General features: G+C 37.0%; 1 protein-coding gene across 5 annotated transcripts; it reads right to left on the bottom strand.

Moving 5' to 3' along the window:
• Positions 1 to 46400: 46400 nt before the first annotated feature.
• On the bottom strand, positions 46401 to 133424 carry TBC1D32 (TBC1 domain family member 32). Of its 5 annotated transcripts, none has more exons than XM_087776708.1 (34): positions 133154 to 133424; positions 130628 to 130782; positions 126837 to 126998; positions 124897 to 125074; positions 124199 to 124270; positions 120915 to 121040; positions 119918 to 119996; positions 119672 to 119772; positions 119524 to 119585; positions 118875 to 119019; positions 118077 to 118136; positions 116519 to 116618; positions 116106 to 116243; positions 114644 to 114736; positions 114247 to 114389; positions 109790 to 109917; positions 108469 to 108670; positions 105378 to 105457; positions 103569 to 103707; positions 102773 to 102860; positions 102026 to 102144; positions 101287 to 101403; positions 97817 to 97905; positions 85790 to 85912; positions 84478 to 84586; positions 83551 to 83644; positions 73753 to 73878; positions 65832 to 65915; positions 56088 to 56157; positions 55155 to 55270; positions 54042 to 54196; positions 52434 to 52574; positions 50380 to 50568; positions 46401 to 47109 (listed from the first exon to the last, which is right to left on the bottom strand). In XM_087776708.1, exons 2-34 carry the CDS (start codon positions 130780 to 130782, stop codon positions 46990 to 46992), a joined length of 3903 nt encoding a protein of 1300 aa, XP_087632834.1. In that variant the 5' UTR covers positions 133154 to 133424; the 3' UTR covers positions 46401 to 46989. The 5 variants fall into 5 exon arrangements, 4 of the variants coding, with proteins under 4 accessions (XP_087632834.1, XP_087632835.1, XP_087632836.1 ...); XM_087776709.1 differs by having other exon boundaries at positions 116106 to 116168; XM_087776710.1 differs by lacking the exon at positions 52434 to 52574.
• Between the last annotated feature and the right edge of the window lie 10755 nt (positions 133425 to 144179).

The following is a 144179-nucleotide window of genomic DNA, read 5'->3' as shown; positions in this document are numbered from 1 at the left end:
ACTTTCAGCAAAATTATTTCTTATAGCCATCTCTTAACATGTAAAGTTCAGTACCTAGAATCACAGTGAAAGGGATTAAAAGGAAAGAAAAAACCTGAGATTAATGAAGTGTGGTATACCTCCAAAATAACTCATCAGTAAGAATGTCGCAGTAGCATGCATTTTATTTGGAGAAGAACATCTTTTACATATCAACATAGATGTGTGTTGTGTACTTCACTGTGTATTTCATCTTAACATTGTAGAAGCATACAGCTTCCAATGTTCTTTTTTTAATCTTTTGTCTTCCTTTCATTCTCATCAGTTTCCTTCTCTGAGACCTATCCCTCAAGATGATACATTTAAGATTTCTTTTTTTTTCCTTCCAATTCTTTCTTAGGCACCTTGTTCATTTTTCTAGGCAATTTTAATTCTGTCATCATTTTGACTTTTCTCCTTCCTTCCCCTCTTCTCTCTCTGCTCCTTTCTTTCTAGTGCAGAAGCTTCCACACCTACTGATTGGTACAACATCACTTTGCCTCACACTATTTGAATAATGTGGAAATCACAGAACTGCTGGTTTGTCTTGCTATTAATTTAATTTCATAAAACTGACTTTTAAAATAAAACTTCTTGAAGGTTTCTACAGTCAAGCCCTTAAACATAATAGACAACTTATTCTAATTGTCCCACTGTCACATAAATCAGTGGTCACCAGCAGAATATAGCATTTACAAAACTGAGCATCATACAGAAATGTTAGAGAGTTCTGAATCCTCTGTAGAAAATGACAGGGATATTATTTTCTATTAACTTCTATAGGATGGGGTCTTTCTCTCACATGCACAGCCTCCTTGAGTCATGTTTTTTATTAATTATTGAAGATCTTTCTTCAGCATTTGCTGAAAAGCATTTGCTTTTCCTCTTGTATCTTATTGCAAGCTGGCTGCGATGCTATTTTCCCATGCTGTACAGTAAGGATGCAAATTGTATTTCCTAGTCTCAAATTGCCAGTTCAAATGAAGTAGCGAGTATGTGCCAGCCAACAGCTGTTTATCTATCCTTCAAATCACCTCTCTAAGGTCCCGTTCAGTAATCACCTCCCTCAACTTGTTTTACAGAAGCTATGGACAAGCTATCAGATACTTTGAAATGTGTTTTTTGCTGCTTCCTTTGTTTTGACCTCAACTAGTAACTTGAGCTCTGTGTACTTGAAAGCACCACATCTGTTCTGTCAGAGTATTCAAACTGCTCCAAAAGAAGCAAAGAACTCACAGACTTCAGTAATGTAGTTATCCATTGGATGGTGCAAACATGTATTTAACAGTGAAGAGAGGTTTGTTTCCTATGTTTTTTCTTTTCAGTATTTTTGATCTAAATAAAGCCAGTAGGTGATGGCTTTCTGATCAACTTTTGCCATTAATCCCAAGGAAGGAACTTTTAGTGAAACCTGATAAGCTGCTCCTGACTACATTTCTAATCTGAGGAGAATGGAATATAAATTTACCCATGCAAATGGTGAGGAAACGGAACATAAATTTCCCCATGCAACCATCTGACCCACATTATGCTCCCAGTGAGTTGTACAGGGTCTCAATGTAATGGTGCTCTGACACACAGTTGTGACACTATAGATATATATAGATTAACATTGCAAGGTCCTGCACTTGGGTCAGGGCAGCCCCTGGTATCAATACAGGCTGGGGGATGAAGGGATTGAGAGCAGCCCTGTTGAGGGTACTAGTGGATGAAAAGTTGGACATGAGTCGACAGTCTGTGCTTGCAGCCCAGAAGGCCAACCATATCCTGGGATGCATCAAAAGAAGCGTGGCCAGCAGGTCGAGGGAGGTGATTCTGCCTCTCTTCTCTGCTGAGATCCAAGTTTTGAAGTGGATGGGTGGCTGCTAAAGTTGTAGACACTCCTTCTGTGAACCTCACACCTATTTTCCTCTGGCAGTTGTGGCTCCAGTTTTTTGATGGAACTGTTACATGTTCTTTGCCACAAGTGATGGTCTAAATTCTGGCATAGTTGCCAAATAAGAGTAGTTCCACAGAACTTTTCTTCATTATGTTGACTTTAATAGCTTTTTGTCACTTCTGAAAATAAGTCTACTTACAGTAAGAAATTAAGTATGAATTTAAATTTCTGCTTGTAAAGAAACTTATTTTTGAATCTAGGTGTTTATAGATACACGTTTGAAAGTATTAAGGATCATTTTCTATATCAAATCTGCTTTCATCTTTGGACCCTCTTGTGTTGACCCTATAGCTGACAGTCTCCAGGAGACAAAGTGGGTTCCACACATAGTTTATGCAACATCAGATGCATTGGAGAGCAGGAGGATTGTCTTTTTGATTCTTGCAGGCCTTGCAGCCTCATTATCTTTGTTTTATCTCACTTAAGTACAAACTTGACTAGCTGCAATAGAGTAATTCAAGTCTTTAGGGTGCTGCAGGTGGAGATTTGAGGTGCTGACCTCCCCACCATCAAATCTACAGTTTGAGTATATGTTGTGTGGAGAGGTATTCCCTTGAGAAGTGCTAAAATGACTGCTTTAGGATTGCACCAAGTTTTTCCCTTGTTCTGTACAACTAGAAAATGTAGAAAGGACAAATTGTTCAGTCTTAAGTATACAGATTTTAATTATGAGCATCTTAATTGAATCTCCATTAATTTGTCTCTGTCCTCACCATCTAATTCTTGTAGTTAAAATCTCCTGGCTTATGTAAAACATGCACGGTAAAAAAATTCCTGCAGACATTTGCAGATATATCAGGAGGTAACTCTGCCGTAAAGGTTGTATTAAGCTTTTCAATTAAAACAGACATAAATTTCTCTATTTCACACTTTAATGATCAAATGTAATCTTCAAAGATTCTAATAGCCGTTAAATTTTTCTAGAACATTTATAAGCTAAAACAAACATTTCCATTAGTAGCAGAACTAATGAAACTTGCTTTCCTATTGTCATCAGTCCTTGCACACCAGCCCACATTTGTATATTTTGTCATGCAACCACCACACCAAGCAATGTAGTTTGTCTGGAGCTGTGCACCTGCTTAATGGATAAAAGATTTTTTTCCTTTTTTTTTTTTTTTTTTTTTCCCTGTATGTTGGCTGCTGCCTCTTGAAACAGATTTGGACTGAGCTCTTTCTGATTTTCCGTTACTAAGGGGATAAATAGCACCTTTCTCTTCTCTCTTGAAGGAAATTTCAACGGGGGGGAAAAAAAAAGACTTCAATATCCTTAGAACTCTGTCCACTTTCAAATGTTAATGAAATCAACCTATTGAGGGGAGAGTGACAGACAGTATAATCACTTGAATTTTATTTTTTAGGAAAGCTCACTAAAATCTGATATGCTCTATAAAGTAAAGTAATTGAGAAGGCACCTGGTTTTGAAATGCAGCTTTAAGGGCATCACTTTAAATATAGACTAAGAATTCCTAAGGTAAAATCCTAGCTGTATGCAACTCGGTGTAAGTTTTCCGTTCATTATTCAGTGGAGAGAATTGGGTGCTTTAGGAGGAAGTTCAATTCAGCTGTTTTTAACATTGCTGAACATTTGCTTTGGGATGGAATTAACTCTGACTAGCTCCCTTCTGACTCAAAAGGGGGTCTGTGTTGAATGATCCAGATACTGATATTTAGTCAAACAAATCCACCCACAGCTATCTCTCATCTGCTGTTTGGTGGGGTTTTTTTTGTTTTGTTTTGTTTTGTTTTTTAAATAAAATTTCCTACCCGACCTTGTCTCTTTAGGCTTGATCCAGAAAGTTTTGTGTAACAAATCTGTTGCAGTTAAGGCCAAAGCTGAGTTCTGAATTTGGGAGATATAGTTGGGGCATTGTTTGAGAATGGATCTGTGAGTGAAGTTTTGGCCCTGTTTAAGATGATGGGATTTTACCATAGATATTTTCATAGGGAGAAAATCATGCGGAATGGGTAGTGCCGCTGTGAGCTCTTTGATTGTGTTAGGGTTGCGTGGTGCTTGGCAGTCCTTTCTAGTTCAGGTTGGTGGGGCAGCATTGGTGGTTAGTCTGCCTTACCTGTTTTTAGGCAGAAACTTAAAGATGCTTTTACCATGTATGGTATAACCATGCTTCTCTCTAATCATCTACTTCAGTTTTCTTTCTTGTGCTTTCAAAACACTCTGAAAGGTGAGAAGAGAATTTATAGTGTCTGTTGTCCCTTATTTCCTGCTGCTTAGAGAGACCACACTGAAGAGTAAGAAAATGTGTCATTTTGAAATTTCCACTTGACTATTTAGGTCTATGTTATTACAAAACCAAATTATATGATAGAACCAGTTATAAAAAGAGATACATAAAATCCCATTTTCTGTGACATTTGAGGCAAACTAGGGATGTCTTTGACCTGAAGGAGTTACTTTTAATTCACAGTTCAGTTCTAGTTTCTTGATTTGAAAATGCAGGATTTTGAATTAAATAGGTTATAAAATTACAGTATTATTTCACTTTTTATGGAGATAGTTATGAATTTGCAATGATAATGTTATTTGCAAATAAAGGAGATGATAATACTTTTCCTTTTTGCTAATAAGTGTTGTCTCCCAGAATAGTAACTTGAGGGGTTCTTTTGGTTTTTTGGTTTGGTCATGTGTCCGTGTCCTGTCCTGTCCCCTGTTGTGTCATGTCCCACCCCCCCTTCCTGTCCCGGATTTAATCATAACTGAACAGAAGTTTATCCCAGTTGCTTGTAGAAACCACAGGTGAGAGGGTTTGGGGGCTGAACCAAGGGATGGGAGGGCAGCTACCGCATCTGGTGCCTGGCAGCACACCCAGCACCAAGCCACAGTGATGCAGATGCTGTTGTACCTATGGTTTCCCCAAGAAATGTGTTTCTGCCTGAAGCAGTGACTCTTCTAATTCAGATAACAGTTTGTGCTGCAGTGCTACTTAAAAGCAACAGTCACTACATGCGAAGTAAACTGATAAGAAAACCAAAGATTCAGAAGCCAGAAAGATGAAAGAATTAGTTTTTCCTGAAGCCTCTGCACTGTGAAATGTGAGTGCTGGAACAACTGTCTCCGGCTTGTTGCAATTAGCTTCCAAAAATTTCTAGATACCCAGTGTTATGCAGGCAGTTGCTATTTTTTCTGTGAGTTTTTGTTTCTTGAAACAATACAGCAATTAACACTGGTAGTGCTGGGGGTTTTGTGTTTTTGTTTAACAAAAACCTATCCTCTATTGTTCTGACAGGTGTATGAGCCACTTTGTCAAAAAGATTTCTTTGAAAAGGAATGAGTGTGTTCTGTTGCTTTGCAGAAAACAACTATGATTTGGAAGATAAAAGCAGTTACAAACAAAAGGCCTTCATTTCCATTCAGGCATCATTGCTTACACAAGTATATGAAAGAAATCCTCTTTTTAATATGTGTTTCAAAACTGAGGGAAGAAAAGCAATCCTACCCATGGATTTAAAATGTGCTCTCGTTAGTGTTGAAGAAGGGAGTAATTTAAAATGATGATTAAGTTTTAAATACTCTTAAACCTCATTTGCTGGTGCAATCTCTGATGACAGTCCTCAGATGGGAAGTTGGGATTTTAAAATTGCAAGGCAGCTGGAACGTGAAACCTCGTGCTTCTGGCAAACTTCTGTCAGTCCCAAGAGATACAACTGAGATTGGAAATTTAGATCTTGGGAGTAATAAAATGCTTGAGCGGAAGAGATTCCAGACTCTGGAAGGAGATAGAGATAGGAAGCGATTTTGACTTAGTTACCTCTCTCAGACAAAAATATACAATGTGATTTTGAGATTTAGGACTGTGTGTGGTTAAAGAATAGGAAATGTATTTTCTTTCAGCACTTGCTAGAAGACAAAGGTTTTGAAGTTAGGCGATGATTGGTTTTTGTTTTGGTGTGATGATGGTGTTCTGATGTGCTAGTGAATTTTAATAGCTTGGTTTTTTTGTTGTCAGAAAGGGAAGAGGGAAGGAAGGAGCTATGACACAACTGGTGATTAGGATACCACTGCAGTTGTTGACATATCAATTTCAAGCATTTATTTTGAAATAAAAGTCTCCTATGCTCATTAATATTCTGCTTGAATGTTTTAAAGAACTTCTTTCAGTGTTAGAAACTAACAGCAATGTAATAAAACAAATAAACAAAAAAAACCTGTTGTATTTTAAGTGTTCTGTCAGTTTAGTATTGTTCAAATTCCTAGCAACATTTGTATTTTATTGGACTGCCACTTAAGAACTTACTGTAATTCCTGGGCACAGACTAGAAAAGATGCCTATTTCCTTTTAATTTCTGGAAGGATCTAAGACTGACTTTCATCCAGTTTTCTCCTTTAGTTATAGCCTAATAAATCTAATTTATGCAGAAAAACCTGTGTTTATAAAGCTAACTTTTGAATCCTAATTTCCTCTTCCTATTTGGAGGAGAAGATATCTCATAACAAATCTCTGTGACATTTAAAAATTTAGTTAGTGACATGAACTAGTGAATGTACTTGCTTTAACATGTGTAAGCATTGATATTCAGCATCTTTATTAGTATTCCTTTGCAATACTTAATCCATTTCAACTGAAGTCAGGGAAAAAGAATTTATGTCCCTAGAAATAATCTAGTATCTGTGAGCTCCCATAACTATTAACTGATTAAAAAGTACCCTACTGGCTAATGTAACACTACTGTATGTTTATAAGGCTGTGAGTTCAAATTCTACTGTGATTGTCTTATTTTAAAATAAGTAAATGATTATTTTGTCACATATTTTGCAAACAGTATATATGTGTAAAATACTTTTCATGTTTGCATCTTAAGCATTGCGATAAGTCATCATGCTACAGAATCAACTCTCCATATTTTATTTTTGATTGAAAAATTTACTTCTCAGACACAATAAGTTTAAATAATGTTTCTCCCTTTGAAAAAGGCAGAAGGCGGAATTCTCTGAGGTGGCCTCTTCTTTTGCTAGAATAGATCTGTGCTTTTTAGTTTCTTCGTTCATGGTTCTCTAAGTAGAAGCGGTACTTTTGGCTCATTAGGTGTAAATTAATATTATTTGTCTGCTTTAAAGACATTTGAAAAGTGCTTGTGCTGTACATGAATGTGGTACTCTTTATTTGTAGTGTGAAAACAAGACAAATATCTAAACAATTTTAAACTTCTGCATGTTGTAATTAAGGGAACACATTTCCTTTAATTAATAGCCAAACTTTCTCTTGTGGTTTCTAATATACTAGATACAAAGAAATTTCATTTTTCCATCTGATATTAAAAAAAGTTCAATTTTGCAGTTGAAATAGATATGCAGTCTTTCTGTGTTTTTATTTCTGTACAAAACTGCAAGGTATCAGCTCCAAATGTATAATTCTTTTGAGTCTCTGTATAATAATTCACAAGCCTCTGTATATTCTTGGCCTGTGTTCAAATAGATTAAAAGTTGCATCCTTGAAGAAATTTCCTACCTGCAGCCAACTTTTTTCTGTTCCAGAAACTCTTAACAGAATAACAAATATGTGTAAAGCTTTTTATCTCAAAAAATATTAACAGAAGGATTTCAGTCTGTGTTCGAAGAATGAACTTTTGAAATTCTTTTCCAGTCTTATTTAGTATGATCTTACAGAATGCATTGTAGTTGACTAAAATATTTAATGACTTCTACCTAATCACTGTGACTATGTAGTTCTACATGGACTCAAGGCAACAGCATAGGACTATCTTGATTGAAAAGCCACTGTAACATGATAACAAAGCTGATCATCAGCATCCCTAGAGGCTGGGTTTACATGATTGAACCAAGCCTAATATATTAAGAGTTCCCATTCAGAAATTGACATTAACAACTTACGTACCTGGCAAGTTCTTATTACCAAGCCTGGGGTTTGTTCATGACCTCACCTCACTGTCACACCTGGAGTTTTGGTTAACTTGCCACACTATGCTGCAGTATTCATCCCTGGCAAGGATTTCTGAGATGCAGCCTAAGCTCTGGTGGAAGACAGACTTTCCTTGTGGCCTTATCACACTCACTGTCCTCATAATTGTCTAGAACTTAACAATGGTGACGATAGGGTTGAGTGTTTATGGGTAAGAATCAGGGGGAAGGCCAACAAGGCAGATACCATGGTGGGGGTCTGTTATAGACCACCCAACCAGAATGAAGTGACAGACAAAGTATTCTATAAGCAGCTAGGAGAAGTCTCATGATTATTAGCCTTTGTTCTCATGGGGGACTTCAACTTACCAGTTGCCTGCTGGAAATACAATACAGCAGAGAGAAAACAGTCTAAGGAGGTTCCTGGAGCGTGTGGAAGATAACTGCCTGACACAGCTGGTGAGGGAGCCAACTAGGGAAGGTGCTCCACTGGACCTGTTGTTTGTGAACAGAGAAGGCCTGGTGGGTGACGTGACAGTTGGAGGCCCTCTTGGGCATAGTGATCATGAAATGATAGAGTTTTCGATTCTTGGAGAAGTAAGGAGAGGGGGTCAGCAGAACTGCTTGGACTTTCGGAGGGCACACTTTGACCTGTTCAGGAGCCTGGTTGACAGAGTCCCTTGGGAGGCAGTCCTGGAGGGCAAAGGAGTCCAGGAAGGCTGGACTTTCTTCAAGAAGGAAATCTTACAGGCACAGGAACAGGCTGTCCCCATGTGCCGGAAGATGAGCCGGTGAGGGAGAAGACCAGCCTGGCTGAACACAAAGCTTCGTCTGGAACTCAGGAATAAAAGGACAATTTATGACCTTTGGAAGAAGGGGCAGGCAACTCAGGAGGACTACAAAGATGTAGTGAGGTTGTGCTGGGAGAGGATTAGAAGGACCAAAGCCCAGCTGGAACTTAAACTGGCTACTGCTGTAAAAGACAACAAAAAATGTTTCTACAAATACATTAGCAACAAAAGGAGAGCTAAGGAGAATCTCCATCCTTTATTGGACGTGGGGGGAATCATAGTGACAAAGGATGAGGAAAAGGCTGAGGTCCTTAATGCCTTCTTTGCCTCAGTCTTTAATAGTCAGACCAGTTGTTCTCAGGGTACCCAGCCCCCTGAGCTAGAAGACAGGGACAGGGAGCAGAATGAAGCCCCCATAATCCAAGGGGAAATGGTTAGCGACCTGCTACGCCACCTAGACACGCACAAGTCCATGGGGCCAGATGGGATCCACCCAAGGATACTGAGGGAGCTGGCAGAGGTGCTCACCAAGCCACTTTCCATCATCTATCAGCAGTCCTGGCTAACTGGGGAGGTCCCAGTTGACTGGAGGTTAGCAAATGTGATGCCCATCTACAAGAAGGGCCGGAAGGAGGATCTGGGGAACTACAGGCCTGTCAGCCTGACTTTGGTGCTGGGGAAGGTTATGGAGCAGATCATCCTGAGTGTCATCATGCAGCAGTACAGGACAACCAGAGGATAGAGCACAGTCAGCATGGGTTTATGAAAGGCAGGTCCTCCTTGACTAACCTGATCTCCTTCTACGACAAGGTGACCTGCTTAGAGGATGAGGGAAAGGCTGTGGATGTTGTCTACTTAGACTTTAGTAAGGCCTTTGACACCATTTCCCACAGCATTCTCCTGGAGAAACTGGCTGCTTGTGGCTTGGACGGGCATACTCTTCTCCAGGTAAAAAACTGGCTGGATGGCCGGGCCCAAAGAGTGGTGGTGAATGGAGTTAAATCCAGTTAGTGGCTGATCACGAGTGGTGTTCCCCAGAGCTCAGTATAGGGACCAGTTCTGTTTAATGTCTTTATCAATGATCTGGATGAGGGGATCGAGTGCACCCTCAGTAAGATTGCAGACGAAACCAAGTTGGGTAGAAATGTTGATCTGCCTGAAGGTATGAAGGCTCTACAGAGGGGTCTGGACAGGCTGCGTTGATGGGCTGAGGCCAACTGTATGAGGTTCAAAAAGACTCAGTGCCGGGTCCCGCACTTGGGCCACAAAAACCCCATGCAATGCTACAGGCTTGGGGAGTAGTGGCTGGAGAGCTGCCTGGCTGAAAAGGACCTGGGGGTGCTGGTCGACAGCTGGCTGAATATGAGCCAGCAGTGTGCCCAGGTGGTCAAAAAAGCCAATAGCGTCTTGGCTTGTATCAGGAATAGTGTGGCCAGCAGGATTAGGGAAGTGATCATCCCCCTGTACTCGGTACTGGTGAGGCCACACCTTGAATACTGTGTTCAGTTTTGGGCCCCTCACTACAAGAAGGACATTGAGGTGCTGGAGTGTGTCCAGAGAAGGGCAACGAAGCTGGTGAAGGGTCTAGAGAACAAGTCATATGAGGAGTGGCTGATGGAGCTGGGGTTGTTTAGTTTGGAGAAGAGGAGGCTGAGGAGAGACCTTATTGCTCTCTACAACTACCTGAAAGGAGGTTGTAGTGAGGTGGGGGTTGGTCTCTTCTGCCAAGTAACAAGTGATAGGACAAGAGGAAATGGCCTCAAGTTGCACCTGGGCAGGTTTAGGTTGGATATTAGGAAAAAATTCTTCACTGAAAGGGTAGTCAGGCACTGGAACAGGCTGCCCGGGGAAGTGGTTAAGTCCCCATCCCTGGAGGTATTTAAAAGACGTATAGATGTAGTGCTTAGGGACATGGTTTAGTGGTGGACTTGTCAGTGCTAGGTTAACAGTTGGACCTGATGATCTTCCAACCTAAATGATTCTATGATTCTATAATGTAACATGATGAGGAGTCTTATACACAGACCAAGAAGAAAGCTAAGAAGTCTGTAATTGTCACTGCACCCAGAGTTTGCATTAAGTTTCTCCTCAGCCTTCTGCTGCTTTGGGTCACTGCAGACCAGAGGACGACTGCAGGAGGAGCTGAAGCAACACCTGGGAATGCTGGCCAGGCTTAAACACCCAAGACACTGACACCAAGTGTCCGAGATCCTTCTACTGAGCATGGAACACAGCTATTTTTTATATGAGTATGGATTGATAAATTCTGTGCTGCATCACAGGTTGATCAATGGATGTAGTTGTTTCTTTGTGCGTAAAGCCAGACAAGTTAAATATGACAAGTGGAAACATCTAGAAAAGGAAATGAGAGAGGGAAAAGTAAGTTGTTTAAATGGTAGTAAAAAGCACACAATTATTACTGAGTTAATCCTCTTTTCTTATGCCTGCTAGGGTTCAGAAATCCAAATGTGGGAACTGAGTGGCAGGGGACAATTTCCCTATACTTGAAAAACATTGTAACTGGTTTGTATATGACCACGCAAAATGCAAGTTTGAATTAAAGGTTATATTAAGATGTAGATATCCTAGGGAAAACCGTGGGTTACAATCCTCACCAGAGATAATAAGACAGTTTAAAAATTTTTAAATTATTTTTGTCCTGCTGTAGTTTTTCTTCTTACTGAATTATATGCCAATAGGTACAATTTGTGTATCTTAATATAGTAGCAGTTTTGTTAGAGACTCAGAGCATCTTGATGATGCTTCAGATTTTTTTTACCTTTGGAGGAGTAGGATTTTATTTTTCCAAACAACCTACAAAAAACAAGATCAGTTGAATACCTCCATGACTTCTGTAAGAGAAAGGAACCCTTTTATGTGTAAACTTAGTTTAGATGCAGTTTCCAAATATATGTCTAAGTGGTTGGAATATTTCTTAAATCTATAATTTGTCACTGAGAGATTATTTCTAACTTTTCTGACTTTTTGCCCTACTTACATTTGCACTATGCAGAGAAGACATCTTTGTTTTAGCATTTATTTAAGGTGTCATCCTGCTAGGACACAAAACATTTTAGAAATTCTTCTTTTCAGTCAAAGGTAAAAACAGCAAATGCATTCAAATTACAGAAACAATCACAAAAGTTACACAGCAGTACATCCTTTTATGTAAGCATGTAACAGCTAGGATATGTAATTTTGGGTATTTGTAGCCTTGCAACATTTTTCCAAACATTTAACTTGTTGACCTGCTTACTGGGTAGCCAAGTAGTAGAAAATGTCAGCCACATTTAACCATTATTGCATCCTTCATCCATTACCAGTAGAACAGAGTAATCAAAGCTCTGCTTTTATATGTCACAGCTGAAAAAAAACACTGCTTCTGAGTGCATTTAACAATAAACAACTGTGTCTGAAGCATACAATAAACTTCCTGGCATACTCATTCTGTTTGTATTGCATGTTCATTAATCATATTGCTTTTGCATTGTCAGTTCTGAGTGCTACTGAAATTAACACTGAGAATGTGAACTCAACAAAATGTGTGAGAGAGACAATACAGAAATGTACCTAACAGATAAAGCAAATAACACGGTGTATTTGGACATCTATAAAGCAAATATTAGTAAGCACGGCATTTGTATATTCTATTTGTCAATATTAAAAATTATTTTTAACATGTTATAGAAGAGTACACTTCCAACCTATGAGTAACCTATTCTAAGCAGAGTTAGTGTGCTGTGAGACTTGGGCCTACAGTGCTGTTTTGAGGAACATTTCTGGAACACATATATAGTCTGTCTTTTAAAATAGCATAACATAAAATGATGAAGTGGACTTGGTACACATGTTCCTTTACTGTGAGTCTCTACAAAAGAAAAATGTGGCATCGCTAGTCTATTGGTTTAGACAACCAGAAATCATCTCTGTGGAGATACAGCCTATTAGCTAAGCAGATAAATATTTTCCATAGCTATTTTGATTTTGATTTTTTCTTATTCAGTTCTCAGTGTTGACAAACTGTTTTAAGTATCTTGAAGCACATGGCACCCCCAGTTGTTTTTATGAATGTTGCTTGAATGAGTGATCTCCAGACTCCTCTTCGGTAGGATACTTAGTTGCATAAGAGAGCGAGCTTTATGTACAACTGTATCTCTAAAATATTGAAGGGACTTTCTTGTCTCAAGAAGAACCAAGTGGCACAGTTGATATTACAGGGCAGAGTGCTTCTCTTTCTCCTCTCTCTCTTTTCAGCATCCCTCGCACTGTCACAAGAGGATTCGGATAAAGCTGCTGGAATCTTCACTCTTTTTAAGCATTTCTCTTAATGTAAACTTAATTTTGTTCAGACTGGAAGTGTATGTTTGCTCTTTGAAGATGTGGAAACTAAATCACTTTTGAAAGTGAGTACTACAACTCTAATGTCTATCAAATGAGCCATGGTCCATTGTCTGAAAGCTCTGCTGTCACATATTCATGAAGGTCAAGAGCTGTGTCTCTACCTTCATCAAACAGATTGTAATATTCAACAGGTGCTAAAGTTAAGTAAAGTTCAGAAGTGTGCGCGACAGGCACATGGGACAGATGTAAAGCATAGAGGATCTGGAGGACTACACAGGCAAAAGTAATTTTGCATGACCTTTTGAATCTGTGCGTGGAAGCATACAACCTTATTAATAACGAGGGAAGGGCTGTCCAGAACAAGACAGTGTTAGTAGGTCTGAGATCAGGTCCTCGACCAAATTTGAAGACCTTCAGCAGATTGGAACATCTTTTTTTTTTTTTTTTCCCTTTCTAAAGTGTTTCACTAGTCAAGGGCTGACCAGCCATATAAGAATAAAAATGTCTATCTGCCCTGGGGGACTTTCAGTGATTTTAATAAACTACCAAATATCTTATAGAAAACTCTGTGTTGTCATTATGATAGAAAAAGCTTTCAGTGAAAGTTGAGTCTTATAGAAATCATTTTAAGAAATGCAAACTTTTGCCACTTTATCTTAATATTTGGCGTAGATTGAATCAAACAGTGTTTTTAAAATAATGTACCAGGAAATAGTAACATCTATTAAATTTTACAGACTGGTATAATCTGAATCTAAACCACTGAATATCAAAACCTTTACTCTCCGATATATAATGTGCTTGAACTTAAGCAAGTACCGCATCTGATGCAAAACTGTATTGTTCCTAGAAGACTTTCTTACTGGCTTTAAGTCTCTGCTTTTTTTCTAAACTTCAGTGCTTCACTGTTAACAACGAAAGGTAAATTAGACGTTCAGAAAGGGTAGCTGGATACAGTTGATATTTTTATGTATACAGAAAAAGATTCAAACATGGACCCTGAAGGTAAGCCTTAAACCCATTTTTTTTTAGACATCTAAAGTTAGAACTTCAAACATAAGTGATAATGAGATTCATGGTGTGCAACATCAGACGATAAGGTCCTGTCTGTTCATTCATGTATGGCAGGTCACTGACTGAGAGAAATTCACTAAGCTCAGTAACCAGTATTTGATAGGCATGTCTGATCAAGAAGGCATAAATTATTGATGTGAAGATGTTAAGAAATCAACATTTACCACTTCTGTGGTTAGCTTGTTTCAAGCACTATCCATCTTCTGATTTAAAATATGCTTACTTTTTAATTGGAATACTTTGCTATGTTCTTCCAGACTATAACAACATTGAATGCTCAGAGCACAGGGGAAGTAAAGGATGATCTTTCTCAATGTCATCACTAGAAAAGAGAGGATAAGATATTTGGATGGAGATGGGAAATTTTGAGACCTGGGTCTGCATGGGTATAGCACATCTTTACAGCAGAACAGGGCATCAAAACTTGACCCTAAATTCTGGCACTGAAACCATGTACAAGTACATAATCATGTTGTTTTCTGAAGGAGTTTAGAAATGTTCTTATACAATGTTTGGGAGATACCACACTGGAAATCCTTTTTCTTTTAAGTAGATACACTTTTTTTGTGTGGATTAAGAAATATTTTGCCCCTGCTTCTAACAGAATATTGCATGTCCTAATGTTTTAACCAGTGTTAAAACAAAGGGCCAGATTCTCAGTTAGATCAAAGACAATTTTACCAAAATCATTGGAACCGTCTGATCTCCCAATAAGCCTACTGTTCTATTTGAAAATCTGGCTGAGAGTTTAACCTGGTGGGTTGTTTCTTTTTCTTCTTTTGAGACTTCCATTTTTATCAGATTATGGTTTCTGTCTATCTTGTCTTCTAAATGATGCAGAACCTCTGAAAAAAAACCCAACAACACTGTTTATATAAAAATATTTTTTTGTTCAGATTGATTTTCCAGAGTGACTTACTGTCCTTTACTTCTCATGATAATAACACTTATGTGGGAGAGGGGACAACTGATTTAATTTGGCTGAACGTATCCGTATGACATAGTGCTATTTGAAAGGGAGGCACAAGATCTTAACCAGTAAAAAAAAGAAATGTAGTTAATGTCTGTTGGAGCCAGGCTTCATTAAAAGTTCTGAGCAGAAAAGGTCTTTTGCTTTTATCGATGCTGTGGAAGTTAGACAGGAGAGGAGTGAACTGTAACATGAATCAGCAGAGGAAATGATCTTTACCAGAGTGAATCAATATTTGAAAGTGTGCAACTGGTGTTACCATTTTTTCCAGTACGTACTTGGCATGTGCTCTGCTATTGTCAGAAGATTCTTACCAGTACTTAATATTTCAGAGATTTGACAAACGATCTGTTTGTAATCCATCAGAGATGTGAGATCACCCTTCACAATAAATTTAAAGGCTATTGTTTTACTTGATAAACAGTCAAATATGAAGTGTTATAATGTGTTTTATTTATAGAACTAATATTTATATCATATACATATATAATTTTGTTGATATGGGAGCCATGATGAAGAAAAACATACCATTGCTTATTTTCTATGATATATACTTTCTGTTCTAGATTTTCTACCTCCTGCATACAAACATGGACGTATTTGTGTTTACTAAATATATAGCCTGGAACAAGTTTCATTTGGGGCTGCATGATTTTATTGACCCACATTTTTACTCTAATATTGTGTTGGATTTATAAAATATTGTGTATGACAATGGACAATGAGCTAATACTTCAAAGAAATTTAATTAGGTAATTAATAATGTAACTAGGGAAATATAAGGAGTTAAAAATTTCAAAATAATATTTATTTACAGTAGCACTGGAAAGGTCCCTTGTTATATTGCCTTATTGTTTAGGCTAGCAAACAGTACACAGAAATTTTGTTGTGAAATAACAAGCTAGATGATTAATCCAGAATCAATGCTTCATAACTAACTGTTTTTTTTTTCATTACTATGAAGTTGAATAGGTGTGCCTCAAGGACATTTTTTGCATGGTCCTAAAGGACTCTTTTAATGCAGTGAATCAGGCAACCTTTCAAAAATATTCTATCCCCATTTTTAAAAGTCTGAGCATGCAGCCATTTTGGAGAAGTATCTGTAAATGGTCTTCATGTAGAGCTTCTCTTGTTTCCTAGAACACTATGATCCAGAAAAGTTCATGGAAGTTGCATAAGTCATCATTATACCTGATACAATAAAGAACAAAGTAAAATAAAAGTAAATATAACTGAAAAATAATAGTAAGTAATAATGTTTTGGCCTCTGTGGAAACTGAAAGTTTATTATTTGGTATTTATATTTTGTTGTATGTGCCTGTGAATGTGTATATGCATCTGTACATCTCCTTTTGTTTTACACTCAGTGTTTGAATCAAGGACTAGTTGTGGGCAGGATTCTTATAGGCCTTGGTCTGCTCCCCTATACAGAACCCTAACCTGCCTACGGCCCACACGCTCAGGGCGATGATGATAAACATCATCATCATCAAAGCCCGTAGTTCTGCTGCTGTTCATTTCCCAGCTGAACTGTATATCCTGGAAGGCCTTGTGGTGCCATGCTCCTGTATTCCCACCACGTTACTTAAGATTTTCCAAAGGGACCAGGCATGCATAGGAGGGTTAATCCATTATGCTAACACTGGTAAGACCAGCTTCAAAAAGGAAATGTGCCTCACCAACCTGAAAATCCAGGTGCTTATTTCCACCAAGATAAGTGGAGTGGTCTTTGAAACAAGACTGGAGTGAGTCTTGTGATTGTGTGTCCAGATCAATACATGAAGCACACTGCTATCAAGATTTCTTTTTCACCAAAAATGAAATTGTTTCTAAGCTCTTGGTGGTTAAAGGAGATAGGGCAGCTGTTCCGTAAAGTTGAGCTCAGATGTAGCTGTGGCAAAGACCAAGATTCTACGTCAACATTTCTGCTTGTGATTTTAATAGTCCCTCTTAAAAATGAACAACAGATATTTGCCACCTATGAGGTGTATGTGAATGAAGGAAGGGATTTACACCTGGACCTCAAAAAGCAAGCTATTACCTGCCTAACTGCAGTTCCTAGGCTTGTATTATAGACTACAATGTTCTGCAAATAAGCATCTAAACCCTGACAGACAAGTAAAACCATGTAATTCCTCATGGAATTCCTTTGCAGCTGCCATGCAAACTAGGTATTGAGCTGGGCAGAGAGTATTCCTTAGTAACAGTGCCTCTGCCCACCTTGTTTTGTGTGACCCTAGGCTAACCATTTTACCTCTCTGTCACTGCATCCATGCTTAGAATGAGAGTAATATATGACATAGTTGCTTTATTAATATTGTTACTTGGAGAAATAATTATCCAGAGTGTACACAGAGTTCTGAAAATGTAAAATTCTGTATGAATCCACAGATGGAATTTGATTCCTAATCTAGAGAGACAGCTGTGTTTCTTAGTATGCTACTTTGTTAATTAACACTTTGACAACATGAGTAATATATTAGAAAATGCCTAGGTAATACCAAAGGGTCTATTATGAGGAAAAAGGAAAAAATGACTGCTAGATCACTAGTTGGAAAGGACTTGATAATATCTTGCAAATAATAGAAAAAGTTAATTTACAAATTACAAAAAATAAGGTACTGACTATTGTTTAGGTGCTCTACATTTTTTAATTTGTCCTGATACAGTGACAGATTTTTGAGTCTGAGATGTTAGACAACTACATCTCCTGCTTTCGCAGTAAAGAAACAGGACGTTCTTCTCATGCATTCAAGCTATAAAATTGCCCTTTGTATAGCGTAGGTTAAGCAGTTTCAAGGTTTTGAGGGTTCCATAAATCTTATAAGCCAAGGCGCTGATGACTTAGTGTCCTTACACAATTGCCTTAAAGTGACTGCCTATTGCTAGCTGTAGTTCTTCCATTACACTGGGAATTAAAGATTAAGGAAGCTTGTTTAAAGAATGCTTACTGCTGTCTTTTAGCACAGAGAGTACTAATTTGCCATTGTACAAAGATTAAAAAGTACGGTGATTCTTCATCATCTTGGGGTCTGCAGTGAAATTAACTCTTGTGAGAGGAGAAAGGGATTTGGGGACACTTCTGGAAGAGGTGTGAAAGCATTAAATGGGTCATAAAGCAATCAACAGTGGCAGCTATATACGAGACTTACTGTGCACTGTAAAGGAGGATGAGAATAATCTGTTATTTTCACATGTAGCATCAGGAGTTATTAATAATGAAATGGTGCCTTAAATCCCTAAAGATGCATCAGTGAAAGAAAATGGCTGGAAAAGAGGCCTGAGACATCGTGCTAGCGGAAGGTCTAAAGCCCTTTTCTAAGGAAATCTGTTTTTTCTCAAGCTGAGTAATTTCAAAGGAGCAATGTGTGCCCTCGCACTAGTTTCCCTGGCCAGCTACAGCTTCTTTGTTGAGAGGCTACAGAGGGGCCCTTGTCAGCTTTTTGTCTAGACTTCTTCCCCTGGCTATGCTCCTTGCAGAGGCTTAGAGCTGAGACAGTCTCTATTCTCAGGTTCTGCAGTTCTCATATAACATTTCAGGACGTAGTTTAATGTTTTATATTACTCTTCTGAATAAGACAAGTAAAAATTTCTGCTACGCTTGTGATGATTATAGTTTTCAAAGTTTAAAACAAAGGCAGCAAGCGAGATGCCTTTAGAACCATTTTGGAAATTTTAAAATTTTATTCTTGCCTTTCCCATCTTTGAACCTTTACTGACAACATGATTTGGTCTTTCCCCTGCCTTCACCAAAAAAGCTAGTCAAACATACAGGAAGTTATCATGTTACTCCGATAACTGATTCCTTAGATCAGGGCAGTTGAACTGCAGGAATTTTTGTCTGCCTTTTTTTTTCTGCTGGAATTTTCTGGTTTTCCTCTGGAATAGTTTAGTTTCTATTAAATTAAATGGAGTTCTAATGCTCTTTTTTGTCTCTACTTTGTTTCTCTCAATGTTCATCATCTGTTGATGAACACGTTCATCAGTTTTATCAGAAGGTGTTCTAAGAAACTTCTGCTTCTTTTTAAGCTTTCTGAGTCACTTGCAAATTAATTAAGCAGTATAATTTCTCCTTGTGTATCCCAACTCCTGATTCTTATTTTGACATTTTTTTGCAGAACCTATGTTGTTCTTCAGATACCTTTGAAGAAAAGCATAGAATAATTTTATAGTTAGACATATCAGGACAGGTTCTCTAAAACAGAGGAAATAGAGCTTATGGATATCTTGCCTGTCTTTTTCTCCCAGAAGGCTTTTCTTTTTGATTTAGCCCTAAGATGTGATTTAAGTTGGACAGCTGAAATGTTTTAAATCAGCTGCCTCATTTAAATGCCATACTCTTGAAATTCTGACAATGTCCAAAAGACAGAGCCTTTTTGGCCTGAAAGCTAGCGCATAATATTTTATTTGTTGGCCCAGTAAAAGGTATTGCATTATCTACCTTGTCAGTAGATCCTGACATTCATAGTGCTTGGCCCTTACCCTGGGACACATAAAACCCTCTTGATAAATTACTTATGAAAAGGCTGGGTAGACAACAGGCACAATGACAGTAGCGCATCTCTCTTCCCTACCTTAAGTAGGAGAGACAGTGTGTTTAGTTCTTCCAGTATGGGATGCTTCAGAATGATTATAGTAATTGAATCTGGTAGTAGACACATTTGTGGCTTTGCAGAACTATATCAATGTTGTAAAATAGCATTCATTGTTTTCTGTCTTTAGTCTCCTGAAATGGCCCCATCCTATTCCCACCGAGAAGAATACTGACTGAGGTAATAGCTTTTACATCTTTTAAGGAGTTAGCCCTTAAAGTGCACATCAGACCATCTTTTTCATGTGCATACTGGCTTCTCACAGAATGTCAAGACAAAATCAGGGATTCAGCATCATCCAGACCGTGTTTTCAAAGCCATTGCTTGACACCTGGAGTTTCAAGATGGAAACCTTGTCCTAAAAGTTGGCTCAAGTGAAACAGAGGTTTCTACTGGAGAGTAGAGCTTGGTCATGAGGAAGACAGAGCTTACTGGCTGCTGGGCCAAAGAAAGGCAGGAACGTTCTGAACTGGTCACAGGCAGGGCTTAATGCTCAGCACCATTCACTAAGGAAAACCCAAACCCAGGCCCCACTAAAATAAAACATCATGCAGCCATTCCTCTGGAAAGTGGGTGAAAGAGTGGACAATGTTTATTCAGCCGATGGTCTACAAATTCAGGGACTGTGAAAAATGGTTGGATGCTACAGTGAGCTACATTTCTATAGGTTCTTGGAGGACATGTAGTTTCAGTATAGGCTTAAGAATCTATGCAGATTCGAATTGATATCTAGAACTACTCCATCCTCATCCCTGAAGATTTACACCCTAACCAGTGAAGTCTGAGGGTGTAGAATGATATGAAAGAAAATTCATTAGCTGCTGAGAAATGATGCATTTCAATGGGTTACAGAGAATACATCTCCTAGGGGGAAAAAAAAAATCTACCTTCTTAAATCTCTCTGGTTTTTAAGGATAGGTATATTGTTTTTCAGAAGTCACTAATATTCTAGACGAAATATTTATGACATGTTTTGTGGTTTGTTTTTTTTCTGAATAGGTTTTTGTTAATTTTCCCCCTTCTACATATTTTAATTAAACAAGTGAAAATGGTGTAGAACAGCTTTAAAACTATTCTTGTGTCCACAGAATTGGCTGAATAGGAATGTTGTGGGCTTTCTTGGGTTGGAAATACAAAAAATAGATTATTCTTTCAGTACCCAAACATTCATCTAAATGACATGATTCGGTCTATAAGATAAGGCAAGAGCTGTTTAAATGATTCATATGTACTAAAGTTCTGCAGTATTGAGTTTTAAAAAGAAGTTTTCATAAGGGATCTTGGTTTTGAAAGAAATGGGAATTAATGAAAAGCGGTAGTCAGAAAACATGACAAAGTGAATTCATATAACAATGGTGTGAAATAGTCTGATTGGGTCCTACCCTGATGACCTTTCAAAGAATCTCTGATCTAGTTCAGCTTTGTAGGTTGGAAAGTGATGCTTCTTAAAAAGGGTACCCTGTAGTCTATGAGGGAAAACATTTGAGTACAAAAGAAAGGTTGTATTTAGACTGTGACTTTCCTTTTATCTTCTTTTTCTGGTCTTTCAGGCTTTGCTCAATAACTGTGCAAGGATGCAGAATGAATCAGAACATAGTCATTTTTATTTCATTTGAATGCGGGTAGTAGGTTTTGTGCTAGAGCCTTGGACTTACCTCTTACAGTGGACAATAACTTCGGGAGTACTGCGCAGAAAGTCCAAGCCTGTAATAAGTAAAGACTATAAAATACTCTTCTGCTTGACTCTCATTTCTTCAGTCCAACTAGCTGTCTATCTGTTCTCCACCTCTTGTAAATGGAGGGGAGCATCTCAGCTGATCTCTAAGAGAGAATATAAATATTAGCTATTACTCCTCTTTCCTTTGTGCAAGCAATGTTCTAGGGAGAATTCCTATATGTTGTTTAATAGAGCAAAATGTTAGGGACAAATGTTCCTTGCAGAAAGTTTTGTCAGAAGTCCTTAACTGTACTACATAAAACGACTCTTTCTGGTAAGCTGCTGGGAAATGTTTATTAAAAAAAAAACCAAACAAACATATGCTGTCATCTGCAATGTCAGATAACAAGAATGGTTCATTTTTTTTGCTCAAATCTTTCTCATACCTCATTTTTTTCTGGAAATAATACCTTTGCACTTATCTGAAAGGCCTTTACATTAATTTAGTCTCATAACTCTCTTACAAGACAGAAAAGTATTAGCCTTCTGTCATGGATAGGAGAAGTGGGATACAATGTGTTTTAAGTAACTTCTATCAGGTCATATATGGAGTCACTGCAGAGTCACCATGATGCAAGATTGCTGAACGTATTCTTTTCTCTTCATCTGCTGTGCCTATTCTCATGTGCAAACCACATTGCCTGCCAGGAGCATGAAGACAGATATATCAGTGGGAAGCTTTGTCTTCTAATAAGTGGTAGATAAAATTTTGAAAAATATGTATTAAATGGGGCATTTTGCTTCACTGTGAAGGATGAAAGGAGGAAGATGATATTTCTGCCCTTTAGAGCAACCAAACAAAACATAGCAGGAATCCTATGACTAATTAAAACCAGTGATCATTCATATAAGACGGTTTTCATGAAAGAAAGAAAATAACAAAAGAATGGAAGAATGAAAGAGCAAACTTAGGAGCGTAGTCCAACCTTTGGGCAATGATTGCCATTTTATGCTACTACATTCAACAGTTGCATGTTGAAGCTCTCCTCTTGCAAGTTCATGTATCTACAAATAAATTTAAAAAAACAGGTTACAACTGCAAAATGTATCTGGGGATGAGAATGAGTGATGGTAGGTTATCAGTTCACTGCGAACTAGTGGTTCCCTCCTGTGCTGGAACAGGCATGGTCCATGGATGCAAGAGCAGGAATCTATCGATGAAGACAGTGAGATGTCCACAATTGAGCACACTGAAAACTTGGAAAGGGTTTAATAAAGAAATCAGGGAATTTTAGCTCTTAGAGAAAGAAAAAAGAAAAAAGAAAAAGAAGAAAAGAAAAAAACAAGCAACAACAAAAAAACACTAAAGACTCCACTTTAGTGAGAGATCTAAGAAACCCAGTCAACTTAGTGTTTAATTTAAAGCAACTTAAAAGGTGAATTGATTACAGTACAGAGGTACCTAGCTATTGCGATTTCTGAAACTGAGGAGTTTAATAAAGTAGCAGAAAAATGCAAACCACTGAAAAAAGTTGATTTCAACCAGATATGTTTCCATAATAAGGAATATACTGCTACTTTTCACTTTTCTTAAGGATGGCAATTAAATATGGCTATAAAGCAGCATGATGATCCTTTAATACTTGAGCCTTATGTGAAGATTTAGATATAGATCAAATAGAAGTTATTGCTTGGGTGAGATGCATGGCCTGTGTTATAGAGGAAGTCAGTACTTGATCATAAATTATTTGTTTGGCCTGAAGATTTGTTACTTTTCTGTAAAGGCTGTTTTCTTATTAGTGCTTTAATCCGTATTTCCAAGGAAAACAGCTTTTCCCTTTAATCCTCAATTTACCTACAGCTAGGTTTGTTCAGAGCGTTTATGTCACCCTTTTTAGAATGCTCCTAATTGAACACTTACATCCTAGTTCCCTCAAAATCATCCATCCATCTCATTAGCACTTTTGAAGGTAGGAGTGTATTCTGTGTGTCACTAGATGGATTGGGGATGGATTGGGGATCAAGTTGCATGCCTCTTTGACTATGCAGCAGTTTGTTTTCTGGGGCAGAGATGAGGAAAGGCCCCCACAGAGCAGTAAACAGACAAGTAAACAGTTGCCTGAATGTCCAGAACCAGTGTATTTTCCCTGACCAGATGTCTGCAGTCAGAGTATTTGATGTCACATCTACTACTTTGATCTTGGGTAGCAGGAGGCAGACCTTTTCTTACTGTGCATATTAACTTTTGTTGGCCAGATGTGAAAGTAAATGTATCATAGTCCAGCTCTTTGCTATCACCATGGAATAAAATGGGAACATTGTGGATGGTGGGACTGTGTAATCACTATGCAGAGCATATGGACTGACAAGCGATGCTAACACAGGAGCTGTTGTCCTCTTATTCCACATTTTGTCCATACAGATAAAGATACGGATACAGCTATGTGCCTGCTTGTCAGTGACTAAACAGGACAAGACCATATCCTTTGATTGATGTATTTATTATTGAACTGCAACAATAAAAATGGAGACCAGATGACTGCAGACAGAAAGTTTTCTGTTGAAGTGGGTTTGTGTCATAGCCAGTATCTGGGTTTCATCCTAGCAAGGACATTGCTGCATTTCTATGTACAGCCAGTATGTGTCTGTCCATCAATGGAGTCAGTGGGGGTCTGGCAGTTCACAGATTAAGTGACAGCTAAAAGACACGGTCTCTATCATCATTTAGTTTAGCTCTTGATTGATGAGATTTGGCCAGTTTTCCTTTCATTCCAAGATGAAAATCTTTTAACCGCACTTAAAATAGAAGAAAGCTACTCGCTTTGGTTCTGACAGAAAACCCAGCAGGGAGGAATAACTTTTGAAGTGGTAAGAAAAAAACAGTCTGTGCCGTCTTTACTTACCCTAGCAAGATTAATTTCTTGCAGATCTATGCATTACACATCCAGAGGCTGAGTATCAGTTCTGAAGGAAACCAGAAGCAATGAGTAAGTCAGCTTCACTTCTTTACAATGCTAGCATCATTTGGGTTTATAGTGCCCTTGTTAGCTAAATCAAAAATGCCACATAAGTCTAAAGTTATGACATCTCTTCCCCTAAAAACAGGAGGAAATCACTTGCTTTTATAATGAAATATCATTTGCCACATGGGCTGTGCTTTCTAGCTGTGGCCTGAAACAATTTTCATAGCGGTTAAAAACTCCTGTATTTATTGAGTGTAAGGGAACTAGAGGCCAAATGCACTACATCTTTTCAGCTGAATTCAATTTGTGATTCTAGAATGGAGACTAGGCTTTCACTACTAAAGCTTGTAGTGAGGTTAGAACAGAAAAGATAAGCCCTTTGCTCTTTTTGCTACTCATTTCTGGAACTGAAATGTGAAGTCTGAACTTTTGCAAAGGTGCAGAACAGCGCTTTAGGATTTCTTGAATAGCCTATTCTTCTTAATGGGCTTTTAAAAATCCTGTTCTGAGTGTTTTTCAAATTGTAGCCTATTTCAGCTTTTATCTAGCACTTTCTACCTTTACTCCACATTAACTGTCTTTGTGATAGCCAGAGACTGTCTGCATTATATATCTGTGTTCCAGGGGAAGGTAGATGGAACTTTTGTTTTGCGTTGTCTTTTATCTAAGGCTTTACATCTTTTATTAGTATACCAAGGCATTTACTTGCTTATGTATGTTCACATTGCTTGTTGCTAAAACCAGTGTTCAAGTTTCATCCTCATTGCAGTCCTAGGAGCAGATCCTCGTATGGGTTAATTTTTGTAGTTGCCAGAAATGTTGATGAAGCACTGACCACTTTATGTCAACAGAGCATTGTCTCTGCTCAGATTTAACGTTCCATCCATCTCGCCGGGAGTTTTCTCATCTCTTCTTGAAGGAAAAATGGAGTTATAGGAAAGAGGCAATATTCTCTGTAACTGTAAATCATTGTAGGATTGATTTTGGAGGGAGGAGAAGATGGGGAGACAAAGGTATAATGGTTTGTAAGAGTTGAGATATCTGGCCATAATAGGCAGACGAAATAGGAATTCATTGCAGTGCAGTACCATATATTCCTTCTTTCAGGAAAGATCTTTCTCACACAAAGGTGGCATCTATACGGGTTTGTAATGTGTCCAGCCTGCATGTACTGCAATGGTTGAGGAAACTGTGGGGAGGAATTGCACTTAGCCCTACCTGCTGCCTGTATTCTTCCCACAAATTTGGCCTTGTGAGGACAGTGGGAGCTCAATGCACTAGAAAATGCCAATGAGCTGAATTAAAGTCAGGAAAGGGTGATTTCCTCATCAAAGGGTGCTAGCCTGAACAGAAAGGCATCAGTATTCAGTATGAGCTGATAACAGGTTTAAAAGATGTAGTATAACCACTACTGCCAGGAGACAGCATAGGCGAATCATTCCTTGTCTGCTGCTGTGGAATAGAAATTACATTGGCCCAAAAGGCTGTATTGAAATAGAACTTCATATCTGTGCTTTGTGCTTTATAAAAAGTTGTGATACTTGGAGATTGCTAAACCAAAAGTTTCTTTCTTTTTTTTTCATACCTATCTGAGGAAGTGGGAGAAGTTTTAGTATAGTGATATTTGCTAACAGGAGTTTTTGAAGGTGTCAGCATACTGTAACGCCTAGAGCAGGAAGCAACAACTTAGCCTCAGGGAAGGCTTTTAAATGGGCTCCAGGATACCCTATAGGCTCTGTTTTGAGGGTTGCTTTTGATTTTACTGAAATTAAAGAAAGAAAAGAATGAAAGGAAATATTTTCCCAACAAAGGTCTTTCTGAGTTGACCTTATAAATGCCTTACTCTCCAGTCTCTGCTGAGTGATTAGTGAGGGGATCAACATTGTCAGTTGTGATGCATGCAGAAATAAATAACAAAATGTGAGTGAGAAACAGTTTTCTGTAGTTTAGTTGAGAATCATGAAAGTTACAGAATTATGTGAGGCATCTAGAAATCTTCACAGTTTCTTGGAAGGAGAAGCATAGGCCGGGAGCCTATTTTATTAGGTCTGGTTTTACCTCTGACTAGCTTTTAAGAGTACAACAGTCTAGCATCTGAAACTAACAGTGACTTCATAATGCTGTGCTACTATGGAAAGTCATGTTTGCATAGGTGATGTAGACTGAGGTGAGCATTGCTCACAGGCAAAAGTTGGGAAAGGTCTCAGGTATGAAATTTGGATCCTGAAATGGTGATTCATAATTTTTCTTTAAAAAGTCTTTTTAGTCTTGCATAGAATCAGCTCTTGTAATGAGATAAACATGAAGCCATAATTTAGCTTCATTGTTATTAAAAAAATAATTCAGACTTAACAGTAATGGAAAAAGGCATGATTTCTTATTCTTCCTAAGATGCTAAAAATGTATAGAAATTCTCACTTTTAACTTCTGTTAGAACTGAGGAGGATGGGAAATTTTTAGATTTTTTGAGACTTTTATCCATGTATTGTAAACGTTTCCACATGCACTGGTGATGTTCAGAATCTTAACTTTTATTTACAGAAATGTAATCTTTCTGTTTATTTGGTAAAGGCCAGTTTGATTCTGAGTGAGGATAAGGAGGGTTGATCTAATGAGAGCCAGTTCTGTTCACAGCAAATAATAGACAACTTGTAAATAAAAGCTCACTGGAGAGTGGCATCATTTCTTACATTGACTGGGAAAGCAATATGAACAGTTCCTCATTTTCCTCATCTGCCTTTTTAGCTGTCTGTGTTAGTTTTGCAATGCCAAATCAATTCATCAGCAGTGGCATTCTGTAAGAAGAGTCTCATCGCCTATCAGTCACGCACTAAAAAAACTGTTGTTAAAGACCACAGTGTCAAGCAAAATGGACGTATTCTATTTTACTCCTATCTCAAAGGCCGAGCTTCTGCTGATGACTGTTACTTTCGTAAAAGGGATTATGTTTCAGATATTTCTGAGAGCACAGAGAATCATCCTAAGTACCTCAAAGAGGCTAAGGCACCGAGTCACTCTCTATCAGTTGAAGAATGATCAATTCTTGTAATCAACAGGAACCAAATGTGAATTTTCCTTGACATACCGCACATCCAACATTGATTTATTGCTCATGAAGTCCCTCTTCTTTCTCACTGCTGCTATTAGATTGCCAGGCAACCTCACAGAAGAGTAGGCCATTTTATTCCACATCATGGTGTGTAGTAAACTCAGATAGGATGACATTAAAAAGCCTGGGATGAACTAACCATCTGGGACCTTCAAAAATACAGCCCTTGGTAGAGCTGACCTTGGTCTGGGTGCAGGTATGTCATGCTGATGTCTGATTCAGAGCTTAGGACTGAGTTAGAGCTAATCACTGCAGGCAGCAGTGCAAGGCAGAGAGAACAAACAGCAACATTCAAATAAAGCAAAAGAAATCTGTGCTAAATAAGGAAGGATTGAATGAGTGGCTCTTTCTTTTATTATTTTGTAATGAAAAATTTGGTTTTGTAACTGACCTATTGCTAAAGCCAGTTGCATTAAAGTGAAACTGGAATGTTAATAACCTAAGTGTTTCTTTCTGATGATTCAGGCTTAATGCACCTTTAATTAAATTTATTGGAACAAGTGCTTTGCTTTTCTTGGCAAGGTGAAAAAATGTTGATAATGATCCATTGCTAATTCAGGGATTGCATTTTTGTAACAATCAATGCAATTACTGAAGGTTGCTTGGACAGTTTGAAGCAAAATATAATGTAAGAGCTTTGAAATGTTTTCTGTAATCTTTTTACATGTGTAACTCTTAGCAAGCTGCTAAAATAGGATAGTGGTAACAGTAAGATGATTATTCCTTTTTGTTAATTTTCTCAGTGCTTTCCCTACAGCAAGTACTGCCAGTAATGTTAAAAAAAAAAAAAAAAAAAAAAAAAAAAGGAGTTGACAAAGAGAAACCAAAAGCATCTTTATTCCTTCCACTTTATGGCTGAGCACATGAATGATATGCCACTAAATCTTACCTTTTACATACAAATAAAGGTGGAAAAACAAAAAGTGAATTATCGATGCTGTTGAAGTTGATGGGGTAACTACTCTGACTTTATCAGAGGCCAGTGTGAACTCAGAATGAACTCTAAATGGCTGAAAGTTCAGCTCTGGCAGTAGACACTGCAAGCATGGCTGGCTGCCTGATGTACCTCAGCATCTCACCAGTGCCTATTCACTTGCCTGTAACTTGCAGTTGTGGTTTAGATAACAATAGTGGTACGGTAATGAGCTTGGATAGGATCTGCTTCAACAGAAGTATATCCCCCTCATTTGCTATTTGTGTGGGGACAGTGGGGAAGGGAAAGAAGAAGAAAAAAGGGAGGAACTGAAACCTTCTTCTGAATTTTCTTTTTCTAAGGGGAAAGAAGGTATATAGTGCTTAATGTGTGATGGTAGACTCCTTATGGGGTCTCACAGAAGAGCCTATCTGTTTTTATTCAGGAATTTAAGTGGGGAAGTTTTTCCATTGCTCTGATATCTGTGGGAAAAGACGAAAAAATTGCTAAGCATATTGCTAACGCAAAGGAGCTTCTGTTCTCATTAAAGTTCCCCCCATGCTGGCATATAGCAGTTTGCTGCTACTGTTATTTCAATACCTGACATGATGCATCAACGGAAAGAATCCTCCTGAACCATAATCACTGGGCTATGGCAATGGATGGTGGTAATGACTCCCCTGGGGCTGTGCTTGTAGACAGCATTAGGGTCTGCTGTGGTGTACTCAGTATTGCTTTGCAAGAAGTACTTTTGCAGAGTTAGTACCAGCTAAATACCTTTAAAACAGAAGAACTGGTATCCAATAAGATACCATTTATAAGATACTTCTGTTTTTTCCAGACCAGATATTAGTGCCAACCAACATCAGTGACAGGGTGCACCCGCCTCTGAAATACCTGTTTGGTTAAGATTAAACTTTGTTGCTTGCTGGGTGTTTTGTGAAACAGAAATACCAACGGCACATCTGCTTTCCAGGTACTCTTTGGTCAGGAAAATCAAATGTTGCTGAATGTCATTAACTGCTCATGGCCTGGGAAAGTTTTTAACTTTGGGAATCTACATTCTTCCATGACAATGTAAATGATAATAAATACATGCTTAGTACTGACAGATGTTATAGTGAACTATTAATCTGCTTTAAAAAATGCATAAAGAAAAGTAACTCCCTGAATGTGTGCAGAAGCCCTCTAAGTTCCTGTTTACAGCCATGCATGGTGAGAAGGAGAGGGCTTGGGCTGGAGGCAGAAGTACACTTAACATTGCTAACTGAAAAGTCCCAAACCTAGTTTTACTTGTCCGAACAGTATAGTACGCATGTATGGACAAGCATTTCAGGAAGAGAGGAATGTTATAACCTGAAAAGAACCAAATTCAAACACATACTAATAAAGCTGACATAGATATTTATAATGAGTAGTTGAGGAAATATTATGTATATAGATTCTTTTAATGAATCACTGCTATACAGAATGAATTTTCAGCTGCCTCGTAACAAGCATGTGTACCAGTCATCAATAAGGTGTGTTGAAATTGTCAGAAACCACCTCAGAGGAAACATAATTTAGAATCGTTAAGGATGTCAAATGACAATCCTGGGATGATAACAAAAGCCTTGAAAGTATAGGCACAGGACCACAGAGAGGCCCTCAGACTATAAATACAGGTGACTACTTATTGATCAGTCTGGATGCAAGCTGGAGAGAAACTAGTTTCAGAGCATAACAAAAAACATATTGTTTGGCTTACCTGTGCTGATTGAAGGCACTAGTGAGGCCGAGGTGTGTATCCTGAAGAGTGTTGAAAACAAAAATCTCCTGCTGGAAGAAACTGTATATTGTGAAAAATGGTAAGGCAAACCAGCAAATTTCTGTTAAATCTTTTGCCAAGCTCTGTATGCTGGGTTTAGGTAGCTTAGTCATCAATAGAGTTGTGTATCAGCCTGTGAAAATTGACTATAACTCATTATATAGGTGGAGGTGTCTTTAGATTGTTTTTTGCAAGTCTGCAAGACAAATCGTTGGATTCACTGTTGCCATACTTCAGAAATTAACCTGCAGAATTGATCAGTCTGATATCCTCTACTGTACTACTGTACATACAAGTATCATCTCATTAGTAAAGAAAATTCTATCTGGGTATTTGGTTAAGGTTTGATTGATTATGTTTTGATCAATTAGTTTGGTTATACACCTTTGAGGACCAGGTATTAAATCTGAATACAACAGGAGTTTGGGAAGGGCTTCAGGGTTCAAAATTTCAGTCTGTATACACTATCATAGACATTTTTCTCTCTAGATTTGGAAATAATGCCCTCTTAATATAGCCACTGTGGCAAACCCTTAAGGTTCATAGTTCATATAGTTCAGCTGATCACGTCTTACAATTTGGTTTACCCTTTCAAGTGCGATAGAATAAATGAGATTTTCCACAGTTGAATTCTTAAATTGTTGTAAGCTGAACATGGCTATAGTTTGTCCATTGATGATGCCACAAAAATGGTGAAAGTTGCATCACACCATTCATCAGTATACCAGGAAAGCAACCACCTGAAAGGATGGGAATGAGGTAAATGCTATCTGTTTTTAAAAAACAGTTACATTATTTGCTCCAGTGATACAAAAATAGGGAAAATACCAGAAATAGTTGTTAATTTTCCTGGGTGGAAGAAAAGCAAAGAAGCTGTAACAATTACAGGCAAAGTTAGTATTTGCTTTCCTCCTAAAGTATGGGGAAAAGGTGATTAGCAATATCAGAAAAAAACACGTTGTGGTGGGCTGACCTTGCCCAGCTGCTAGACCCCCACCCAGCTATTCTCTCACTCCCCCTCCTCAAAAGGACAGCGGGAGAAAATGCAATGAAAAAGCTCGTGGGTGGAGATAAAGGCAAGTAGATCACTCACCAATTACTGTCATGGGCAAAACAGACTTGACTTGAAAATTATTGCTGGTTAAAAATTGAGTGGGATGGTGAGAAACAAAGACAAAACTAAACCACCTTTCCCCTCCACCCCCCTTCTTCCCCAGCTCAACTTCACTCCTTCATTCCCAACTCCTCTACCTCCTCACACCATGAGTGATGAGTTTTCCCTCACCCCTCACCTGCGGGGCAGTGTTTTGCCCTTCGTTACATACGCTCTCCCTGAGGTGCTGCCATCTTGGCTGCGGGGCTCAGCCGTGCCCTGTGGTGGGTTGGTTGGAGCTGGCTGGAAGCAGCTGTGTCTGGCACGGGGCGGCCCCGGCCGCTCCTCACAGAGGCCACCCTCCAGCCCTCCCCAAGCACCTGGGCACCTGCACCCGGTACACACACAAAAGGGATGTTGGAAGGAACAAAAAAAATAAAACAAGAATTTTTAGCATATGCTATAGAAGAGGGGAAGAAAAAGCAGCCAGAAAGAAACTGTAGTATTCATTTATACGGGTATCTGGAAGGGATGGCCAAAATATTCTCACTGCTTTGTTCTTGGTGTGGTTTCCACAGCAGGCTGCTGGAGTGCCTTCATTGCTGCTTTCCGATTTTTAAAATACTAGCTTTGAATGCAAAATGCTGAGTTCAGTTTTGGCAAAGGTTCAGAAAGACATTTTATAAAAAAACTAAGGACTTTCATGTTTCAAATGATCTGCTGGAAACTCAGCAGGGTTGAACCCATGTTGGAAGCGGCATATGCTGTCATGGAGCCCCTTACAGATTGGGGCCTCACACAGCCTGCAGCTCTGCACGCTCCTGCCTGGCTCCTGGAGATTAAGCAGAAAAAGAATGAGTAGGAATGCTAGTCAAATAAGTGTTTATCTAAGTGCTAACATAATTTTGGGTGGGTCATTAGTTGTAAAGCTTATGTCAGAGAACTCTGGCCTGTAATGAATTAATCTCTACTGCTTTAAACTACAGGTATTCATGAGCCTATTGCAGCCCTGGTGTTATGGGCAAACGGAGCTTGAGGGAAACGGAAGAAATACAAACGAGGATCAGCGTCATGTGCAGAAGCAGTATGGAAAAAGAGGTAAAGCTGAAACAGTAATCATAGTAAACACAGGAAGAGTGTTATCAGTGGCCTTAGGTTGTGAAAAAACAGGTCCTTAGAGTTTCTTTAGAAATGTTATACATGTGGTAGTAGCTAGTATAAATTTCTTTTACTGACCTCTTTTGTGCACAGGCAGGCAGGCTGAGATTACACCCAAGAGTTAGGTATTATATGGTAGAGATTTAGGAATTATGGAAGAGTCAGGTATAAATTTTAGAGTTTTAGTAAATCTAAAAGGGTTGGATTTGGTTTGGTGATCTCCCTATCTGAAATTTCAGAGGCTGAAGTGCCTACAGGGTTAGATCAGAGATCAGCAGTGATTTTTACAATATCAAAGGTATATTAACCAAAAGGTTCATAGGTAGCTGGGTCCTAATTCTTTTGGTATTGTGGGAAATGGCCTGTATTATAATATCATCACAATCATAAAGTATAAATACCTTTCTCCTATTGGCATTAAACTGAGGTGTGGAACAGAAACTTAAAGCCGTATCAGAAGAGAATTAGAAAAAAAACCGCTATCTATCCCCATTTTTATTTATTCTTGGTGATTTGAGAGCTTTTTTGTTTGTTTGTTTTCTTTCACTCCTTCCCTCTCCAATTAACTTTTGGTGTTTACTGGGAAATTTGAGAAACCAAGATAATTAGTAATTAATTCCTCCATAATTCCTCTCTTGCAAACATTTCATCTATATCAGGTTCTAAGACTGGTGTTTCACTTTCAATCTAACATACAACGCATTGGGCGTGGGCTTAATCCCTACTTTTTTGCAGGTGAAGAGGGTTAATTTTTTTTCCAGTCTGAAATCCTTCTCTTTGATGAACGGCCCATGCTGCTTAAGAGCTTTTGTACCTTTCATCTCTAGACCAGGTGGAGTGCTGCATTGCTGCATTTCAGAACAGATTTTCTCTAACAGTGTTCCTTATTCACAAAGAAATAAATGGCTCTTGCAGAGTCACAGCAGAGCAGAGTGGGGAGATGGGGTTAGTCACAATTTGAAAATAGTAAGAAAGAAAGCAGTCTCCCGAACGAACGCTTTCCTACTCTATGTGGCTAATTAAAATCCATTACTGAGTTGAGATAGATGATTGCTGGCTTGTGGATAAAGCCTGAAGAAGATCATATTGAAAAGCAGTGAACCATTTGCAGCTAGATATTGGATGGTAATGTATCAGTGATGTATATCTGAGACTGACTGAATGATTAAAATATTTAAAAGAAACTGAGCAAATTCTTAGGACACACACCCACAGTTGACAGTGGAACAACCAAACACCAGTTTTAAAGCCTAAGATCCTTCTAAAGATGTGAAAAACATTCTGTAGGCATTCAAATTGCCATATGTTTTTCACATCTTTAGAAGGATCTAAGTACATATGGTAATTTGAACGCCTATAGAAAGAATTGGATGCCATGTATTAAGTGCCCCAAACTTTGAAATAAGTATGTTTCTTTAAGCTAGTTTCCAGGATTTGTTACCCATTGTAGTGCTGTTGGAATATCTTTGCCTAAACAAATGTGTAGAGCTGGGACTTCCAGTTGATATTTTTTAATCGTTTTTTGATTCACAATTCTGAACCTATTTAAGCACTTCCATATAATAAGAAGGTGTTTAGAGTTTGCAGTTTCTCAGTGAGACAGGAACTGGCTAGGCTGACATGGAGTTGTGCTAACTCAAAGCTGATCACTCTTGCCTGGAAGTTGTATGGCCATAGCATGGGCACATGTGCATTCATGTCTCTAAAAGGCTTCCCAACCTGGGCTGGGCTGTGCCTTTGTTAGCTTACAGCCTGGGCAACTTGCCTGGTGTTACAAGATGGGTACTTTCTTGTTTGCTTCTGATGAGGTTGCCAGCACTTCCAGAGCAGCCAGGCTGGGAGGGTGGGAAGAGCTTGGTCTCAGGTAAGCCAAGCATGGTTTTTAAAACACCTGTCATGGGTTTATGGAAAACTCTTCACTGTAAGGTGTTTCAAAAGACTTGCCTGCGGCCAATACACTGGCAGTTTTAACAAAATGGTTCTGTCAAGAAATTGTCAGCTGTGTAAACACAGGACAGCATTGCACAGAAGAAACCATTCTACAGTAGGGTGAGAGCTCTGTTGATTTCATATACCCCTTGGGGCTGATTTTTGTTGCAAGCGGATGATACTTTCATATCCATTGGAACTGCAATTTTAAATTCAGATGGTCTCTGTTGTGCTCTGATTATTTTATGAAGGGCCTTGCTTTCCAACTCCATGCTGGCATACTAATTTGGTAGTTATTTCTTTTCTAATTTCTTAGTCTCAGACCTAGTGTTTACACTCCCTCTAATTGTTTTTTATTATTACATTTACTGTTTTAAATTCTGGTTTCTCTCTGTACCTTAAGTAGCTTGCCGCCAGTGCAGCATCTTTGCTACACCACTGTGCACACAGTGTTCACTGTCTGCATTTGCATAATGAGCTAATCTTTGTTGGCTGATTACTTTGTGGAAAGAATTGAACATTTAACTGATAATAATTGCAATCTATCAAACTGCACAGTCACCTCACAAATGATCACAGTATGTTTGCTAAAACTTCTGCTGAATTTTATGAGCTCTCACTCTCCATATTGACACCCGACTAGAAACTTTACCTGACATTCAGCTCTACCAGAAGAAAGCCTGGGATCTTCTCAGGACAGTTGCTCTGGAATTAATAAAAGCAAGAGGTTTCCCCCCAAAAACCCTGTTCTTTGTTAAAGGTAATGATGTATCTTAATATAATGTTAGTTTGAGGCTAACAGAGAAAAGTATGTACTTTTCCAAGCTACTGTTTTAAATCGACTGCCCTGCCTCGTTGTTCACTGAGTTTATAATTCTAAGATTTTCTTTGCAAGCAGAACACCTAAAGCTTTACTTTCTTCGGCCAGATTAAATAACTCTGAAGTTACGTATTAACTTAACCATCACATCTAGCCTAAATTCCTCAACATACCTTTTTTCAGAAAAGATTTAGCGAGTCTTAGCATGGCTTTCTGTATTCACAAATGAAACTTTTGAAGTTGAATTTACAAATAGCCTAATGTAATCTCAGTGAAATTATCACTGGGATTAAACAAAACAAAGATATGTCAACATTGGTTTCTACTACATGGCAGAGTGTCATGCTTTTCTAAAGTGATAAAGTTCAGCTAGGTCCTTTGGCCTTTGTGAGCAGCGTGTTCTTTTTGTGACTTTGACTTTTTCATAAACGTAAACCATGAGACTGTTACTGTAATTCAAGGAATTCTTCATACCTTCCTGTCCCGTGTCCTGAAATGCTTTGAAAATGCAATAGAAACTGCTAGTACAAATACTAAGGAGGAGGCTCTTTCCTGAAGATCTTGCAGGAGCTAAGGTGGAGAGGGCTGTGGCTCTGCAGCATGGAGACCTTGTGATTTGCATACCATTGCCCATGAGGAGGGATGCAGAGTCAGGAACTAAAGGCAACTCTTTGTCTTGAGTGTCTGCTGACAAAAGACCTTTGAAGACACGTATGTGGAGTTTCCCACATTGCTCACGCTTTTAAGTAGCTAACACTCAATTAGAGACTATATTTAGAGCATTCACTTTAGGACAAGCTTCCAGACAGATTTCTGTTAGGAGCTGTGACAACTTGTAGCAAGTTGAGCAAAGCCTTGTGCAAGGAGCCTGTGGCTGCAGTCAAGCAGCTGGAGAAAGCTGGAGAAAGGCTAAACCTGGCTGATTCACAACACACTTTGCGAGACCCCAAAACCATCATGAGTTGACTGTATTGTCATCAACCTGGAATTTGCAAGTAATGGTTCAATTACCACTTTACAGTTACTGGTTCAAGTGCACCCTTCTGCTTGAAGATCACAAACCCTTTAAAATGAATTCCTGACTTTATACTAGTGCAGTCATTGTATAACTTTGCTATTGTTTTTTTTTAACAAGTGTGAGTAAGTGGTGGGCATACAAGGACCTTAAGGATAGACACTGGCAACTGTGGTAGATAGTGGAGGAAAAGGACAGTTCCATCGGCAAGCTGAAGTAAAAGCTGTGTGCCAAAGAAAATTTACTGTGGGTCTCAGCCAGGATTTTCCCAAAGGAAAACATTTGCTGTGTTTTAGGTGCTGAGCTGGTTTTCTTGGTTAGAATAGGAGAGAACATTTGGCTTTTTCTAGTTTATTGCCCATTCATATCTTCTGAAAGGCTCATTTAGAAGACCAGATTCTGACATTTGCCTCTTCTGCTCTGTAAAGTCAAGTCAAACTGGCTGCTTACAATCCAGACCATGTCATACCATAAAGTATGTTAATGTATTTCTTTAAATCTTTCAAACTTCTTCTTCAATAGCTGAAATTTATAGTAGGAATACATTCACGTGGGGGGAAAACAAACTATTCTTACATTGGAGTTTTGACAGTTTCATCTTCTCTGCTGTAACAAATGAGTTTAACTGTGCATGACACAAGTGGAGGAGAGATTTTTCCATGTGTGCACTATTACTCATGTTACGGGTTCAGCCTGCAACCCTGATGGGGCTCCCACTCCCCATCCAAGCATCTAGAAAACAACCCCCACATATAAGAAGATGTCCTTTTGCTGTTTTAAGGATATAAACCAGCTAGTGGAAGGATCTGGTAAGAATCAGTGGTGCAAGCAGTGGGAGTATTCAACATAGGAGCAGGGATTATAGAAGGTAGCAGGTTGTTAGGTTGTTTTAGCTGTGTGTAAGAGCACATTCTGGGAGTTCTTTATTACTCTCTTTCTCTAAGAAATATTATATCCTAAACAATTCCTTGTTATTTTGGGGGGTAGTGCTGATGGAGCTATTTTTATGGGAGACATTGAAGAGGGTTTCCCTCTCTGAAAAGAATCACTGTACTTTTGGAGAATATTTGATGAAATCTGATGTCAAAATTTTGTTGCGGCAAACAATTCCATTATTATTCACAATAGAGAATGAGCTTGCAGCTTGATACTGTTTTCCTCAGCATAGCATGTTAGTATTGCAGGATGTTGTCAATAGCTGTTTGAAACTCTAGCTTCACAGATGAAAAGCAGCTGGCACTAAGAATAGCCATAGTGGTAGTCTGCGGCATCGTTGCAGAATAAATCCAGAACAGTGGTTGTTCGGTGCTACACTGAGATTCTCCCACTCCTGCAGTTCAGGATGTTTTGGAAGCTTCAAGTCTACTGCATGTTGAAGGTGAAGGCAATTATTCGGGATACAAAATTAGTTTCTCTAAGGAACAAAGCTGTTTGGCTCCAAGTGATTTGGCTGAAATATCATTAAATTTAATTTTCATGGGAGTCTGAAAGGATTGGGGTATCTAGAGGCCATGGTTTCCCCTCACCTCCAGGATCTGTACAAAATGAATTTCCTATGAGTATCTGAATGACTCCAAAGTGATTTAGACAGATGGTCTAACTGGCTTCATGGGTCTATAATTTCCCTCAGAAGGAATTCCTTGCCAAAATTGTATTTGTTCCAAACCTTGGTTTCCTATTTTCTAGCAGGAGGCTTTTCTTTGTTGATTTAGAGCTGGACAAAAATAACATTGTAACTAAACACCATCCTGAATCAAAATGGGGAATAAGTTCTTTTGGACCTGAAAGCTTTTCCTAGAAGGTCCACGACACAAATTGTGACAGTATATGGCATTGTTCACAACAGTGGGTTTTACAAACCAAGAAAACGTTGATCTGAAAAAAAACTACTTGTAATTTGCCTTCTAAGTGAAAATTGTGCTGCAAGAGGTAGTCTTGATAGCTCCAGAAAATGTACCTTATCTAAAGCATCAAGAATTTGGAGGAGAGTTCAAATAGATGAATGCAAATATGATGAAATGGGCACACTGATTTTTTTCATCACTTTTACTGCTTTGCTTGAAATTTCATCTTCTCCTCTAGAGAACAGCTGACAAATGAATTTTGTTATTAGGCTCCTTCCCCTTTCAATTAGTGTTTATTTTGTCAACATGGTAAGGCCCTCAGCCTCCTGGCTTTGTTAGGAATATTCCTTCCTTTCAGCAGTGACCTTAGCTGTAGCCATGGTGCAAAGGAATGCTGCAGTGTAAATGGATTGTTGTGTTGGCTTATGAATGTCTGCATTAATTTAAAGTAATATTTTAAAAGTTGAGTCCATTTTAAAAGCAGCTAATTCCCACATCATGGATGAATCCGATACCATGATAGGCTTTGAGTTAGAGCACAGGAAATACCAAGAGCAGATGAAATCTTTTGAGAGAGTAAACATTGATTTCTTTCAAATGGTTAATTTCCCTTGGAGTTTTTATTTTTGTTGTGTTTGTTTCTTTAAAAATCTACCACAAAAAAGCCCGTTTCTCCCATTCATCATTCTAAGCGAATTTCATGTATTCTCCTTGTCTCGTTCTATTTCTGAGCAGGAAACTGACCTGATGCAATATTAGTCAAGTGTCAGTTCCCAATTTAACCCCATCTAAACTAATTTTTCAAACCACGTTGATATGTCCCTATGCACCACTGCGTTTGTATGTTAAGCTTTGAGACTTTTTTTTGTGATTAAACAGAATCAAGCCGCATTATGCTCTGGAGCTGTGGGGCTTTTTTAATTTACTGGTAGTTTGGTATCAGAGGAACAGGGAAGATGTTTTTTTCGCTGATACTCTGCTGAGTATACAAAACTTTTTGAACCAGTCCTCGTTAGTAATACAACTGGTTCCTCATTCATGATCTGAAATTAAAAGATTTGTTCTGCTTTAGCTTAGATTTTGAACAAAAGTGAAATCTGAAATGGTCTGTGTACCTGGAAATAGCATTTTAAACGATTGGAAACTAGGCTGAAAAATCTGGCTTTGAAGTAAGAGTCATACCTCTGTCTACTTATGTGTGATCAGCTAATAAACAAGATGCCAGAAGAGGTGTCATGAATATACTCCACTGATTTGCAGAAATGGTACAAACATTGCAGCTCTCCAAATGACTTCCTTACAGGAAATAAATGCTAGTTACTTCTTCTGACACAAATATAATGTTATGTTTCAAACAAGTTTTGATTTTCTGTCTGCTCAAACTAGTTAAAATTATATCTTCAGTTCCAATCCAATGTGGTATATAGGTATATATTATAATTTGAAAGGGAAAATGTGTGCTGTCATTACCATCTATTCTTAAATTCTTTATATAAATTTTTTTGCTGTTCTACCTCAGATTTGTTCATCTCTAACTCCTTGTATAAGTTTTGGTTTGGTTTGTTTGGGTTTTTTTCTTATGTTTTGCCTAAAATGCATCAAAGAGAACTGGAAGAGATCATATCCCATTGATACTAACTGATGTTTTGTTTTTTTTTTTAAGTATATTTTAGGGACAGAAAGGTCAGATATCACAGAGTTAACTCACTGTGTAACTTGAGCTGTGGAACTTGGAATAAACTATGTATTTTAGAATAGCATGTGTTCTAGAATAGCATGTATTTAAAAAAATCAGATCATGACTGGAAATATTGATCTGATGATTTATTATCTTAAAAGTAACTTTGTTCTACTGGATAGTTATCTTCATTGCAAAATGACAACTTCTTCCAGCCTGTTTCCGTAGCTCCTCATTCCTAGATCTCACACATTCTTGGTGGCGATGTGCTTTTCTTGTTCGTGGGGGAAGGGGGAGAGGAAGATGTTTGGCTAGATTAGAAAGATGTTATCAGAAATCTCTTCTCCACATAGCAATCACAGACAGCAAACCATCTTCTAACAATCTAACCTAACAATCTTCTCTTGAATGGACTAACTAGACTATGCCTCATAGGTCCTTAACTGCATGACAGTTATTTAGTATGACACTTACTGTAGCTCTTTTCTCAGCCTTCTAATTTTTACACATGCTTCCTGGAAGCATTGGGAATGGAATAGGACATTATTTATTTAATAGTCCCTGATGTTATAAATAGAGGAAAATAATCTCTTCATTTACAAATTAGGATTTCTTTCTTAGCCACAACTCATAAATTTCTCTACTGCGACAGTATGGGATTCTTTTGGACAGCGAACTTACTTGTCTTTGCCACTGTCCTTTCATAACAAAGTCCTTCATGTAAACATGGTGTTTGGCCCCTGTTGAGATATATGACCTGGCAGTTGGCTGTATTAAAATGCATGCATTCTAATTAGCCTGATGAACCTGCCTGTTTCCTTAGGAAATGCAGCCTAAAGTGATTGCTTTCAGTGGTCGGTTTTCAGTAACGATGGCCAATAATGTACCTTTTTTCTCAAATGTTGCCAGACTCCCAGTTTCCTTCCCTGGGAAGCTGCTGCTGTAACTCACTAGTGAGTGAGGGACCTGCTGTAATCTGAGCATTGCTGTTAGCAGGGACAGAGAACAGACATACCCTGAAACTCTACTGGTACTAACTCCATTCTTCTTGCCAAATTTCTTGCCATCCTTGAAGCATCATCCCGGTATCAAAAATGAAAATGATTGAACCATGTACATGTTCACTAATACTACCTAGACAAGCAATAAAGGATGATTCTCATGCTGGAGGTGATGAAATGCAAAGCGCTTGGCAATGAAGCATTGTGTCATTACTGTGTTATAGGGCACCACAGCTTTGCCTGTAGCCCGGCATTTTCTAATTTCCTTCTGGATGTCAGCTCAGCAGTGCTTCTGCTCTTATTCTGTATTGTGATCTCTTGTCTTTAATGATAACGTGTTATACTGAAATTCAGCCTGTTTACCGGGATCTTTTAATGTTATTCAAACTTAGCTCCTTTTGAAACCTATGCAATATTGCTATGGATTAGCTAGCAGTTACTTTAAGACAACACAAAATGGTTTAGAGAGGCTGAGACTGTTTATCTGTTGACCTAGTGATTGTTTGAGTTGGACATCTCAAAACAGTGGAAAACAGAGTTTACAGTGTCACTATTTAACTTTGATCTATTTTTTTCCTACCAGATCTAAAGGATTTTTTTTTTAACCTTCTAGTTGCTTCCACTGCCAGTATTTCTCTTGTTGCATGAACACTGTATATGGTAATGGAGAACCTGTTTCCACCTGCAGAACTGTCATTTTTACAAAAGCAAGTAAGCATTACTTACATGTTTTTAGATAGATACTCAAAGTTTTCAGAAGTAAAATAACTTGGCAAAAGGCAATACGGCAGACAGGAACAGGTAAAAAATATTTTTGTAGATTACTGATTTTATCCCAAAAGGCTGAGTCATGCTGCAGAGGCTGCTGAAGGAAGTGGCCTGGAAACTGCATGTCTTTTAGGGATAACACAGGTGTTTCTATTCAGCATGGCATCTCAGCTGATGGTTAGGGGGATGTGACAGACAGGCAGAGGCAGCAGTGCTTACCTCCCTCCAGCAGGAGACTGGGTCAGGACTGCTGACAGCTTATTTGCGGGGGTCACGTCTTCCTACAACTGGCTTCTCAGTTTTTCCAAGTTGGGGTTTTATTTAGTGGTGTTGTTGTTCCCACCCCCCCCACCCCCCCCGCCCTTATGTTTGTTTTAAATCATATTTAGTTACACATTTTAGGTACAAGCAAGGAAACCTTCTTATCCTTTAGTGCTTGGACTGTCACTGGGGATTGGGAACAATGAGACAGCTGAAAATAAGAGAGAGAAATAGCCTGAGAGAGATAAATACAATCAAGATGGAAAGCAGGGAAAAAGAAGCTGGAAGAGGCAACCAGAAAAATGCAAATAGATTTAGAGAAAGACAATGTCTACATCTCAGTAGACTTTAGTTCCCTGAAAGAAAATGGTGAGCTGAGTGAAGGGAGAAGTCATAATATAAGCCAGCAAAGCTGGATGAGGGAGTCTTCAAACCAGAGGTAATATACCATGTGAGCATGTCTTCAGGTATCTGTTGCTAAAGTGGTCACTTGTCTTTAGACTGTCGTTGATCCAAAGATGATGCCATTGGTTTCCCGACTACCATCGCTTCAAGCTCTGTTTCAGTCTACTTGTAACATGTCAATGTCCTGTTTCTGTCATAGGGCACAATGGAATTTTATATTATTATCAGGTATTAAGATTTAGCATTTATGTAGAATTTTCATGCACTAAATGTTTTAAAAATATTGTCTAATTAATCATCTCAGCACCTACATGGACTGTATGAAATTGTAGCTGTTTTGCAGATGGAGAAGCTTCAGCTGACTGAATTGCTGGAGGCAATGCAAAAAGTGCTTTTGTCAGTAGCAGCACTGGGTACTCAGGCTGTTTGCTTTATATTTGTATTTGACTCATCTTCCTGATTATTGTGTACTCTACCTCTTTGCACTGATTTGATGCAATGCTGATGAAAGTCGTTGATATTAAGGGTCAGCTCTGCAGTGCCCCTCTCTTCTTTGTTGGGGGATGAGGAATACAAAGTGGCAGCTATTTAGATGGCAAGAGTCCCTGGGTTACTCAAATGCCTAGCACAAGAGCTAATTTTCCTGACAAATATCTGCTGCTGATAAAGGAACTGACAACTTCATAATTGGTAGCTTAATCAACCGTGGTCTCTTTAAAAATTTATAGAATTTCTAGAAACACAATATATATTAAGTGTTCTCGTGTTAATCAGCATATGGATGTTTGTCATTTGGTTATTTTGAGATATATGCTAAAAAGTTATTTTTAAAAAAGAGACTGCTATTAAGGTTAAAAGAACAGATTTTATGGGAGTCTTAGCATTCTTTGACCCTGGTGTCAGGCAAATACTTGGTTCCATCAGTTGTTGTCATAATTCTTTCCTCATACTTGCCAGCCTCTTTTCTTAATGTAGATGAGCCAACACAGTTCACCAAAGTCCAAAAATATTTAAAACTTTTTTTTTTTCTAGACAGGAAAAAAAAGTAAAGCCATGAACTTATGAAATGCACAGTCAGGAAAATAAAAATTAGTGGCAAAACCTTTGTCAGTGTTCACTCTTAGGTTGCATATAATTACAGAAATTTCACTGCAGGTTCTAATGTATTTTATAATTTGAATTTGTGTATGTGCTCACACATTCATTTTATCTAGTGAAGCTGTTTTTCAAGAACTTTGCAGTAATGTTTAGTTTGTCTCATAGGAATGTGGCAATGATACTGGACAAGTCTAAATTCAACATTTGTGGGTTTTGTTGGACTTCTAAAACATTTATTATATCACAAATCCTAATCAAAATATTTTGAGAATCCAGACATTCTGTAAAGAAAATGTTATTGCAGGTGTTGATAAAACATAATATTTTCCCTACTTCTTTAACCAAATAACTACTCTAATGCTTAACTTTCACTATGTAACATCATCTGGTAATGTTGTCTACATAACTAGGATGCATTTGGGGAATTTATGCTGCTCGGTTCCTAAACTAGCTACAGCAGGGACTTGGCCAATTATGCTGGCTACTTATACTTCACTGTGTAAAGACTTCTTCCTATAAGAATACACATAATAAGTAACTTTCTGCTAGAGAAGCTGAATCTTGTTTAATTTGATAAAGAAGCAATGTCACTGGAAATATCAAGCTACTAAGGATCTGATATTACAAGGTACAGGGCAATTTACCAACTTTTTATGCAAAATAATTACCAAGACCAAAAATCTCTTTAAAGGTAACTGCAAGAACAGGGCATTTCACTCTGAGTTGAAGTAGTGCAACTATTACTTTGGCCGAAATGAAACTGAAATCCTAAGAAAGGATAGATTGCCTAATAAAAAGGTACATTCAGTATTTGCCTTTTAGAAACTCTGGGTGGTTGAAGGAGGAAGCATGAACCCCAAGAAACTTCAGAATTATTGATGCAAATTTACTCAGGGAAAATGAGTATCTCAGGGTGAGAACAAGTTTATTGTCCAAGACTAAGCCAAAAATAACCTTGTTTTCAAAAAGCAGTTTAGGAAGTTGATACTGATGACACTAGAGAATCTCTTATACTCTCAAAGTAAGCAACAGCCTAGTATTTGCTGTTTTCTATGGAGTAGAACTTTAAGTTAATCCAATTGCAAAGCCTAATTAGATGCCATCACTGAACATGCCATTAGTGACGCTAGGTTCCAACACAGGATCTTAACACCTTAAATGAAAGTTAACGCAGCTTCGTAGAAAGACTTTGTAAATCTAGGTACTAGATAAGTCTTCATCAAGGCTGGGCTAGATGACAGAGTGGTTGTGTTAAGTCTGAGTTTTTGAAAGATTTTTTTTTTTCAAAGAACACAGTTTGAAAAAATGCCTTAATAAAGGGCATGTGTAAGGGAGATAAGAGGGGGTGGGCATCTAGAAATGAAGCCTTCTAAGCAAAGTCTCCACTAAAGCCATTACTTCCTTTCTTCCATTAAGTCAACTTTCACCTAAGATTTGCCTACTGACTGCAATACCTCTGAAAACAGACTGCTTCCCACCTCTAAGACAGGAAGAGAAAATGACAGTCACTGCCTAAGCAGCTGCTAGTGAGCCAACTCACAATACACAAGTAGGATTCCTTGGTGAGTTTCTTCACAGCACCCAAAAGGAGCTATGCACCAGTTTTAGAACCTATCCAGAGGTCCCTTGGGCCTTTTAATGTAGAACTTCATCATGCACCATAAAGTTCTTAATAGATAATCTAGAAAGAGAAATCTGTGAAATAATTACAAAAAGACAAACCCAGCCTTCACACCAAAGTCAGAGATCATCAGTCAAAACTACCAGTATGGATGAATGAATATTGCAAATCATCAGTACTGTTACTCTGAGGGGAAGGCTGTGGGCCAGCATGCAACAAATGCCAGTTCTGAACCTAGTGTAGCACAGGAGAAAAAGCAGACAAGTGTATCTCACTTCATGGATGGATGCTACTGCTCTGAAATGCTCCCAGAAGTTTTGCTCCAGGCCAGTCTCTAAGCCTTGTAGGCTGAGCTAATCCCACTGTCTGAACTCTTTCAACCTTCCCAATACCCCGATAGTGAACTTGGGCAACTCAACGAGACAGAGCTTCAAACCATAAAGTTCTACTGGTGAGGTAGGTATATAAGAAACAGATGAAAGTCCATGTCACTATAATGCCTCTCATAGCGGAGAACGAAAAAAAAACAGGGTAGAATAGAGGTTGTGAGAAATGGGAATTAGCACGCCTACTGAGAGAATACCTTTAAGCACAGATGAAAAGCCCTGAACAGAAGAGGCCAACAAAATACAGAAGTCGGGGGCGGGAATCTTGCCAAATGAAAAGAACGAGCAATCTACAAATACTGGGAGGGCGGGGGGGGAGGCGGTGAGGGAGATGGGAGAGGAAGCTTGGCTGGTGATGGATAGGATGTACCAAACAGACCACACTTTTTTTCCTCTTCCATTTCAAGACATATATAGTATAACAAATTTGAGAATAAATTTTAATAACTGTTCTAATTTTAGATTTTCTTTCCATGTGACTATGAATTTCTGCAGTTAGTAAGCTATCATCTTAAATGTCTACTTTTCATCTAACCTCATGTGGGCATTGTAAAGGTTACATTTCTACTTGATATTTTCTTTTTTGGAAATTGTGATGCAGATCTGATTGACTGTATAAAAAATATTAAATGGCCACAGGATAATACCTTGACATTTTCCATCTACATCCTTTGATTACTTGCAAATACTGACGGAAACCCTCCTGCTTGCCAATATATCATTTTATTGGCCATAATTTCAATCAAATACAAAGGCATTTATGAATTCTTGACAAGCCAATTGTAGTATTCATTTTAGGAATATGTTGTCACATAATTGAGTATTATTTATTGACTCAACATTATGCCCCGTGCTTCGAAATTTGGATTCAAAAAACAACTGTGAATTGATGCACAAACTGATTTCTTAAATAATGTTTAACGATATAATATAATATGGAAAAGAAAGCTGCTAGAATATTTCCTCAGCTGCCCACTGACCGTTACCTAAAACCTATCCTTCTCAAGAAAACCATGTTTCTTTTGAAATTGGGAACTTCAGTCACCTTCAACAATGTTAAAATTTTACCAACACCGCACTGGTGTTAGAAAATATCTAGCAGCCTTAGTTCTTGCTTTTCATTGATGATGAAAGGCAATCACAGATGAAGCTTCTTACTAGTTTTCCTATCTGAATGAAATCAGAATCTTTAAAAATTATAATTTTCCAGAGATATTAACAGCAGGCTGCTCAAGGATTTCTTATGCAAACAGAGAGTGTATGTTACAAATAGATGGTTTATGGCACAAAATGATTTATTTTATTTAAAAAAAGACAGGAATATCAGTCTTTTCATTACATGTATTTGAACACCCCATTTTCTCAACCTTATCCACAAAGTCAGAACAGCCGTGTACAGGGAATGTGTTTTTCATTTGTTGACTTTTCATGCATATGAATACACACTTAGCACTTGTTTCTAAGAAAAATCACTTTGTCAGACCCTAGCAAAATATGAAGGTTTTAGGACTGTGCTACAAGGAGATGACAACAATGCAACGAGTTGGGAACAGGTTCAAGGCTTTATAAGGAAGACTTATGTTCTAAGGAAGACACTTCAGCGTCCTACGGGTGGGTTCTGAAGCTGCCTTCTGCTAACTGAAAATGAGGCTGTGCATATAGCCTGTCTGGGAAAATGTGGTATTTTAGGTCATCAAACTTAGAATATATTTTTTGCAAAAGGACTTAATCTGAAAACCCTCCTTATTTATTTTACAATTTACACAGCCTGACTTATTTTAGGTGAGATTGATATATCAATCAATCAGCATCCTTTTAAAGGATGTAATCGAAACTGGAAAATAAAGTGCTTGTTTGCTTCATCTATGTGTTCTGCACTCTTATGTTCCTCATGTCTTTCAGCAGCATAGGTCTGTAGATCGCCTCCAAGCTTTCCATGTATTCTAAATAATCACTCACTCGAAATCCATGGAGTGCTTCTTCCTGCACAAATACACACAAAAAACATTTATTAGCTAGGAAAAAAAAAAAGATACACAACTCAAATTTAATGAATTCCAAGCTTCTAAAGATAGCTTACTTTGTTCTGCTTGTCACAGCCTGGGTGTTTAAAATACACACATTTTATTACATTTCGTTTAGAAATAAAGAAGTGGTAGTATCTGCTTCCAGACAGTTCGTTCTAATTACAGTCTTGGTAACAAATAGTTTTTTCAGGTGGATGTTGTTCATCTCCTTTCTGGAGAACATGTCATATGAAGATTTTTAAGGAAAACAAAGTAAGCTTTAAGAAAGTACAGCCAGGTACTAAAATATTCTTTTAAAAGATTTCTATACCAACATGTGGCATGCTAAAAGTTTGTTAATGTGGCTTTCATATCCACCTAGACTCTCAATAAAACCAGGAGAGTAAGAGTAGGTACTTATTCTTAAAATCAATTATAAAGAAAGATCTTTATGAAGTGCTTAAATAAAAACAGAATAAACACTTCTGCATCACAGAGTAAAAGAAGGGGCCCTCAGGAAAAAGAAATGAACGGGCCATGTTTCTTCTCGTGGCTACAATATTGGAGAGGGAGGATGCACTGCAGAAAGCAGAGTCCTGAAGAACAGTCTAGGTAAAATGGGTGAATTTCTGGCTGCTTTGAACTGGAACAACTTGTGTGCCCACCATCTACTAAGCAGTATTACCACTGTTGGCAGCATGTGCTGCAAAGAGCTCTCTGGAGCCAGACAGTCGTTGTGGACACAAGCTGTATCTGCTGGTGTACTGACTATGAATCTCTGCGAAGCAGAATTCTCCTGAGAACATCTACTCAGGTTTGGAAGGCTGCACTTTGGCATCTGAACAGGAATTCGAGATGGTCTTTATATTTCTCTTCCTGTACTCACAAGTGAAAGCAAAGGCATGATTTTACCTTCCAAGTTGCTCTTCATGCACTGTGAGAAGGTTGACTACAGCGGAAAAGAAAACTGACTCCAATAGAGAACTGTAGTAGGTATTAAACTTTTTTTTTTTTTTAAGCAGTCAAATCCTATACTGATTAAATGCGTGCACATATTAAAGCATTGGTCAGCCACTTAGTTGTCAGTAATATGGCCCATACTCACAGAAAATAAAGTGAAGAGTAGCTAAATTACTCCTAGAAGAGACTGACATACTGGCCTACGTGTGCTATTACAAGAAGTCACAAACCCTGTAGCCCCAGTTTCTCTATTTTATCCAAATGAAACCAATGAAACCAAGATAGTCAAGATGGGTTTACTGAGGTGGCAGGTTACAGTATTCTTGGTTCACATGTGGAAATTACAAAGCTATGCACCTTCATCTTTCCATGAAAGGATTAATGAAAGACCAAGCAATAAATTTAAAATTCAGTTAATGCTGAAACTTCAAGATATCTCGAAGGGATCATAACTGTTAGTAACCCATCTCAGCCAACAGAAAGAACCAGAAAAAGGGAAAAGTGTTCATGAAGAATTTGTTACTTCTATTTTCCTCTTGGCACAGAGGAAAGGCAAATTATAGAGTAATAGAAGATGATCTCTTTCACTGGTGGTCAGCTATTTTTTATCACTAGAAGGACACACTGAAAGGGTGAATGTTTTACTTATTTTAAGTGCTAGGCATAACGTCATCTGAATTGACAGCAAAGTTGTCTCCAACTTCTTTTTTTGTGTGCAAATGAAAGTATTTTAAGAAGAAAATATTTCTTTTTAATTTTAACAGCTACCTGGAACTACTTATTAGATAATACCAACAAAGGTGTATTGCTGTCAAATCATCATCTCTTCATTACAGATATAAAGCACGTTAGAAGCTTAGAAACATAAAGTACTATCTGTTCTTGGAAGGAAAATAGGCATCAGGACTTGTTCATATAGCAAATGACCATTGCTAGTACGAAGTTCAAGATGTGACATTATATTAAAAAATATATAAAACGAATATTCAAAGGTTGTAGGTGTGTTGTTTTTTTTTTTCTTAACTTAGATTATGTTCTCAGAATAGTTTATACTTACACTTTTAAGAGAACTGTTCCCTTGCAGTAATGCAAATTTGTGAATGTTGTGCTGAGAAATAGGCTAAAACTTTAAATTGAATTTGGTTATTTCAATAACAGGGCAGCTGACTAACGCCTTTGCAAGTATTAAACACAAGTAACCTCACATGAAGCACATTATATAGCTGAAATTGAATTCATACAATGACAGAATAATTTTTTTTCTTTAGATGATTTAAGAGCTATCAAAAGCAAGAGTACAGTTTAAGTATGCTATTAACTCCTCTTTTTCTGCAGTAGTTACTCGATGAATTGTAAATGCTCCAGTAGTGCATTAATACACAGTATTTCTCATTAATTTAACAGTACCATGTCAAATCTTTGGCCCGTTTATACTGTAGGTGACAACACACAAATTTTCTCTTCTGTAATTTACATAAACTATCACAATAATGCCATCAAGGTGAAGTCGTTTTTAAGTGACATTGACCAAATCCAGGTCAAACACAACAATTCACTCATTAGACTGTGTACCAAACGTTTTCAAGAAAAATGACTGAATTTAAGACTTATTTAAGAATATATAAGTTGGATGCAAGCTAGTCAGAAAACTATCGTTGCCAGGACAGACTAAGATGTAGATATATAGCTCTCAAAAGAATTTTGACTGGAGAAGGAAAAAAGAGATCAGAGAAAAAAGCAAAAATGTCTCTGGGAAGAAGAGTCAAATATTTGTATCTATTCATGACTGCATCTATAGCTGTAGCAGTACCCTGCAAAAAGTATCCAATAACCAAACGTAATTCGTAATATGGCAAAGAATACAAAATTGTGAGGCTGGTTGTATAGTAACTGGCATCTGTTAAAAATAACAGCTCACTGAGCTTTGTGCCACATCTCTTCAAGCTTCATTAGGAGACCACTGTGTAAACCTAGCTTTCTGGAGAACATCTAGTTTAATGAGACTGGGGCCACATAAAGAGAACTGAATCAAATGTCCTCATGACTTAATGTAGCTACTTACTTTGCTTACAAAGGGAACTGATCAGGACAAAATGTAGGAAAGTTATTCTCTGGAAAATACTATACCACAATTTCCTGCCAGGAAGTAAATAAAAGTATTATTGCACTCACTTAAAATCAATAAGTGAAATTCAGTAAGAGCTTCAGATTAAGTAACATACATATTTTCAGAATTGAGAGCTTTGCTTCCCTTCAGCAATTGAAAAATTAAAAAAGAAACCCCTACTTTAAGAAAAACCTGAAGATCTTGGGCTTCAGTGTGCTTCAGGATGTCTTGCTGTAGATGTTTGAACACAGAAATACACATATATATTTGATAATCAGGACCAAGGAAAATACAGATAGCAATGTAGTGACAGATCTCACTCCAGTCCATGTAATTCCAGAAACACTGAGTTATCCATTGCAGACAAATCTAGATGAGAATGAAATTAGATATAATTAAATTGCTGTAGACATTGTCATAATTGATCAGCTTTATCTCTCAACTTTTCTATATTACAGACCCTTTTTCCTATAACGTTACTCTACTTATGAAAACAAAAGGGATAAAGTACAAAAGAAGCCAAGAATCACCATTTTTTAAATCGCAGCCTCTGAATAGACTTCCAGTGAGTTCTGCTAAACATAACACCCTGCAGCCGTGCATGTCATTTATCTAAGTATATTCTGGCAATTCCTGAGGTTGAGACATAAAACTCAAAGTCCAATGAAAGCAAAGGTGATTTTTTCAATTTTTTTTTTTTTTTAAATGTGGCCTAAAGTGTAATAAGGGTGATGAAGGTGTGTTGAATGTGGATTTTCCTTTAAAATAAAGTAGTTCTTTGCCTTACAAATGAATGTTAGGCCCTTCCCTAAAGACATGTTGTCATTTAATGAAGTGGGTATGGAACGCACTTAGCGACTCCTTTTTCCAGTTCTAAATCACCATGTATTAAGATGTGTACAGCACATTTCATTTAGTTCTAGACCACAAATCTTCTGCTAATCAGTCCTTAAAGTGTTTAAAAATATGCAGCAGCAGAAGTACCAAGATTCTAATTAGATGACAGCAGCCATACTCTGTCATTAAATCTGTTTTCAGGTATTTATTGATGCACATAAGCATTTAAATACATCAGAGTTGTTTTCACAGTTCAGGGTTTGTTTGTTTTTAATCCTGCAGCAGAACTGCAAAATCACACAGAAGATACAGTGGCACCCACCAGTGGCATTTCAGTAACACGTTGAAGAAAAAAAAAAAAAAAAAAAAATTGCCAAACAAAAACCTTGTCAGCAGTTTAGAACAATAACTAGTCTATTATTAATTGAGTGCAAACAATAAAAAAGCATACAGTATACCTTACACAAGAACAGTTGAGGAAAGAGTGATTGTCCCACCCCAAAGCAGGAACCTTATTATAAGCACCTCATTCCTATGCTGAGATGAAGTCCCTCATCTGCCAATTTTCCCTCCTCAAAGACCAAATCCCAAGCTGACTATTTTAAGCAATATCTGTACCACACTGGCATCTGCTCCCATTAGGAAGTCTCGTAAGCTGCAAATCTTGTGGCAAAAAGGAGTTTTGAAGGCATAAGATGAAAAGTATTTTTCTTGCCTTGGAACAGCAATAAGTTTTCTTACTGTGGTGAGAGGTCCTTTGCATTGGCAGTCTAACTCATTATTGCATTAAGTTGTTTATGCTTCATCATGACTGTAGTCTTTACAAGTAATGCTCCATACATAGCATTCCTTATTACCAAGTAATTGTACTAAGTAGGTAAAATGAAAGCTAACGTTATGGATAAATATTCTTCTTTAGTAACATCTCTTTAATATAGAAGATTAGTGTGTTACCTGATTGTGATAGTTATGGTAGCTCATATAAAATTAATTTTGCTCTAATATCACCTGAACTGCTTCCTATTATATACCTATCCCAAATTACTCACTTCCTTCTGATGGAAAATTTAGAAAACTATTCCAGGGAATAAGATATTCTGTTTATTTTTAATGATAAATCTGAGGATTTAGTATGTATTATTTTTATCAAGTTTTCTGCATGAACATGTAATGGAAGATCATCAGCTGCAGTACAGTGTCATTATTCTACCAAAGTCAGTTGCTTTCTATTTTCAGACACTTTAAGTCACTATGCGTTCAATACTATCTCTCAACCCCGGTTTCAAAACCAGCACACAAGCGCTGTATAGAAAAACCACAGTAGTTCCTGAACATCCTTGATTTTGTGGAATTAAGTCAAAAACTTGATGATACTTTGATACGCTTTCATCAGTTACCTGGGATGGAGTGAAACCAGACATGTGGAAGGCTGAAAAGACAAGTGGCAACTCAGCTTTCAGCAACATTTCAATGTGGTGAGCACTGCAAAAATAAACTGGATGGATACCAGTTTCCACTGTGGTAATAGGCAGGTGCATCTGATTAACAACAACAACATCATCAACAACAAGAAAACTGAGGAAAAGGATTACGGACTACAAAAATGTGTTATTTTAAAATACCTTGCTGAGAACAATATATAAAAATACACACATTTACTTGTAAGATAAATCACCGCAGTTATTTTAGAGACAGGAAATAGAATAAACAAAAAAGCTGGTAGTACCATCAGGAAAAACATGTAGTTAAACTAAAGAAAATTAAAAGTTAGAAACTGTTATTAAAGGCATCCTGACTATTCCTTTGCATTAGCAATCTAGTTCTGTACTGCATGTAAGCTTTAATTGTCAAAGCAGGGATGGAGAAACCGTTGTTACATTTTGAACAAAAGAACAGAAGGAAAAAAAAAAAGACTAATTTCTCTTTGATTTTTTTTCCCATTTACTAGTGGCCAGAGTGGAACTTCTATGGTATTTGAAGTTGTGTGCACGTTTCTTTGCAGTATGCATGGCTGGTATGAGTGAAATTTTATTTAGTGCAGCACAAGGAACAGAGGTTTTATCAGTATGGAATTATTAGGTATTGAGAATGAACGTTAGCACTGCAGCAGCCTGCTTCTAATGCTGGCTGGTTCTTGTACGGAAGATGACACTGAAGTTCTCAGCACTGATGGTGTTCAGCACAATTATATTTACACAATGGAGCCAAATTTCATTGTGCTGGAACAACCTCAGGGCTGGACTCAGTGCTGTGAGTGGACTGATACGGTCACTTCTGGTGACAAGACAGACCAATTCATATTAATACAGAAAGCTTGCATGCAGAAGAGGTACAGAACCTAATCCGTGCTTCTTATACCCCAGAGTTCTCTAGTAAAGACTACAGTTGCTTTGTAGTTTATGTTCAAAACATTCAAGACAACGTGACAATGTACAAAGAAGTCACACTGGAAGGGTTTTATTTTAAATAGATGGAATCACCCCTAATGAAAGATGGAAATGATGTTTCCTATACTACAAACGATCCAAAATACTAATAATTTAAAACTGTCAAGCATTCAGTATTTGGGCAGTAATAATTTTTTAAATTTACTAAATACATTCTAGTGTATTCAGTAAATTTTAAAACTGATAGTTTTACTACAAAAATCAAAAGGATGGACTTGCACACTGTAGTAATAAAAAAAAGGTCATTCAACAGTATTGCAGCCTTCACACAGAATTTAATGCCACTAACAAAGTTTGTTTTACTGCCAGCTTTAAAATTCAATAACATTGCCTTTACTATCAGTCCACCTGTTATTTCACTACTTTTAAACAGCCGTTTGAGCAAATGTCAAATCTATATTTCTCTGAGAGAATTTTTTAGGGTCACGTATTCAGTCAGAGGGCCTTAATGAAAACTTAATGCATTAAAAAACCCCACCCAAAACTAAGGAAATTGATAGTCTCCTTTAGAAACTTTCAAAGTTGCCTTTCAGCAAGAAACAGCTTTTAAATTCTTACAGATATATGCAGTCTTGGTAGCCAGAGAAATGCTGAAACAAGAAGACATGAAAATTGCTGAAGAAATGTCAGTGTCTTCTCCCCGTCCCCTGACATTATGAGGAAGACAGAAGACGCAAACCAGTCGTAGCCAGCATAGCGCTCCCGCAAGCAGCCTGCGTGAGAAGGTTAAGGAACTCGGGCAGAGATCTCCTCCTCGCTGCCCTGCAGGAACGGTGGCCCTCCTCCTCCCCAGCCCCACGCACGCAGAGGCAAGAGCTGGTTTCCTAGAGATGGGACAAGGGGAATATAGCTGCACAGAAGGAAGCTTCTTGAGGCACGGCTGCCTCTCAAACTGAATTAAGAGAAATGATTTAAGCTATTTTCCCTATACACTACTTTTTTTCCAGTCCATAAGTAGTCAAGCTAAATCAACAAAAGTAAACAAAAACCATGTAAATGCAAAAAACCTCGCACCAAAACAAGTGTGCTTGTAGTACAAGGAGAATGGTGGAGGAGGAAAACAGGAGTTGTGAAGATTATGGAAAAAAACAAAGTAAAAGAAAAGCTTTAAAAAAGAGATTAAGCATATTCTGACTAATATACCTGAAGTGTATTTTAATAATGATATGTAAGTCTAATACCTGAAGAATATAGCAAAGCTTGTTGGAAAGGGGTATCTGTTTTATTTAAAAAAGTTCCACAGTAGATCTAAAAGAGTCAGTAGTCAAAACATTCCTGTTGATCAGATACAGCCACATATCATTACATGGGCAATACCATTAACACTGTCGGTATTGTGGGAGTACCACAAATACTCATTAATGCTCAAAGGTGCATTGCTGCAGACTCCTTATCACGTACAGAAAGATGTGATCCTACTCCAAAAGAGTTTATGCCAAAAATGAATGAGACTTACAATTTTAACAAAGTATGGGAACAACAGGGTGAAGATTTTCTTGAGTGCATTAGGTGTGCATTTTAACTTACTTAACAAAATTTCAAAGTAAAAGTGCCTTTTTTTTTCTTTCAGTACATATTACACATCTACACCATCATCAATAGCCCAAACTGAGAGTTCAAATTCCACTGGCGTTTTTAGGCAATGTAATTTATGCCATCAAGAAAGGATACGAAGTGAGGATACCACAGTTCTTTGCTGCTGTTTCAGAAATTTCTCACAATTCATTAACACGAAGCACAGCCCATTTTCAGCATGTTCTTTTAGCAAGTTTAGATGTTTTCCATATCTAGCACAAAAAGTTAACAACCAAAACTGTTTAAAGGTTAAATATTTTTTTTAATTCCTAAAAAGCAAGAACTCATATTTAACAGGCCTGTGAAAGTTAAGCTGTCATAGCATTGTTCATCACAAACACTATGTTGCAGATATACACATAAATGGTTTAATAAAACCTATTATGCTTTATCTAGGAAGGATACACACCAAACGTCTGCTATTCAGCATTACGATTCCTCACCTAAATTCCTTTCAGTTTTAGAGACTGTAGTGGGGAGAAGCAAATACTGTAACACACACGACTCATTTTCTTCACATACATTATTTAGAATTCCATCTAAGTATATTGTATGTGTAATTATTAGCATCAGAATTCAAATATTAATGCTAAAGATAACAATCTGTAGAAGTACAGACACATTAGCTTTTCCTTCATCACGGTTCTGCAAATTACCAGTCAAATAAATGTTTAAATGGCATATAACTAAGCTTAGCTAAACAGAATCATTTAGAGAAGTAATGTGAGAGAAAAAAAAAAAAAAGACAAATAACTCAGGATAATGTAATTTTATGGTAAATCTTACTAACAAGTTACAATTAGCCTTTACAACAATAAAGGATAATAACCTATATAATCTGTAAAGATATTTTAATTAGGTACTAATACCTTTTTCATTCTCAAAGTTAGAATTCATTTTCTTAAAGGTGACCTTTAGATTTAAATGGTATAAAGCATTGAGTTGGTGGATTAAACATCATTAAAGTCATTCCATGAAAATCAAACAAATCCTCGAAATACACTAGGGAAATATTTTAATACCATGTACCTGACTGTCATTTCAACACCAAGCTGCTGCACACGCGAAAGGCTTTCATTCTTCACACCTGCATCCATGGCTAAAACAAAAGAAAAAATATTAAAAAGCATTATGATAAATATGATTTTAACTGAATACTGAAGTAAAGCTGCTTCCATGTATGAATATCAATTCTGGAGAACTGTTTCTTATTTGAAATGACTTTAGTAGTGTTTGCAAAGGATGCATCAAGAACGTGCATTCTTCATATCTATTTGTTTTTTTGATTAAAATCACTTTCTTTATAAGGAAATCTTCACTGTTAATATGGTTATCATTAGCTTTACAGCACGATGTAAAAAAATGTCATCTTTTTAAGTCCCATTTCTTAGCAGAGTTTTATTCTTTCTGGCCAAGAAATCAGACAAAGTAGCATTTTCTGACCTACTTTCTTCCATTCCAGTGGTGTTAAGTCTCCTAGCTGTAAAACCAACTTTATTAACAAAAATTCTATTTTGATACAAATCACAGAAAACTTTATAACTGATGGATTTAAAAAATCCTGTATTTCTATGCATGTTCTTTCCCACAGTAATATATACCCCATTTTCTGCATTTGTTTAAAATACAAATCCAAGTTAGACAAATTAATAAATCATGAATTAAGGCAATCTCTGTTGTAATATTTTCTCAAAATTTAAATTCTAAATGCAATTAAAAATGAGGCATTGTTTCTCTCGTGTACATATACCATCTAAGATAACTATACCTCAAAAAAAAAATTACAGTCCAATAATATCATGAGTTACAAAGCTGAAGGCTTAAACCTTCAATATATTCTTTCAAAGTGCTACTTAAAAAACAACAAATGAAACAAATAAATTAAAAATAACCTCTAACAACTGACATAATTTGTTAAAAATGTCAATAACATATGGCAGCAGAAGTTAAAATATATTCATGTAAGTGATAAATGTAAAAATCTGATTAAGCAGATCACACTGTAACTTGATATGTATTTTTTTCTATATCCTTCTCAGACAGATAGAGAAATCAAACTGAAGGATTCCCCAGCTACCCATTCAGGTAAACACTCTATGTTCCTAGTAAGCAAACGGGGACTAAGGTGTTAAAGATGAAAAATTTACAGGTAAGGGAGGAAATGCCTCTGGTTAGCAAGAAAAGTTAAACAAAACAAAACAAAAAAGAAGCACTCTGCTCAAGATTTTCATGAAGAAAACGATACAGCAAAATTACACTTGACAACGAAGCAATAAAACGCAGCAGAGGAATTGGGATTGAAACAGCAAACCCCCATCAGAGAGGGTTTTTACCCAAAGAACAGAAGTTCAAATATCTTTTGCATAGCATACTGGCAACACAGTATTTGGAAGAATATATATAAAATCACAGGGCATTTCAGTTAAAAACCCACAGAGATGAGTGAAACAGTTCATAACCTTTTACAGCTCCTGTTCAAGTTACCTGTTTACTCAGGCTGCAATTACCATACTAAGCCAATTCATTTTCAGGTTCCTGTGTGCAACTGTGAAGGCAAGAGGCATACTTATATCCTAGAAACCAGGGGGAATTTGAACGAGTTGGCTATGGCTAATGGCTAATTCAGTCCTGACATGACCATATGTAATGGCCGGAGAGAGGCAAGCAGTGTAACAGCCTCTAAGTCACAAGGAAGCCCTGCCTCCATTTTGAGGTGGATCCTCCTGTGGGTGGCAATGCAGGAGCTGGTATCTAAGTCCAGCAAGGGTGCAATGAGGAACAGCTGTATCACAACCCACAATCTGCGCCCAGTTTCCATTCTGTAACAGTTTACAGCAAGTACTAAATGCTTATTTCCCATTAAAATTAAAATAACACAACTGATTTCACTGATTCTCACTGCCTTTTCTTCTCTGTTGTAATAATTTCTTAGTTGCTGAAAAGGGTTTTCTCCTTATCAGTTTTCCTTTTGATATTTTCCCCTGTATTGTGAAAGAAGATAAAATTAACATAGAGTTTGGATTGAATAATTCTATATTACACAGTACCTCATCAAGGCAAAAACTCTTGCTTTTGTACACCAGTGTATTTGATACAATCAATCACAGCTCCGTACAGTAGGCAGTCAGGTTGCTGCCAATCCACAGCTCATAACGGGAACACACAAACTGTGGTTCTTTGTCCTGGGTCAAAAGTTTTGATTTTCCATTTTTTTTACCAATTAATAGACTGGGAAGACTAGGCTTTAGAAAGCTATAAAGTCATTTTGAACACACAAAGGACCACTTCCCACTGATTAAAAACTGGACCTAGAAACCTTAAATGCTCCATTAAGCTTAGAAAATTGTTATTAACAATAAGTGGAATATTGAAATACTGCATATTGCAATCCATGGATAAAAAGCTGACTAGTAATCTTGGAGGAGTATGTTGCGACTGTACTATTGTAATAATGCTCATACCTCTGATTTAATAGACCGAATTTAATTTTCTACAAAATTCATTTCACAGATATTTATCAATACACCTGATATAACTAACTGTCTTGAAAAACAATGGGTTTCATAACAAAAGGCATCGACAGATCAATTTTCTAAACAGGAATGCCATTTATCCTCAAACAATGGACAGCACACCTCTCTGAACTGTGAATTAGGTAACAACATGATACAGCACCGTGGCTATTATTAAATGGAATGAACAACATGCTTTGGCAGCTTCCTTTTTATTTACCTAATAAAATAAAAAATTATATGTTGAACAGGTGTTTTACACTTTTTTCTTTAAAAACGTAAATGACTGTAAAATAGAAATTAAGCCAAAATTAAACCAGTGACTTGAAGGATATCAGTATTCTCTAGGAGCTGATTTACAATTAAAAAAATTATTATAATAGAAAGTTGACTTTATCTCTCATTCTAAAATGTGTAAAAACCCCACAGCGGTAAGTATGGACCATTTTTAAGTGTAAATGATACATATTTTTTTTAGCTCTTCATATTAGCAACCCACCATAGAGACTTCAGATAAGCTAATCATAAGACATATTGGTATGCCTGCTCTCAAATCTTTTTTTAATCCACTATTTAACACAATCTTGTTCATTCAAAAGAGAAAATACTTCATTTGAAACACCAAGGACTGTAAACTATTAAGTGTCAGTGATAAATTTAAACAAACAAAAAAGAACTCTACACATGAAAAATTGTAGAATATTATCTTCTCCTACAGTAAAGAAGTATTTCTTTTGGTAATCTTGGTAATCTTCCTCTTGTTTCCAACCCTTATACCTCTAAATCAAATTCAGTGTTCTGCAGAGAACCAAAAAGAGAGACTTAGGACCTCTGCTTCTTGAGTGGGGGGAGCAGCAAGCATAGGAAGCAGGGCAAAAAAAAAAAAAAGGCAGAGAGGGCTCATTGAGCAACTTGTCCCACCTGCTTCAGTTAGCCTAAATCTGGGATTCCTAGGTAAGGCATGCTTCACTGCCATTGCCTATCTAGTCTTCATCTTTAAAGAGAAGCAGTCCTGTGTATTCTGAATAGTTCCAGATGCAAATCAGGTGATGCTGGGGAGGGGCAGGGATTAACGTCTGTTTACAAGCCCTCTCTTTATTTATTTATTTATTGCAGAACAAAACCTAGTGATGAAAAGGAATCTGAAGGTTTATTTCTCATGTCAATAGGAAACAATGGGCTGATTGTCTTCTGTGTTTTTTATCTTGCAGGTCTTCCTGCAAAACTCTGAGCAATCGTTAATGCCAAAAGGGATTAGGGGGAATGGGAAGAACAGGATGAAGGGAAGACAGGGAGCAATTCTTTAAGCAATCTTAGTGTTTCCTTGCTTCAAGGTCATGACTGATCATTCGTACTAACTCTGATCATGCCCATTTCAAGCATCTCAATGGGCAGTACTTCTCAAAATGTTTTGTAGCATTTAGGAGCACAAAAACGGACATCCCATAAGGCATGATTTGCGAAGGCAGTTACATATTATTATTAAACTCAATCTATAGCTACAAACAATTCAGAGCAAGTTAACTGGCATGCACAGTCCAGTAGTATTCTTCCTGATCAGGCTAGACTTCAATCAACTTTACAACTCATATGAAAGAGTGCTTTCTTATTAATTTTCCCTCTTACCATGAAGAAGCTTTTATGTGTTTAAGTCAGAAAATGGGCTACATCTCGTTCAGACTGAAATGACAGGGTATCAAGCTGAAACAGCTTTACAGCATGTGTCATACAACTTGTGTAGTCTTTAGGTAATAATTACTTTATTTCCCTGTTTAACTGCTGTTACCCCTAAGAAACTACTGGCTTCCCTTTTGCGTTAAGCGAAGAAAATGACTAAAGCTGTTGCTCACGTTATTGATGTGGCTTTTTCACTTCCTGGTGCCCAGGCCAAATGCTTTTATGGCTATATAAATAATCTTTGCAAAATGCTAATGAATGTTAAATTTTAACTTCAGTGATGGTAAGAAAGATTAGTTTTCTTTGTATGGATGGAAAATACTTTTGATTCAAAGGAACCATGTAAGAAACAATGCTGCAAACAGTTGAAAATCCCATGATGGCCAGAGCCACCTGCATAATTCCTGCAAACGCTTCAAAAATCTTTAACGTATGTAGTTATGTTCACTATCAGATCTCTAATCCTTGGCTTTGTCCATATAAACTGAAATTGTGGAATTCACAAATTTTTTATTTTTTTTTTAACAAAAAAGCAGGTTTTTTACTTACTCTTCAACAGGTATCTAAACGTTGACACTGTCAGTGGGCAGGTGCCTAAGCAGTCAGTACAGAACTTTGTGTTCTGTTAGCACCTATCCTCTCTCCTTCTGATGTCCTTATGAAAGTTTTCTATTATAAAACATTATTTGGAGTTGGGGCAGAGCAGAAGTCATACGTTTCTGACTATATTCTCTTCTGCCGTTTTGCTACCATTTTTTGATGGCATCACCTCCTCCATGAGGCTACTCATCTAGAGCACTTCTGACAGTCTGAATCTCATATTCATTGTCAGAATTGTCTATAAAAAAATCCCATTTAAAAGAAAAGTATTATTATTGTTGGATTTGAACTGTGAATGGAGACAACGTAAACAAGATCCAAGAATAACTGATGGAGAATGTTGTTGGCTTCTCATCAGAGCTAGGTAATCTCATGTGCAATTGCACCTTAACTATTGAAAGTATCTGCTACGTCATCAAAACGCTTGTCATAACAGTACAAGATCAAAATATTCATATCTAGAACTTCTTTATGTTTCACAAATACTCTATTTTTGGCAGCAACATCAGTAAGAATGAACCACATTTTCCGTCCAATTACATAGAAACTGGCAAAGGGCAAAATGCTTTTTGCTAACAGCATCTTTAAAGTGGGCACCCATCTTTAAATAAGGGCATTCATCAAATGATGCAGGAAGAAGGGAAGAATGCCCTTCCTTCTCCTTCCCTTTCAGCCCAATTTGGGGTTGTAGTCCTGTATTTCTCATTTGCTGCTCCTTCTGATCAGCTCTATACTGACAGATTCCCATTGGCATTTTTAAAATTTCTCAGTTCATTACCCAATCCACCTGACCCTTAGAAGATTAAGAGCTCATTAAATGGCAGAAAGTTCCTATGAGATTTTGTTCAGCCAGAGAACTAAGCCTCATCTAGAGAAGGAACACACCGTGACATTTGAGTTTTACGGCCAAGACCTGAAATGCCTGAGGTTCTGTCCCTTTGACAGTACATGGCAGAGCTGTTTCAGAGACAAAGTCTGGTAGAAATAGAGAACTCATCTGCAAGGTCAGCTGCACAACCAGAGCAACCAAAAAAACCAGTTGATCCTGAAAGGTCTTAGCATTCCCAAGTTTGGGCAGTCTGCAACACATCGCAGAGATCAATTAAGAAGTCCAGACACCAACATATAACCCTGCAAGTGGGATTCTTTCAGAAATGGGTTTGCTGGAACATTGAGAAAACCAATACATTTGCACAAAGCATTTAAGTTGCAATGAACTGGAATTTGCTAACAGGAAGAGCAAGTGGCTATTTTAGGAATTTCATATCCCTAACGTGTAATGCCTATTTTACTACTATAGCAAATTTCATTTTCTTGCCATCCTATTGCCTACTACAGCTAGACATCATCATTGGTTTTCAATGGTTTTGTTTTTGTTTTTTTTTTAAAGAAGAAAGAAAAATAAAAGCAAACTAGAAAGTATTAATTCTGGGAAAGGGGATAGACAGAGTTCATTAACATTTAACATACATATTGCATGTTATTTTACTCATCTGAATCCATATCACAGCAGTATCATTGCTGCTAGCAGAAAGTAAACTTCAAGTAAGATTTGTGTTACTGTTTATAATTAAACACTGCATAGTGGTTTATCAGATATTTTTCCTTCTCTCTTATCTTGAAAATGATAACAACCCAAACTAATTTGATTTTTCCATATTTGCAAATTTTATGATAGACTGAAATCCTGAGGGATTCCACAGCAGATGGATGACTGTGTTATTCTAATTATAACTACCTACGGGTTTAGAAAGCTGTCATTTTTTAAGATAATCAATTTCTCATTTCAAGAAACACGATAAACACTGAATATCTATGCATTGTACTGAATCCACTTTCATGAAAATTGTGGCTTCTCTTCATTAAAATTAAACAACTATTAGAAACTGTTTTTCAGTTCCTCAGACACAAATTTATTCAAGAGAATGGTGGACACATGGAATTGCCAAGTGCATGTTTGGCTTACTTAGATGTTCAGCTAGAAAAATGTATCTGGAATATACTTTACCTTCTAACAACTCATTAGCTTTACCTAATTCAGAAAAATGTCTCTACTGTAACAGTGGTCTTAGAGTTTAGTTTAGATAGTGCTTGCACATACGTATATGGAAAAGATACTGTGAAATAACATGGTGTTCAATAATTAATTGTTCTCCTTGGAGAAATTCCAACCCTTCATACACATTAGCAGAAAACCCTGGGAAATGTATACAAATCTGATCGATCATTATTCAATCATTAAGAAGCCTAATTTTAAGTAAATAAGGTCTGATAAAGATCTGAGCATGTTTTGTTTCTCCCTTCTGTACAAACATAGGAAGCGTAATACAGACTTGGGTTCTCAAAGCGCACTCCCTGTCTTCATAGGAATGCCACACTGCATGTTTTATCATGTAAAAAAGAACCTGAAATGAATGTAAATTTAGCTATACAAGTGATTCTTACAATAAGCCCTTCTACTGTTCCAGAGTGGAGTACGATCATAGATTCAATTTTAGAGCCAGATGTTTGTTTCACTTTCATGTCAATCAGCATGAATTTATTGGTCTAAACTAGCTTCCCCGGACAACAGTCATTGCTACACCTGTCTGAAAAAGGTGCTACAAAATTTTAGTAACTGTTTTCCTATAAAACTTAAAAGAAACCCTCGATAAAACATATGCTGTTTGCCTGAGCAACACTCTTTCCCTGGACTGGAGAACTCTTCACAAAAAGAATCTGTGATAATGGTGTTGCTGACAGGGAAAGAAAGCATTAAGACAACACCAGCCCACTGCCTACATTTCACATAAGTTTCTTACCACCAGACTACTGACTGTCCTTGAGAAGGCTTCTCACTCTCCCATTTCTAAGCTTGTCTTCATTAAAGCACATGGAATATCAAAAGCATTTGCAAATGAGAATTGTTCATCAGCCAACTCTTTAAATTTTGGAGCTTTTATTTGAGAACTGAACAGGTAAACTTATCCAGAAGTAACGTCTAATAGGGCCTGTATAAGACTGAATGAAAAAAATATTCTGAAAATACAAAAAGGAATGTCGTACAGACTGGGTTGGTTTATCATGGAAAGAAAATACGTCAAGCTCAAGAAAATCAAGAATTAAGGCTTCTACTATGTTCTTTGTTTTGTTTCTGTACCTATTCTTTGGGATTTTCCACTCTAAAAAATTAACGTATGCAATTGTCACAGGATTTTCAAACCTGGTGTTTCTTCAAAGTTGCATTAAATTTTAGATAAATAATGTAGTGTTGTTGGCACCTCCACCTAATCAATGGTTCACAGTGAAACCAATGAAGTAGAAGATCCAGGTTCAGCCTTCCTGAATGTGTTTTAAATCCTAGCTTTGAACAGAAGCTTGAGAAGAGTCGATGGAAACTAAGGTACACGACATCTAGGTGAACAGAGTACAGACTACTGCTTCCCTTCATTAGAATCCTTCCACACTGGATAGAAGCACTTGGCTGTTATGATTAAGAAACAGCAGGATGCTGTCTTTGCTGGGCAAGGAATCCACCTGGAGGTTGCACAGTTAGATGTCTGTTCCTCCTCGTTAGTTTTTGCCTTATTCAAACCAAGCGGGTTTTCCTGTTTTTCTAACAGGAAACACTAGGATAACCTTGAAAAGTTAGGTCTGCGGGCTATGCTGTTCTCCAAATAAATGCGAGATAGGCGTTCCCCAAGGCAGAAAAGAAAACTACACCTGGGCCTTCCATATCGTTGGAGAATGTGTGATACTTTGAACTGCAACCTAAAAAGAGAGATGTACAGAGAGGAGCAAGAGGGGCAGTCTAGGCGTCAAATAAATCATTTACGTCATGAAGACATTATGTAGGCTTTTAAAGGAACCATCAAAATCATAATTTGAATTGGGAAGTGTCAAAAATATGTAAATAGCAAGTCTTACGAGTGCACAAAGATTTTCATTGCTCATTATGCCTCCTGAGAAGTTGAAATGTAAGTGACAAACTAATGCAGGACAACAAAAAAAACCTTTAAGGATCTTTTAAGGAAAAATAAAATAGTGACAGAAAGAACTGTCACTTCAGCAACTCTCTGCATTAAGCAAAGAGAGAGATTCTCAGATAAAATTAAGAGTATTCCGTTAGCAAGCTTTCAGAAGGTAAAGGCCACTACATAAAAGAAAGTGATCCTCTAAATTACTAAAGGGGCTTTATGCTTTGAAACTTCAAAGGCAAGTCTGAAGTCTCCAAGGACACTCTATTTGCATCTTATGGATGTGAGAATAAAATATTGGTATAAATAACAGACTCTCCCCAAAGCAGGCTTGGTTCTCCAGAGTTAGTGGCAGCATAAGTACTCTAAATGACTGAACTACAACCTAAGAGAAAAGTCCTGGACAGATAGTAAAGAATGAAAGTGCATTTTCCAGCAGATATTAACAATGCTTCTAAATCTCCTAATTTTGCAAGTCTTTAAAAATATTAAAATATATTACTTTACACTCAGAATAAATTAACTTTATCATTCATCCTTTGTTCTTGGCTGTAAGCACGACATCTGTACAAAACTAACATTCAGATTACTCTGCCAACAATAGCAGGTCTTTAATATATACCCTTTAATGCAATATAAATTGCATACCTTTGGGTTCATTATGTGTTACGGGTCTTTCAAAAGGTGAGACATTGCTTACACCATCTTAAATGTTTATACCACCAGCTTTGCAAATCATTCTGTAATAGGTGTCAACAAATACTTTGAATCATACCCTCACCTGTTGTGCATTTCCATCTTTCCATTACACATAGAGAAATGTGAAAGCCCATTGCCAATAATTATCTGTACTGTTTACTCAAGCACATCATCTTTTGCTCCAAAGTGAGGTATTTCCCACCAGTTAAGTAATGAATTTCTGAGCTGTTAAAGAACATTTTAAACAACCCCCAAAATGCTACAGATTTAAAAGGAAAGTAATTTAAATATGAAGAGTCTGCATGGCAATAAATTATAAGGAAACTGACCTTTATAGTTTCCTGTGCTGAAATAACAATCCAATCGGCTTTCAGAAAGATGTGACACGAACTTTTCAATTAATTCTGCCAAAACTGCAAAAAGTAAAAAGCCATTAAAACATTAGAGGCAATGAACAAAATGTGGAACTACATTACCTAACAAAATGACGATATGTGAGAAACTAAAGCTATTTGAATTCCTGCATGTTTATTCATGTTTTTATGGGGGAACAATTCAAAGCATGCATTGCGCTTTTGCATTCCTAACACCATTCCTAACTTAAATTAAATTTTAATAGCTTTACTGAGAACATATTCAGTGGAAATGGAAAGAGAATCCCATATTATCTTTATATCCTCCAAGGATTACTTCAGAATTTGTTACACGGTTTCAGTATGAAATGAAAATTAACTATAATTAAACTACAATATCTTACCACATTTGTCTGTGTATGTAGACAGGAAAGAAAAAAAAAAAAAAAAACAAAATCCCCACACAACAAAAAACCCCCGCACCTCCCCAAAATGATGCTAACAAGAGTAAATGAAGTTTTAAGGGCTGTTAAAAAAAAAAATATATATATAAAACCACCTATGCCATCACAAGAGAAAAATTACTCATTTAAAACTAAGCAATAGGAGAATTTCCTTTGGGAAATTCTGTATTTTATGATGACCATAATGTTTTTATTCAGTTCTTGCCATGGAACTTTGAGTTTGCAGATACTGCGTAGATAAGTCAGATGCTGACATCTGGTCACTATGTAGGAAATCGTATCTCCCACCTTAACAGGATGTTTGCGAGACTTTTCAATGACAAACCATTAACAAAAACTGTTCCTGATTCCTCAGTTCTGCAAGTTTGAGGCTACTGCAACTGAGCACACTGCCACTTTACGGGTTTAAACAAAGGATACAAGGAAGCCTTTATGCATGCTGTGTGGAGATAAGCCATATTAAGAATGTAAGATAGTAACAATGAACGTTTTTTATAAGTAAATCCTATCCTAAAACAGCTGCTCGTCATGATAAACAGGATTTAAAGAATCGCGATATAACCTTCTTTTCACAATAATGCAAAGCAAGGAAGTATATTTAGAGAGTAACGAGTGCTGCTACCCATGGGATTTCCTGTTTTAAGACCGCATGTTACCATTCCCTTGGCAGCACCTCAATTTAATAGCACTGAAGCTTCAACCCCTGGTCCCCCATTTGTGCACATAACTCCATGCACCCACAGGTGGTTTTGCTGGTTTTAGACGGAATAATTCCATTACATCATTTTAGCAGATAGCTGTACAAACAGTTGTAGCAGCACAAGTAAGGCATAACAATCTGTGGTGGAGGTGGCAATGGAGAAAGCTAGAAAAACTCTTGAACTAGCCTTGCTGACAAGAAAACTAACACAGGAGACTGCAGTGCAAGGTCTTTCGTGCGTGAGGAGGAAGACGAAACCTCCACCCACAGTCTGATGCTTGTTATACGAGAAAAATAATGAAGAAAAAGATATCATAAAGACAATTAACTCTTCCAACCATTTTAAGCTAACATACTGACATTAAATCATTATTTTTTTCTTTGATTAGTTGTCTAAAACATTTACAGAAATTCATTTACATTGAATGAGTCCAGAAGAAGTTTTTAAAAGGTTGAGTTTTGGTAATACTATGTTGATGTGTAGGGCAAAGAGGAAAAGAAGTTTCACTACAACAGCTAAACACGGATTTACAGTTAGAGTAGCCAACTCCAACAGTAACAAAATTCATTTTCCATTGCAAAGGACTACTAAATCAAAGCAAAAGAATTGCATGTGTAATTTATATTCTTATGCATTTTTATGGAGAGAAGAAACTGCTAATTAAACATAATATAGCTATTTTTAATCATGGTTAATAAACCACATGGGGCTAGCAAAAAGCTACTTATTTTATAAAGAGTAACAGTTTATTAGTTTTGTGAGAATAAACAGAATAAACAATCTCACTAATCTTCACTAATGTGCTTAGTGGAATTTGGTCCACAAACAATATAATAAATATTTGTGTAAAATCAGAAAAGGTGTCTATACCTGGAACTGTAGGTAGCAAAAAGCAGAAATTAAACTTAAAATTTCTGACTAGCCAGATGTTTACTCTATGACTATTAGTATTGTGATTACTCAAATATGCCATACGATAGTAACAAAAAGGAACTATGTTAAGAAGACTAAAATACCACATAATTCAGAAAATTTAAAACCAAGTCAGAACATTGTACGTTTCTTCCCTTTTTGTTGGAAGGCATCCACACGCTTGACCTAGCAGTCAAATATTTCAGTTCAGTGCTTGAGTTAATGGGAGAAGTGACAGCTCAACTGCTAAGCAATGTTTTGAAACTCAAGCACTAAATTGATTTCCACCATTTGAAAGTATTTATCTAAGTGCCTATCAGGATCTTTGAAAAGCTTTTAACCAAGTTTGAGAGAGGAAGACACTCATCAGAGTTTATCAAAACAAATTTGGTTAATACACAAATAGAGGGTTTTCACAGGACACTGTCTCTTCCAAAAGAACGTCCATGTGAAATGACAAGTAGTTATTTTAATTTTTGTCTTTTAATACTAAATCATTTAGCTGCCATGTGGACACTCCCTGAAAATCTTTATAAAGATGGAAACTGGCTCAGTGATTTTTCATTTAACTGGAAAAGCAGACAAAAGAAATTTAGGAAAGTTCCTTGTATAGTACAGCTGCTACTGTTGTAAAAGCCCACATTCTCATGCAGACGTTATGTGCACAGATAGAGATTAGTATTGTGGCCTACCAACTCAATGAAAATGTTAATTTTCGTAAATTATGGAAACTTGGCTGTATTAACATTGAAGTTTTTAAGAGACTGGCAATTTCCTCATTCAAATTTAATCCACACATCCAAAATAAAGAAAATTTTAATTTAGAAGTGTGTAATCATATACGAAATAAATGAAAGGGTTTTAAAATTCCCTAAATGATTGCAACATAGTTGAGTATGCTCATAAAACAGCTGAATTCCTGCAGGATGGTGGTTTTTTTGTTGTTGAAGAACTAATGTACAAAAGGAAGGTAATCGAAATGGCTTCTAAACTGCATAAGAACACTGATTAAAAAAATTCATGTGATTAAAACTGCTTTAATAGGTAACCACCATGAGAGGTTATCTAATTCCTACTCTGAAAAGTTTAAGCCAAAAAGGTCAAAAACTGTGAAAAGCATCAGATTTTTTTAGATCCTCTAATGTAACTAGTGTTACTGGATCATATTCTATACCAACTCACAGATGCTTCAGAGGAGTTTAAAAGAAAAAGAACTTTCTCAAGAGTTAACAGTAGTCCTGCTTGGCTTGTGTTAGAGGCTAAAAATTCAAGAGTGAAAACCCTGGACAGCTGACTTCTTTGTAAGAGCAGTGTCAGAAATTTTCAACTCCATCAACCATACTTCAGTTTAATAAAGCTATGAAAAACACAGTTGGCAATTCCCTTCTTAATGGCAACAATAAGGAGGACTTTCTTGAATTCCTAAGATAATGGGAGAGATTTTCAATTATTGTACATTGAAATGGCAAAGGAACAACCTGCATTTTCTTTGAAAGGAAGAAAACTAGATAATAAAAATTCTGACAGTGCTTCCATTAGAGATGAAGGTTGCATATCTTATACCAATATAGAAGTATCTTCTTTATTAATGCCTTTCAAATCCTAATCAAATGTCATGTCTTCACACACATGCATGCACGTTCTCATACACTCACACTGCTTACAGGACATTCCTTTGGAAGTTTCTCCAAACTGGTTGGGGGACAGGTGAAAGTTTTGATCTGCAATTGTTCTTCCTACGTAACATAAAGACCTACTGTTCCACTCTAATTCTGAAACAAGCCTCTTCTTTGAAGAATCAAGTAAGGACATAAAAAGGTAAACATCTTTTCTGTATTATCCTAAAAACCTCTTTTGTGAATGCAATATTTTTAAATTGGTCATACTAAAAAATGAGAGCAGACCACATGCAGAATCTAGATCTAATTGAGTGATCTTTGAGGCAGAAGATTTGGTCCATATTTAAAAAGATCAAATTGAGCTTAGAGAATGTATGTTTTTCTTGCAGAGAAGAACAGGCCTCTCTGAGGATCAATTCAGAATGGAAATCTAACGCAGTTACCCTGATTTGTCTTTTTGAAATCACAGCCTAGAGAATTCTCTCCCACACACTTAACAAGAGAGCCTATAGAAGACTACTGCGCAAGACTAAAGTTAGTCAAATCTTCTTTAGCTAGACCCAATGAAGACTGAAATTTAAATAATTTTCTCCTTAAAAGAAGGAACAACTAGTTCCTAGTAGCTAGTAGCGGCTCTAAAAATGTAGTATTTCATTGTCTTTGAATCCAGAAGATCCTTTTCAACAAAAACTGAAGTCCCTATTATCTTTACTTCTATATACAGGCAGAGTGGTGACAATTGAGATACCCTTGTGGTTGAGATTCTAGTAGCTGTAAAGTATACCTTGATATAAGCTACATTTACAATGCCTCATTAGGCTATTTTGATAAACTGCTGAAGTTTAGCTTTTTGTTATCCTCAATAAAAAAAAAAACAAAACATAACCACACACAACAGTCGTACCTACTGAAAATATCCATCTTTTTGGTTCTTCATCCCACGGGGAAAGTTCTGCAGTTACTTTCAACTTTTCGCAGCAATTGCTAAAGGCTATAGCACCCAAACATTACAAACAATGACATTGCCTCAAAGGATCATAGTATTTTTCGTTAGCATGTTTTGACAGAGCTACCTCAGATGATGCAGAGCTCACAAAGCATTAATGGATTGCAGAACATTGTGTTGATCATCACCACTCTGCTTTCAAAAAATGAAGTCCTGTGTTTTCCAGTAAGATCTCATATGCAATTTCAAGAGCTGCTATGTTTTTCATATCTTTTAAGTCATCAGTAGTTGCTGAGACTAAAAAAATAACTGCCTGAAGATGAAAATTACCTTAAAAAAGAAACATGCCTCCCACATTTATGTATTTGTTTGTTTGTTTAAGAGATAACATTTTGGAGGTAAATTAATAGGCCCTAAAGAATATTGGTAATCTAAGTCCAGGCTCCTGAGGAAGATATGCCATGGAAACTCTGAATGACTCCATGGAACAAGTCACTTTAGCTGAGTTTACTATCCCTATCCATATCCACATATGGACATAAAGCTTGAGGAGAACAATTAGGATTTGGGGACTGTGATGCAGAGGTGATGCTTTAGTAGAGAAAATCCCAATCTAGGAATGAAGATGGACATTCCCAAAAGTAATGCAATACCATAGCATTTGGCACAAAAACATTGACCAAGTCAATGTGATGGTAATCAACACCAGGAGAGTGAATTAGAGATATTGATACTATACAGTTTCCTCAAGAATTTTCTGATGGAGTTCAAGCAGGCTGTATAGATTCAGCATCTGGTAATCCTGACACCAGATCACAAAATACTTTAAAAATCAATACACGCTACACTGTACAGTCATTGAATCCATTGTCATCCTTGCTGATTATGTTCTGGTTCAACTCCTGTTAATCTTAGTCTTCCTTAGAAAGGGCTCAGTACAGGAAGCATAAGTATGCATCTTTGCTCTGCAATCCTTGGAGTTTGCTCCATCTGTAACTAAAGAGAAAGTTTTGATTTCTTGGGATCTGGAGTCAAGCCTCTCAGCCCTCTGAAATCTGGGAGAGCTTCACATGCTTCAAAAGTTACATAGCAGCACAGCTGTCTCTCATAAAATAGTTTCAGTCAACATGATGTTGTCTCAAACCACACAGCTAGCAGATATTTTGCTGCTTCTGAAATATCTCCAAGCAGATATGCATCATTTGAACAGCTTTGCATCTGCCTTAAATTACAGTACTTACACTTAGTTTATAATATTACTATTCTTTTGTAGGGTGTTTTTATTTATTTATTTAGTGTTCCATTATGCTATTCTGTTTCTATTTTCATACTTCATTTTTTCGTGTGGTTTGTGGAAGCACTTGCAGAAATGCCTGTGAGGCTTAACAACAATTCCACGGATACTTTCTTGCTGACTTTTACTCCCAGTTCCATCTCAGCTGGAAACAGTTATTCAGAAGCAAGCATAATTTTTTGCTTTGGGTTAACAAATCTTAATGACTCTCTGTAATTCCTCATTCTAGCTTCTGGTACCTCCAACAAAGTTACAGAAAACAACCTACACGGGTTTTGAGGCTGTGTATGGATAACTACAAAGCACAAAAGGAAAGACTGTTCTTTTTCTTTGTAAGCCACCTACTTTAAATGTATGTTCTTATTTTTGTAAAAATATGTTTTTTCAACAAATAATTCCTTTTAGATGCAGGAAGACAGACTAGCAATTTTCAACAAAAATTTCATATAATCCAAGGAGAGAACAGTCTAGAAAATATGATGCATTAAAATAAAATTGATTTTACAAAGACTAAATTATTCGTGCTTCACAATATATAACATCAAAAAAAACCCTCACTGAACTACTAGATCAGAGTCATGCAGGAAAAGTAGACATACCATTTTGCTAGAAAAATCTAGGGGTTTTTTAATTGCTACTCTTCAATTTATTTTTCTTATACTAGCAGAAGCTCATATAAAATACATTCAGTTGTTTCTGAATGGTTATGAATCTCTATTTGTTCACCTATTTCACAAAGCTGTCTGAATACATGCATTTGTGGACATGTACAATATAAGGTACATTATAAGTGCATATATGCATTATATACAAATACATATGTATTCTGTCTACACACACATTCTTCCAAATGGAAGGTGAAAGCTCTCACTAATTTATAATCACCTAAGACTATAGACTCAAGCTTGTTTCAAACAAGCAATAAGAACAGAAAGCTCCGAGAATTTAGAAACATTCAATAATTACTGACTTTAACCACATTATACAAATGACAAATTTCTTACAATTTTAATATTAAATCAGTTCCTGTATGAATTACTTCCTTAAGGCTTCTGAAACTGCCCTATAACTTTTATATTGCCATACAATTTATCCTAAAATTCAGGTCTCTTATGTAAAACACACATGCTGGGTTACTTTGATCCTATATAGAAGATATTTCATGTGTCTTCACTGTCCATTGTATTAATTGCTTACCTAAAGAATTTGAAGGGAAACCTTTGGCATCTGTAAACAAAAAGTTAGACTATGTACTGACCATCTGACCATAATCAGAATTCTTACAGAAATGAAAGCCAGCAGTTTCTGAAAACACCTAGCTTCTTTATTGCTACACAAGTTTATCTGATACAACAAGTGAATTATTACATCTGATTTCTGATGATTTATGTCATATGGGTGATCGCTATTTCTGTTTTGGCTGTTTTGTTGTTTTAACTGATCTATCAATGCTCCTGCATGAGCACACGCTTCAGTAGAAAATACATATGAAAATGAAGAAAAACCTGAAAAGTGGGTTCTTTGATGTTCAGTATGGCTTAATTCTGAAAATTTTTACTGAAATTTGCCATTAATATAATTTCCTAACCCGCCTTAAAGTCATTCGCTGATCTCTGGGAAATGTCTGTTTTCTCTCGGGCTCTTTTCCATTTTCTCAGCATCTCAATCATGGACCCTTTAGAGATCTGAAACAGAGACTTATATTTGAGTCCTCTTTCTGTGTCAAATTTCACTGAAAACAGCCAACACAGAGGGATGATGGCCATAAGGAGAGAAAAATAGGATATAAGGCATAAGCCTTGTTTTCTTAGGAAAATCCCACTGAAATAGTTTTCATGATCAACACAAAATTATTGATTACTCATACAGATAATGTAATCCTCAATGAAACTTTAAAGAATGGTTGCTTACTAGTGGCCTTCTATTTGCTTGCTTTGTTTAACTCAGTAAGTCATACTCACTTGTTCCACTGATGGTATCTGGTCTGGCTTTCATGACTTTGCAGAACTGTTTTCTACAAACTTCTGTCCACCCAGTTTGCTTCTCTGGACTTTTTAAGAGTGATAAGAGCTTGTCAAGATCTTTATCTAGAAGAAATTAAAAATGAGTGTTATTCTGTAATAATAATCTTGGCTCATTTTTTTTTTCTTTTTTTTCCCTCCCTCTTTCTTTTAAACATACTATGTAAGTAATAAGAAGCTATTAGTTACCAAGTACCACAGAGACAAGTAGATGCATTCAGAAACTAGAAACCATTCCAATGAACAACAGGAAAGCCAGATGCAGCTGAGAGCCCTCTCATGGTCTGGTATTTTTGGCAGACCTCATACCTTAGGAAGAAAAGACTAAATAAATATCCCTTATCCTATGACAATTAAACTGGATAAGCAGTCATAAAGCTAATGACATTCTGCTTTATACAGAACAGAAATATTCATTCTGCTTACTGCTGGGTAAAGTTACTCCTCCCCTGTCCTGAAATAAGAACTGGAAAGACATTTTAAAGAAAGTAGTTTGGTATTTCCATGTAATTTCATCGCTCTGGGAATCTAAAATAGAAAAGATAGGCAAAGATCCTCCAGCAAATATCATTTGTTTAATAATAAAACCGTGAGGTGGCAGCACTATTTTGTAGAACATGAAATGAAGCATGATAAGACAGCAACATAACAGTGCGCCATAGAAAATTTCTACTTCTTTCTGTAAGCAGGTTTCCTTCAGATACTTCTACTATGGACAGATATTATGGCATATACATCTGTATGCCTTCAGGTTGCTAGGCATGCCTATCGAGTAAATTTTGCAAAAATGCATTGGGCTGCCCATGCTATGAGAATTCTTATAATAGCTTTGCTGATAATCTCCAGCATTTCCCAACTTTAGCACAAGAACTTAAAATTGGGGCAAAAGGTTACACTAAAAGTATACTTCAGCTGTCGCTGAAATGTCACCTTGCAAGTTTTCCATTAATATTTAGAGAAACTTAGAATTTTAAATTGAGTTTTCTGAAGAATCTAGGTGCATCCAACATGCTTCAGCCCAGGGCCACAGGCTCTTTGTTGGTGCTGTCAGAGGCTGCAACAATATAATTCGGGCATTTTCTAACTTCTGAATGCTTGACTTTTTACCTGAGCACTATTAAAACACAGTCTTTTGGTACAATTGTTATATGAGGCACAAATGTATCAGATAACGTTTTTCATTATATGTTCAGCTTGCTTATAAAACAAATTTGTGGAAGAGTTTACAAAAAGATCTTTATGAAAGATTCCTTTTAAATGCAAAGAAAGAATTTCAAAGATTGCTCCTTACTGTTATTTTTAACTTGTTATTAAAGACACGTTCTCTTTTTACAATAGGGAGACTTGCCTTCAAAATTAAAATCAGCATTGATGCAATGACAAAAGGACATTAAGTATGTTCTCTCCTTTCTTGGCTAAAGTGATTTTTTTTCCTCTATTTTCTACTAAGTTAGAGGAAATTACACATACTTTACCATTTTTCTAGAATAAAATATTACAGTCTGAGGCAGTAAATTTCACAACTAGATGAGTCTCACAGAGGTTTGAAAACAGAAGAACCATAGCCACAAATACAGAACCATACATGAAAATGTTAAGTCAGCTTTCAACAATATGATGTCTGTACTTAAAGCCTTAAGAATTTTTTCTTTAAATCAAACATCTTCTGCAACCAAAATGTCTACCTTGGAATTCACACTGAACAATGAATATTAGCAAGCTACCATGATGCAAGATGACACAGCACAATGAATAATACATGCAAGACAGGAATTAAAAGAATGCATACATATGCTTTGGCAAATCAAAAAGGAAATAATTTCTTTCCATATGCAAGATTTGTTAAAAAATGCTAACATATTGGGAAGGGTTGACTGTTCAAATTCTATTTTTCTGAAGCCAGAACAAATTTCAAGTTCAAATGCCAAGTGTCCTAGTTTCAGCTGAGATAGAGTTAATTTTCTTCTTAGTAGCTGATATAGTGCTGTGTTTTGGATTTAATATGAGAATAATGTTGATAACACACTGATGTTTTAGTTGTTGCTGAGTAGTGCTTACACTTGATGCTGCTATGAAATATTTTCTGGTCAACTTCAGAAGAAAAATAATGGTGGTATCTGTAATAAGGTAAATGCACATGCACTCACTCCAGCTGTGTGCAATCCCTTTGGTATGGGACCATGCAGTTCCCATCATTATGAATGGATCGTAGGCTATACTACTACTACTACTACTACTACTACCTATTCGCTAAGGTGATGAAGGTTCTTCATACCTTGCAAACTCTCCTTTGTTCTGTTTCTACATTTCAGAAAAAAAAACACTATAGAAATTAATTCTGTCATGAAAAGAGACTTCTGATTAAAAGATTCAACAACTATTCGAGCCACTCTACAGCTATTTAGAATACTTCCTGTTACTTCTGCTTCTTATTGGAAAACAATACTGAAATATTCTAAAAACATAATTGTTTCTACAAACAAAATACTATTTTCAAATTATCTTATTCTTTTAAGATGATTAGAATATTTTCAACAGAATTACGATACTGCATATAATTTATTTTAAGCTGGTCTAAAGACCTTAATGATTTATAATCAGTAAATTGTAACCCTGTCACTGGAATTTATTATATGACACACAGTATTTAAAAAAAAAGCTGATTATAGTAACTTCATTATTATAACTAATAATTATTCCAAATTAATTAACATGAAATTCCTTTGTCATCCTCAAATAACTAAATCCTCAGTTAGTATCTTTCCAAATAACAGGCACCGATGCTTAGAACAGCTTACGTGAGTATGAAAATTTAATGTGAAGAAGGATTTACTCTTATAGTATTATCAGTAGGATTTCTAGTTCTTGTTCTTCCCTTTTCTGCTATTTCTGTAACAGGTGAAGGTTGAAGAAAATCTTAGAACTGCAAAGCAACACTGCTCTACAAGTTAAATAGTTATTTTACTTCCTGAAGGATTGTAGTAATTCAGTTTGGTAGATGAGGATCAGAGACTACAGGCTGAGATTTAATCACTCAATTTACCAGAGACCAGGGTGAAATTTTGATTCCTCTGAAGGAAATAAAACTACTAAAAAAAATCCCCCAATAATTTCAAGAAAGTAGAGCTTCAAGACCATGGCTCATCCATCTCTGCTGCCTCCTCCAGGCTTCTTGATTTGACCCCTATTTTTCCCTGCACAGTTTGTCTCTCTAATATTCTTCCTATCCTGCAGGTTTTACAAAATTAAATCTTTATTCTGTGATTGCTGAAATGCGCACGTGCTAGTATCTAGCAGCGTCAATGCATCCAAAATTGTACTGTGTAAACACATAACCTTTTATAATGTTAATTTATGCTCCAACAATAGGATAAGGAAATAAAAGTTATGATATTACAGTCTTTTCTGAAATTTTGTTAAAGACCATGGACCACGGACCACTATATTTGCCTTAAGGTTCCTCTGGGAAGGTAGTCTTTAACAAAAAAGGAACTTAAGAACTTCAAATATGTACCAAATATAACTAACACAGATATGTGTATGCAAGTCTGCAAAACGTCTAGAGAAGAGACAAAATCCAAGAGTAAATACTCTCAGTAAAATATGAACCACCTACTTATGACAACTGCAAAGTCAACACTTAATTTCCATTTCTGTCATCAGAATAGAGACAGGCAAGCAAGCTACTGAAAAGAAGAACTCATTTTTATATAACCAATGGATTTTTTTTCCCCAGTCAAGGAGGACACAAGACTTAGGATCCTCAGAGAGCTCACAGGGATGTTCAAATTCAAATGACAGAGGAACAAGCTTAAGTTCCATGCAACCAAGACACTATAGCATAACCATGTATTTAATATCTCCATTACATACTGTAACTGGTATCATATTGTGGCAACTCACAGTATCTTATTTTCTTTCAGCTAAACCATTCATTTCTCTTAACAGCTTGTCATTAAACATGGACTATCTCTTCCTCCAGCAGGTCCTCACAGTACAAAAAAGTGAACCTTGGGGATTTTTGGAATGAAAATTGCTCCCAAAAAGACTCTTTATACCAAATAAATGCCAGCTCACTTTCACAAATTAGTAGGCAGCTATAACTTGCCCAACAGTGTTACCACGTAGCTGGAACTCCAACTACCACACAGTCCTGGGCTATGCATATTGCTTGTTACTGAGGGTGGGCTTTCACACTACCACTAGAGGTGTTCTAAACACATGCCAATGCTCAAAGAGAGAAGTCCTGCTCTTCTTTCTTCTCCTTTCTAGTGCATCACTAAATGGGTTCACTAGTTATCCTAGATTAATGACTTGAATTATTTTTTTTTTTTCTGGAAGAAATACCAGAACTACTGAAGGAGGTGAAGGACAGAAGGTGAGGGAACAGAGGCGGGGGGTGGGGGGGTGGGGGTGAAACAGCAACAGAAATAAAAGAAAAAGTGAGGAAGCAAATAGGACCTTCCTCTTCTGATGACAGTGAGCTTTTAAATATGCTCAACCATAACAAGAATCATACCCTAACAGTGTGATTGAAAAGAACCTTATGTCAATTTAATCTGCTGCAATCCTGCCTTCTTCCTCATATGTGGTTATATTTTGCCATCCCATCCCTTCCTTTGTGCTACCAGTGGTTGGTTCATATAGCCTTGTCAAAAAAAATAACCACGTTTACTAGTTTATGAAGCTATGGAACTGCACTATAAATAATCTACAGTTACCTGCATGTATGAAATCTGAACCACCACACCATAACTTTGCAAGTGTAAACGGATCTCATTCCCTAAAAGATGCTGCTTTATAATTCTTCAAGTAATTCTTCAGCTAGCTTTTGTGTCTAAAGCAGGTAAAACCTAGGAAAATTAGTAAATGTTTTAGAAAACATCAGAAATGCCACAAGCATGTGTATCTTATTCAAAATCTAATTTTAGAGATAATGAATAACCTGACTATATTATATTTGACTACTACATGAAAATAAATCCATATAAGGATATAAATTTTAGGAAAGCCCATGTACATTTCTGATAGACCCGTCCATTTATTTCTCTTTCATTAATTGAGTGGACTTCTTAAAGAGTGGAAGACAACAGGCTCATACATGAACACTGAGCCAAAAATAAAAAGGAGGACAAGTCAAAGAAATACAGGTGATGAAGACATTTATGTGAAATTAAAAGGGATAACAGGAAAGCTAATATAGCTGGTTCTTTGACAGAGAAAGTTTTAAAAAAAAATTAAAAAGAGAGACTGCTAGTTTCAGGCAAGTATCAAAAAAACATGGCTGAAAAGAAATTTGATTTAAGAAAAAAAAAAAACAACAAACCACAAAACAGAAACATGGCAGCATGTTTCCGTTCAAGTTAGAGTATAAAGCAAAGAACTCAGAGAACAGTGGCTGAAATAAAACATCAAAAGACTTTAAGAACATTACTGCAGAAGATTTTTGGCAGCAATTCTGGACTATACGAGTCAGGAAGAGAGTAACATTAATGAATGATGGGGTGCCTATGTATATGGAAATGCTAAGCAGTGAATGCGTCATTGCAGGACAATTATGGACACTATTCTTCAGTCACATTCATCACCAACTCTCACAACTGCAGAGCTAGGAGAAGAAAAGGAAAATAGGTCTTCTGTGCAAATAGAAGAGTGAATATTACAGTTTAATACAGTTCTAAAAAGTTTAACTTTTAATAACCTACAGTATAGTTAATATTAAAAGTAAAAAAAAAAAAAATCACTATTTTTAACAGTTGTATCCTGAATAACAAAGGGCTATATCACTCTTTGAAAACCACTTAATAGTTTTTCCTCGAATTATCTCACTGAAATAATAATTGAACAATTAAGACAAAAGAAAAGCAACAGGGTATCTTGCTGCAGTGTAAACAGGTGGAAATGGCATAATTAATTTCCACATGTAAATAATGATGCGCATAAATCATTCAAAGCTTCACTACAAATTATCTTTGACAGAAGTGAACCATTAATATACTGCTATCCAATAGTTATCCAACTCTAAACACTGGCTGAAATAATTAATGCATACTAATACACAACCCAGCAAGTTTATTTTTCCATATATCCCTTCCTACAGACACATATACCATACAGGCAAATGCCTAACATCTGCAAAAGCCGGGCAGATATTTGTAGAGAGTGATGCACTACAGATTTTCCTCAAATACAAATATACTTTTTGGGCGAGTCTACCCATTCAAAGCGTCATCATGAAATGGAGGAATTACTCCACTATTCCAATTTAGTTACTAATTTTACCAGAATAAATTATGATAGCTTCATTTTTCATCCACTGAGGCAAAATATCCAGTTGCCAGTCTTTGTGAGCACTACATCAGCATAGAACAATAGCAAGAGTGTTAAAAAAAAAGTTCTCTAAGATGCAGCCTTCAGGCCTTGGTGCTGGGAAACCCATGTTCCAGACACACTGCAGAGTAAGCACTGCTCTGCTTTTTCTTACAGCTAATTAGTCCTCCCCGCTTTCCCCCCAAAACTGAACAAACAAAAAGGTGCCAGTGCTGCAGGTTTACCCCATCCTTCAAAAGAATTTAGAGAGTGAAGAAAAAAAAAAAACCCAACTGTTTCTTGGGTTTTCTTCATAGAAAACTCAGTGTGAATAAGTCCTTTTCAGTGACCAGCCCTCATATGCTACTTTAAGTTTTATCTATGGTTTCCATTACACTAGATACATTCACAGGATACATGAGGTCTAGGGCTATGGAAATGAAGCTTCCTGTTCCCTGACCTCAGTAGTACATAATCTTTTCAGCGAGCAACAGCCACACTAGTTCCAAAATATTCGGTAATTTCAGCTCGCACTCAGGAAGGCAACTTCCATTAGTTGAAGAGGCACCCCTGGGAAACAAAGGTTCTGTTATTGCACCTGCCCTTCAACTCCATCTAAAGGGAGGGTCAGAAGAGAAACATGTTCAGAGACAGCAGTATCATATCTGAGTGCACATCTGTAACCCTTTTTTTCCTCCCCCCCAGCCGTCTCCCATATCTGTTCTATAGATATATTTTTAAAAAAAAAAAAAAAAATCAACTCAGGTTCTGTTTTTACAGCTGACATCACAATTACGTGATGGACACACAACCAATTTTCAAAGGAGAAGGAAAAGGTAAACTTCTCTTCAGGTGTCCATGTCACCTGGGTAATAAGAGAGGAGGTAAATAAGAGGTCAGGACAGACAGAATCAAACCTACAGTTAAGCCTTTCCAGCCAAAGAAACTTTACATTCTTTAACAGTGCTAAGAATCTAGTAGTATTAATTATTTACGTAATAGAAATACCCCAAAAAGAAGACAGAAATGATACTGCACAGGTTACACAATGAAACACCGCAGCGTGAAATCTGAATGCCGACAGCTTCAGGGAATCACAGAAACACTGTGCTGGCCTTCGATCCCTGCTGACAGGGGTAACAAAGCAGTCACGCATTCCCACTCATACAAGGTACTAGGGTCTGCACGGCTGCAGACCTCTTGCCATTCAGAAGTCCGTGTGAACCCTGTCCATCTCCTTGCACTGAAGCAGAATTAAAGTCTAACAAGTATTTGTCTAAACTGTTTTGAAAACCGCAAGGCAAGTTGTGCAAGTAACACACAAAATGAATTCTGAATATTCACAACATCAAAGAAGATGTTCTTAAAACCTCCAATGATGATTTCATGACTTCCAGATGTATCCTACTAGATTTTTTTTTATTAATTTGTAACAAATCTTTATTGCCAAGTAAGCCAACTATTCCTTTTTCTGCACAGGGACATTAAAAAAACAATCAATCTGCCCTCCTTATAAATGCTTTTAACATACTAAGAGACTTGCATGACCTCTGTCTTTTCAGCATCAGCCAGTTCCAATTATTTCAATCTATACTCGCATATCACATTGCAAAGTCATGATCCGTAGCTGTGCTCTAGAACCCCTCAAACGTATCTATTTTCCTTAGACTGCAGTGCCCGTGCTAGAGGTACTCCACCCACAGACTCACCACCTTCAACTGACAAAGATCATCTTCTGTCTTGTATAAATGTAACTCACAGATCTTTCTCATAATCACATTTTTAACCTCTCTTGTGAAAGAGCACTCCTATCACTGCCATACTGTAGTGCTGAAGAAAACGGTTCAGATATTCCCCATCATCTACTCATGGTCTTGATTTCTTTTTTTTCCAAGAACTTGAAATAGGAATTTATGAATTTCATTCTTTTCATTTTTGTTCTATTTATTCTGATACTTTCTTTCAAAATAACTTAACGCATCCTGAAAGCTTCAGTCTGGCAAATCACGATATTCACAGTTTGGTGGAAGAATCTTTTTTTTTTTTTTTTTTTTTTTTTTTTTTTTTAAATCAGAACTGAAATTGAACACTTCCAATGCTTTGTTTTCCTTTTTTTCAAACAGCAAACACAAAATATTTTGTTTGACTATGAAACTAAATGTTCTGTTCATGTTTCAGTTATATAGTCTTTTACTTCAGTTACGTTTAATATAAAAAGTGTCATTTCAAATAAAAATATTTCAATACTTCAAACACATCTGCAAACCTTTGAAACTTAATTTCAGCAGATTTACTGTCAGTCAAAAAGTTTTACCCTAGCTTTCCTAGCTGGTTGTCATCCACAAAAGTGACAACTAATATCTCCATTCCATTATCCCACTTGTTAATGATGAGCAACAGAATTGCTCTGAACAAGAGAACAGAGAGGTTCTGTGGGATACAATAAAATATGCTTTTCCAATCCAAGAGTGATACTACCTGCCTCCTTGAAGACATATGTAAAACAACTGGGCACCCACTTTACAGTGGTTTGATGGCTGTCATATGAAAATTGCCTTGGGAAGCCTGGAATAGTATTACCAAAGTTAAGAAACAGAAAACTCCCTTCTTTTATGACTACATGGCCTTTCCTCCTGTCTTTCCCTTCTTGAGAAGGGAATCACCTTTTCTTTTGTTGTGTTTTTTTTCTAGATATTTATATACAGGCTATTTTGTATTCTACAGTTAATGCAGAATTTCTATCACTTTTGAAAATCTGTATCTGCTAAGAAAATTCACAAATAATTTCTAATAACTACATCTCAAGGATACAGTAGACATGAACAAATACAAAGAATGATTTATTTACTCTAAACCATTCGCCAGATTCTTTTGCATTGTCTATGCAAATTAAAACCTTAAAATGGTTTCTCTGTATGAATTCAACTGCTTTGCCTAGATAGTTCTTCAAAGGATTCTTCAGTCTGCCCACATTCCAAATTTATGTTCAGTGTGGAAACCAACTATCCTAAACGCTGTCTATTTCACACACCACCAAGCTTTGTAAACACAGGGATCTGAATCACAAAAATAGTGTACAAAAAATTTGTAGCTTAACCATACTGTCTTGCTTCAGTTACTAGAGAGATGATATAAATACATCTCATGAGTCACCCACCTGAGACGAGCCAAAAGGTTAATCTTGAAGTTTGCATAAGAATTAGATTACTAAACAGAGCTTTGCAGATTGACAGTTGCACAAAGCCAGACAAGCAAAACCAAACTAACTTATTTAGCTACAAATGCAGCCAACAATAAAAAATCCTTAAGTACTTATGAGATTATAATCTGGGGAATGGGGGGGTGGGGGGCAGGGAGGAAGGAAAAAAATTTAAAAATCGACAGAGATGCTTGTTTGAAATCTACACTGCTGGCATGCTTTGTATGTACCTTGCCTGAATTCAGCTTTCCTAGGAATTTCTGCAAGATAGCACTTTGGCAAAGGGAACGATGAAAACATTGGCCAAGGATATGGATCACTGCCCTAGAAACAGGACCAGAAAGAAATTAATTTAGAAGAAGAATTAATAGCATTTGCCCAATTAACACACAGGTAAAGTTCCCAGAATCATTGCGTATGCACAAAAATTACTCTTGATAATACAATTTGCAATGAGATACTCCATTTACTAAACAAATAAAGTTAAAGAATACAAAATCCAAAAAGCATTTGAGCCAGAATTTTTTCCAGTATATACGACTGACAGTTTTGATTTCACAGTTCTTTTTTTCAACTAAAAAGGAAATTGCAATTTTCATAAAAATAATAATAAAAAAAAACCCCACAAAACTGTATTTCCAATTTTATACATTGATCTAGTTGTCTTTGCTGTGTTGACAGCCAGTAAGAAGCAGAACATTTAAAGGAGCTGCTTAACAAACACTGTATTGTTAGAACATCAATGAAAGCTCCAGGTATTAGATACTACAGATAAAAACCCAAGCACGGAAAAAATATCAAATAAAAGGAAGATATAACAGATCAAAAGCTAATAAAGAAAACACAGAAATACATCAGTAAAAAGTAGACAAACTGCATTCACTTTTATAGTGGGAAACGTAACATTAAAATGGAGCAATATAAACATTTCCTCTGAACGTGATATATCCTAGGCACATGCCAAGCCCCAGATAGCGGGAACAATATATTATTTCAGTGTATTGTTTCTTAAAAATTTTAGCCCTTTATAAAGCTAAAGGTGGACTGGTATTTCTTAATGTTAAATAGTTTTCCACATGCTGAATTATCAGCAAAAATGTTCACTTAACGAAGGCAGGAGTTACAGAAAGAGAAACTGTTAAACTTTAGATTCTAACCTTATCTAGTACTCTCAAAGGCAAAATCCTTTCCTGTGGTCCTCCAATCAGATTTATCCTTACAAGAACATGGTTTCTCTCCACTGATAGACCATCAATTATAAAATCTCTGGGAAAAAAAAAAAACAAAACAAAACAAAATGCAAAAAACTCCAAAAATCAGAACCACTTTGATTTACCGACTTTAATTCAGAAAACTTTAATAAGCAAGGATACCTTGAGAAACATACCAAAATTAAAACACAACCTGGAAAACACATAGGCATAAAGAAATAAACAGAAACATGAAGTATTTTGAGATGTCTGCAAACATCCTAACTTTGTACTTCCCTACCTACTGCTGATCGGAAATGTCTGAGCAATTACTGGACACAAAAGAGTAGAAAACTTCGCAAGCTTTGTTATGCCCACATGCTCAGTAATTAGGGCAGAGACAGTTACTGGACCATCAAAATTTGCTCCTTATTTGGTCTACCAGCAAATCTCTGCTGTCACAAGTAAGCAGAGTTATTCATAACTTAACACACAGCCAACCTCCTGTCTGAAGCCCAAGGTACAAAATTTTTTAAAAGGAATAAAAATCAGTTTTTATACATCAAACTTCTTACAACTTTTTCCTTTAGTAAAGAAATAGTAGGCTTCATCCTCAAATGGTATATAATAATCATCTATATCTGCTGAGATTTCACCCATACTGTTTGATTCAAACACTGTACTGGTCCCATATAGCAAACAGTAAGAGGGAAGTTCTCAAAATTCAGCATGCTGAGAGAAAGGACAAAATGTCTGTGACTAAATGAATGTCCACTTCTGTCTCAAAAATACACTCTCCCTTTTGAAAGGATGCATTGTACAATTTTATTTAGAAGTCAGCGATGGAAAGTCACACAAGTTGGAGAGTTGACGGAATTATAAATAAGAAAAAAAACCACAAATCCCAAAATACCAAAGTACTGATGATGCCTTTAATTCATAAACATGAAAACAATACCTTAATTTTATATTATATACATAAAAGAATAATATAAAATAAAAATAAAAAGGCATATTTACATCCACGAATTTTGCACTCTATTTAGGAAATAACTTAAGATGAGAAAAATATTTGCTTTTCTATTTCTTACACTTTTGAGGTGGACATGGGAGAAAGAACAAGACTGTTCTATCTTTTCATAATTTAAGATTGATGACAAACATGCACATTAGAAGCCAACTTGAGTGAGAGTATTTGTATGTTTAAAGCCACTATGGTATTCATTCTCAGGAGAAAAGTTTGATAGTTAAAATAACATTTACATCAGTCACTTCTTACCCTGGTCCTTCTGAAGTTTCTGTGACATTTTCCTCCTGAGCAGTTAGCAAAACTTGTGACACCTTATACTGAGTCTCCAAGAGTAAGAGGGTATTGAGCTCACAGCATAGCACATTTAACAACCTGCAGAAGGACACGTTGAAATGATAGCACATCAGTCAGGAATCCAGTAATGCAGAGTAAGACAGAGGCGAACATGTTTGTGAGATCTCAAAATGGAAAGAAAGAAAAAAAAAAAAAAAAAAAAGCCAAGAAACTTGAAGTGTCTGAAAAATTCCCAGACAGAACTGGGTCAGGAACACTCTTTTATATCCTTTTTAGCCACTCAAGTGGCACAGCCTTGAGCAAACAGGGAATGGTTCCCAACAGATTTTTCCTGTGCACTGAACAATCAGAGAAAATATTCACTGGTCAGCTCAGTCTGCTTTTGAGTTTATATCACAGAAGAACAAAAGTGACATAGACTTAATAAGACATTCCATCTGAAATGTGAAGAAATTATACAATAACAGGCTGCTAAGGCAACTCAGAATCGGGTTGTCCAAAGGGGGGTGAAGGGAGGGAGATAAAAATGCATCTTTCCTTTAGAAAACATGCTTTTAAGCACTTCTGTACAACCAAATTTAACACAGTTCGAAAGCAATAAAAGATTTAACATGTAACAAAACCAACAAATTAAGTCTGATCAGCATTATATTTTGCATTCACGTAAGATTTGATATGAACTAGGGAATAAATATTATTTGAAATTTGTAGCCTGTTAGTCAATGGTTATTTTCTTCCATGTAATTCCCAATATGCTTCTACTGACAATAGGAAAAATTCGCAAGCTATTCTCTGGATAATTTAACACCTGCAAATGCACATAGTTGTGGCCAAGGATGAAATAGTTAAGATGATAATATGTCTTTTTCTTTTTTTTTTTCCCCTGTTGCTTTTTTAATATAACTTGATGTGTTCAGTTTCAGTTCAAGTTTTATTTATTTTACGTTAACTATTTCCTGACACTGATTTGTTCTCAGCACTTTTCTAAATCACAGAAGAAATGACAGTTCAACTATAATTTTTTTTATTATTATACAGAAGAAAAATCCACAAAAAGAGCACTGAAACCATTATGAAGATGGACCGTTTCTTCTGTTAAGGACGATGACTTTAAATGGCAAAAGAACCTGTTTCCAGCAGTTACAAACCACTTGGGAGAAGACTGATGGCTGCAAATGCTTATAACATCTCCCATGGTACATAAGGTAGAGCAAAAAAATAAAATAAACCGTAAGCAAATAAAATTAGGTAGAAGGGATAGTGGTAGGATAAATGACAAAATATATGAGATCTAACACAAGCAGCCTCTGCTGGGGCATTCAAATGAAATTTTCATCTACATGGAAAAATCCATTTAAAAATGCCATCACTGAAGTACAGATATTTGGTTAAAGGTAATATTCCATTGCTTTATCTTCCAAAGTCATAAATGTCTAGACTAAAGTTTGAAACTAAAAAAATTACATTTTATAGTGTGTATATTTGTGAGCATGCTTGAATATGGCTGTGGAGTTTTCCTTTTTTGTTTGTTTTTAATTGCGTTTGGAACGTAAGAATCAGATCAGACCACCCAGCTCAATATCCTATCTATAAGGAGTGCATGCTTATGAAAAGGTATAAAACCTTGACAGATATAATACAATAAAATCAAAGCCTATCTTTTTCAGACATATTTAAAATTTTTGTTTTTAAAGGAGAAGATAGAATTCCCAACCTAAATGTTGCTGAAATTTTAATGCAAGATCTTGTACCTGAGAAGGAATAACCCCAAGCAACAGTACAGGCTGGGGACTGACCAGTTAGAAAGCAACTTTGCAGACAAGGACTTGGGGGTCCTGGTGGACGACAGGTTGAACATGAGAAAGCAACATGCCTTGAAGGCCAACAGCATCCTGGGCAGTGCAAGGAAGAGTGCTGCCAGAAGGTCATGTGAGGGAGGTGACCCCTCCCCTCTATCAGCACTGGTGAGGTCATACCTGGAATGCTGGGCCCAGTTCTGGGCTCCTCAGTACAAGAATGACATGGATGCACTGGAACAGGTCCAGCAAAAGGCCACAAAGATGATTAAGGGCCTGGGCCATCTGACATAGGGAGAGAAGCTGAGAGAGCTGGAACTGCTCAGCCTGGAGAAAAGAAGGCTCAAGGGAGATCTTGTCAATGTGTAGAAATACCTGACACGTGGGTTTGAAGAAGATGGAGCCAGTCTCTTCTCAGTGGTACCCAGTGAAAGGACAAGAAGCAATGGGCATGAATTGAAACACAGGAAATGCCATTTTAACATACTGTGACAGTGGTGAAACAGTGGAACAGGTTGCCCAGAGATGTTGCAGGATCACCAGCCTTGGAGATATTCGAAGCCAGACTGGACACAGCCCTGAGTAATGCTCTCTAGTCAAACCCACATTGAGCAGAGCAGTTGGACTACGCAATCTTCAATCCCCCTTTCAATCCTGATTCTATAATTCTGTGAAAACTGCCAATAAGATATACCATATTCCCTGAAACAAACTGCAATACAGACAAAATAAAAGGTTATCTGAAGGCAGTCTTTTATAGAACAGTAATTTTAAAGAAATTCAGAAAAATCAAAATACATATAGTAGTTGTGAAAATATGGTAGTAGTAAGTAATTTTGTTTCTGAATTCTGCATTTCCTGTCCTACGTCATCCCTGTCTCTCTTGGAGCGTGCTCCCTGGATTCTCCCCCTTCAACTATAATTTTACAACTAATACTTCACTGTAGAAATCTCTAGTCTGAAAGAAGGCATGCTAACTAGTACTTGTGTACCTATGTAAACTGACTATCTCCTTGGTTTTGGTAGGTGGAATCGTAATGACTTCTTTAATTACGGCAGAACAGAAGGTCCTTCATGGGATATAAAATAGCTAGTAAATAATTCTAGCTGCTAAAAAAAAAACCTTGTTAATTTTTATGTTGCTTCTCTAAATTTTTTCACCTGAAAATAATATAATTAAAGCACCTATGAATTTCTCTGAGTTGCTAAAAACACACTTTATGAGGATAGCTTATTATCATATTTCTCAATATTTTTTCTGTGAGCTCCTTTTAAGAACAAAAAAAATAATACGATGTTCCCTGTACTCCCATTTTCTCAGTTGGTTTTTTTTTTCCCCCCAACTTCAAATCATACATCTCTCAAACACCACCTTTATGATGGTAAACCCAGTTCTAGTTTTCTGCAGTTCTCATTACACTCCCATAGACTCCCCATATCCCCATACACTTCCTTACTTTCATAACATGTGTTCTTTCCAAAGCCAATCTGATGCTCTGTCTTCACTTCAGGGATGCCTGCAAATGCTCCGCTGGAAGTGAAAGATGCAAGATACTGTTCTTGGATACAGTAGTTGCAATAGTCTGTGGTGGGTTGACACCAGCCAGCAACTAAGCACTCACCCAGTTGCTCACTCACTCCCCACCTCCCACAAGGAGACCAATGCCTAGCCAGTCTCTGAGCAATGGCTACCTGCAAGACCAAACCCCCACCCCCCAGTTTTTATTGCTGAGCGTGACATTAGATGGTATGGCACATCCCTCTGGTCAAGTCGGGTCAGCTGTCCCAGCTCTGTTCATTCCCAGCCTCTTGCACACCCCTAGCCTACTTGCTGGGGAGAGGGGAAAAAAAGAAAGCACTGCTGCTGAGAAGTGCTTGCACAGTGTCAGCCCAAACACGGGTGTGTTATCAATACTATTTTAGTCACAAATCCAAAACACAGCACCATGTGGGCTACTATGGAGAAAATTAACTCCGTCCCAGCCAGTACATAGTCCTAGCAAAAGAAGATAAAATTTCATGCTATAAGCAGAAGTCCATCCACCATAGGGAAAACAGAAACTGGCACATCCAAAGTAACCTATACTGCAATCTCAGTAATATATGTGTTTGGGCAGCGTGCAATGGCTAACCAAATCGGAAATGCTTGCGTCTATGCTGTCTATAAGGTGTTCCAGTGATGTGACCCCAAAATGGTGGGCTAAACCGGTTGTCTTTTGGCTTGCAGTTACTGCCTTCTATAGATACAGGCATGGTTGATTCAGGCCAGTGCAAAATATAGAGCATGACATTTGTAGAGAGCTCAGCTATGGACAAGGTAAGGTCTTTCTTTCTATCCCAGGAACCAATATTAAAAACGTAAGTGGAAAAAAATGAGGAGTGGAACCTCTTTGCAGTAGCAGGACCTCCTTCTTGATAAATGAATACATATACCCACAGAGAAACCCAAAGCAAAATTTTCATTAAATAATTCCAGTGTCATCATCATGGGGAACAGCCCCAAAACATTTAACATCAGAGCCTACATTAGCAATTTGATTTATTCTTTATTATGCTTTGAGTAACAGCCTGAGCTCGAATGAGAACACTGATCCAAACAGCAAGTGGCAATTACTATCAAGTGTGCCAGACCAGTAGACAAAGGCAAATGGCTAGCAAAAAAAAACAAAAAAAAAAAAAAAAAAAAAGAAGCCACCTAGTCAGCGTTAGAACACAAGGGGCACTTGGAAGCCTCAGCCATGCAAAGCTTTGCACGCTGCCTTTGCAGACTGAACAAAGGGCATTAGTAATGAGCAGAGAGAACATGCCTCTGCATGTGGTCTTTCTAAAGAATCAAGGCTTTTAATTGTCCCACTGAAGGCGATGCTCACAGTGGTTTTGAAAAATATGAGATCTTCTGGATACAGAGTATTTATCAATACCCTGAGGTACACCTCCAATGCCTGGGGCACTGGAAGCTACCACCTCAGGGCAGTCATGTTTCTCCCAGTAAGAAAACTCAGGGACTGATGTATTCCTTACAATGTTTTCCACATGAAAAGATTTTCAAAAGAGCACCTACAGCACTTTAGCTACTCAATGTAGTTACAAATCACGTGTAATGTGATTGCTAATGGTAAGAGTTTCCCTAGCTAAACAAAAACGCTTTTCATGAGCATCATCTGCCAGCCTAGAGGACTCAGAAGTGAAGTAGATTTTAAATTGCAGGAAGTGAAGCGTTTTAATTTCCCTCAGTGAAGTAAAGAAAAAAAAAAACACATCAACAAATAAGTGACATAATCCTATCACAGAATCTGCTGTTCCTATTTTATTAATTATAAATTATTTTAAATTAATAAACCTAACAAATTTCTATTAACATATTAACTAACAAAAAATGGAATTAACTGTATAACTACATGATGTGGAAACATGCCAACATAATCCTGTTGTAAATCCCCATCAATACTAATGTCAAGTCTGTCCTTTTTTACCTTTGGATTATTAAACAGGGGACAAAGATTTACAGGACACATGCGCTCTCCAGTGATCACTACTGCAGAAGTCTTTTCCCTCACACACATTCAGCATGCACACTTGGAAGGAAGAGGTTCGTTTCCAAAGAACTGTATATCACTTACTAAATAGAAAACACACTTAAAATAATAGAAAATGGGTCATTAATTAATTATTCAATCAATTCTCCTTACTTAATTAAAAAAGGTTTGGTAAGAAATAACTGGAGGATGACATAGTCTTTCATGCTTCCATCATAAGAATTCAAACCTGGTAGATTCAGAGGAAGAAAAGAATACTGTCAGGCACAATTTGTCCCCTCTCTCACCATACTACTCCCTCCTCTCGAGAGGAGGAACTCTACGAATATGGCTTTCTTCCATTCACAAAGACATAAGGATGTTGAATGCCACAAGATGTGGCATGAGAAGGGTTTCTTCAGTACATCCAGCCAACAGCACAATAAATGTTGCCAGACTAGACATACCAGCCAGCCATTCAAATGTTAGTGATCAAAAAGATTCATCAGTGGCATTAGACAGCAGCGTTCATGGCCTATGACAGTATATTTAAAACAAAGATATGTGGAAAGCAAGAGGAGGTACAGCCTTGCTTCTGGCTCTGCAAGGAGGATGGAAAAGAAAACATGAAACCAGTAAAAGAATGCCATGTTCCCTAAAGGGGAAACTGAATTTGTTTAAAACCAGTTTTAAATAAAAAGTCTTGCTTCAATTTATAATGAATGAGATTTTAAAGAATTATATACGAACATTTTCAAAAAGCTTCTGCTACTCATAATGCTTTTTAATAGAGAGAAAGAGGGGATAAATCTAAATAGCATGTTGACCTGAGGAAAAAGAATGATCAGGATTCATATCTTCTACTTTTAGAAAACCAGATAATTAATGCTCCTTCCATTGTGTTGCAATCATTAAAATCAGACATTGTCTTAATTAACGATACACATAATACAAGCACAATTAAGGGAACAAATTATTGTATATGCTGAAGCTACCTCATTATTAAAATGCAATTATATATAAGAGGGTCTGTTTACAATGCAGATGAAAACACATTGGAAAAGAATGCACGGGTGTTTATCATCTGTATTTCCTAAACACACAAAGCTGTATCTTGCCTATCACATGTTTGTTCATCTCCCAGCTCCTGTAGGATTTAATTCATTCACTTGGATTTCACTGGAGTGCACTAGATGAAATTTTGACTAATACACACTGCTTTGAGGCAAATTTCAAGACACTGATTGATTTTGATGTCAATATAGTATAAGCCATTTAAACTCTCTTTCCTAAACCTTTCTCTTACTAGTTTTGTAGGCCAACAGGAATAAATACAATGCATTTTTATCATCTGCTGCATCCACTCAGCAAATAAGAAAATGAATATTATAAGAAAAAACATATTCTCCATGGTGTTTTATATGACAAAAAAGTGACTTAACAACGTCAAAATATTATTATACAAATCGGAAAATAACAAGCCAATATTCTTTTTCATTCTGTAGCTCTACAATCCCGAGGCTGATATTGACGAACATGTGACTTAGACTAGTACTTACAATTTTCTTTAATTCCACAGAAAGATAAATGCATTTAGAAGGTTCACACAGAGCACTATAATAAATACTCCGTTTTCAGCCTTACCTTACACAGGCCTATATAAATCTAAAATAAATCTATTTTTCCTCGCAGTTCAAATTACGATTCTACAAAATAGGTTATCTTCAGATGTCTCTAATGCTAAACAAGCACATTCTGTCTTTAAAAGTAAACAGTCCCAATTTGCATATCTGAAGGAAAAATATTTTACTCTCAGAGTTTTCCAGGCATTTTCCTGGAAAAAGCCAAACTCGAACAGAGTGCTGTCCTTGTTGCTTGATGCCCACTGGTGTGAGGCATTTCAGTGAGCAAGTGTGGGGCTAACAACGATTCTTCTGATTCGGAATGTACATACAAAAGATCCTTTGACCTCACAATATTTAGGAGTTTTATTGACTTATGGCCAAAATAAGCTATTGGGGGAAAAAAAAAAGGAAAAAAAAAATTCAATAGTGGTATATGTATATAAGATAGCCAAAGAAAGAAAGGGGTTTATTTTCCTCTCTGATGTATTCAGATGCCTATTACTGCCATATTAGCATATATCCACAAAAACAAAAAAAAAAAAGGAAAAAGCATTTTTCCAGAAACAGTGTATGTTATAAATGTACTTTGTTAAATGAGGGAAATTTTTGAAAAGCTGCCTGTAGACCAACTCTGATCCCCTCCCACTGCCCACAGTCTATGCTTATTCCCAGTAACGCTGTTTCTCCTGGTTTTTATGGAAGCCAACACTGACTGAGTGTTTTTGAATTTATTTTGGAGTATTATACTTTTAGGGACAAAGGGCTGGTTATCAAAGGTAAAAATTTGGTATTTTGCCACACTTTAATCCAGCTAACAGCACACTGTCACTAACATTCACAGAAAACTCAGTTTCTGAATAGAGAGAACTGCAATATGTAAATGTCTGAATAATGCTTTAGGCAGAGGCTTTGAAAATACATATTATGCATATATTTTCTTGGCAGGCTGTAAAAACTCACAACTCATGGATGTATTCACTGTACTGAAATACTAGACAAGTTGCCTTGATGCCATATAATTCATCAGTCTGAAAGAAAAACTATGTTACCGCTGTTTACTTAATTCCTTTGTTAATGTAAGTTACAGAGATTCAAAGAGCTTGGCCTTGAAAGAGAGGCAGTTAACATCCAGTGTCACACTTTTATGAAAACTGGTCTTTCTCACATCCAATAACTTGTAAGATAAGATCAATGGGTACATTTGTATCAGAGAAATAGAGCTGATCGTTACATCAAGAAAACTCTGTGTTTAGTATGTTAAAAATTTATTACTTTGATTACTGCTGTGAATTCCCTTTCTCTAGCATTTATGCTCTGAATTCCCTTTCTCTAGGATTTATGCTCCGATGGCAACTTAAATTCAGAATCTTCTAAAATAGAAAGACTATTGAGAATTTTTGCATCAGTTCCTGTGCACTCAGATTTTCAGGCTGTAGAAAAGAGTGGCTGAGAGAGCCTTCAGTTGTCTTTTATCAACCAATATTGGCCGATTGAGAGACTTCCTGCTTCTAAATAAGTACAAATCTGCTTTGAAGTTGGAAGCTGAACTGACAGTTTGAAAATCTTTCTATACACAAGTTAGGAACTGTTTATATACTTCCACTTTTCTGTTCTTATCTCCAACTTCTTACCCAAAGTATTCCTTTAATAATTAATAATAACAATAATAATTTTTTAAAAAATGAGTTGAAAAGGACCTTCGAGTGAATAAATCTCATCCTAGAAGCATGCAATAGCTGCAATTAAAGGAATACCAGATCAGTGTCTGTGAAACTACTGAAGAATCCTAGGCCAAAATACTTCCAAGTTAAGAATTACAAAAAAACCCAGATTCGGACTAGGCTATAGCTTGCTGCGGAACTGAGTGTTTTACCTTAATCACACAGGACCTGGTCTGTATGAATGCACTCTAGGGAGCATTCTTTATCGACTGAGAGATATTGGCTATGCAAAACCGTAACAAGCCTTCCTATGTTTTCCGTTTGATTTCTACTGCACGCACACCGCTTTTCAGGGCGGGCAAGCTTGAAAAGGAAAGTTGACAGCAGAGCCTCTGCAGGACTGTCCTTCAAAATAATAGTTCAGAATTCATACTTATTCAAAATGAAAACAATCATCCACTAGAAAATGCAATATTAACATTAAAACCTAATAGATACACCTGTGCTTTTTGGTGGAAACACACTGTGGAAATACCTATATATTTTAAGTTTCGTATGTAGTTACACAGCTAGTAGCCAAAATAATTCTAAGTCACTGAAGCACAGTATACACATGAAGAAAAACGTAGTTCTAAATTGCAGAAGTTGCTTAACATTCAAGTAAGCAAATTTGTAACTCTTTTGAACAATAAGAGTGGGTTACAGGACCTCAGAGTATAGCCTACACGTTAAACAGATCAGAAATTCAGCACTTAGCTCTGGGTGAGCCGCATGTACAATGATACCTGACCAAATAACAAAGTATACGGCTGTGTAGCTCTGTGAACGATTAAAGAATGTGGGTTTGGCTGTACTATTGGTATTAAGCCTAGAGAAGGAAATGTTTCTAGACCAATGTTTCACCAAAATTATTTGGTCACACAACCATTTGATTTTTCAATGTTGCAGTTATCATAAACATTTAAATATTTTATTTCTACATAGCAGCAGAGAAATGTAGATCTTTTGCTCTTTCTATTTAACTTCCTAAATTTTCAGATCTGTTAAGCATCTGATATTATTTGAGCTAACTGCTGCTGAATTTGGTATTCTTGATGGAATCTGGTCAAGGAGCAAACCAACTACACAAGGCAAGGTTCCCATTACAGAACACAGATGTCTGCAGTCAGCAGTGCTCACAGAAAAGCTCATGGAACTTGGTTTCAAAAGGTATTTAAAATGAACTGTGTACCTCTCATATTCAGATAATATAGCCTCGGGTTTCTTGCAAGCCTTAATACTGTAAACAATACAGTAAGCATAACAAATTCCAGAATCATCCAGAATTCTGGTATCCTTTTAATAGGGAACTCTGAATAACTATGTAATAATAAAAATTCTCTTTCTGCAGGCAGTTGAACTAGCCATAATAAAAGTGCCAATAAATGTGCCAATTCTCTATTATTTGCAAAAAACATTTGTACAGCGAGCCCCACATGCTCATGAAAAGCCATTTAATCAATAAGAAAACATGGTCTTATATTATCTGTGGTATACGCAGGCCCATATTAAAATCCCTAGAATTGTATCTTCCTTTCTTTTAAAGGAAAGGCAAGGAAAGGCGGGTGGAAGGAAACAGGGCTTTTGAACAATAATAATAAAAAAAAAGACTGTATATGTTAAAAATGAAGTTAAATATGAGGTCCTAGGTATGACTGAGATTCCAAAAGTCCCTGCAGAACACAAAGCCTTTACTGAAATTTATATTTAAATGTTTTAAAAATTTTTCCTTTTTCTGATTACTACTTAATTATTAAGATACCTACCACTTTTATGAGTAGGTTTCCACATTGAAAATACTACTAAATCTTTTCTTGAAATCTGGCAGTTTGACTGGATTTTCACTTCATTTTTTACTTTGTCAGTGTCCAGCACAAAATGTCATTACCACAGTGAACTCTAAAGCTCATCTTACCTAAGTCACAATATAGCCTCTTTCACATGATTACAGATGAGCTTGTTACATTGCTCATACATGTAGTTATGGGTAGTTCTGTTGCTTCACAGGATATAGGCCTTGTTAAAAATATTGTAAGCATTCAACACAACTTCAACATATGATCCATGTATTTGTGTACCAGTCTCTGTCTTACAGCATGGGAGTCAACCGCTTTATGCAATCAGACTGAATAATTTATTTTTGCCTATACCTTAACAGGGGTTCCTAATATCATCGTAGGAGAAATCTGTTCTTTTACCTTATAAAGGTAGAACACAATTTAAAAGCAAACTATTATTTTAAACTGTAAAACATCTCACTTTCCCTTATCCCTAATTAAATCAGTGGGAGCTTTGTCAAGCTTTTAATGGAGTCAGTATAATCCTAAATGAAGAATAGTATCTTATTTTTCAAATTTCATCTTAGGACTTCTCATTCCTATCCAACTAGCTTTTTCCTCCAAAACAGCATTTATAACTTCTGATTTATACAATAAAATCACGTATCTCCCAACTGCAAATTCTGCCACTGTTCATCTCCTCCATGCTTATCCTTATCAGCAAATTATACTGTATCTTATGGTTATACACACGTAGTATGAAATAATATTACTATGATACCAAAGTACAAATACAGCTGCAGAAAGCTAATGTTGCAGTACTTAATCAATTGGGCTATATCTTGCCCATGCACAGTTATCAAAGTTTTCCATACTATAGAGTACAATCCAGCAGATCTTTTATTTCAATGGCACAAAATATGTTCATAACAAAAATATGAATTCAAGGATTTATATATTCAACTTTGGAAAACAGAAAAAAATGCAGAAACTAATTTCTGTGTTAAAATATTATAAAGCACTTAATATGACAAGACATGAGCATGACAGTGTGAACATATTTTAAGTGTTCCTTCAGGTTCTAGAAATATTTGGGATCATATGGTACTCTCCTTCTCAAAATAAATTTTGGTGAAATTGGTGATAATCAAACCAATACATTAAGAAAAATATTTTTAAGTACAGGGAGACTAGATAAATCAAACTGATATAAACACGATAAAAAATACTTTGTTTATTTTAGTATTTCAGTATGATTTTTGTTTTATGCATTACAGTGGATGTACCACATGTTCTTTTCAATCAACTAGGCAAAATAACAACATGCAATTTCTATTACTGCTTATCATATTACAATATATCCATTTACAGGTAATAAGATTAGATTCATTGCTAGTCTCATTTTGCAGGCCATTTTTCATTTAATCTTCTTATGTTAAAAAAAGGGGGAATTTCACCTTCATGCATAATAAAAACCAAACAATGTTATCTTATCAGAAGCAACACATCCAAGCATGTTATATCCTATTTAGTTAATGTGACCAGAGAATAAAAAATGAGCATCTTACCTCAGACCAAAGATATGTGATTGTTCGTAACTGAATAAGGAATGAATTTTAGCTTCTGAATTCAAAATTATAAGCCTGTCAATGATATCCTGCCAAAGGAAGACAAATGTAAAAAACTCATGTATGATTTTATATTTTATGCGTATAGTAGTTTCATAGGGATGTTTACTATAAAAACCCTATTACTAAAATGCACACTGAAATTATTTCTGTAAGAACTGGTGCTTTTCACCATAAAAGTCAATGGCAAAAAGAAACCATACAGAAGGTTAGGGGAAAAAAAAAAATCTCAGTTAAAAAAAGTAAATCACTAAACATACAAAAAGATCCTAGCACGTCAAGTATCCTAGTTCTTATTTAGCATTAAACCACAACAAAAATATTAAACTGGTTTTTGTATGTTTGAAATGTGTATACATCTATTTTAATGAAAAGAACAGCAAATCCTTTAGTATAATACTTTCTAACACTGGTTAGTACTACATGCTTCAAAGCATGGCCATTTATTCTCAGTGTAGCAAGGCTTAGCTTGCATGTTGAGGCTTACATGTTTCATCCTACAGCATCTCATGCAACAGACAACGACCTGTGGCTGCTTCCCCCTTCTTCCACAAATCCAACCTAATTATCTTCCCCTGTGGTTCACTGCATATCCAAACTGCTTCTGAAGGAATAATTTCATTAAAAGACTAAGAAATGCATAAAAACATTCACTGATGTTATCGTCTCAGAGAAGATTGCTGTGCTATGGTCAGAAGAAACAAACTGCAAAGTCCTTATAGGCTTTATTTAATGTGGATTAAATCCAAACTTTTATTTTGTTCACTTTTAAGAAGTTTAGTCTCAGAGACAGCAGAGAGAGTTATTATTCAACTGGTTAGATCAATGAGTCATTTCAATATGAGATGAGAGAAAAGTGAGGATTCATACTTTCATGAAATCAACCAAAGCTCTGGTTTTCAACAGAGAGAAAAGTAAACATCACGAGTAAAGCTCCCAGTAACAGAAAAAAAAATCTAGAACTTGTCAAAGTAAACTGTCTTCATAAAATGCATTCTTATTTAAAATACAGTGAAACCGTATTTTCCCTATTAGATTTTTTTAAGCAGTAGGGGAAAGGGCTGTGATGAATGCACTTTTTCCACATAGTATGTTCACGATAAAATTCACAATAAAGCAATTCAACTCGGACCTCAAGGCTGTTCATAAAATCGGTAATGCAAGCAATTGATTTGTTTGGGCTTTAAGGCTTTTTAGATACTTGCACATATAAAAAGTTAAATGCCACAGGATATTTCTCTGGCAACAACCTCCTCCTCTCATCTATACATCAAAGCTTGGAGCCTGCAAAAGAGTAGAAAGAGCAGGTACAGAGAGAGGACTATTGAGAAAGCAGACCAAGCTCTGATTTGGGATATTAGGAAGAAAGACAATGAACAAGGTCCAACACAAGGTCTGATTAGAAAAACATGCAGATAGACCTGCACTGCTCAACTACAGAGCATAGCTTAAATATTACAGGTAGGATGTCATCTACTTTGAATACCTGAGATACACCATCTGAATACAAGATTCTCCATAATCACTGGGAAAAAAAAAAAAAAAAATTCACCTGCTTAACATGCCTTTCAAAGCTACAGATCTGGAGGCTACCTTCCAAGCTAGACTCCCTTGCATATGTGTACTGTAGAACCTCTCAAAGGAAGAGTGGAGGCAGGCAGAAAGACCTCGATTCATCTGCTCCATTTTCTAAAATATTTTTATATGGCAAACAGTAAAACAAAAATCTGGCATGTATTAAGAAAAACTTTCCTACGGGCACAAAATAAAAACCTGATCAGTCAACAGTTAGAAGTAGTAAGAGCCCAACCGATAATCTGTTCAGTCAATGATACAAGTAGTGAGCCAAAAATACAGAGGAAAAATTTTTTTAAATCCTGTGTATTTAAGAAATAAAGGGCATACAAAGATGATTAAGTTCTGTGCATTATCAAATATAGTTCAGCATAAATATTACAAGTCAGATTCTGCGGCAATGTGACATGATTCAGAAATATAGAAAAACACAGCACACAAAGCAATTAGGTCTTCTAACCAAATATTCTAGTGACACAGAAATTGCTTTTACTTTGTTTTCTAACCATAATTACGTTTGGTCACATCTTTTATCTTTAGCTTTCTGCAATTACTGCCCAAAAACGTGGTTATAAGAAATCTATATGTCTGCTTAACCCCAGAAGTTTTCTGAGTACTTAGGCTTAGCCATTATATGTTAAATTAATGTTAGATGAACTATTTCCCTTCTGTTAACTGCATAACCTTGGATGTCTAGTTTAGGCTTACAAAACCCACTGTAACTGTTCAGGGAACTTTGAACAATTGTATTAGTATTGCTATTCCTGGAAACCTAGAGAATTCCATCAAAATGTTGAAGTGCCTCAAAAGCCAAAACAACATAGGCTTTCAAAAGTCACAAAAATCATTACTTAAGATCTACCCCAATCTGAAAGCTCTCAAATATGTATCACCTTCAACACACATCTATCTCTCCTGCTCCCAGTGCCTCAGAAAACTTGATGACTGAGCAGAACTATCCATCAGTGGACACACCAACATTGAGTGGACTGGAAAAATGAAATTTATCATCCCATTTCCTCCTGAAGTCATCAAAACAGTATTATAAAAAAGAACCACAAAAACCCCTTCCAAACATAACATACACTACTATGATATACTCTGTCTAAACAACTTAAACTACCACCAATCTAGAGCTTGTGCCAAACAAACGCTTGAACACAACAGCAATTCAAAGTGCTAGCTTATTAGAAAAAAATCTGACTTTAACTGCCACTCAAGGTCACAGATTAAATTTGCCTGTGCTTTGTGGATGAGAAAAAACACTAATGAACTGCAGTTGGATGAACTAATACAAAATAATACTATATACAGAAATGTTAATATTATTTTTCTTAGGACTGAAATATGCCTTAATCAGTAACTTTCCAATAGTGATTTTTAGTGTGTGAATCATCTGTGCTATTAAGAAAGCCTGAGGTTTTTTGATTGGTTCTTTTTCTACTTTTTGTTTAAATACACAGATAGTGTGATAGAGCAATATTATATAAATACAAGTATAGATATTTTCCAGCATTTTCCAGCATGTATCTGCATGTGCATACAGAGCTGTTTATGTATGTCACCTTTTTTTTTCCATCGAAAAACACAATTCTAACACAAGCCAGGAAAGATGATCTTTAAATTAGGCATCAAATTTTGTATTCACTTTAGGATTTCAAAATGAAAATTTAGGTTAACATGAAGTGATATGTGCATATACTGCCCTCATGCTGTATATAATACAAAATGCAGAAAAATTCAAAAACCTACTCTATTATTACAGTATGATTTTCTCAGGAAAAATGTCTTCACAGAAGTATTTATTTTTCTTTCAAAATAAAAACTATACTTACAATAATATCTGTAGGTACTTCACGGAATGAATACATTGGTTTATTTGGTATATCTTGTTTACTCAGGAGCTCAAAAACTGCAGGGTAAGTAAGCAAGTTTATCAGAGATAGAAAAGACTAGAGAAAGAAAAAAAGGGGGAAAAAAAGGGAATGTTAATCAGTTAAGTATAACCAAGTAAACGTTAATAATTATTTGCCATTTACTTTAAGTTTGTTCTTATCCTTCTTTGTAGGTTGAACTTGACATAAATAGAGGTGCCCAAAATAAGACTGCAAACCCTGGCAGGTGTGTATATAATCTAAAAGGACAGTAGTGTCTGTGAAATATGTATTATCTATCAAATTGTACAAGCAATTTTGAAAAATATAGTATTTTCATTATCACATAATTCTAAAATCTAGAGACACGGCATACTCTAAAACACATCACTCCCTGATCTTACTACAGAAATCGGAGACATAAACTGACGGCCAGTATTTTAAGACATTCACTTTTGTCATGATTTTTATTTATTATTTTATGTTGACTTTAATGGATCTTTGGTGGTGTGACCTGCCACGCAACAGAGGAATCCTTTCAATCAGTCATCATTTGAGTAGTGTATTACACTGATTTTGCCCCAAGTGCCAAGAAGCAGGTGTAGTCACAACAAAAATTTACAGAAAGGTATGTATCATCCTATCTGAAATACAGCACTGTTTTTTCCACGCCAATACAGGAGATGAAGTAATTTCTCACCTTCTGACAGCTTTGGTCAATAGGTTCAACTGGAGTAGATTTGGGTTGGGTTATCCTCAAATCATCTTTTCCACACTCCAAAAGAGCCCATAATTCAGTTACAAGTGCCTTTATAAAGCCTAAAACAAATTTTTGTTCTAATCATGAAAATGGCAAAAATACCAGAAAAACAATTTTCATATTAAAAAATATTTTACAGCACAATTCTAACTCAGATTCTCAAAATTCTCTACATTGTGGACTAAAATTTCACAAGACAGGCTGCCTGAGGGTTACTCTCCCTGCTATTCTCACTCCTTTAGTCAAACTACCTTTCTACAGCTGTCTGCTTATATTCAATCTAAAATCTACAGCAACTGTTTGCAAAGACTATTATACTACAGTAGGATGATATTTATGTATTTTCCATGTAAATGAGCTGCTGATCTTCTTTAATAAGTTATCTGCTACAGATCAAGGCTTAGCTAGTATTGGCTCTGTGGTTTTAAAAATACAGATTTACTATAACTCATTAATGAATGAAAACAGATCACAATGAAAAGGACTGAAAAAATCTTTTTAAGAGAAGCACTACTAGCTGAATTTAAAATGTTAAATATTAAGCAATCAATAGACATTTAAGCAGCCCTTGCTAATACTGTGTAATTATTCCACTCAGTTGATCTTTTTTAACATCTTTCTCACTGTCTTTTTCTAATATGCAAGACTACAGAATGTAACTATTCATAACATCATTCTTCAATTTACCTGAACTCTGTAGAGCTACTGCACCTGTTGGTGTTGTTGCCATTTGTGTTACAATCACTCTGTTACCAAACTCTTCATACTCATTTGTCTGTTAGTAACAAATATAAAAGCACAGTGTTAGCTATTCAGAGGGCACAAAAGTCTCAAATGATCTCTTAAATATTGATCCTTCCTGCACTTGTTTACAGAATTTAATCCACTGTATGGTTAGACTTGAACAGTTCACAGATATTATCCTCTATAGACTTACCAGGATCAGATACCAAACCAAGCATCTTTCTCAAGTGTGTTATCAAAATTTAAATGCAAAATACTATGGTTGAGACATGCAACATTAGCAAAGAATAAAAACGTTAGTATTAGAATGGTTTTTTGCACACATTCAGTAGGATGTCTGTAACATTATGGTTTTTCTCCTAAAATGCATATTATCCGATTTTTGGTTACATTTCAAATATTGTCTAGCATATCTAGATTTCAACACCACTTACCAACTTGGTCTAGAAAAATTTGCACTTAGAAGAAAAAAAAAATATTTTGCTTAGCATTTCAAACTTTACAGTAAAAAGTCAGAAAAACTAAATATATGCCTGACATTCTGAAGACGAGTAACATCCAACAAACTTAAATCAGTGTGGCACCAATATCAAAGATGATAAGCTACATTTTAAATTCATTTTTGCAAAACTAAGTGACAAAATGGTTTCTGGATTTATTTTCTTATTATTTTCTTTCTTCTTTATTTTATTATAATCACTAAAAGAAAGAAAAACTGTACAGACTCTGTAATGCTTACCTGGAGTTTTTTTGATAAACTGCTGAACATAAAGTTCACACAGTCATTCATGGCACCTGTATTATGAAGCAGAAATAGTCCTTTGGGTGTAGCAGAAAAATTTAGCAAGGCATCTAACAAAGTCTCTTCCCATAACAAACTGCAAGAGTAGCAAAATAATAATCCAAAAAGATACGTAAAGAAGCATGGGAAAAAAAGAAAAACTACAATTTCTAACTTTGAAAAACAACAACACTTCATTCACTGGACTCTTATTTTTACTCTATATGTTAACTCTATCTTAGTTTAAAAAAAGCATTTGGCAAAGTTATAATATGTATTAGGCTGTATTTTGTACAAACATTCAAACTCATCCTGGCAAAACTAAGGTTAGGTAGGAACACAGAACAGAAATATGAAGTAATGGGGAACCCAAAAGACCCATGCCATCCTTAAATGTACTTACAACTTACTATCTGACTCTAGGCCAGTCTTTTAAACTATTAATGTGGCAGTTACAAATTGGCAAAGCAGGCACAGAATTTCTCACCAATGTAAAAACACTATGAGGAACTAATAAAAACTCACATTTGAGGAGATAAAGTCTCCTGCTAGAAATTAGTACAGAATTATGAAAATAAGGTGCTATATATACACAACAGCTTCACGTACTAACAGCAGTAAATGGAAAATATTTTCTACAGACATGGCAGGAAAAACAGCAATTGCAAGGGTAAAGTATGATGATACCATCTGCCCTACAAAACATTCTATGTCCTAAATAGAAAAGTGAAGCAATTACATCGCCTTTGACTAGGTACCATCCCTGCAGGTATCACTAGACTCTCGTGATTCTGCTTCTCTAAAAGCATTTGCTTACTGGATTCTCATCTCTAGTCCTCATTTCCCAATTTTGACTCCTATCACCAGCAAGCAGCATGTAGCTTTTCTTGTAGCAGTCAACCATTACCCCAAACTTTAATCAGTTGCAAAATTTCACCCAAAAATATATCAGCACATCTTGTTCCATAGTTAAACAAAAAATCCAAATGCTACGAGGAAACTGTAGTTTATGTCAATGGTGGTGATTAGGGACAGCCTCCTCAGTCAGAGCTCTGCATCCCTAGATTTCTTTTTACCACTAGATTTGAATTGTTATAACCAGTTCACATGCCACCACTACAGCAATAACTGTTGAGATACCTTTGCAAATTATACATGAAATCTACGGTAAAGTATAAATAAGAATCTACTTAATTAACTAGGTTCTGCACTAACACCAACATCACCCTGAATTTTCAGACTCACAAATATTTGTATATTTCTCATCTTAACGCATACAACCACCTATAAAGGGACATTAAGTTTTAGTATAAGAGGAAGGATGCCTTTCACTTAATATGTATCAGGCTTTCAGCCAGAATGCTGCCAATCTTGCTACGTAATATTTTGAAGGTGTAGATACCATTCAGCAGAACAGCATTTTAAATTAACACCACATCAAAGCTGTAAGATGAACTCTGACAGCTATTTTGTTTTATGTTTTCTAATTCACATTTTCCTCAAACCAATTTCTGTAGCCAGAGAGAATCAACTATAAGACAATTTTACACAGATTAGACACAACTAATCTATGCAAGCCAAGAAAGTTCTGAAAGGTCAAGAACAATTTCGTAACTCTACTGCGACCTATGCTAGGTTGACTTAACTTCCTCTACCTACCCCTATGCTTTTGGCAAAAAAACACAGCGTTATAAGAGGCCTCAATTGTGGGTAAAGTAGCAGTGTGTGTCATAGTTGTGCACGTGCATAGATTAAGCATCAACTTACATGTTTTTTGACTCTAGACTTACTGAAGTCAAGTCCGCACCACTTACAGGAGTGGGTACTCTTTCTGAAAGCAAACTTGTCTGTGAAATAAAAAAAAAAATAAAACCCTCCTTACTGTTTATTTACACCATTTCTAAACTCCAGATCTTGTTCGTTCTCTTGTTAAAAAAGTAACGGTGATCAGGTTTTAGTCTAGCCTTTGGCACAGAATACACTATTCCACTACATTTTTTATTCCAGAAAAGCTTATTTTGTATTTTTTCCTTGGGTATAAAACATTTTAAAGCTAGTATATTTTTAAAATTTTTATTAAAATTCTTAAAATAAAAAACTTTTTCTTTTGACTTTTTAACTGGAGACTCCCAAAGCAAAAAAAATGGCATTAAAAAAAGAAATTAAAAAAAAAAATCAGAAAACAACTCTTTACTCCACTTCTGTCACAGGTAATGGAAATAACAGCCTCTGGAGTCAACAACTCAATACCAAATTTATCAAGTAATTCTGCCAATTTTTATTTTATTTCATTTATAAATTATATGAATTTATCTATATCAGTATGGATATAATTAGAGCTGCAGACATAGATAAATATATATACTTTTTTATATTTGATGGAGTTTCTAATTTAAATTATATTTGAAAACAATTGGTGTGAAAACCACTATATTTAAGATGAATGATTTAAGCTGTTTTATGTTTCTAGGGATAAAAAGCATATTGCACCATTCAAATGAAAGCAAGCAGTCGTTAATTTACTCTCTTATAAACACGATCTAATAAATGCACAAAAGATTACTCTATTAAACTAGTCAGTTGTCCTGGATCTGTTAAGTTCCCCTTTTATTATCATCTGTACAAATTCTGTCCCAGAATTCCAGCAGAATTTGCCGAGAAAAAAATTGTTTCTCCATCAGTCTTAAAACTCCAGGAGACGTGTAAAATAGAAAGAAACAAACTACCAGTCTATCCATTAAAAAATTGTCACTACTGCTTGAATAGAGTCCACCAGAGTCCACCATTTTTGCTACACTATAAATGGTAGAATATTTTATAAACTGCAGATGTTCTATAATCGAACAATGACAGAAAATATTTTAAAAAGTAATCAAGATAGCAGGGTTGAAAATGTGACTTTCCTGTACTAACTTGTCAATTCCTGAAGTCCTGAATATGTAGATTCCACTTCACCCTCAATTTGACCTCCAAAGTGATGTGAAGAAATGGCATTTTGTTGTTTCATGATTTTTTTTGTTGTTTCATGGTTTTTTGTAAGTTTGACACATTCAGCCTGCTTATCTTGTATGTCAAAACAATTTGTCTAAATGATGTTCTACACCATAATAAAGGATTCTGATGTGCAAAGTAGTCTTTTGTGCATGTGCAAATGCTGTGGTGCTTTAGAGCAAGTAACAGGAAATGCCCATCAAGAGCATATAACAGTCTGCCTGTGATAAACATTAAACAGAGTAACAGGTTAGTTCAAGTAAGATTGACTAGTTACACAATAGAAAAGCACAAAAAGACAGACAGATTGTCGAGTTATGTAAATTACAGCACGATTCAAGTGAACTAAACTTCTTAATTCAATAAAATCCTAAAGTTCTCAATGCAAGGAAGAATGTATGTTTCAAAACCAACATTCTTTGATAAGAAACAGAGTTTACTGTGATACAATTATGATTGTAATAATATATTTTATTTTCAATCAAATTCTATGCTTTCATGATAATATTCATATATAAAAGCAGTGAGAAATAACCACAAGATGGTGATTTAAGTCTATCTTCTATTCATGTTCTATGTTTCTGATATTTTCTGCCTCAGTTTACATTGTGAGTGTATTTTTTAAATTTCTAATCATAATAAAAGCATACAGCATTTGACAGGAAGAATAGCTGTTCCATTCTCTTTCCTTTGCATTCAATCTCTCTCCTGCTTCCTCACCTCCAAAAAGAATCTTTAGTTTTTTAGACTTTTTTTTCTTCCAGCTTGGTCTGACCCTTCTCTAAGAAAATATTTTACAAACACTGGGAGAAGAAAAAAAAAAAAAAAAAAAAGAGATGTGGTTCCATTTTTCAGTAGAAAGTGAAACAACACAGCTAAATTTTGGTTTTCCACCAAGAGTTCTAATACCTATTGTTTAAATATGCTTTCAATTTAGCTGGAAACTGAATTTGAAGCTTTGTATGCTACACTTACTTAAATGCTGCCAATGTTATTTTAATGATTCGAACATTTGTTTGAATTTCACTTCACTGTGAACCTTTTGAAAACTGCTCTTGCAGCATCTGCTGTCATTTTTCCATCTCAGCTAAATTTTTATAGGAATAGATAAGAATTTTCACACTGCACAGAGCTATCAGAACAATGAAAAAGAAAGTTTTAGTGAATAAGGCAGAGATCCTTATACTTTGTTCAGTAAATTTATAACAGAAAGCAGAATACACAGAACTGTTGGACCCAAGCTCTTTCATGCAGAAAAAGCATTAGACTAGCAATCAAACTGAAGTTGAAGTACAGACTCTACGTTTCGTAAGATATCCAAATATACAGGTAAGACAAGAACTCCTGCCTGGCACTTCTCATTACGGTCTCTTGAGAATATTTCAATGGCATCTAACTATTTAAGTCAAATATTTGGAATCTCCTTTTTTCCTCCATATCTCCCACTGAAACTAACTAGTTTAACGTAAAAATTATTAAGACCACATCTCAGGAGCTTTGCCTTTCAAAATATCCCAAACCAAGAGTGAAGACCAGATCTGTGGTGGACATTGGCTATCATGACATCAGGTGACCTCTAGCATCAAGGACAATGTTTAGAAAGGATTTGAACTATGTATAATAGGTCTATTGATGCATCTTGAGAGTTCCTGGTTTAATCTTAAGGCACACAAGTCTCAAACCAAGCTTCTGCTAGGTTCACATACAGAAGGAAAATTTGAGAAGTAGAACTTCATTTTTAGAACAATTCCAAGCATTATCTCACTACTTAAATATAAGCAACTTGAAGCAAAGAACAACTATTACATAAGCTGAACCTCTTACAGCAAGATTTTTTCCAGTCTTCCCAATCCAAAACAAGATTTACCTTTTTCCAGGCCTCTCCAATAGATTCATGCAAGCCATAAGGAATTAGCATCTGCAGGCCTTCACAAGTTCTGTACATCTGACGACATACAAAAATGAAAGCTCCTTTAACAACTGGCAAAATCTCGGATCCAGATAAAAGAGAAATGTCGTCATGAAGAAGTTTCTTTGTAAACCGAACAATTACGTGAGCAGCTGTAGGACTAGAAATAAAATAACACTTTTTAAATGTTGGTTTGTAGTCATCAATAAGCCCTGAAACAAATCCTCTGACTAAACATTTAAATTTTTCTAGGGGAAGAGAAACTATGGAAAGAAACTATGATCCACTATGGAGGGGCCAACTACATTATAACTTGTAACACCAGTCAGAAGAAATGAAGTGTACAGCAAGTGATTTTATTTTGGCTACAGGTCTACATAAAGCAAAAATGCATCCATTGTCTTCCATCCAGCCCACATAGCCACGAACACAGACTGTGTGTTTTATAGGAGTCCGGTTGGGAAGAAGAACAAGACAATCATTTTAGCTTCTGCTTAATCAGTGTTAAGGATTTGCCACTAAAAGGCAAAATTTGTTCTTGTTCTTCCTTTTTCCCCATCAGGGATCTCCTTCTGAAGTCTTCTAGGCTTGCAATGCAAAGGACAACTCTTTCTCCAAAATACTATCTTTTACTTCCAAGCCTCCTTAAAAACATATGCCACTTAGAAGACATACATTTCATACATTTTCATGACCTGCAGCTTAGATACTTTTAAAGGCTAGTCTCAATTTTACTACCCTGTTTCAAGTTTTAGCATCAGCTAACAATATACTACCCATAGGATCACACAGATCCTAAATTAGGTGTTATGTATGTCAGGTTCTGCTACAAGATCTGTCTCTACTAGATGTACTGAAAAGTGAATGCTACATTAAATCTATTCTTTCAATAAATTAGGTTGGTTTTTAATATTTATTCTAAAAACAAACAAACAAAAAACAGAGAAGGGAGGCCTTTGGCCTGAACAGCAGCACTATGAATATAATGGAACTACATTCAGAGAAAGGAAAGCTCTCACATGAATAAGAAAAACAAGTAAACCATGGAAATGTCCCTCAATAAAAGTATTTCTTTAAATTGTCATTTCACCTGGTTATACACATAACTGTCTCCCTAATAAATATTCTAAAACACTTTACTTGATAATCAGATATTTTACTCCAAACATAAATAAAACACATCACATTATAGATAAATGAAAAAAGAGAAAATGAGTCTCATAAGACTAATGTAATTCATTAAAGTACTCGCTAATGCAATTCATTAATGCACTCTTACCTATCTTCTTTGGCAGTTTTTTCATTTTCTCCATAAAGAAGAATAGAAAGACCATCTTCTACAGCAGCAATCCTTGCCAAAATATCAGCTACATCAATTAAAGTGGTTTCAAGACAATTTATATACACCTGTTTGGAAGTAAGAAAAAAAAGTTCTCGATTCAGTGCTTTTGTGAAAGCTGTTTATTCAAGTCTGGCTTATGTATGCAGAACCTGAAGGTCACCTTGCTGATGATTGCTTAATGGCTTAAACAAAATAAGTAAACAGCCTATGTTCAAATGCCATCACACAGAAATATTCACAAATGGCAATAATTGTCACTTTTAATGATTATGGCAGAAGTTGAATGACCAAACAGATACAGAGAACAGACATTTCTAAACTTCTTTTTCTCTTTTCCTACCATGAATGTGGAAAGGCTCTTGATAGGCCTTCTAGGGGTCTAAGAGCAATACCTGAATCAAGGTGAGAAACGCAATAACTCCCTCGTTGCTGCATATGCGTTGGAAACTCTTTGGCTAGAAATAGAACTCTAGTTCCCAAAAAGATCTTCTGTGCCCACCTCACTTCTAGGCTGCGGTAGGCCCAAACAGCTTTGGAATCATGAGGAAAGTCTTCCACACCGGAGCAAAGCAAAAGTCATCTGCCAATTCCTTATTGACTTCAGAGCACTGTATAGGCACAGTTAGGCTGTAGTCAAGCAGATGAACATTTAACACTGGGATTCAGACTGTTCAGGCTGGCATCACCACTAATGAATGTACTACCTGAATTAATGCTAAATTGGCTATTGCTCATTAATAAGTGAAGTCAATATTCCAATAGTAGACAAGCAGAACATGGGTGCTCCAGGAATAACCTGTCAGGGAGCAGCAAGGGCAGGATACTCTGCAAGGGACGAGAAGCCAGGAACTGAGCGTGGTAACAAGGTAGGCAGAGGCAGTGGCTTGTCACTGGATGGGCAGGCAATCCCACCATACCCAAGCAAGGTGAGTAGACAAAGTCTAGTGACAGTAAATAGGTTCACCCAACAGCCCAGATCTCCTCCACAGTGATGAGGGAGGTCCAAGGTTAAGCCAGAAAGCCAAGTCAGTGAGTCAGGGTCTGCTCCAGACACAGTAAACAGGATCAGACACAGCCCAATGATCACCATGCAACTGGATCTATAGTGACAAGGCAGGCCTGAGGAAAAGCAAGTGAAGAAGCCACATCTGTGGGTCAGGGTTCAGATCAATGGGACACTAGGCTTCCATGCTGCTACACCATAGTACAGGCAGGGAATGAGGACAAGAATCTGAGCTTAAAAAACACTCCTGAGTGGAAGGTGGAGTGAGTCCACACTGAGGCTTATTAGCAGTCATCACTGGGGGTCCTCTGCTGAGGCTTGCTAGCAGAGCTTTCTCAAACAGCTCTCATCAAGGCTGGACACCCACACTATTACCTATGCTGGCCCTGAGCCCAGGCTGCCAAGCCCATGGGAGGGGAAATAATGGGGAGATATGCCAAGGGTCTGACAGCAGACAGAGCTGTAATTCTGCAGGACTTACGCAGTATCCTAAAGGTGCTCACCAAAACTCTGTTCCTGTCCATATGCCTCAATAATTTAGTCATGAGATAATCAGAGCGTACCTTCTCACGCAGGGACTGAGAAACACTCCAAATTCCTAGGACTTACACACAAACATACTTACAAAGAAGAAGGACAGTTTTCAAAGTGAGAAGTTTTCTTTGGTAGCTTTCCCCTACCCACACCCGGGCCAATAGAGTGGAGTCAACAGCGAGATGAGCTGGGGGGACTACTGTTCCCAGTAACACCTGTCAAATATCTAGTATGTCAGAATTGGGAATAAAGCACCACTCTCCTGAAGTTGAAGTCCACTGCTTGTAACTTTTCCACTCTTCTCTTATTCATCAAGGACAGCTGGACTCAGAGAAATTATTTTTAAAATGCTATGCAATCCAGCTCCTGCTTCTTCTCTTACAGGTAGCTCTATATTTTATATAGTGCACAGAGGAAAAATAAATAGTCTTCCTACTTTAAAATTTAAGGAATTTACTATTAATGCCAGTGGTCAAAGTAACCCAAAAGAAAAACACCATTTCGACTTTGTTTTTTTAGTTAAAATTTTCAGTGATACAGAGGGTTAAAAATCTCCCTGACGTTTTATTTTCAGGTTACTGGGTATCATTGTTCAGGATTCTAAGAAAGGAACATACTGTGCTGTCACCGTTTCTTCGAGAATGTTGTTATTTTGCTTTCCCTGTGCAACACCAAAAATACCCCAAAACATGGTACTTTGTTTATTTAAAATGTGAATGCAATGTTCTGCACCAGCTATGCTTCAGCAGCAACTCAGAGGCTACAGAGCCCAAAAGGTCAATACTGCTGCCCACAAACTGATCCTTCTGACAACTCCTGCTTATAGCCACTGAGTTTCTCCTCCCCTCTCCACTACAGATACACAATACTACTCTGCTTAAAAGGCAAGTAAGGCTTGCACTTATCTGAGTAAATTCAGAGCTCAAATGTAAAATAACAGCGTTGTGTTTGCTCATTAGACCCACTGTACAGCCAAGGAGCCCCATACACAGCTCCAGTGCTACCCACCCCCTAACTCCAGCTGAAGAAAGATGCATGCGTGGCTGTAGCCTTCCTTTTGAGATAGGCATAGTCCAGTACTAGAGTTCAGCGTTAGGATTCCTGGGTGTCTAAGAAGTGCCAACGGTTTGGTTGGGAAGCAAAACCAGTTCAAATTCTTGTAAAAGAGGAAGAGGGTCACTCTGACTTGGTCTACCTTTTCTAGCTATTGGTTTGCCAGATGCAGTACAAAACAATTTGCACCTTCGTTAGAACAAATACGACATATTCCAGATTCACAACACATAACCAACCTACTACAGCTACTGTGCATTAAATAGTCCGGAACATGACCTGTTTTTTTTTAAACAGACCAGTTATTAAGTCACAGGAGGGCTTAGAATTTGTTAAAAGTTCAGCTACATCTGAGAGACAGTTGAGCATGGCAGAAACAAAAAAAAAAAAAAAGAAGGAAGAACTGTTAAACAATGAGATAATTTCTTTTTTAACTACTAATGTATAATAAAGAAGAGAGACAGTTGTATATGCGTTAGAATGCGATGTGACCATAGAGATTGCCCGGGGGATTACAGAGGCCTCCATCACAGCAAATCAATGAAGCATTGCCTTAGTACTGTTTTTAAATTTGACTACGGGTGTTCAAAGCATATGCAGGCTCAAACATTTTTTGTACATGAAAAAATTTGCCCTAAATTTTTGCAATATACAGTAAAAACAAGACAACTTAAAGTGTTAATCTTGCAAAAGCATACATAGATAGCCTTATAATAACATCTGTAAGTAATGCTACTGCTGTACTCAGTACAGATACCCACAGAAGAGCTAAATTATTGACATGATCCAAGTTTTTGCAGGACTATGGTTTTAACCTTTACAGAAATACATACGTTAAAATATTTACTTGGAAACTGATTGTTTACACTTTTGAAATAGTATTGGAATATTTTTGTATAAGTAAAAATATTTTCAGGAATTAATATGAAGAGTCTTTTCTGAAAAATAAACAAACTTCACTGAAAAAATAATCAGAAGGATACTGACAAAATTCAACTTTAAGATGAGGTACTTAAGTTAGGAACCCAGACTGCCTTTGCAAGCATGAGTCTCAGGAAGTAAATTCAAAACTTCTCAGCCATTAATTTCTCTCAAAGTCTCTTTATGCAAGACAGCTCAGGCTCTTCCATGGGCATTTCAGACCCTCAGCCTCTCTTGTCTTGAGACTTACAGTCACCTAGATCAATTAAATCATCTTGGTCAAAACAAAAACAATAGGACAGGCTGAAACTATAACCAGACTTTCAAGTACCTAGAGGTAGACAATGTTTCCCAAGATTTTTACAATTCTTATAGAAATGTTAAAAAAAAACCCAACCCAAACTCTTCCTTTTACCCATTCAGAAAATAATAATTTTCCATGAAGAATTACATATTTTTACCTATACTAATTATTGAGAACACTTAACTTCAAGTTGCCAACTGAACTTAAAAAGGAATAAAAGTAGGTTGCCTTTTAAATAGCAGGAAGAGCAAATAAGCATCCAAGAAATATCCAAAAGACACACAAAAACATTGGAAGAAAAAAAACAACAACCAACCAAAAAAAAAAAAGTGATGTGATTACCCCAAGGGAATGGTCTCACTACAGCACAATTTTTGCTACTGTTCACAAGATTTTAAGAAAACCAAGTTTGTCAGTTCAATCATGATGATAGCCTACACTATTTAAGGCAAACTATAATAGCTAATGTAAAAATACTACAGAAGTTACCATATGACTAAATAAATCTTCTACATAGAAAATACAGAAAAATGATAATATTCTATAGATTTAAAAATTATTTGGAAGATTACTACAAACCTCTGCGCCACTCAGTAAACTTTGAACAGGATGAAGTAAGGCATCTATCACTGCATCCGTATATAAACATTCAGCAGCACATCCTGTTTGATCACAAAAAACTTGCAGAATCTCCATAACAAGACTTGCTGGAGAATAATTGTCTGGTGAACACAAGAAGTATTTGTTTATATTTTAACTTACACAAACATATCTATACGGCCTATGTAGATGCTTCTGAATTATAATTTTGCTAAGCACTGATTTAACACAGTTAGAGGGAAGAAGGAAAGGGAAGGGAGGAAGGGAAGAGAAAAATCTGCACAAATAATAGACCCAAATTAAAAATTACAGAAGAAGTTACCGTGTGCCTCATTATAATTACATATATTAGCATATATTAAAAAGAAACATTTACCTGTATGCACTGCCAAAGCTGTCTTTGGGTAACTTGGAGAGTAATAAATAAGCTGAGTAAATAATACCAACAGATCGGTTATGGATACACTATCTATTAAACAAAAAAAAAAAAAAGGAAAGTACTCTGAAAATTATAGTGCAAAAACTTTAGTTTTACAAATGAAATGGATTTCATAAATATATACGAACAATGCTTTGCTTTATTGAGGAAATTGACATATCTATAACTGATAAAGCAAAGAACATGCATGTCCCTGGGACTCTACCATGGTATTTCATGATCAACTTATAAGGCTTGATCTTGCTCCCAGTTTAGCCAGTTGCAATTTTACCATGTCTTTAATTGAAACAAATGGCAGCCAAAGTTTGAGAATGCTCAATATACACAGCTGCAGCAAAAAGCATTACCTTGCTATTAGATTAAGTGAAACTGGAAAAGAGACAAGCTGTCAGACAACTCTTCTTCAGGTCTGAAACAAAACCAACAAATGTAGCTAAATGCAGGTTGGGAACTATTGCTCCATGTTTAATGTAATTATGTTAATAAATCAGACAATTTGACAAGAAGAAAGATGGTGAGATTGTTACTTTTGTAGGGAGAAAAAAAAAAAAAAAAACAACCATCACCAATGGATCACTGCTTGAATGGTGTTATACAGATAATCCATAAATGACAAAAGCACTCGATTAGTAGATGTTTCTTCCTCACAACTGCTCTACATTGGATCTATTAAGTCCTGATCCTCAAAGCAGATGGACAAAATACCTTCAAAAGACAAGTCTCAGAATTAGTATCCAGTAATGTTTTGAATTCTACACTGAATTAATAAAGACATTAATATAATGGAACACTACAATTCTTCTCACACGCTTGCATTTGCCAACCCTGCACAATGTATCACCGTATGCAGATTTCTCTAGATGCCCAAGGGTTTTTCCATCTCCTATCTTCTGTCCTTACTAACACCTCTGTTCGACAAGTACCAACCTTTTCCTCTACCATTGTTTTACCTTAATTATATTAATAGGTTAAGCTCAGAGCAATTGTTTTCAATTTGCAGTTAGCCTGAAATACTGATTTTGTTTCACACCTGAAAAACAGTTTTGGTCCCTGGACATGTCTCTCTTCCAACCGATTATACCAATTGGTTTGACAAAAGATATTACTCACACTTAGAAAGACTGCATCACTTACCCACTGATCCAACTTTCCTTCAACATGATATTAATATATTAAACGTTAAGGATAAAGGCAATCTATTCAACCACATCCATCAAAGATTAAAAAACTGTGTTGATGCTCAAAATTACCTGTACCATCTTTTAAGAAAGGTTTCCAGGCACAGAATTGCTGAACAGAGTATTGTCCTACAACGTCCACACTATTGCAGTGGAAACATATATCAGGTATGGATAAAGTGTTGCTCAACAGGTTCCGTTTTCCTCAGCCCTCCCCTTACCTTTTTTATGCTTCAGCTGTACTGGAAAGAGATTTCGGCCTTGCTTATAGATCAACAATCTTCCTAAAAGGCACAGTGAATGAACAAAATAGATGTACTGCAATTCTGGTCCAGTGTAAGAAAAGTTCTGCTTATCACCTTTAATAATAAAACCAAAAAATTAGAACTTGACTCTTTTAGTTTAGTGCACAGTACCCAGCTACTACCTGCAACATACATGGATCATTTTGTATATAAAGGCAGGCAGCTTAAGTAACTAATCACTGCTATTAGTATTCTCTCAAAAGACAGACATACAATATTTTGGGAAGAAAAGGAACAGATAGAATGCCTTCTTCTTGAGGTAGCATGCTCAGAGACCTAGAGAATGTGGATGCATGTGCATATAATGCAAGACATGCAAAGATACTCACTACAATGCTGCTGGGAGAAGTCATTGACTCCAGAATTTTTATTAACTGCTGCCTTGCAAAATTCAAAATAATCAAGACAGTGCTGGACAGCTGCATTAATCTGTTGAAAAAAGCACAAAATAATAAAATACCTGGTCTTTAACAATAAAGTCATTCTCTCTTGCATCCAAGTACTGTCCTTTAACACAAGAACCTAAATATCCACTTCACTGCAATTACCTCATGTTTCAGTGCTTTGGATGGGTTAACTAACAGGAGGCAAAATTTTACAGGGCTATTAAAACACATTGCCATTATTATGACATTATCACACTAGCAGCTCTATAAGCATTAAGCCAATCTATGAAAAACAGTACAGAGAACATGCAAGTATTTTGAGAAGTTAATAGCACTCTGTGATTGCCATATTGTCATTACTATGGAAGATTTTCATTTTCCACATGTGAAAAACTGTCTTGAATACACTGACTAAACTGTAAGTTTGTTTGTTGGGTGCTGTCAGTGCTATTACTGCTCTTTGCAGAAGTGTTGTATCATTATCATAGCATTATCATCTAATCAATGTATATAAAAGTTTAAAAATTATCAGCATGGGTTTAGAAATGAATCACAAATATAGCATATGAACAAAGAAGTACATTTAGATTTATTACAGTTTGGAGCTGCTAAGATTTATTCACAACTGTAAGTAAAATATACAGACATATGTAATAAAAAAAATATGTAATCGGATGGTTACTCTATGCTTATAAAGTAGATTAGACTTCCCTGCTCATGGACTTCCTATTGTAAAGTTTTTGTTGCATGGAACATGCTTTGTTCTATGCTCTGTTCTCTGCATACAGATAAACAAGACAAACACCTTTTATAGTTGTCTGTATCCTTGTCTCTTAAGGTTTTATCAGTCACATATATTTTACATTATATTTCATTTGTATTACAAGATTTTACAAAGTCCTGTCTATATGAATGGATCTCACATCTATATTGGTCTCACTGAAAACAATGAAACTTCCATCCCAGTGAAGAGATCTTCCCATACAGAATATGTGATAGTATTAACACCTACGTTACTAAAGATGTTTTCCCAGTTTGATTTATTTTGCTGCCACTTTGAATCCTGAATGCTTCATATCACAACTTAAAGAACACAATGGTGGTTTTTTAGTCTCTTTCCATCAAAAATCCAAATTCAGCATAGAGTTTTTATGATATTTTTTCATGCACCATTTGCTATTTTTATACATTGTTAGAAATAATTCTAAATATGAATGCAACATAAGAAATTAATAAATAATAATCCTAAATAAACATCTGCTGTAAAACATCCAAATTTCCCCTTACTCAGAGCTGGTCACATACCCTTCTTTGCATTTAACAATGATTCATTAAAGCAAAGAGAAATTAAAAAAAAAAAATTAAAATCAAAAAGGCTCATCTAGCTAAACAACATGGAACAGCTCTGACAAAAGGGGAAAAAAAAAAGAAAAAAATGCTCAAGCCACAATGTGCAAAGCAAGAACAAGTTCCAAGTAAATTTGCCTTGGGATATACTCACCAAAGATTTATATTTCTTTTCCAAAAGCCTAAATACCACTGTTCTGCTGTAATACGCATGCTAAAATGACAAAGAAGACCTAATGTCAACTTCAAACACGTAAGTTTTATTTTTTAATTAAAAAGTAGAAATTATTTCCGATTCTGTTCTATTAGGGATCCTGTGCACAGTACATATTCAATGTATTGAACTCCAGCTTGTGTAAACTAGTATTATACTCAGCTGAGCCTTTTGTTTGCAGTACATTTAAGATGACAAAAAAAAAATGTCATTAGAAAAATGTGTAGCAGAACATGCAATAAACAGAAAAACAATAACTATGCTGAAATGTTAGAGAACATGTTTTGACATTGCCTTGTAAATCCTAAATTATAAGTTTATACATGGTAGGCTGCAAAAAGCTCTAATGTCCACTTGAGGTTAGTAAGTTGTGTCCAGCATATCATATATACATAACTACTTTCATGCTCATCACTTCTTCCTGAAAAATATTTGCATCTTTTGATGGCTGTCAGTCAATTATGACAAAGGGACTGAAGTCCCATAGTGCAGTAAGTTCTCGGAAATTTTATGAAAACTAGTAACTGAATAGAAATGGAGGGAGAGAGTAGCGTTAAAGGACAAAGGACATAAATGTCTAAAAAAACCCCCCAGACTTCCTTAATTACAGTACTAATTATAGGTTGTTATCAGGTCACAATAGGTCTGTGATAATAATAGTAATAAATCAAACTTTTCAAAATACACGTCAGACATGAACAAGTTACAGGTTGTCGGGGTGGGGTTTTTTTTGCTTACCGTCCACTTTTTAAACCATACTGCTTTGATATCTAGCAGAGCCAAGAAGTAGACCGGACTCAAAAAATCTGCAGAGGCAGGATGATTAAGGTCGTGTTTTACTGACAAAAGTGACAAGGTACTCTCCACTACTTCTTCCATGTACCTTATGACACGAATAGGAAAAAATGAACAGAAAACAAAAATCACTTAAGTCTTTCCACCAGTAAGACTCAGGAACAAACTTCCGGTAAAACCTCATTGTTCAGATAAATCATATATATCAACAACATTATCTTTAACTTCATCTTGTAAGGATATTCATTCTTTGTATTACCATGAATAAAACTAATAACAACATACATGTGTATTCTCCTACGTGATTACATATTTTATTACACTTGTTACTTTGTAAAACACCCAAATTATTTTTGTTAAAAAGCACTTAGAACACTTCAAAAGCTAAGTAAGCAGCTTAATATGACCCATGACTACTCCTATGCAACTTCCCTAGTCCACTTTTCCCACCTTCTATTTATATTCCCCTCCTTATCACTGACCAGTCATCTGTCATCCTGTAATCAACCTTTTGCTAAAATTATATGCACCTAATTATACCTCAAAAATCATTAAATTAAGAAACAGTGACAAGTTTTTGAAGGTGACATACTTTTCTGGATGTCGAATCCAGGAAGAAGGAGCTTCCTTTTGGTACTCATTTAAAAGGCGGACCTGAAAACATAATTATTAAAATTAAAAAATAAATAATGCATGATGTTTCAGTAATGACAAAAAACATATGGAGAGTTCATTTATACCTTTTTAAGTAAACGATTTATGTCTGCGTTAGATACATCCAGACCAGCTGAAATACGAAGAGAATATTCTCCAGAGAGAAAGTACAACTCCAAGTGTCTTGCTAAAAAAGAAGGAAAAAAAAACCCACTCACCTCCATGACAATAGTGGCAAAACAGACTGTATTATACAGCTTCATTATAAAAGTTAACTGATTTTCAGGAAGTACATGACTCACGAAGTCTTAAATGTAATTAAATGCACATACCTAAACTTGTATAGACTTCTCTTGTCATATTAAATGGAGAAGAAGAAAAGGTTTTTGCATAGAACCTAAGAATTTTCTCCTAAGGGAGAAAAAGCAACCCATGTGTTAAATAGTCATGTAACTGTGTATTATCATTGCACAATAATCAGTATGCACTGGCATTATTCTTAATATTACATACTGCTCAGGTATCTCTACAGATGTGAAGCATATTTTATAAAAATACACAGTTTGGGACCACAGAAACCTACAGTCCAAAGGAAATTTTACTCAAATACTTTAACTGACAGCACCAATGCAAAGCCTCACTGAGATACAAAGAAGCAGATGAGGGAATATTACTGTACTTTTCCATTAACATTAATGTTTTTATATTATTAAATGTACCAATGACTTGTAACTAGCACTGTTTCAAAAGAAACTGTTGACCTTTTAAGCTGAAAGAGAAATATGTGACAGCAGCTGGGGCAACTTTCATATTTGTTTGATAATCACTTTAAAATTGAAAGAAAAAGAAAAAAAGGCTTAATTGGCATAACAAATAATCTGAAAGCAGTTTAAGCAGCTGCTGTTTTTTTTCCCCCTCATCAGTGCCTGCGTAATGTTACTATTATCATTTTCTCATCGTCATGGAGCATGTACTTAACTTAAATGGGAAATATTAACATTATATGTTTTACAGAAAAGTTTTGTCAATTTTTTTTACATCTGTTTGCTAGAAGACATTCAAACCTCTTCGTTCCTATTAAAAGATACATAAATGAGTACTCCAGTCTCTAAGAATCCTATTGAAATCCTGTTGTAATCCTTTAAATCAAGATGTACTGGAATCATATAGTTCTTCTACTTCAAAGAGTTTACCTGATACATACACAAATAATAAAATGCCTTGGGACCCTGCTGGACTACTCATAATACATATGTAACTTCTTATTCCTCTTCAGTACTCTTTACTAAGGCTACACATCTGCTAACTAAATACAGAACATTAGCTTACACTGAATGTTGCATCAGGATCTGACAGAGACATCGTTAGATGCTTACGCAGATTTGGCCAACTCTCAGAGTTCAGTATATCAGAGGGAGGGGCAAAGCACAGTGCCTGCAATGCTTCTTGGCGAACCTGAAGTGTTCAAAAAGATAAACACCACAAATCCGTTCACAACAACCTCTCAAATGCGTAATTTACAATATAATTTGGAGGAAGGAAGGAACAGGACCTGGCTGTAAAACTGATAAGGAATTTCAGAATACTTATCTTCTGCTATGCTTTTATGGTGATTTAGATAAAACACTACATCACTGAGAAAAAAAACCCAAATGTATATTTGAAGAAGCAACAAAACCATTTCATACAGGTTTTCAATACTGGATGCAAGGATTATGTTCTACTTTCTGCTTGTAATCAAATATTTTTTTTATCAGTGAAAATCGGAAACTATCACCAAATACTACAAATGTGCCTAGCAGCTCTCTAAAAAGTCAGTAAGGGAAAGTGGAAAGAGAGTTACTAGACACTATATTTTACTGCTGATTTTTCATCAGCATTATAATTTAAATAATTTCAAATGACTTTTATTTTGTTCTATATGTAGCCAACTGTAATCGCTAGTAATTTATTTCATATTACTGAAACAAACTGTAGGAAATTGTAACAATATTTAATAGCATCAGACTTTTTACCTGTTTTTCTATGAAAACTCGTCCACAGTGTTTATACCAGTTCCCATCTACCATGCCTTTTTCAACTGCCAGACAATCCCAAACAAATCTTACGGAGACAGCACTCTCAAAATGGTTCTCCAAGCTTCAAAAATAGCAGCAGCTGCTGATGATTGTTGGTTACAGACCGAAATTAGTACTGCCACTGACAGGAAGGCAAACCTAACTTAGACTTTATATATTCTAACTGGAAGCAGCTTGTTGGCAAATCAACAGGCATCTCTCTCTTCTAAGGGTAACACAAAGGACAATATGGAGTTACCAAGAAGGGCAAGGGGCACGTATACAGGAAAATAAGCTTCAATAACTTTACTTAGAATCATAGAATCATTAAGGTAGGAAAAGACCCTCAAGATCATCGAATCCAACCGTTAACCTATCACTGCCAAGTCCATCACTATACCATGTCCTCAAGCACCATGTCTATCCGTCCTTTAAATACCTCTAGGGATGGAGACTCAACCACTTCCCTGGGCAGTCTGTTCCAATGCTTGACCACCCTCTCGGTGAAGAAGTTTTTCCTAATGTCTAACCTAAACTTTCCCTGGCGCAGCTTGAGGCCGTTTCCTCTCGTCCTGTCACTTGTTACTTGGCAGAAGAGACCGACCCCCACCTCGCTACAAACTCCTTTCAGGTAGTTGTAGAGAGCAACAAGGTCTCCCCTCAGCCTCCTCTTCTCCAGGCTAAACAACCCCAGCTCCCTCAGCCACTCCTCAGAAGACTTGTGCTCTAGACCCTTCACCAACTTTGTTACCCTTCTCTGGACACACTCCAGCACCTCCATGTCCTTCTTGTAGTGAGGGGCCCAAAACTGAACACAGTACTCGAGGTGCGGCCTCACCAGTGCCGAGTACAGGGGCACTATCACCTCCCTGGTCCTGCTGGCCATACTATTCTTGATACAGGCCAGAATGCCATTGGCCTTCTTGGCCACCTGAGCACACTGCTGGCTCATGTTCAGGCGGCTGTCAACCAACACCCCCAGGTCCTTTTCTGCTGGGCAGCTCTCCAGCCACTCCTCCCCCAGCCTGTAGCGTTGCATGGGGTTGTTGTGACCCAAGTGCAGGACCTGGCACTTAGCCTTGTTGAATCTCATACAGTTGGCCCTGGCCCAACGATCCAGCCTGTCCAGGTCCCCAGGCCTTCCTATCCTCCAGCAGATCAACACTTCCACCCAACTTGGTGCCATCTGCAAACTTACTGAGGGTGCACTCAATCCCCTCATCCAGATCATCAATGAAGCTATTGAACAGGACTGGCCCCAACACTGAGCCCTGGGGAACACCACTCGTGACCGGCCGCCAACTGGATTTGACTCCATTCACCACCACTCTCTGGGCTCGGCCGTCCAGCCAGTTTTTAACCCAGCGTAGAGTGAACCCATCCAAGCCGTGAGCAGCCACCTTCTCCAGGAGAATGCTGTGGGAGACAGTCTCAAAGGCGTTACTGAAGTCCAAGTAGACAACATCCACAGCCTTCCCCTCATCCACTAAGCGGGTCACCTTGTCATAGAAGGAGACCAGGTTAGTGAAGCAGGACCTCCCTTTCATAAACCCATGCTGGCTGAGCCTGATCCCTCGGTTGTCCCGCATGTGCTGCGTAATGGCACTCAAGATGATCTGCTCCATGACCTTCCCCAGCACCGAGGTCAGGCTGACAGGCCTGTAGTTCCCGGGATCCTCCTTCCGACCTTTCTTGTAGAGGGGCGTCACATTTGCTAGCTTCCAGTCATCTGGGACCTCCCCGGTTGACTAGGACTGCTGATAAATGATGGAGAGTGGCTTGGCAAGCTCCTCTGCTAGCTTCCTCAGTATCGTCGGGTGGATCCCATCTGGGCCCATGGACTTGTGCGCATCCAGGTGGAGGAGCAGGTCAGTGACTGCCACCTCTTCAACAACTGGGACTTCACTCTGCATCCCATCTCCATCTCCTAGCTCAAGGGCCTGAAAAACCCGAGGATGACTAGCTTGACTATTAAAGACTGAGGCAAAGAAGGCATTAAGTACCTCTGCCTTCTCCTCATCCTTCGTGGCAAGGTTACCTTCTGCATCCAACAAAGGAGGGAGATTCTCCCTGGCCCTCCTTTTGTCACTGATATATTTATAAAAACTTTTTTTGTTGTCTTTAACGGCGGTGGCCAGTTTAAGTTCTAGCTGGGCCTTCGCCTTTCTGATCTTCTCCCTGCATATCCTCACAACATCCTTGTAATCCTCCTGAGTTGCCTGCCCCTTCTTCCAAAGGCGGTAAGCTCTCCTTTTTTTCTTCAGTTCCAGCCAAAGCTCTCACTTCTCACAGAACAACTTTTTTCAAACTCAAAATGCCCATAAACTCCTAACAAAAAAAAGACACTTGCTGCAACACTAGCTTTGGAACCAGATGGTTATGAACAATGAAATACCGCACTGCAGAGCAGTTGCTCCACTGAAGCCAAGATATATGAATCAACAAAGACAAGATTCCACTTAGGTACATATGAACTGTTATGTACATACAGTCTGTTTTCCAATATGCCATAAACATTAATTTGTATTAACATTTTATTTCTTCTTTGTAACTTACTTCCTTAGGCTGAATAGGGTCAAGCCTTTCTACAAGCAGCTGCAACTGTTCTTGACTCATGAACATATAACTCTGTAATACACATTATAAAATGATCATTAGAATATTTTATTAAACTGAACAGCAGAAGATTAAAATCATCACTCTTTCTGATATCTAACTTAATTTTAATAATTAGGACTTCAACATTTATACAATTTAACATTAAAGTCAACATTCTAAATGTTTTCTGCTGTTTGCCCAAAGTTCTCGTTACATATTTTGCTTTGCTTTACTTAAAAGTTTCCTGTATCTTCACAAAATCCCTTATAAGAATTCATTCAATAAGTAATATAGCATACTGCAGTAGTCTGGAAATGAACTGCACTTTACTTGCTCCTAGAGTAAAATCAAATAAGTTAGATGATGTATTGCTTTTACCATTATTTTATCTTTTTCTATGCAGTACTCGCATAGGTACTTTAGAGCATATGGGAATCATATTCATCTCATCTAGCATATGCTGTCTAAAGGTTAGACAGATAGTATAAGCTTAGTACTTCAGAGTGAAAGAAAGGTAATTAATTTGGTTTAGGATACATCAAAGATAGGAAGGATGAATCTTTTTCTAGGGCTACTTCTCAATCTCCACTGACAGAAACTTAACAATTTTGCACTACCATGCTTATTTCGTAACATAGAGAGAAAACATATTTTACTTGGTTGAACGAGGAATCGCTGTCAGAACAGTTGTCTGTGTAATAGCCACTCTGACGTTCTTTCTTTGTTTTACTATCCAGCTCCTTATTACGTATTCGATCTTCTTCAAACTTGTCAATCAAAGATTCTACCACAACCATCATGACATTCTTCAAGGCGTGCATCATTTCCCTGTATCTTCAAAGTAAAGATGATTTTAATATTAAAGAGCATAAAAATCACTAATTAAAAAAAAACACTAAATCATGAATAACTGAATATAGAATAATGCTACTTACACCCAGACTCACTGAATTTACAGAAATTAATAGAAAACAAATGCAAATCCAAAATGAGCAACAAAACATGTATGTACCTTACACACTTCAGATAACTATATTTTAAAATTATAATAAAATTCCTTTTTGCCCTTCTAAAACCATTGAGTGAAATACTGCTAACATAATCATGTTCTGGGAGGTTCTTAAGAATGAACAATGTGAATCCACCAAAAGGGAGAATCTGTCCCTGAGGAAACAGGCCAGTTCTCATTCTTGTTACTGTTTATGTTTCTTCAAGTTCAACATCCAATTTTTCTTCTGCTATAAGCCTCGAGCAGAACCAACAGAAGACAACACATCATCCTGATTCATGATCTTGAGTACAGGTCATGCACACAAAATAATTTTCTTTCAAGAAAATCAGTGTTTTTCTAAGTTACATAAATTGAATAATAATACTCACAAGGAAGCAATTCACAATAAAAGCTGCTTCAGAAAAACATCCTATTGTAAAATGTTGGTATTTTATTTCAAATTATTTTTTACTTTAAGGGTACTATTAGTTATTTTACAGTCCACAAAGATATAAATTACCATGTTGTGCTTTAATATCCTCCTACCTCTCAAATGAAAAATATAAGATACAGACATATTTAGTTCATTGGAGCGTCTTCTACCAACTTTAACAAGCAAGAGAACCCTAAGGTCCTGATCCTCGAAACAAAAAGACACAAACAGCATAATCTGAAAAACAGTCATCCCAACATGTATTTTCTAGATGAAAACAAAAGCCAAGTGTAGTTGATTAAGAACTGCTTTCTAACATAAATGACTGTACTATGAAAATACAAAATGTGTCACTAAGGAGTTAAATCCCTTAATACATTTTTCTCCATAAATACGTTTAAGTATACTAGCTACCACAGAAAATTAGTAATCACAATGAACAAAACTGGGACCTTGAATGATCCTGAAGTTATATCAAGACCATCACAGCGAGACCCAATAACGCTCTATCAGAATTCAGAATGCTTGCAGACAGGTGACAAGAAAAGGACCCTATAAAAGCATGGTTCATAAAACATTTCTGTGTACTTCTAGATATGAAACCTTCTGAAACAAAAACAAAATAAGATCTGCTAGAATGGAAAAATACATGATTTTTTAATTCCTTTCTTACTGAGGACACATAGTAAACAATAGGCACCGCAGTAAAACCCTAGTTCCACTAAAAAGAGAGATGGAGATGAAGTTAAGATTGTGCAACAGAAATAAGTGAAAAAAAAAGGTTCAGCTGAAGTAGTGTATAAAATCATTTTAGTGGCTAAAATACATGAGAGTCAAAAATTATCTTGTTTTCTTCCTCTGCAACACATAAAAGTGACCACTGATGCTAAAATAGTGTGGGGTTGGTCGGTTGCTTTTCATTTTTCAACATTCACCATTTCAGTGTATGAAATGATTCACTTTTTTAAAAAATTCCAGAGGGAGATGAAGCATGACAAATTGCAGTGTAGGGTGGGAATATTTGAATTGCTTGGCACTGATTTTTGAAAGCAAAGAATCACTTTTGTTACTCACTGGTTCAGAATTTATGTTTTCAAAACAAGTTCTGGAATGGAGAAAGGAAGACAAAGACCACGAAGAAACAAAAATGTGAATTATACATATATACTCACTCTTTTGATTCACGGGTCTTCTTAGTAACACGTTGGACAAGCGTGTCATAGCCAGATACCTCACCCTGATTTTGAGCAGAAGTACATTTTTCTGTTTCTTCTTCAATCACAGATCCCACAGTATTATTTATATATTGTCTAAGGTATTTCACAAACTCATAGCTGCAACAAATATACAAAAGTAAAATGCAATAGATTTCCTTGAGCTCACTGCCAAACATATTCAACATTACATTAACATTCACTATCTTCTCTCCCAGCAGACCTGTTACTTTAAGGTAAGGGTTTATGACTTGCAGCGAAATAAACTTCAACGGTGTAAAAAAACACAATAAAGTTTGATTTTCTTCAATGTGGTCATTATCAGCATATTCCAGGAAGAAACAATACCCAATAGTTTCTAACTTCCTTTTGTGCTTCTTCTAAAAGTAAAAATCTACTCAGATAAAAGGTTAATGTTTTGTAGACAAAAATCATGAAATATCAAGAAATCTCAAATTTAAAATTCCAGAAGAAACATTACTTGGAGCACCCTGAATATAGCTCTGTCTTATGGTATATCCATCTAGTATTATTATTTATGCAGTATACATAGAAAATGAGAAGCAGCACAGAAAACACAATTTATAAATTCTAGCATATGAGCATGTCTAAGGCTTATGAAAGTCTGTGTGTCACAACAGCATGCAGAAGATCTCAGTCAAACTGACAAACTAGCTGTCTGTCATTACACGTACATGTTAAACGTAAGGAAATTGGCACTTCGCGCTCTTGTTATTAGATACTCTCAGAAACTTGTTTAAACAAAAGAATAATCAGAAGGGGATTTCAAACGAAAGACTCTCGCTGGGCCCTCAGACTCTGTATTAGCTAGAGAAATTGCTAAAAAGTAGTGCTCAGAACATATAAACATTTTTTTTGTTAGTCTTCTGATTTATAAAAAGGACAAGGCAAACAGAAACACATAAAAAAGTAATCATACATAAACACTAGATGCATCATTATATTTTCATTATATCAAATGTAGATGTGCAACTACTTTGTGTTAATTTGGATAAATATAGACCGAGAAAAATTCAAATAAAAAAGTCAGTTCACCACATAGGTACAGAGTCCAAAGCTATAAAATGCAAATGTAAATAAAAGCAACTCTTAGAACAGGCACCAGCTTTTGCCTTTCTTGGATATTAAAAAAAAAAAAAAAATCAGACTCCATTCAAGATACATTTAAAAAAATAAGCACAGAAAATTGTGTCTTGTATCATGATACAATGTATCATGATAATATTGTATGTTGTATCTTCAATCACTGGATTGCCGACCTCAAGTTCCATCAGGTATAAGTCTTTTTTTTCTCTCCTTTTTCTTTTTTTCATTTTCCACTTATTTCCATTCCTACATCACTTTTGTTCTCAATGAAAGTAACAGAAATACATCTCAAGAAAGATGCAAACATGTTTATTTGCATTTTCATTTGTCTTCAAGGCTGGTTTTTTACTTCTGCAATAATGAAATTGCACACAAGCCTCCACTAAATGAAAGCTTTCATAAAACTTTCTCCCATTTGTTTTATGACAGTAACGTTTCCAGGGTATGCATTTTTGCAGTGACTGCTTCGCTCTGAAATACACGGCAATCGTATCATTATTCATGCCACTAAGTTTATGTCTGCTTGATGCTCTAGCCTTGATCTTCTGCATCATTCTTCCATCTTAAAAATGTTTTGCAACAAATAAAGTGTTTCAGCAATGACAGAACTCCTTCTTCACATGCAGAACCAAGTCAGACTGATCTGGTTGGGCTTACAAAGGAAGCGCTGGGGGGGGAAAAAAGTGCTAAAAAACCTCTAGGACTTTAATTTAGGAAAAAAAATACAACAGAAAACATGCTACTTATCGTTAGAAATCCTGATTTGTACTACTACACATACATTTTGAACTTCATTCAATTTTCCTTTTTATTAGCTGAGGATCCTGTGTTTCTGTCTTTACTACATCAAAGTGGGAAGAAAGGATAACGTAGGGCCTCAAAATCTGATAAAATTACTGAGGCAAAATAACCATGAGGCAGAAACAGTGCTGATCAAAATGCTGAGCTGAACTAGCATATTGGACAATCCAAAAACACACACTACTAATAAAGGAGCTTGAAGCCTGGATGGGTGGGGTAAGGGTCAAGAGGAAAGTTTCTTAATGGTCTCACTAATAAATTGCCATATGACCTCTCTGACCTTCCATGAAAACCAACCTATACTGCTGTGGGTTACGAACAAGAATAGAATACCTCCAGAAATATTCCAGCGCCAGAGAGTAATGCTCATGCTCTGCATTTAAAGCATCACTTGATTTTTCATTAAACGTAAGTTAAAACTTTTCTCATGAAATGAAAGTATCTTTAGGATCACCAATTTTTTAACACAACAGAAAAAGTAATGGATGCCATGGTTTCACTGTTCTGAAGGGCAAAGCTATGTATGCATTGTTTCCACCAGTTGTAGATTCTACTCCCTCATCCTGGGTATTCTCCTAATAAGTCCTCAGAAGAAATATTGACAGAAGAAATATTGACAGAAGTAATTTCATAAGCTTTTGGTTGTTTGGGTTTTTTTACTGTGTATATTGTCCTTTAAATAAAAACGTTTTTCTTTCAAAATTACATGTAATTTTCAACTTCAATATGTTCATAACCAACTCATACTTGTCACTCAGTAACCTGGTGCTCCAAAGTCACAAGACTACCAACAAAAGTGTTATCTGATACAATTTGTAATACAATTTAAAACTGAGCTAAAATACATTTTAAAGCATTTAGCATCTTCAGAAGACACAAAAGCATGAAAATTTTAAAATTATAGTGAAATTTTAGATAAACCCTAGTTCTATTTCACTTATTTACTTTTACCTAACTTCTACCACTGACAAAGCAATGCTAAAAATTAGATAAATTTAAGAGAATGTAGATAGTACCACTTCTGAAAAAAATGGCAGGGAACCAGATTTCTCAGAAGTCAGGTCACAGAACTCTGGTCCTTATTAAAACGTCTTCAAGGTCATTTCAGCTTGATATTCTCTTGACTTGTCATAATGCATACTAAAAATCTCCCATGCAGTAAAAAACCAAACAAGTTAGAATACCATGGAAAGGAAAGAGGAGTGTGGGCTCCAGAAATCTAGACTGCATGTGAGGTCACTGTCAAGTCTGATTTAAGAAGTGTGATGGGGATACATTTCTGCTTTATTCAAAACATAAATTGAAAGAACAACTACCTGATAAGATATACAAGGGTTCAGTAGTATAAGCCAGAGAGAACAACCAAATATGGAAGCCAAGTAGCCTTCTGAAAATTTACCTTATTTTGAAAAACAAAATTATATTGTCTTAGCAGTTGTCAAAAATACTGCCTGACAGCCTTCAGTGAGGATTTCTTCTAGCTTCTGTTCACATGTGCATTTAGCACATTACATTTACACATGCATCAGAGTTGACTAAGTTAGGTAGTTTTGCAAGTTCCTCTCTCACAAACAGCTCATCAATTACTATTACAGTAAAAATATATTACCGAGTGAAAAAGAAAAAAAAAAAAAACCAACAACAGAAAAATGGCAAAATTAATTTTATTCTCCAAATTAGCATCTTTTGAGAGTTGATTAGTGACAGGAATATCTAGAGAGATATATATAAATACATACACATTCACACAGCAATATAAATCATAAGCATTTCCCAAGAATAATGTAGTTCAACACATTTCACCTCCTTCAAAACATTAAAAATAGCAAAAATATTTTTACTTGTGAAAATTCTCATCTGTTTCCTCCAAATGCAAGAGAATCTCTTCTGCACATTCTACTGATGGGGCTCCAGTGATTTTTTCCTTCACACTCTGCAGCAACTGTCTAAGCATAGACTGTAACAGAGCTTCATCTTCACTTGTAAAGTGAGACATCTGTATAAAGCAAATATAAGAATAACAAGCTCTCATAGTTTGGGGTTTTTTCCTCCCCTCAAGATGCTAAGAAAAGCATAAATCCCTTAAATTGCACTTTTTTCCTGTTATGAACAACATGACATTTTCTATCAAAAGACACAACCGCAGACAGGAAATATTTGATACAGCTTATCTTCAAATGAACTGCAAACAAAATAATCAAATCAGTTTTAATAAACCACCTCTTATCTTAGTACAATATTTTTAAATGAGATATTGCATTAAGAAAAGCCTGAATATTCTTGTTTGCAGGTGTTTGAGGACTTGCCCATCAAATAGGCACAAGACTACACCGTAATTTTAAAAAAGGGTGTTTTTACGGATGTAATGACTGTATTTTGACGAGAAACCGCTACAAGTCTCTCAGCTGCTTCTCATCTACTATTACTACCCAGTTCTGACTTTTGGATTCCTCTACTCAGAGCTGTTGCCGTGCCCGTGATCAAAGGTGCTGGCAGCTTTTGCAAGGGCCAGGTGGAATTATCAGAACTGTTTAATTTCCCTGCAGTAATTAACTGCAGTGACCTGACAGAGTCCTGTCAATTTAACCCTGCAACTGCTGGGGAAAACTGGGAGGAGCAGCAGGAGTGTGAAACTGGAAACATCTGTCAAGTCCAGAAGATGGTGTCTTATCAGTTTAATTTTCAAGGGTTGAAAAAAAACCCAAAAGCTCCATTTCTATCTTGATTAATTAATTAACCTAAATTCATAGCTTAAACTTCTTTATATGCCAAGGAGTACTTCCAACCCCCAGTGGCAGTTCTAGCTTATATATTTCTAGTCTATTTGAGGAAAAACGATTTAGAGACCTTTGACTTTTTTTTATAAATTAAAAAAAAAGGGCAATCAAGGACTCTCTAAGCACCTGTGAATAAACAATATGCACACTTGGAACAGACAATATAATAAATCACTTCTTCAGATTTAAACAGTAACAGAAAAATCAAAGCCATATAGCACCAGCTGGAGGAGTTACCCTTTATGAAAGGTAACGGTTCCTTGAGTCAGCAGTTCTTGGTGGTAAATAGCACAGCTGCTGAACATTTTAGTTTGATCAGACATAATTCAACATTAACTCAATCATCTTACCAGAAATAGCATTAAATTAAAAACAAAAACACCCCACACAAATCCATTGTTATAATCTTAACTCCCTGATTTGCAGTCCTGTTTCTTATAAATTAGTCTGAAGGTATTTAATCAGTCAATGCATTTTTAGGTCTATATAAACCACTCTCATAAGTCTATTTTGACCTTAAGATTGGATAATATCCTAATCCCCTGCAAAAAGCTTCACTTAGGATTTTGGTATAACTAGGAATTTTTAAAAGCACAAGTATCTGGATACTGGTTGGCAATCAGTGCAAAGCCCCACTCAAATTATTCATAAAGACAAATCATGAGAATATTGCAGTTTCACCTCCAGCTTGCTTTGAAAAGTCTTATTTGACTTAAGTAATCACTCACAGAGATACTTATCTTAAAATTAATTTGTAAAGGTTTGTGGTTGTTGTGTTTGGTTTTTTGGTTTTGGTTTTTTTTTTTTTTCCCCAGCCGGCATATCCCCCATCCAGTTTCTGGGCAAAATTTAAATGATCCCTAAACAACCTCACCCCAAGCCCAGTTTGTGCAGCTTTTTCAAGTTCAAATTCATTTTCCAGGCACTGTCCCACAACTGCAAACCCTGCCCCAGGATGATTCAGAAGCGGCCTGTTGTAGCCAGCATTTATCCTTACACAGCCAACCCTCTTGCCTGAGCAAGGCTTTGAACAACAAAAAAGGTGACAATTTTAGCAACAAACCAACGACAGCAGTTAACGGCAATACGAGTACTGCGAGAATTCCTATCCCCTCTCGATTTTTATCGCCAGTCATTCAACTGCGTGTCAGTTTTTGGCAGTAACCAGATGTCTAATGACAACTCATGCACGAAAGCAGCTTGTCTTTTTAAAAGCGTCAGGAGAAGCGGCTAAACCTGACCCGCTCCTTCTCTCACGCTATTGCTAAAGGCACAGAGGGGCTTTGCCAGGGCACCTTGGACGCGCTGGCCCCACGCACCGCTTTAGCACCGCGGCCGCCGCAGCCCTCCGCCCCGGCCTCCCCCACCCCACCAGGAGGTCTCCGAGGCGCCCCCCGCCCGGCCCGGCCCCGCCCCGGGGCCCCGGACTCCCCGTTCCGCCCAGCGTCAGGCTGCGGGAGCCTGGCTGGGCCCCGCCAGGCCCCGCGGGTTGTGAAGGGGGGCGTCGCCATGCGCGGCCCTCTCCGCTTCTCTGCCCCCGCCCCGCCCCGCCCCGCCCCGCCCCGAGCCCCCCGGGCCGGCGGGAATCACCTTGAGGCGGCGGCTGCCCTCCCCGTCGCGGCGGCCGCGCGTCTCCCCGGGCGGCGGCCCTTAGCAACCGGCGGCGCCCGCTGCCGAGTCTCGCAGGGCCCTTAACAACATCGCGAGAGGACGGCGGGACGCGGGAGGGCCGGGCCGCCTCGGCCCGCCGCTTGCGACCCCTGCCCAGGGAGGGGAATCCGCCGTCGCTGTCGCAGCCCGCCCCGAGGCGGGGGTCTCGGCCTTCGCTGGCTCCGGGCCCCGGCACCCCGCCAGCGCCCTCCGTCGCCGCAGGTTTCCCCGGTCCCGGGGGCGGCCAGCGAGGAGGCGGGAAGGGCGGGAGGCCGGCAGCCCCAGCGGTGCTCGGGCAACGGTTTCTAGCGTGAAACGGCCTCCTTTGCCGCACTGAGGCCGTTTGGCTCCCGCAGCCCTTTTTTACAGCGCGTCTTGGTGGTCTCTGCTTTGTCGGCCAAATTATGTAAAGGGAAGGGGCCGAGGAATAGCACTGACCTCGGAAATGATGGATCTGCGCTTCCCCCTCTTGTTCAGCGCTGTGATGAAGTACCCTGCACCCAGGCTTCGGCAAGGGAAAACCCATGGCTTGGGTCGCTGGGACGCGTGTCAAGAAGGGTGTCCCCGTCCATCCGTCCCCCCCAGCAAAACTCATGAAACGTTCAGCCGCAGCTAGCTGGTCTCTCCCAGTCTTCAGGCTGGTGTGTCAGGGCTCACCTCTGTCCGGACCCCGGTGGCCCCCAGCCTTCTGTGTGGCGTAGGTTTTCCACTGAAATCAGAGGAATACGCTGGTGCCATTACTCCCAGTTTACATCAGCAAGGGAGCAGATGGTCTCAATAAATAAGAATATGAATGGCAAGATATTTTCCAGTGCTCTTGAGCTCTCCATCCCTTCCTGGGATGGAGGAAATACTACAAAAAGAGCAAATAGGTTTCTATTCAGCAAATAAAGGCGTAACAGAAAACAACAAAAGCATTTTGATTTGAAATCATATTCCATTAGCTTAGCTATAACAAGCAGAAATGAGTTAAAATAAACACTTATAATGATGTTTGACAGTGCTAGCATGTAAGGTGGCACATTGTGCTTTTTTATCCTTTATGTCAGTAAATGCTAATCTTCCAAGATGAAATGTTCCTGTAAGTGGATTTGTAGCCCCTTCAGTTCATAGAGCTCTACCTAAAGGTAGGGATCCACTCTCTCACAGTAGAACTACTAGCACGTTGGGGCCAAGCATGTAAAATACAGTATTTCTATTGAAAAATTATGATTCGGGAATTGAAACAGAAATCCGTCTTACTGTTAGTTCCTCAGAAACAAGATTTTGATTAGTAGCAATGGAGTCTGTGGTAGATTTAATTCTGTTCTCTTCAGCGCTTTGAAGTGGCCGGTGCCCTCAGGTACCCACAAAACAAAAACTGGAACAACTGTCTGCTGACTGCTGCTTCCAAAGGATCCTGAGTAGACTCACCAGAGTCCTGTTAGCTCGGCCGTGCACTCTCCACATCTTCTCAGTGCACTGTTTGGAATGGGCTACAAGTGACAGCAGCTTATGCTTGATGCAAGCCAGGCTCCTCTTTCACAGGCAGTAGAGAGGTTTGCTTCTTTCCTGTCCTCATCCCAACTGAGAAATGCTGTGCTGTGGTACACTTTTAATTCCTCTGTCACTTCACAAGTGCTAATTCAAGGGACAGCACCTCAATTTCATGGCTGGTATGAAATAAATAAATCCAATATACATAACATTCAGCGTTCCTAGTCCTTACTGAAAAAGCCTCCATTTTAGCATGCCTTTCCTATCTTATAAAACACCTTATAAGGCAAGTCGCAGTTGCAGTGGCATCACACGAAGATGTTCTCGTGGTATCTGTGGTGTTTCTGAAATCCTTCTTTTTCCTCCTACTCTGTGTTTCATCCAGCTTCTTTTGCCACATATTTTGCAGCAATTGGAACCTGGAGCCCTTTCTCCTGCGCCGAGCTGGCAGATCTCAGGTGCCATTTGGTATGATCATTAGGCTGCATCCAGGCAGATACCTTCTGAGAGTGATACTGTAGAGTGAGCAATACTATTCGGAAGTGCATTATGTTTACATGGATGGATGTCAGCCACATGAGAGAGGCTGCAATCGCTATGAAATTGCTCATGAGGATTTCACACTGGTGAAATTTCACTGTCTCTTAGACAAAGGCATCCTTTTCAATGGAAAAATATTCCAGATATTCTCTCCCAGTTGTACAAACTGGCTCCTAACCCTAGCTGAGGAAGACATGAGATACAAACAAGTCTTTTTAGGATTTCAACGTTCGCAGTGCTGACTTCTAGAATTTTAGAAACTTAGAGGAAACAGCAAATGCTCCAGTTCTTAGAATGCGTAGCATATAAGGTAAGCAAAGTTTCAAAGTGTGAAATATTATAGGGATGTGAGTCAGTTAAGTATTACAGAGAAGTTTAATTTTCATACCTGATAATTAATAAGAAGATTCTCTCCCCATACCTTGAACATGTCCCAGAATTTTAATTACTAGTTTATTCCAAATTTCTGTAAATTGAAAATGTTCCTGCAGTGTCTCCAACATGGCAGTTCAGAAAGGAGGAAACCATGGGCAACAAAGAAATCTTTACAGCTAATGGTAGTAGTGGGAACATCTGGTCTTAGTGCTAATGTCATCACACTAGGGAAATAATTTCTCTCCTTTCCTCCCTTTCTGCTCTGTTCTGCCCTGCCCTCTTCTCTTTTCCTTCATTGTAACTGGCCACAAGACCACCCTTTTGTGGATGGCACACAAAGGTCTGGAGAGATTTTGGTGTTATGTAGTTGATACACAGCATTAGTGTCTCCGAGAATGTTTAACTAAGACTTTCAGCAACTCAGTAGGTAGGACCTTTGTTTTAGCAAACTAAAGGAGTTGGTTTTAGTATCTGATAGAATATCTTACCATAACCAGTATATATTGAAATCTCACTTCATGCTTTTCCTTGGCTGATATGGTTTTCAAGGGAGTATATACCAAAGAACTAAAGGGGAGGGGAGACAATACTTGATAAAAAACAAAACAAAACCAACTTTCTGTACTCCATTCCAGAGCTAAACCAAGACGAGGAGGAGCCAGGATATCCCCACTTTAGAGTTTCCCAAACTAGGACTAAGATAGATGTCAGGAAAGGAGAAATAAGCGTGAAATCTGGATCTGGAGATAACACAAGAAGCCTACCCCACTTTTCTGAATACTCTGACATCCCTTAAGCAGTTCTTTAGCCCCCCCAAAAAAGATGAAGACGCTTCATCAACCCTTTTATGACCACTGTGGCATTTGTTGCCCTCTCACATCACTAATCATGGGAGTTTCCCAAATTTGGAGGAACAATGAGCATGTTTTGAGAGTTCATTAGATCATAATATAATCATAAATATAAAAAAGGAAACTGCTTAAAATATTACTGCTGATGGGAAAGTCTTTTTAAATAATCTCCAAAGGAAATTTTCTATTTTGGAGACCATCTGTCCTTTCCTCCCTGTGCACTCTGGGGAAATACTAACCCATTCCTAGATGTTTCCATTAAAACAAACAATAAGGAATCGGTGGGTAAATGGGCATGAGGGTCACAGGCTCGATCACTTCATACTATCAGCTCCACTTGGAAGGCCTGTGTTAAAACATACCTATACAGAATTTACATTGGTTCCATTGCAAAAAAAGGAAGTAAACTGTGATGACTTTATTCGAAAGTTACATCAGATGAGTTTATACCTTACTACTGAGAGCTAAGCTGATACAAATCATGTGTAAGCTCTTGCAAGAATCAAAAAATAATTGGGTCCAGCCACTTAATTGGTAATTAAATTTCAGTTATGCTAATATTTCATAAAGACTGAAGCTCTTACACTGCTATTCCTGATTTCTTTCGTGTGAGAAAAAGAAGTGAGAAAACTGTCAGGAAATCAATAGGTCTCTCACATAACATTGTAAAGCACCAACTCGGAACTAGCCTGCTCAATAACAATCAGGAATGCTATTGATTAAAAATTTAACTTAGTGAATATATAGACTCTGATTTTTCCATCTATATTTTATGACACAGTTTTCAATAGATACTCTGCATGTGGTTGTAAAAGTAACTACTGGAACTGAGGTTCAGTACAGGCGATAAAATCTACGCTGCAACGCTAGGTAACTGCCTCAATGAATCAAAGACAAAATAAGCTTCAATGACAATATAAATATCCAAATGCCAATAAAATGATTTTCTGATCCACAAATCTTTCTTGCAGAAACTTCAAGGAGCTCAGGACGTATGTGTCACTAGCTCTGATTGGCCTTAGGCAAATCTCTTAACATTGGACTTACTTCTTTATTGGAAATGGAGGACAATAAAATTATCTTTATATGCCATTATGGAAATTAATTTCACAGAAGTACAATATAATAACCAAGTGGCATCATAAATCTCTGATTAATTGACATTTCTTTTCTAATTAATATTTTGGTCTTTTTTTATTATGTGTTTCCTGAAGGTGGCAGCAATATTCAAGAGTTGCATGGATGTCTGACTTTTGAACCTACTGACCTGGAATACAGCATTTCTTTCAATATAAATTTGTATTTGTATTTATGGCTATTTATAATATGCTAAAATCAGACTTCGATGGCATAGATGTTGTAGTTGTGGACATATGATGTACAATATCACCACAGAATATGAAGAAAATAGGTTGACCTGGGGTGATGGGATTGCTTATTCTTTTGTCTGGTAAAAATTCAAAAGCTAAAGGAATATTCCTAAAGTAGTAAATATTTTTAACTAACATTTTACTGTTGCTTGCAGTTAAAGTTATCCATTTCATTGACTTCAGTGAAGTCTGGATCATGTACGTTTTCTGAAGTGAACTGTTAGCTCATTTGTGGGCACTACATTAGCACTTCAAAACAGTACAAATACGATCTGTGATCACTGAGGGAAGATTATAGTCTGTCTATAGGGTTCCTTTCGGTTCCATTCCTCCATTTGATCTTAATCGTTTATAATCACTGCTAGAGTCACTCAGGGCAACCGTATCTCACACCAGCATCACAGGGTTTTAATTCAGAACGAGTCTTTAACAATTCTCCTTTTGCCTTAGACTCAATACACTTCGCATTATTGTGAAATTTTTTTGCTACTGAGGAGAGGCAATAACATTGACATTAGAAATAGGAAGCAATTTAGAGAACTCTCTTCTCCTTTCATTTTGCTAGCAGTTGCCTGGTCAGGGACCTGCAGATCCCAGCTGCATTCTGAGTGGAGAATCATGGAAGCCAGCAAAGACATCTCCCCTTCGAGGGCTCTCCTCCCCTTCGTATTTCACCCCAGGACTGCATAATGTTAGGTGGCTCTCATACCTGCAAGTCTTCTGTTGGCTCCAGGTCCCCTCTCACAATGCACCCAGGACAGGAGCTCAAGTTCTGGTACTGCTGTCCCAGCAAGGCCACTTCTGAGGAAAGGAATTGCATAGCTGCCGATGGTCATGCTGCCATAGGAGGTGCAAAATGGAGGCAGAGGCTTCCCTGTGAGTCTTCACTGGTTCAAATGGATTTCCCAAATCCTTTTATACTTTCAGAGCTGAATGTCTCATCCTGAGAGAAAACTAAGGAAGAAGCTGCATTTGTTTTAAATGTAATCTCACCACCTAAATGTGCATGGAACACAAAAGCTACAATTTTAAATTATGCTAACAGAGTTTATTACACTGTGCTTCCTAAGGAGTCTGCTCAGCAAACCTGGTGGCCTTTTCTGTAGTTGCACGTGAGGATTGCTGTGCCTTAGAATTGTCTGTCTTTCTTCTTGTCCTCCCCAATTACTGTCTGTGCTACCTCGCAAAATGGTACTTTGATATCCTGAAGTTGAATATTTTTATAATTGCTTGATTTTATGCTCATCTTTTGTGCAGTATTGCTGAAGTAACTTCCTTCAGATTTCCTCCCAAGATTAGCATTAATTCCTGCATCCGTCACCCTGACGTTTCAGAATTCATTTACCAGTTCTTCTGAGCTGCTGATGTGGTATTCTGCTGCAGACACCGACTGCTATTCCTTTTTGGATTTCTGTCTGTCTTAGATTTCCCTAAAACGTGTCACTGCTATCACTTCCTTTATTATACCATCTGTACTATAAAGCCTGTATAAATGGTTTTCTGTTGAGCCACCACACCTTCTCTGTCCTCTGTTTTCCATCTGTCTTCTGAAAATTGTATCCGTCTAGATAAACTACAGCTCTCCTTACCCAATGGCTTATCCTGCTATAGTTCTGAATACCACTGTCAAACGCAATGCAACTTCCTCCCTGCACCGTCACACCAAGTGCTTTCTGTAATCTTAATATTTGCAGGGAGTCAAATAGTTGAGACATTTGCTACGTAAGCTGTTGTTTTATATTCTTTTGTTACTATAAGTTATAGTCTTGTTTTTAAGGGTTTCTTCTAGAAGAACAGATTAATCTAGCCAGATATGACGCACAGAAAACTTTGTTCTCTTCAGTTTTGGAATGCTGTAAAATGCTTGAGAAGTAAGCAAATCATTCTCTTTGCTGCTCATTTGAAGCTATACTCTTTTGTAAGACTTGCCTAGGAGGACAGAATTTGGCCCATACCTTGCCATGCCTCTGTGTACTTTCAGCAACATGAGATGTGTGCTTTGTTTTTCGAATATTTTGTGTCCTAGCAAACTGTGACCTCCTCAAACATCAAAGCAATGTTTTAAAGAAATAGTAAAAGCATTGCTTGGTAACAACACTGTTTATTTAAATTCCAGAAAGCACTTTTTTAACTTTTTCTTTTGTTTCGGTTAGATAATGTCTGGGATCCTAACATAATTTTACATCTGAGAAAAGTTTTTGGAGCTTCTCTGAACAAATACTGCATCTGGAGTAAAGATGGATGAAGAAAAACACCAGTCCTGAATATCTTCACGCAAAAAAAAATGGTTTTTTAAGGAAAATCAATTTAAGATTGTTGTGTAACAGAATCTGTTGTGCAATGGAATCTCACTGGTAGCACACAGACATCCTTTAAGATAATGAATCTCATTTCTTCGGAGAAGTAAAAAATATGTGTTATAGTTTTGTATTATTGAAGTCAATATGCCACACTCATCTCTGGTATAATTCCAGTGAATTTTAGTGTTAAGGATGAATTTGATTCAGTAAGTCTGCAAATACATTTCTCTGACATGAATAATAATCTCTAAGTTACAAACAGAATACTTAATATTTTCATTGACATTTATTTTAGTGCTCTCATGGCATGAGTAAAATTCCAATAGAGACATGATTTTATTAGTCAAACTAATTTCAGCGAGGAATAAGACAAATACTTCTATATCTTGATACACTTCCGCAGTAACTGTTACAAATTTTGTAATGCATATTTTATCCCAGACTAAATCACTGTTCCTGAAAGATATTGGCAAGTAAATAAAATATTAGCCATATATTACTTTATTTTAGTATTTTGAGAAAAAAACTAATTTTCATGAAAGCCATATGGCTTGCAGCAAAATTAAGATATCTATCCACAGGCCAGGCATAACAGAAATTATTAGGGCTCTTTGCCAGTGCTTTAGGATGTAAAAGGGCAAAGCTACATTCAGTTGGACAGATCTTTCCTCCTGCCAACCAGGACTTTGACTGTTACAGCCTGTTTGACATGAAATGTCCTGATTTTTTTAATCTCTATCATCTGCAAACTTGGAAGAAAATTGGACAGCCTGCAAAAAATATATCCGCCCTTTTCTTCAGTTCAGAAAACTCATCTCTTCAGATCTTTTTTAGGGGAATCACCTCCTCCATCCAGACAATTGTACCTATGCATACCTGTTTGGGGCAACTACGGGAAAAAACATACACCGACTCCCTGTTCTCCTGGGTCAGAAGTTTATTTAAATCCACAAGGTGGGACTCGAGTCCCTTGATTCAGGAGGTACTTTTTTCCAGGCTTGTGAGTGGTCTTGCTTGCTGCACCAGACCTGCAGTGGACACGTCAGTGCTGCTGAGGGGGAAACGGGCTGTGATTCTGGGGTGGGAGAAGTCAGCTAATGATGGGGGACGGGACTGTAATCTTCAGTCCTTTCACATAATGAATATCTCATCTGTAAAATGGGTTTTGTGAACTTGTAATGACTTGATTGAAGACTGATTATTTTGCTTGGAATCCTTGGAGCACTCCTGTAGCAATGCAAAGTATGCTAATAATGGGTTAATTACTATTTTAAAGTCTGTTTCCCTTTTGGCACACTCTTTCTGCTTAATTCGGGTTCCTGGGCTTGCACTGGAGAATAATGTGATAGCTGAAGGGAAGAATCCATGTGGATGTAGACTCTAAGCTGGTGTGTGTTGATTAACTTGATTTATGCTGATGGATCTATGTTAAATTACACCAGTGGAGGATTCAAACCCAGTTTTAAGGAGGATATACTCACAGCTGAGTAGTTCTTGGCAAAGTTCTGAAAAAACTTTAAAAATACATTCCTGCTTAGTTTTCAGCATAATTTTGCTAGCTACTCTGATGCTTTATAGTGTTTATAGCACTAAATAAGTGTAATGCCGTTGTGTTTCATACTCTTTATTTTACTGCTTATGCACCATATGGTATTGATGTGTATTATATTGCATATAACTCAATACAATAAACATAGCATTACAAAACAGAGTTGCTGCATTTTTTTATTACAGGTAGGTTACCTACTGTGATGAAAATAATATAAAAATATAGGGAAATTATTATCCCCTTTCTTCCTACTTTTTATTCAAGAAATAACCCATGGTAAATTAGGTGCAATTTTCATGAAATTTTATACAAACATAGATCTTGGTATAAAACAGTAAATAAGCTCTGCTAGAATTTTATGGGTTTTACACATGATTTTTAAAATTAGCTTATATTTGTAATGCTTTGCCTCAGAGGTTACTTGAAGATCAGTCGTGAGGGTTATTGCACATTCTCAGTTTTTTCTGAAGGCCACGGATGCCAAGAATCTCACTTGGCAGAACTGAACCATTTAGTCTTTCTCTTACTTACCCATATGTAGATTTTTTTGCATTTTAACGAGGACACTCCAATTCCTATCCATCAGAGACTGAAATACTTAGCTAAGCTTACTGAGATGAGCTGTCCTCTGCAGATGACTGTAATTACTTACAGAAATATACTGCATAGCTCTCATTTTGTGGACCTGATTCCAGAATGGGACCTGATATCCAAAAGGGACCATTGAAAGAGCATTTTTTAGACAATGCATGGGACGGTTCAGTGTCCCAAGGCCCTCAACTCATTCTTACTCATTTTTTTTTCCTTCCTGCAACATACTGAACAAGGAAGATGCAGGTAAAAAATATAAAATGAGAGACTGTCCCTCAAATCCTGCTATGGAGCCTTATTCAGGGCTGCAGGTACATGCCTCTCTCTACTTTTGGTATCTGGTGTCCATATTCTCTCCTGAAAGTAAGCGCCCATCAGGACTGCTTGAATAAGCTAGGCAAAGCTCCTAGTGTCTTTTCAGAGTGTGCCCTAGCTCTGTCTGAGGAGAGATTAGCAGTGGTAGATCTGCATATTAGGCATCCTCTAGCCTGAGGGACCTCAAACCTTCCTCCATCAGCAAAGTCCCTATCAGCAGTCCGTAATGTGAGTGCTGCAGGGAGGGGAAGGAAGTTTCCCAAAGCAATGCTAAATTTATGTAGCTGAAAAGAGCACACAGGGATGGAGTTTGACTGTAGCATTGTGTTTAAGTACTGATGTGGGAGTGTAGGTACTTTTCCTTTTATTACTCTTAAGTCCAGTAACTGTTTAATATAAAATGCATGATCAGTCCTGACAGTAGAGACAGTCCCATCATCTCACTCCTACCTGAGTGTCCTAGTGGCTCTGCAGAGCCAAGCGCCCCCTCGTTGGCTTTCCCTCCCTCTTTGGCAGATCCTGACCTCCTTCACAAATCCTCAGCAGGAGAAGCGGAAAGTCCTGCTCAGCCCGGCCTACTCCTCACCAACTATAAAACTCTCCTAGGAGCGGGTCTGTGTTGAATTCCCAGTTCCTAGGGCTGAGCTAGATAGCGTCAGTGAGCACTGTGAGACTGAAGTGGCAAGAGATGTGCAGGCATTTGGGACCTTCAGAGGCAAACAGGAGGCTGCATCCTAATTTTCAGTTTGGGGTATAAAGTTTACCAAGTCCTGTTTATACCAGAATTCCTTCTGAATCTGGTCCTAAATGTTTTCCTTTTTTCACATGTGCCTCTTTCTCTAATCAATTCTGTGTAGATCGATGACAACTCTTATACCAATTTCTGATACCTAGGATAACATAATAAGGATAGGACATAGAAGATGTGTTGTATCTTTGTATAAGCATAACGTTCTTTTTCAAATTGTCACTTATTTTGTGTAAATGAAAGGCTTTTTATCAGACAGATGTTATAGCAAATTACAACCTACATGGGGTACAGAAGAGACCGAAAGGCAATCTGGATCAAATGTACAAGGAAGTGCTTATATATGCTGTATTTTAGAAGTTTTATCTGAAAGAGAGGCAGCACGTAGGAAAATTTCAGCCAGCCTTTCACATCATCTGTCTGTCAACAATGATTTGTGTGTTATTAAATAAGTTAGCAGAACCTGTCATCTCCCAACACTACATACTGCTTGTATCAGAGCACCAAAGCCTTGGTTCATAATACATTATGCAGATTAATTTGTCCTGGATAATTTTTCCAGTGTCAATAACACTGGCTTTGTCTTAACACTGTTATGATTTTACAGCAACACAAGATAAATGGAGCTACCTCACCTGAATCCTCCTTCTCTTCAGTTTTATGTTAGCGTAACTCAACTATCAGAAAGAAATCACATCTGTCTACCCTAGTGTTAGTGACCTAGTCATGCTTGGGACTGTAAAAGCATGCGGTGCAGGTCCCACGGAAGGAGGGCCAGGGCCAGGCTTAGGGTCCCTGCAATCATTACTATTCAGCCTGCTGCAACTGCGACCCCCCTGGAATTTTAAACA

Source organism: Nipponia nippon, unplaced genomic scaffold (genome assembly GCF_047370975.1).
Source record: "Nipponia nippon isolate SJK-2023a ecotype South Korea unplaced genomic scaffold, ASM4737097v1 scaffold_4, whole genome shotgun sequence".
Taxonomy (NCBI): domain Eukaryota; kingdom Metazoa; phylum Chordata; class Aves; order Pelecaniformes; family Threskiornithidae; genus Nipponia; species Nipponia nippon.
Note: the sequence above shows the minus strand (reverse complement) of the source record. Positions and strands in the feature narration are given on the sequence as shown.

Bases quoted from the DNA above. Each gene is read 5' to 3' on its own strand.
- TBC1D32 (XM_087776708.1), bottom strand. From the start codon at position 130,782: ATGTCTCACTTTACAAGTGAAGATGAAGCTCTGTTACAGTCTATGCTT. The intron at 65,916-73,752 runs GTGAGTATGACT...TACTTTTTGCAG, and splicing joins AGATACCATCAGTGGAACAA to TTTTGGCAGAATTAATTGAA. The intron at 50,569-52,433 runs GTAACTGATGAA...ATTCTCATCTAG, and splicing joins CTGGTTTCACTCCATCCCAG to ATTTGTCTGCAATGGATAAC.